This window comes from Sminthopsis crassicaudata, chromosome 2 (genome assembly GCF_048593235.1).
Source record: "Sminthopsis crassicaudata isolate SCR6 chromosome 2, ASM4859323v1, whole genome shotgun sequence".
In the NCBI taxonomy this organism is placed as follows: Eukaryota; Metazoa; Chordata; class Mammalia; order Dasyuromorphia; family Dasyuridae; genus Sminthopsis; species Sminthopsis crassicaudata.
In genome coordinates, this window is record NC_133618.1 from 198,461,837 (window position 1) to 198,606,015 (window position 144,179).

The following is a 144,179-nucleotide window of genomic DNA, read 5'->3' on the forward strand; positions in this document are numbered from 1 at the left end:
TGATCAAACCATTCTGGAGAGCAATCTATAGCTATGTCCAAAGGGCTATAAAACTCTGCATACCCTTTGACCTAGTAGTGAAATACTTAGGATACTGGATATGTACCCCAAGGAAATCTAAAAGCAGGAAAAGGACCCACATGTGCAAGAATGTTTATAGCAGCTCTTTTTTTGTGGAAGCAGAGAACTGGAAAAAAAGATTAGATACCCATCCATTCTGTAATGGTTGAAAAAGTTGTGACATGTGAAGATAATGGAACATTATTCTGTAAAAATGATGAACAAGCTAATTATAGAAAGATTTACATGACCTGATGCTAAATGAAACAAACAGAACAAGGAATGATTTGTACACAGTAATAATAAAAATGTGTGATGATTAGCCATGAAAGGCTTGGTTCATCTCAGTAATTCAGTGATCCAAAGAAATCCCAATAGACTTTGGGAAGAAAATGCCACCTGCATTCAGAAAAAGAAGTAAGGGGACTTGAATATAAATCAACACATAATATGTTCACTTCTTTTTTCTATTTTTATTTCTTCCATGTTTTTATACATTTACCTCTGATTTTTTCTCCTAACATGATTCATAAGGCAATTTGTACTAAAAATATACTTATTACAATAAAAAAAGAAAAATAATTGAGCTGATGTAGAGTTAACTAACTTTGAAATAGGTTAATCATATACACATTATTCTACAATGTTGTAAATAGAAATAAATTAAAGTGAAATGTATTATTCTATAGTTAAAATGATGAGGACAATATATGAGAAAATATCTCACTTCTTTTTGCTGGTACTTTATTACATGTAATTTTTTTTGTATCATGACTTGAAAAGGATGCATTTACTATTTCTGCCTTTCTGAATTTGATTTCAAGTTTTTTATGCCTTAATGCAAAGTCAATTTTTATATAGATGCAATGAACTACTGTGGGGGAAAAAAAGTATTCTTTTCTGTCCCATTTAGTTTTTTTGAAAGGTGAATCATACATACATTTCCAAAAATTCTCTTCATCTCCATAATTTTTTCTTATTTATTTTGTGGTTAAATTTATCTAGTTCTGATAAAAAGAGACTGAGATTCCCCACATGTATTGATTTGCTGTTCACTTGCAAGTCACTTCTTATCTAAGAATATGCTATACTACTTGATGCATATTTGTTTAATTTTGATACTACTTCATTATGGTACCCTTTAGAAAGATGCATTTTTCTTCTTTATTTCTTTTAATTTTAATTTAATTCTATTCTTGCTTTTGCTTGATCTGAGATCATAATTGCTATCCCTCCTTTTTTTTTTTTTTTACTTCAGCTGAAGCATAATAGATTCTGCTTAAACCTTTTACCTTTATTCTGTATGTGTCTCTCTGCTTTAAAGATGTTTCTTGTATACAAGATATGGTAGAATTCTAGCTTTGAATCCACTCTGCTATTCATTTCTATTTTATGCATAATTCACTCCTTTATTGAAAAATCATTGGGTATAGATATAGGTAAGTATCACATGTTTTTGGATACAGTACATGCTTTAGCTAATTTTCATATACTGCTAAAAGCAAAAGATTTTCCAGATAGGGGAAGGGGAGGTGCATACTTAAAAATTAATGTGTATAAAAGGAAACAACTGAATAAGAAAAATAAAAAGAAAATTCTGTACCTCATATAGAATTTCATCCATTTTCTTCATGGAAAATATATTTGTTTCTGTACATATAGGAAGCATAATAATGCTTTTGCTAGTAATTATCCACAACAAATGTAATAATATACAAACACCTCCCCTGACCCTTTTCTTCTTGCTATGATTCAATCTCTTATCTCAGCTATGCTCATGAATTCCTTTCAAGTCATTTCATATTCCCAGAGTTATTAACTGAGATTCTGTTCTGGGGTTGGGGATGGGGAGATTAATTGGCTAAAATCTTAATAGGACAGACTGAAGTTGTGAGAGACTTTTAAAATTAAATTTATTTTAATTGATTAATTTTTAAAAATTTCTTCAACATTAGCCTTGTAAATCATTGTGCTCCAAATCCCTCACTTCCCTCAACCCTTCCCATAAATAGCAAGTAGTCCAATATATGTTAAACATGATAGAAAATATATGTTAAATCCAATATATGCATACATATGTATAAAATTATCTTGTATTACAAGGAAAATCAAATCAAACCAGAAAAATTGATAAAGAAAATAAAATGCAAGCATGCAACAACAAAAAGAGTGAAATTGCTGTATTGCAAACCATACTCAGTTCCCACAGTTCTTTCTCTGGGTATTGAATTGGGGAGGTCTTGTTAATATTAAATTGTCTGTAGGGACATGATGGGCCATCCTAATAGTAATTCAGTGGGGAATGTATGTTCGATTATCCTATTTAACTTCATGATATCCACTTAAAAAAAATAATCCCTAACTTCATTCGGAGTTTGGCTTAATTATTCCCTTCTAAATGAAAAAAAAAATTCATGATCTTAGTATTAGTGCTCTCTCTTGAAATTATTCTGTATTTCTTCCCATATCATGGTGTGTATATGTATGTATATATGTATGTATGTATGTGTATGTGTGTAAAGTTTTCTTCATTTACTGGGACTTTTTTGTTAGTACAGCTATGCATACAATTGACAGTTAATATGTCTTTATAGAATTAAATGATTTTTTTTTAGAATTTAGTAATTTGCCTAATGTCTAAAACTTACTTGGAGAAATGTTTGCTGAATGATGGAATTAATGGCCTATTTTCCATTTTTAAATTCTAGCTCATATCTCATTCTTTTCTAGGAAGAATATTAATCCAAAGCTTCAATGATCTCTCAGTTCTGCCAATTCATAACATTCATAGCTTTTCACTTAGTTAACACTTCCCTTATGCTTCCTTTTAGCACTTCTTTTATGTGTAGCCAAGATGTGGATAAAAAATAGTTTCTACCTCTATTGTGACCTGCAAATGAATACATATAAATACTGCATATAGATAATAAAATGAACTCATAGTGGAAAAGCATGAAGAAAGCAGGCTGTATCACATTTGGAAAATGACATGGCAATTTAAATCATTAATATGTTACCTAAAACATAATTCCATCTTTTAAGCATGATTCTACATGGTTGTGAGTCTTTAAGAAACCACCATATCACTAAGAAAAAACTTACAGATACAAGTATCTCAAAGAACAATAGAAAAATATATGATCAGTATAACAAGCTGAAACATATTGCTAGGATAAATTGGATATGAGAAGTGGTTGTAATTTAGTCATTTTAATTGCATCTAATTCTTGGGATTTTCTTGGCAAATATATCACATTAGTTTAGTTTTCCTTTCCAGCTTTTTTTTTTTTTTATTGATGAGGAAATTGATACAAACAGAATTAAATAACTTGTCCATTGTTCCACATTGCCTGAGGCCTGATTTAAATGTAGAATTATGAGTCTTCCCAACTTTCTAATTATCCTATGAGGAACTGTATGTTAGATATAAAAGGAAGTTGGCCTAGTTATGTAGTAATAATTCAAGTAATAAATCAATAGTCCAAATGTTATTCTACTATCTATAAAAGAGTGAAGGATACTGATAAAAAGCCTTTAGGATATTGAATAGATTTTCCAAATAGAATTTATGAAAATTAAAAATCAGAAATCACGATGGTGATAAATTGTAAATTGTGATTTATATCAGTGAAGATCTTGGGATGTCTAAACCAATGAATTCTAACACAGATAGATTCTAAATAAATGAACTGGAAAGAATATTGGTGAACATCTATCTAGATTAATGTCTTTATTACATTGAAGAGCTTATATAGAATAGTGAAAATATTGACTTAAAACAACATAAGTGGAAAATTCAGAATTTTAATCCAGATATTCTGACTCCACATCCAATGCTCTTGATATTACACTATTTTCTCATATACTCTCATCCTGGTATTTCATTACCATGCATTCTTAAAAACCACTTGATAAAAAGGAATGATAGTTTGCATTTTCCCATAAGAACAACATTAGAATTGTTGACTGTATTTCTGACAAAGATTCACAATAAAACAAATGGATTTAATGGGAAATATGTCACAAAAGAAAAGAAACCTATTAATATATCTCTATAAATTAAAACAAAGTCACTGCTCCAGCTTTCATGAAATGAGTATAATGGGGGATAATTCTGGAAAGAAGGTGGAGTAGGTTGATAAATTTCAAGATCTCTAGATTTCCCCCACAAATAGAACAAATTTTCACCTCAGGGCAAACAGAATGCTGATAAATCTTTAAGACTTGGGCAGAACAGTGCTCCTCCTGATACAACCTGAAAATAGTTGAAGACAGTTCTCAGTATGGAGATTAACCTGTGTAAAATGCAAACTCCTCCAGAATAGTTCCATGGAAAGATCAGCTGGGGACTTTTTAGGCTAACTGGGTATGGCTGGAACCTCAGCAGAAACACTGAGACTTTTAGCTTTGGGACTGTGGCAAATCAGGGTTTGAGTCTGGGAAGACTGAATGAACCTTCCTGATTGGGAACATCAGGCCCAGATATGCTGTTGAAATGTGACCTTCTGTCAGAAGAAACCAACACTCAATGAATATAGAGATAGTGGGGCAGGGACATTGTTTGCTGGGGGTACTTGCAGGAGGGTGGAGCTTTTGGTTTGGGGTTCCTAGTCGGAGTGGAGAGCTGAAGGGAAGCTTTAGGCACCATCTTCCCACCCCAAGATTAAAGATGCTTATACTAATAACAGTTATAATTATTATTTTTTAAAATGAACCAACAAAGAAGAAAGAACAGTACCATTGGAACAGATTATGTAAACAGGGAAGATTGGGATTCATCTTCAGAGGAGCATACTTTAAAAAAACAAAAAGCTTCTACCCCAAAGAATGATGTGAAATAGCTCCTGCCCAGAAAGAATTTTTAGAAGAAATCAAAAAAGAATTTAAAAATCAAATAAGAGACACTTAGGAAAATCTAAAAAATAATCATCCAAGAAAAAATAAGATTATGAAAAAGTTAACCAATTAGAGGTACAGAGTCTCAAAGACGAATATAATTCTTTGAAAATTAGATTTGGGCAAGGGGAAGACAGTGAAGCTATGAGAGACCAAGGGATAACAAAACAGATTGCAAAGAATGAGAAAATAGAACAGAATCTAAAATAACTTATAAGAAAAAAGACAGATTGACAAACCAAATCAAGAAAAAATACAAAAATAATTGGACTGCCATAAAATTATGACCAAAAAGAGAAACTTGACATGCTAATGCAGGAAATAATCTTAAAAAATTGTCCTGCTGTGATGGAACATGAAGGGAAAATAGAAATAGAAAAAAAAATCTGATCAACACCTCAAAGAGAACCTATGTGGAGAACACACAACAATATTATTGCCAAATTTCAAAAGCCCCAGAACAAGGAGAATATTTTGCAAGAAACAAGAAAAACTTTTCAAATATGCTGGAGCTGCAATTAGAATTGTATAAGACATCAGTAGCTACAAAAAAAATAAATAAAATAAAATTTAAAAAAGTAAATTTTTATTATTAAAGATCCTGGAATCATATATATAGACAATCAAAAGAACTAGGTCTGTGTCCAAAAATATCATATTCAGAAAAATTATCTATAATTTTGAGTGACAAAAAATGGACATTCAACAAACTTGAAGGTTTTCAGAACTTTCTGTCAACCAAATTCAAACTTAACAGGTAACTTCACATATAAGAACCAAAATAAAATATCAGTTTTAAGGAATATAACATGGACAACTATTTAAACATAGAAAATTTATTTATATTTTAATATATGTATATATGTATACTAGATGTTTAAGATTCACATTAACAATAGTGTAGCTCAAAGGAAACACTGGCATAGTTAAGGTAAGCATAGAAATCCTATTGTACAAATGAAGTACAAAGGAAGAATAGACATAGTGGCATTAAATGGGGGAGGAAGGCTTGTAGTTCTGAAAATCTACACACATTGGGAATAGACAACATTGTGTGTGTGTGTGTGTGTGTGTGTGTGTGTGTGTGTGTGTGTGTGTGTATCATGAAGGATATAGTATACTCCAAAATCTATAAGGAGGAGAGATGGGCAGATGGGATAATGGGGTGAGCAAAGAAGACAAGGGAGAAATCCTTGGATGAGGGGGAGGTTAAGAAATAGTAAGGCTATATAGACTATAGTATAGACTATATAATCTAAGTATAGACTATAATTTAATTAAAGAGTTAACAGGGATAGAAAATACATTCATGTGTTTGTAGGGTGTATAGGATTGTGAATCTATGAGTGTACAACTTTTTAAACTATAGCTTGCTTGGAGATGGTGAGAGGTTGAAAAGGGGAAAAGAATAAAGTAAATAAGGTGTTCAGTAGAGAAAAAAATAACATATTTTTTCATCTTGAAAAATCTGTGACAGGTTATATAGTTCTACTGAATTCAAGGCTGCTTCTTAATACCAGAGTTAGTCTTCAGTGCCTGTTTTTGTGAACAATTGTTATGACAGTTTTCAATTTTTATTTTCACTTAAAAAAGAAACAAAGAAAAAAATTAGTAAATGTAGCGAGCTGTTGTCTCCAGAAGCTGCCGGATCGCTCTCTGGGAAGAGATCTGCTGTGTCTACTCAAATCTCTCAGACAGATTATTTTTCTTATAGCGAACTGTTGTCTCCAGGCAGTTGCTGTTAACTCTTGTCCAGAGAAGTGACTTCCCTTCCTGCAGAGAGCCCCGTCACGCCTGATGTAATGCAGAGACTTCTCCTCTTTAACTCTTGTCCTTCTCCAGTCCAATCTCCTCTCCAGGCCCAATGTTGCCTCTTTTATCCTCCCAGAGATGGGCATGGGATAATGCAAGGGCTTCTGGGAAGAACCACTTCAGCCAATGAGCTTGCTCCTTCTATCAAGTCAACCTGAGTTTTCACCTTGTAATTGTCCAGACAACCTGAATTCTCACCTAGTAATCCTAACAAGTAAAAACCAGAATTTCCTATTTCCCCTCCCTCTCTTTTTCCTCCTTTTTCCTATTTTACTGTGTTGGCTAAGTAGCAAATCAAATAAAGACTCCTGGGAAGCAATAAGTGACATCTATCACGGCACTTTACACTCCATTGGGATGCCATAAAAACAATTACCTTATCATTAGAGACTTTTAAAAAAAGAGGAGCTTCAAAATCTCTCTCAGATTTCTAAGCTTAGCCTTTGAGTAGAAGCTATTGAATAAAAGGATAAAGGCAGAAAGAGTTGAGGAATAAGTGTTAATTAGTCAGTGACCAACAAAAGGAGCAGAAATGTTTTATTGTTCTCTTGAATTCCTGTTTAACTTTGTATATGTCTGTACCTTATTTCCTTAACTAGATTGTAAATGCTGTCATACTAAAGAAGCTAGGAAAACTGTGCAGGTGTCAAACAGCAGCGTCATATAATAGCCCTAAGAGTTATTGCATGGCTGCTTGCATTGGCAGTAGATAAAATCAGAGAGAGGAGAAACTTCTATAGTCATGTTTGTTAGGCAAGACAGTTTTGCCATGGTCTCAGTGTTTATTTGTAGAGAAGAAATAGGTAATGAAGTAAAATGCCTTTGTACCAGCACTTATCTCAATCTCATGATACAAGCATATATATTTCATAGAGTTTCTTGGGCTTGAAACATCTTCTACCTAACCAAATGGAAATGAATATCATTTTACTTAACATACACAACATGTTCCCCATGCATGCTCTCTGCTGATTTTCTTATAATAGAAATAGACCCATGTTTAAAGTTCTAAGTTGAACAGTGTGATACAATCTTTGGAAGATTAAAAAAAGTGCTGATGTAAATGGAAGGAGATGATGGTGTGACAAACTACTTGTCTAGAAACTGGAAACTTGGCTGTGTGCTCTGCCTTATAAAATATTTGATACTAGATCATTGATAAAAATAACCAAGTTAAGGGGGGTGGAGCCAAGTTGGCGGAGAAGGCACAGACAACTTTCTAAGCTCCTCTCATACCTCACAAACAATAATTAAATTCAGCCTCAAAAATAGCGCTTGACTGGCAAAATTCACTAAGATTAGAAGTACAACTCACCAGCCAAAGATAATCTGGAACTTCATCAGAAAAGGTTTGTCCTGAGGGGCCAGAATAGGTTAGAACAAACAGGGAATTGGGAGAGGCCAGCAAACAGAGCAGACTGGGGGAGGGGATGGCTTCTGTGGTTAGAAAAAGTACAGAGAAGACTTTGGCATAGGCTGATTGTTCTGCCTTGGTTGTAAAGCAGCAGACCAGCAGAGAAATTAAAGCCAAAGGCACAGGGTACTCTAAAAAGCACCAGCTCCTAACAGGACCTGGCTATACCCACCCAAAACTGGAAGTGACTCAGCACAGACCACAATACAGCTTACAGGCCCTATTCTGCAGTATGGAGCTTTTCCTCAGGGCAGTTACAAATCTTCACAGCAAAGGTGGGGGCATGAGGGGCAGCCTCTAATCTGCACAGTGGAGAGCTTGGTCTGGAGCAATAGAACTTCTGCAGCTGGACTATGCTTCCAGAGCAGAGACACTTCCAGTTCATGCTGTGTTATTTGCTGGTCAGCTGCTAATACCCACAGCCCCACAGTTGGCTTTGGCTTGGGGTAGTGACACTTTCACTGCCCTGTCCCAAGTCCCCACAGAGAGGTTCTTTACTGAGCACTTCCACAGCTTGGCCCCTGATAATCAGGTCTAAATCATTTCCAGTGGGGAATTCTTTCCCAGATTACTCCCATACTGGGCCACTCTCCATTGCCTGCTGGTACCTATCCCTGCTTTGCAGAGGAAGCTGGAAACCTCCTTGCCCTGAAGGCAGACCCTAAAGGCTTTTAAAAATGAGTTAAAAAAATCAAAAGGAGACTTGATAGCTTCTATACAAAAAGAGAGCAGGTTCTCAAACCCAAGGAGACTAATAGTAAACAGCCTCCAGACAATACCCCAAATAAAACTCTCCTAGAAGAGACTGTTAAAAATCTCAAAAGAGAGTTAGAAGAAAAATGGGGAAAGGAAAGAGAAGTTATGCAAGAGAGTAACAACTTCCTGAAAGGTGAATTGGAAAAGGTAAAGAATTTCCTGGAAGTGCAGGGAAACAGAATTTGTGAATAGAAAAAGATAAAGAAATCACAGGAAAGTAGGATTTGTGAATTGGAAAAGATAAATAATTACCAAGAAAGCAGGATTTGTGAATTGGAGAAAAAAAATTAGTGAAATGGAAAAAAAATTCCATAGAGCAAAACAACTTGTTGTTTAAAAACTCAATTGGACATATACAAAAAGAAGTCAAAAAAGCTAATGAAGAAAATAACTCATTAAAAAAATCAGAAAGGAAAAATTAGAGAAAAATGTTAAATATCTTCTTGGAAAAATGACAGACCTGGAAAATAAATCTAGGAGAGATAATCTTGACTCACAAAGGGAAAAGGGGAGATAAAAAGAGGGAAAGTGCATTCCACAGAGAAAAAGAAAACCTAACATATCTGAGGGAATTTAAAGAGGAGGAAGAACATTGTATGAATCTTATTCTCATCAGAATTGGCTCAAAGAGAAAATAATTAATATATTTGTTTTACAGAGAATTTTTTCTCACCTCATTAAAAAAGGGGAGAGGAAAAGGGAAAAGGAAAAGATTAATAAAGGAAGAGTATAAGAAAGGGGAAGAGATTCAAAGGGCAGAATGAGGGATATTAAAGGGTGAGCATCATGACACAAGTGGGGCTCATAAGCTTAATATTGGGAAAGAGGGTTAAGGGGGGTAAGAAAAAGGGAAGCATAATCTGGGAATAATAAGATGGCAGGAAATACAGAATTAGTAATTTTAACCGTAAATGTGAATGGGATGAATTCTCCCATTAATCAGAAGCAGATAGCAGACTGTATAAAAGTCAGATCCCTACAATATGTTGTTTTTTGGAAACACCTTTAAAGCAGGGAGATATATACAGAGTAAAGGTAAAAGGCTGGAGCAGAATCTATTATGCTTCAAATGAAGTAAAAAAAGCAGGGGTAGCCATCCTTATTTCAGACCAAACTAAAGGAAAAATTGAAAAGATAGAAAAAACTAGCTCAACTTCCAGCCAAGATGGCGGTGTGGAGGCAGAAGCTACTTGAGTGCTGTGTTTTCTCTCAGGACTTATTTCATGACAAGCCTTTGAATTAAAGCTTGACTGGAAAAGAAACCCACAAATAATCACTAAAAGAAGACATCCTTGAAATTCGCCAGAGAAGGTCTGTGTTTGCTTGGGGGAGGGGACAAACAGCCTGGGGACAGACTGAGGGCAGGCAGAAAGAGGCAGGCAACTCACACACTCACACCAAAGGAGGGAGGGGTACAATCTCTTCCCTTTCTGGGAAAAGACTTTTACCCCAATGTGGATGTTCCATCTTGTCAACAAGCCAGGAGCTTCAGAGAGGGTATAAACAAGGGAGGTGAACAATAAAACCCCTGAAAGCTAGCTTCTCTTGTGGCCACCCCCCACAACCACCCGGAGTGACTCAGCACTTTTGTAGAGCCTCAGAGCACAGAGGCAGAGCAGCCATCACTGTCCTGTTAGTGCCTCACTTCTGTCTCCCTCAGTATGAAGCAAAAGCCTGGTAACACCAGCCAGCCCCATCCCCCCAAAAAAACAGACCAATTGTTTCTCTTGTCAATTTGTTTTCTTCAATTGCACTCTGACAAAATGATCAAAAAACTTAAAAGGACTCTAAACATTGACAGTTTCTGTATTGAGAGAGAGCAGACTTCAAACACAGAGGAAACTAAAAGCAGATTGTCTCCAGAGGAGTCCCCTAAGGGGGATATGATTTGCTCCTCAACACATAAGACTCTCATAGAGGAAATCAAAAAGGCTCTAACAAGAGAGCTAGAAGAGAAATGGGAAAAGGAAAGGGAGGCTTGGCAAGAGAATCTAGAGTAGTTATCCCACACATTTAAAGACAGAGTGGATAAAGAAAACAAATCATTGAGAAATAAAATTAGTGACTTGTAAAAAGAAAACAGCTCTCTAAAAAATAAAATAGATGAAATGGAAAAAATTCCATAGAATATAAAAACTCAATTGGACAATTACAAAAAGATATAAAAAGAGTGAGTGAAGAAAATATATCATTGAAAATTAGACTGAAACAAGTAGAAATGAATGACTCAAGGAGAAACCCAGAAGTAGTCAAGCAAAACCAGAAAAATGAAACAATTGAAAAGAATGTCAAGTACATTATTGGAAAGACAACATACCAGGAAAACAGATCCAGGAGAGACAATTTGAGAATAATTGGACTCCCTGAAAAATGTGAGGAAAAAAAGATCCTGGACACTATTTTCCAGGAAATGATCAAAGAGAACTGCCCAGACATTTTGGAAACAGAGAGTTAAATAGACATTGAAAAAATTCATCGATCACCTACTGAAAGGGACCATAACATCAAAACTCCAAGAAATGTAGTGGCCAAGTTCAAGAACTATCAGACAAAGGAATAAATATTGGAATATGCTAGAAAAAAGCAATTCAGATATTGAGGAACCACCATAAGGGTAACCCAGGATCTAGCAGCGTCCACATTAAAACAACAAAGGGCCTGGAATATGATATTCTGAAAAACTAAGGAACTTGTTATGCAGCCAAGAATAACTTACCCAGCAAAAATGGGCATCCTTTTTCCAGGAGAGAAGATGTACATTAAATGAAATAAATGAATTCCATCTATTCTTGATGAAAAAACCAAATCTACACAAAATGTTTGACCTTCAAATACAGAACTCAAGAGATTTCTAAAAAGGTAAAAAGAAATCTTGAGAACTATATTTCTGCCCTAAAGATATGTAAAAAACACATGAATAATTTGTCCTAGAAACTAGAAGTGGAAAGGAAATTATATTATAAAAAGGGGTAAAATTGTGATACTACATCTCATGAAGAGGCAAAGGTAAACTATTATATCTGAGAGAAAGAAAGGAAGGGGATGAACATAGTGTGCATCAATAGACATATTCAATTTATGGTGAAACTTCTTCCACTTCATTGAAAAGTGAGAGGGAAGGAGTAAGTTAGGGGGAAGGAAATACAGAATTTGTAAGAAAAAGGGGTAAAATAGAAAGAGGAACTTTAAGGTGGGGGAGGGATACTTAAAAGGGAGAGATGTGAAAAGCAAGTGGTGTACACAATTTTAATAATGGGTAGGGGGGTAAGAAGGAAGGAAAGAAGAAAAGCATAAGCAAGGGTTAACAGGATTGCAAGCAATATAGAATTAGCCCTTCTAACCATAAAGGTGAATGGGGCAAACTGCCTCATAAAGAGGAAGCAGTTAGCAGACTGGATTAAAAGCCAAAATCCTACTATATGTTCTTTAAAGGAAACACACCTGAAACAGGGTGATACATTCAAAATAAAACTAAAAGGGTGGAGCAGAGTCTACTATGCTTCAGGTGAAGCCAAAAAAGCAGGGGTAGCCATTCTCAACTCACATCAAGGAAAAACAAAAACTGATCTATTTAAAAGAGATAAGGAAGGGCATTATATCCTGCTAAAGGGTAGCATCAATAACCAAGCAGTATCAATATTAAACATATATGCACCAAGTGGTGGAGCATCTAAATTCTTAAAAGAGAAATTAAGAGAGCTGCAAGAAGAAATAGATAACACAACTATAATAGTGGGAGTTCTCAACTTTGCACTCTCAGAATTAGATAAATCAAACCACAAAATAAATAAGAAAGAAGTCAAAGAGGTAAATAGAATACTAGAAAAGTTTGATATGATAGATCTTTGCTGAAAGCTAAATGGAGACAGAAAGGAGTACACTTTTTTCTCAGCTGTTCATAGAACTTATACAAAAATTGATCATATACTAGGATATAAAAACCTCAAAATCAAATGCAGTAAGGCAGACATAGTAAATGTATCCTTTTTAGACCACAATGCAATGAAAATTACATTTAATAAAAAGCCAAGGGAAAATAGACAAAAAATAAATGGAGACTAAATAATCTTATACTAAAGAATGATTGGGTAAAACAGCAAATCATAGACATAATTACTAACTTCACCCAAGAAAATGACAATAGTGAGATATCATATGAAAATGTGTGGGATACAGCCAAAGCAATAATAAGGTGAAGTTTTATATCTCTAGAGGCCTACTTGCATAAAATAGTGAAAGAGAAGGTCAATGAATTTGGGTACAAATAAAAATGCTAGAAAAGGAACAATTTATAACCCCCAGACAAACATGTAACTTGAAAAATAAAAGGTGAGATTAATAAAATTGAAAAACTATTGAAATAATTAATAAAACTAAGAGTTAGTTTTATGAAAAAACCAACAAAATTGACAAACGCTTAGTAAATCTGATTAAAAAAAAGGAAAGAGGAAAAGCAAATTGTTAGTCTTAAAAATGAAAAGGGAGAACTCACCACTAACGAAGAGGAAATTAGAACAATAGTTAGGAGCTATTTTGTTCAACTTTATGCCAATAAATTTGATAACTTAAATGAAATGGAAGAATACCTTCAAAAATATAGCTTGCCCAGATTAACAGAAGAAGTACATAGTCTAAATAGTCCCATTTCAGAAAAAGAAATAGAATAACCAACTCCCTAAGAAAAAATCCCCAGGACCAAATGGATTTACATGTGAATTCCACTAAATATTTAAAGAGCAACTAACTCCAATGCTATATAAACTATTTGAAAAAAATAGGTAATGAAGTAATCCTACCAAATCCTTTTATGACACAGACATGGTACTGATACCTAAACCAGGTAGATTGAAAACAGAGAAAGAAAATTGTAGATCAATCTCCCTAATGAATATTGATGCTAAAATCTTAAAGAAGATGTTAGTATAAAGACTACAAAAAATCATCCCCAGGATAATACATCGTGACTAAGTAGAATTTATACCAGGAATGCAGGGCTGGTTCAATATTAGGAAAAATATATTAGTATAATTTACTATATTAATAGCCAAATTAACACAAAAGATATGATCATCTCAATAGATGCAGAAAAAGCACTTGATAAAATCCAACATCCATTCCTATTAAAAACATTTGTGAGTACAGGAATATATAAATAAATAAATGGACTTTTTCTGAAAATAATCAGTAATATCTATTTAAAATCATCAGTAAGCATCATATGTAATGGGGATAAACTGGAACCATTCTCATTAAGATCAGGAGTGAAACAAGGCTGCCCACTATCACCATTACTATTCAATATTGTATTAGAAATGCTATCTTTGTCAATAAGAGTGGAGAAAAAATTTGAGGAATTAGGGGAAACTAAATTATCACTCCTTGCTGATAATATGCTGCTATACATAGAGAAACCCAGAGATTCTACTAAAAAGCTATCAGAAATAATTCACACCTTTTGCAAAGTTGCAGGATACACATTACACCCACATAAGTAATCAGCATTCTTATATATCACCAATAAAATCCAACAGAGAGTTACAAAGTGAAATTCCATTTAACGTATCTACTGATAGTATAAAATATTTAGGAATCTATCTGCCAAGGGAAAATCAGAAACTATATGAGCAAAACTATAAAAAACTTTACACACAAATTAAGTCTGATCTAACAATTGAAAAAATATTAAATGCTCTTGGAGAGAGTGAGCAAATATAAAAATGACAATTCTATCTTAACTAATCTATTTATTCAGTGCTATACCAATCAGACTCCCCCCAAAAAATATTTTAATGACCTAGAAAAATAACAACAAACTTCATATGGAAAAACAAAAGGTCAAAATTTCAAGGGAATTAATGAAAAAAAATCAAATGAAGGTGGCCTGGCTATACCAGATCTAAAATTGTATTATAAAGCATCAGTTACCAAAATCTTTTGATATTGGTTAAGAAAAATCTAATTGATCAGGGGAATAGGTTAGGTTCAAAGGACAAAACAATCAAGAAATTTAATATTCTAGTGTTTGACTAACCCAAAGACACCAGCCTTTGGGATAAGAACTCAATGTTTGACAAAAATATCTGGGAAAATTTGAAATGAGTATGGTAGAAACTAGGCATTGACCCACACCTAATCCTGTACACCAAGATAAGCTCTAAATGAGTTCATCATCTAGGCAAAAAGAATGAGATTATAAATAAATTAGAGGAACATAGGATAGTTTATATCTCAGACCTGTGGAAGAGGAAGGAATTTATGACCAAAGAAGAACTAGAAATAATTTTTTATCACAAAATAGAAAATTTTGATTATATGAAATTTAAAAGTTTTTGTACAAACAAAACTAATGCAGATAAGATTAGAAGAGAAGCAATAACCAGGGAAAACATTTTTAGTCAAAGCTTCTAAGATAGTCCTCATTTCCAAAATATATAGAGAATTGACTCTAATTTATAAGAAATTAAGCCATTCTCCAATTGATAAATGGTCAAATGTTATGAACAGAGAATTCTCAGATGAAGAAATTGAAACTATTTCTAGCCATATGAAAAGATGCTCCAAGTCATTATTAATCAGAGAAATGCAAGTTAAGACAACTCTGAGATACCACTACACACCTGTCAGATTGGCTAGAATGACAGGGAAAGATAATCCAAATGTTGAAAGGGATGTGGGAAAACAGGGACACTGATACATTGTTGGTGGAATTGTGAGTACATCCAGCCATTCTGGAGATCAATTTGGAACTATGCTCAAAAAGTTATCAAACTCTGCATACCCTTTGACCCAGCATTGTTACTACTGAGCTTATATCCCAAAGAGATCTTAAAGAAGGGAAAGGGACTTGTATGTGCAAGAACATTTGTGGCAGCCCTCTTTGTATTGGCCAGAAGCAGGAAACTGCGTGGATGCCCATCAACTGGAGAATGGCTGAATAAATTGTGGTATATGAATATTATGGAATATTATTGTTTTGTAAGAAATGATCAACAGGATTATTTCAGAAAGGCCTGGAGAGACTTCCATGAACTGCTGCTGAGTGAATTGTGCAGGACCAGGAGATCATTATATACTTCAACAACAATATTATGTGATGATCAATTCTGACAGATGTGGCTATCTTCAACAATGAGACAAACCAAATCATTTCCAATAGAGCAGCAATAAACTGAACCAGTTAACCCCATTCTAAGAACTCTGGGTGATGACTATGAACTACTACATAAAATTCCCAATATCCCTATTTTTGTCAGCCTACATTTTTGATTTCCTTCACAGGCTAATTGTGCACTATTTCAAAGTCAGATTCTTTCTGTACAGTAAAATAACTGTTTGGACATGTATACATATATTGTATTTAATTTATACTTTAATACATGTAACATGTATTCATCAACCTGCCATCTGGGGGAGAGGGTAAAAGGAAGGAGGGGAAAAGTTGGAACAAAAGGCTTGGCAATTGTCAATGCTGTAAAATTACCCATGCATATGTCTTATAAATTAAAAAAAAAAAAAGCTATTAAAAAAAGAAATAACCAAGTTGACCATTCACATACAATATGGAAAGCTTAATTATTTTAGGAATTAGGTAGTAAGTATCATTTCATTCTGCTGATGACAACAATCATGAAAGTGGTGGTGGTAGGAGAAATTTTTATGATTTTACTTTGTTTTTCCTTGAGTTTTTTTTCCTTTTATACAATAATTCTATTCTACTACTAAATATATCATTAACTTATTCATCAACATTCATGAAATACCAATTAACTGAAGTTGATCACAAAGGACACCATTATTTTAAGTTTCTGGTTAAAGAAAAAAACATAAGTCCCTTATTTCAGCTCATATTTGGTTCTTATGCCACATAATTGTGTCATTCTTTTCTTAGTACTATGAATGATATGAAAATAAACTTGTTTTTGGAGTTATTTATAAACTATATATTCCAAGACAAATTAATAATTTTTTTACCTACAGGGGAAGAGGGAGAATGGGGATAGAACAGAGTAATTGATAAACTTCCATATGTAACTCTAATGGACTGTATTAATCTATGTTCAGACTTAACTAATCTATTCTGTCTGGTGCCTTCAATTTTTCTCAATACCAGGATATCATTCCTACACGTTTCTCCCATTTCATGGAACTTTGGACTTTGGAATAGCAGCTTTCAACACAGAAATATTTGTTTTTACTCCCAAGAATTAGGGCATTTCTTGTCCATCTCTATATTATGCTATCTACTCTATGCAACTATTCTACCTTCAATCTAAAAAAAAAAAAAAAAAAAAAAAAAAAAACCCAAAACAAAACAAAACAAAAACAAAACAAAACAAAATAAAAACAAACAAACAAACAAACAAAAAAACCAAACACTTGCATTCTGCCTCTGGGATGATGGACTTTGAGGAGGGAATTATATCTTATTTTTTCCTAGAATCAGGCCTCTGTAATTTCTTGGCCATCTTCATAACATACTACCATTCTCTCTTTTTCCATTTACCCTTTATGAGTTGTCTTTTGTCCATATGAATATGATTTCCTTTAGTAATTTCTGGCTTCAGTTTTTAGATGAACAAGGTAAAGTCATCTATCCTCGTGAAAAAAATACTCTAAATCACTATTTTGATCCTTTGATCTCTCACTATCATCCCTCAATATCACTGTTAGTCTTTAGCCCAAACAGATCATAAAAAAAGGGAAAAGGACTTAAACATACAAAATTATTTATTACAATGTTAGTCAGTAGTCCTTTATTTCAGGAAGCACAAGAATCTCATTCTAAATATCATCTGGCTGCTCAAGCTTTACATTTACAAGTTGGAATCACAAGAGAGGAAGCTAGGAGCATAGTAAAAAGCTGTACAGCTTGTCTTCCTTTCCATGCTCCTACACTCCCTCCAGGGAAGAATCCTCATGGTTTGAGACCCAATGAAATCTGGCAAATGGATGTGACCCACTTTAAATCTTTTGGTCATCTGTCTTTCATCCATGTGGTAGTAGATACCTTTGTAGGATTCACTTTTGCAGTGTGAACAGCAAAAGAGACAGCCCGAGTGGTCACTGAATTCCTTATCCAAGCATTTGTAATTATGGGTGTGCCACAAGAAATAAAAACAGATAATGGACCTGCATATAGTTCTAAACATTTTGCACACTTCTGTGCACAGTATAAGATATTACACATTACTGGAATACCTTTTAATCCACAAGGTCAGGCAATAGTAGAGAGAAGAAACAGAGACATTAAGACACTCCTCCAAAAACAAAAGAAAGGGGGAGCCACAGGTAGCCCTAGGGAACTTCTAAATTTAGTTCTCTATACCATTAATTTTCTAATTTTTGACAAAGATGCACTGGCTCCGGCAGACAGGTTTTATAACCCACCAGAAGGGCAGTGTCCAGTGCAAGCAGCTCCACTGTCCTTAGATAATCGCCAGGTGATGTGGAGAGACCCAGAAAGTGGTGAATGGAAGGGACCAGATAGGGTAACTGCCTGGGGGAGAGGGTTTGCTTGTATTTCTTCAGATGGAGAAGGAATCAGATGGGTGCCAATGAGTTGTATTCTCCTTGTCTATCAGAGAGAGACAGAAAAAGAGAAAGACCTCAAAACAAAGGAGAAAATCTAAGAAACATCTAACACTGAAAGAGCATGGCTAATAAGACTGTTATAGAACTTTAAAAACCAGCAGGAATCAATGGATTTCCTAACACAAGATGAGACTAATGGACAATGGACTTATGGACATTTATAAATTCTCAATTTGTGAATATTTGATTATGTTATTTGTTACATACTTCTAGCATGTGTTATGTTACTATGTTACTATGTGTTCATGTAATATATGTCATTATGTGCAATGCCTCCCATATTGATGAATTTATGTTTCAAGGTCATAACCACCCCATGTTCTAAATCAAAAGAAAGGGGGAGATGTTAGGTTCTTACTAAGTGCTAATGAGATAATGAGATATTAGATTTATACTAAGTGCTAAGTTGGTATTTAACAATTTTCTAGTTCCGGCCTTTCCTTGGAGTTTGACTTGTGAATTCCTGGGGAAGAGCTTGCATGCTTAGGAAGAGCAAGTTCATTGGTTGAAGTACTTCTTCCCAGAAGCCCTTGCATTATCCCACGCCCATTCTCTGGGAGGATAAAGGGGGCAGCTCTGGAGGAAAAAGTGAGTCTCTGCTCTAGACCAGACTTGAGGCAGCTCTCTGCAGGAAGGAAAATCCTAGAGATTTGAGTTGACGCAGCAGATCTCCCCCCAGAGAGCGATCAGCAGATTCTGCAGACAACAGCATGTTACACAACTCTTTTCATGTTGGGAAAGATTTGGAAATTCTTAAATGTATATCAGCTGGGGAATGGATAAACAAAGTGTTGCATACAAATGCAATGAAATATTATTGTGTGCTAATATATGATTTTTTTTATTGATGCTTCATAGTGTCATAAGATTATATTTACATAATTCTAATTTTTAAGGAATTATTTTTTTCAGTAATATTTAACATTTTATCCTCTTTATCCATTTTACAAATTTCTTTCAAGGAGTTATTTTTTTTCAGTGAGTTTCTGTGTTTCTTTCATCATTTGACTTTGTTTGCTTGTCCTTCTTACTCATTTTTTTTTTTTTTAATTTTAGGATCTGTCTTCAGGGCAAGGAGGTTACCAGCTTTCTCTTCAGATTAGCAATAGGTATATGCATAGTAGCTATCCTGCCAAAGGATTGTAAAGAGGGGCTGAGCTGCTAAAGTGTGGGAAAAGCTCCATACTGCAAGTGACTAAGGCCTGGGTAGCACAGGCTGAACTGGGGAAAGCAAAGAGCTCTGCTGTGGGGATTTGCCACTGCCCTGGGGCTAGAGGCTGAGCAGCTAAAGTGGCAATATTGCAGGCAAAAGCCAGCTGTGGGTATTAGCAATTACTCTATGAATAATCCCACAGGGCAACAGAAGTGTCTGTGCACTGGGGAGCATAGTCACACTGAGGAAATTCTATTGCCTCAGGATGAGCCCCACTCTGTGCAGATTAGAGGCTGCCCGGGCTGTGCCCCCCTGCTGTGCAGATTTGTGACTGCCCCAGCAGATTTGTGACTTCAGAATGCCTTTGCACAGCTTTGTTGTGGTCTGTGTTGAGTCACTTACTTCCAATTTTGGGTAGATAGCCAGATGCTGTTAGGTTATGGCATTTTTTAGAGTATCCTCTACCTTTGGCTTTAATTTCTCTGCTGGTCTACAGCTTTTCCACCGAAGCAGAGCAGCCAACCTGTGGTAGAGTCCTTCTTGTAAATTTTTCAACCACAGAGACTGCCCCTACCCCACTCTGGATGCTAGCCTCTAATTCTATCTCTGCTTGTGCTGGCCTGCTCTCACTGCTTCTCAGGACAAACCTTTTCTTGTGATCTTCCACATTATCTTCAGCTGGTAAATTGTTTTACTTTAGATCTTTGTGAATTTTACCAGTCAAGCACTATTTTTGAGGCTAAATTTAGTTGTTAGTAGTGAGGGTAGAAAATCGTGTGTGACTTCTCCACCATCTTGGCTCCACCCCTGGGATTTTTTTCCTTAATCTAAACCTGGCTTTTTCAAGAAATTTTAGAAAAATTTTAGAAATTTTAGGGTGGTAGAGTTTTTCTTAGTATTCCACTTTTTTTTTTTGGTCTGTTAATCTAAATAATTTATAATTTTGTAGGGACAAGTGAAACAAGTGGCTTTCTACAGCCTTCCTTCACTTAAATACAATTCACTTACATGTTATGGAATCACCTCCCTGATGTCATGGTCTTCTTCAAGAACACAGAAGAAACAACATTTTTATAATTAATATTCACTCATATGTTTTAGATTGTCAGTTTTTCTAATAAAAAATGTATAAAATAACTCATAAATACTTTAGTTTCTTCTTCAGTCATAGATCACTAAAATTTTTTATTTTTGATATTGTTGTTTGTTTGTTTGATTTGTTATTTGAATTGTTTTTTTTTCTTTTTTACTTATTTAACATTTTATTATTACCAATTACATTGTAAACAATTTTAATATGCATTTTCAAAATATTGAATTACAAATTGTCTCCCTTTTCTCACTCTTGAAATGACAAGCAAATTAATACAGGACATCCTTGTGAAGTCATGAAAACATTTATTTTCATATTAGTCATGTAGTAAAAAAAATGAAATTTTAAAAAGTAGGTTTCAATTTCTATTCAGATTCTGTCAGTTCTTTTTCTGGACATAAAGGGGCAGTTTTCCTCTATATGTTCTTTACATATAGTATCTAAGTTCTTTAAAAAATAAAAAAGCATTATTTACATTAGTCAAATAATTCTTAAAGTATCTCTCAAATTTTTTCAAACTTAGCTATTTTTTTCTTTTTCTGAGGCTGGGGTTAAGTGACTTGCTCGGGTTACCCAGCTAGGAAGTGTTAAGTGTCTGAGACCAGATTTGAACTCGGGTGCTCCTGAATTCAGGGCTGGTGCTTTATCCACTGTGTCACCTAGCTGCCCTGCAAGTTAATTATTTTTAATGAAATATTTAATTTTTTTCTTCAAAAAAGACTGCTTTATTTTTTTTAATTGATGCTCCAAGGTGTCATAAGATTATATTTACATAATTCTAATTTTAAGGAATTATATTTTTCAGTAATCTTTAACATTTTATCCTCTTTATCCATTTTTACCAATTTCTTTCATATTTTCTTCAGTCAGTTTCTGTGTCTCTTTCATCATTTGACCAGTTCTCTTTTTTTTTGTTTGTTTGTTTTGTTTTGTTTTGTTTTTTTAATGTCATTTTTGTGAGTATTTATGTTCCTCTATTATCAAACTTTTCATTTCTCTTCTCATAATTTTCTTATATGACTCTCATTCCCCCCCCATTTTTTCCTCTAACACATTTTTCTCTTTTTTTAATGATTCCAGAAATCCTGTTAAACATGAGTCCAATTAGCAATTTTTCCTTGATTCTTTTCTCATAACTATAAACTATAAAGTGTTATTTTCTTCTGAATCTGTGTTTTGGTCTTCCATATTCATGTAGTAGGTTTTTATTCTTTTTGTTTGTTTATACATTTTTGACCTATTTCTTGGCTAAGAATTTTATAATAAAGGTGGATTTTTGTCACCTAGAGTTATAAAGTGTCTTAATTTTTTTTGAATGGATTACTATTTTCAGCACTTTTTTGGAGATCTGAAAGTTTTCAGTCCTTTTGAGGTGGTGAGATCCCAGGACAAGTGTGGCTACTGCTCTTTTGGTTTGTATTCTGGTCAACACTGCTCCCCTGTATCCACAAACAGAAGCTGTCTTCTTGGCCTTGGAACTGTGATCTTGTCCCCTTATTCCCTTGTAATTGATCACATGCACTCCTCAATATCCTGGAATTCCATAAGGGAAATAGAATTATATATAATGACAGATCTTTTTTTTTTTTTTTTTTTTTTTTACATTTTTTTTATTATATATATATATATATATATATATATATATATATATATATATATTTTTTATAATATTATCCCTTGTATTCATTTTTCCAAATTACCCCCCTTCCCTCTATTCCCTCCCCCCGACGACAGGCAATACCATACATTTTACATGTGTTACAATATAGTCTAGGTACAATACATGTGTGCGAATATCATTTTCTTGTTGCACAATAAACATTAGAATCCGAAGGTACATGCAACCTGGGCAGACAGATATTAGTGCTAACAATTTTCATTCCCCTCCCAGTGTTTCTTCTCTGGGTGTAGCTACCTCTGTCCATCATTGATCAACTGGAAGTGAGTTGGCTCTTCTTTATGTTGAAGATTTCCACTTCCATCAGAATACATCCTCATACAGTATTGTTGTTGAAGTGTACAGTGATCTTCTGGTTCTGCTCATTTCACTCAGCATCAGTTGATTTAAGTCTCTCCAGGCCTCTCTATATTCCTCCTGCTGGTCATTTCTTACCGAGCAATAATATTCCATAACCTTCATATACCACAATTTACCCAACCATTCTCCAACTGATGGACATCCATTCATCTTCCAGTTTCTAGCTACAACAAAAAGAGCGGCCACAAACATTTTGGCACATATATGTCTCTTTCCGCTCTTTAGTATTTCTTTGGGATATAATCCCAGTAGTAGCGCTGCTGGGTCAAAGGGTATGCACAGTTTGATAACTTTTTGGGCATAATTCCAGATTGCTCTCCAGAATGGCTGGATTCTTTCACAACTCCACCAGCAATGTATTAGTGTCCCAATTTCCCCACATCCCCTCCAACATTTGTCATAATGACAGATCTTAATATGGTGCCTGTAAATTGTTCCTTTTAATGTCCTGACCAGATATATAACCCCTTTATTGTCTCTGTACTAAATACTCTAGACAGTCTTGACCTGGAATCAGGACCACTCCTGCTACTGCTCTATGTTCTTAGCTGATTACCAACCAAATTTCACAGACCTGCTGCATTGATTTCTTCTTGATTTTATTTGTCTAATGCAGACATTTTTTCTCCATTTCATGAGTTTAATCCCCACTTTCATCTACAGCCAATCAGTTACTGCAGTATTGGAATAAAAATTTGGGTGCATCCACTACCCAAAATAAGACATTTTATAGAAATATTGGAAAATCTGTTTTTTAGTCTTTCTTCCAAATTTATCTAAAGATGATATTAGATTTTTCTTACTGTCAAGTTTTATGCTGTTTTCTTGTGATGTAAATTCATTTCATTTCTCTTATTTTTTGAGACAAAAATTTTTTTCTATGTTATATTTTTTAGAAAAAAAACAGAATGACTTATTTTGAATGTACAATTTCATGTATAAAATACATTTTGTCTTTTTGTCTTTTATATTTTATGCATTTGGTAGAAATGTTAAAAATCGAGAATATCATTCAGATTGAAGATGAAAGGAGAAAATGTTGAACATAAGGTGGCATCAGCTGGTTAAGTACTTAGTGAATAATTTGGACTTACAAAATGAAAGAAATTAGTGAATAGAGAAATCAGCAAATTTTTTATTACATTGAATTCTAAATATGTTGGTTCTGGGGTAATAAAAACACACTACAAATTCTAGTTCTGCTACCTAGTTGAGCCAGGAACTTTGGGAACATTATTTAGTATTTTCTATCTTTATTTTCCTTTTTGAAAAGTTAATGAGATTAAAGATGATCTCTAAGAAACCTTCCAACTCTATCTCCATTGGAGCTTGGACCTATATGTTTTTTTTTTTTTTTTTTTTTTTCTACCAAAAAAATGTTTAGATATTGTATGCTAATGTAGTGTCCTGGAAAGAACAATGGATATCCTGGGTTTGAATTTAAACTCAGTCCAAGCAATATAAGTATGCGTGTATGTATGTATGTATGTATGTAAACACTGTACACTCAGTCTTTCTCTATGAAACCTTTAAAAATGAAGGAAAAATCAAATTTATAAATTTTACAAGTAAAGTTAAGAGAACTATAGAAATAGGATTTTAGAATTATCTGTTTTAACTGATCTATTTCAAGTAAACTTTGAACTTTTACTAACTAAATATTGAACTTTTAAAAGACCAATAAATGCTGAGGAAATTCTCATTTTCCCTTAATATTTCATTTAGAAATGGAGAATCAGAATGTCATGTTTGAAAGGGATTTTAGTCATTCTCTATTCCAACGCTCTTATTTTTCACATGAAGAAACCTTAACTTAGAGAGGGCAAAGTTTAGCATCTATGCTTCAAACTGAACATGGATTTCCAGATTCCCAACTCAGAGCTTGGTATATTAGAATATACATTCTAATACTAATTTTATCTAGAGATTTAAGCTGGAATAACTTTTCTAACATATTTTGAATATTTCCCACTGGAGCCAACAACATCACAGACAAATTAAATTGCTTCAACTTTGACCTTGACTTTTCAATTAAAAAAAAACATTTCTATGTCCTCTATTTTCTCAGTTTGTTTCTAAAATAATGCATCCACATTTATCATTTTTACTAAGTCTTGTGTTATTTCCATAGCAGAAAAGGAGGAATAAAAAGATAGGTGATATACCACTATATCTTCACACTAGAGTGACAGAGTGAATGATTTTTATGATTCATTGTAGTTTCCTCTAATCATAAGGAATAATTTTCTTCTATTTTTACTTATTTTGGGGATAATCACACTTAATTACTCAATCAATAAATATTGTTATGCTTCAAATATGTTTCAAGTAGAATAGGAAGTGTTGGGGATAGAAAAATAAAGGATGATGCAATCTTTACTCCCAAGAAATTTACATACTAATCAAGGGTGGGCAACAAGTACATAATTTTATACAATATAAACAAAATGTTTACATAAATAAACCATATAAATAATGTGGTTAAATACAAGATAACTTGGGAGAAGGAGCACTAATAGATGAAAGGATCAATGAAATCTTTATTCTATAGATTGTGCTAGAAGAAGTGCTTCACACTCAGATTTCAAATTTCACTTGCCATTATTATATTTAAAATGGTTTATTTTAGATTTTCCCATACTGAGTCACTGAAATGTTTGAACATTTGGCAATGTTGGTAAAATGCAGCTGGAAAAAATTACAATAGAACAATTCCCTATGAGATATATCTACTTTTGCAATCATCCTATTTTCCAAACTGTTGTCAAAGATACTCTTATAATGTATGGAGCTGAAGCTGTCATTCCTGTCCTTAAACACCAAAGGTACCTTGTCACTTCTGTTTAGCATTTTAATTCTTTACCACCTGCCCCAAATGATTTTCAATCTTTTAAAAATTTTAAATTCCCCATAACCTATCCCTTACCTATCTTTGTAGTCTTCTTAAACTTTATTGTACTCCATACAGTCTAGTTTCTAGTCACATCAACTTATATGGGGTTTCACATATGTGGTAGTTTTCTCCCATCAAATGACTTTGTAGTGGCTGTTGCCCACTTTTCTACTATTTTGCATTCATGCCTCAACTTTTTTAATTTCCCTGGCTTCTTTCAAGTTCAATTCTTTAATCCTACCCTTTTTGCTTGCAAAACTACTCTTCCTCCATATTACTTTTTTTTTCTCTTTCTTTTTTTTTAATTAAAGACTTTTATTTTCAAAACATATGCATGGATAATTTTTCAACATTAACTCTTGCAAACTCTGTGTTCTCTCATTAACTCTGTTCTCCTATTCCCCTCCTTCTCCCACATTTTCCTTTAGATGGCAAGTAATACAATATATGTTAAACATAGCAGGAATATATGTTAAATACAATATATGCATACAGATTTATACAAGTGTTTTGCTGCACAAGAGAAATCAAATCAAACAGGAAAAAATGAGAAAGAAAATAAAATGCAAGCAAACAAAAACAAAAAGTGAAAATTCTATGTTGTGGATCACACTCAGCTCCCATAGTCCTCTCTGAGTGTAGATGGCTCTCTTCATCACAAAACTATGAGAACTAGTCTGAATCATTGAGTCTCGTCCATCAGAATTGATCATCATATAATCTTCTTGTTGTCATGTACAATGATCTCCTGGTTCTGCTCATTTCACTTAGCATCTATTATTGTAAACCTCTCCAATCCTCTCTGAAATCATCTTCCTGATCATTTCTTATAAAACAGTAATATTTCATAACATTCATAAACCATAACTTATTCAGCCATTCTCCAACTGAGGCATCCATTGAGTTTCCAATTTCTTGCCTTACAAAAAAGGGCTGCAACAAACATTTTTGCACATGTAGATCCCTTCCCCTCATTTAATATCTCTTTGGGATAGAAGCCTTCTTGAAAGGTATGCACAGTTTGATAACTTTTATTTTTAAGCATATTTCTAAATTGTTCTCCAGAATGCTTGGATCCATTCACAACTACACCAATAATGTATTATTGCCTCAGTTTTCCACATCCCTTCCAACATTCATCATTATCTTTTCCTGTCACTTTAACCACTCTGAGAGGTGTGTAGTGATATCTCTGAGTTGTCTTAATTTGAATTTTTGATCAATAGTGATCACATGACTAGATGCTTTTTTTATATGACTAGAAATCATTTTAATTATTCATCTGAAATTCGTCTACTTCCTTTGACCATTTATCAATTGGAGAATGGTTTGAATTCTTATAAATTTAAGTCAATTCTATATATAGCTTAGAAATGAGGCCTTTATTCAAACCAATGAATGTAAAAATGTTTCCCTCTTCATTGCTACCTTTCTAATATTGTCTGCATTAGTTTTGTTTGTATGAAACCTTGTTTTAACTTAATATAATCAAAATTGTTTATTTTATGATCAATAATCATCTTCAGTTCTTCTTTGAACACAAATTCCTTATTCCTCCACGGATTTGAGAGGTAAATTATCTTATGTTCTTCTAATGTGCTTATATTATCATTCTTTATGTCTAGATCATTAACCCATTTTGACCTTATCTTGGTATATGGTATTAGGTGTGGATCAATGCCTAATTTCTGCCATATCATTTTTCAAATAGAGAGTTCTTATCCCAAAATCTGGGGTCTTTGGGTTTGTCAAACACTATATTCCTATAGTTATTGGCTATGTTGTCCTGTGAGTCTAATCTGTTCCACTGATCGATTACTCTATTTCTTAGACAATATCAAATGGTTTTGATGAATGCTGCTTTGTAATATAGTTTTAGATCTGGTACAGCTAAGCCACATTCATTTGCATTTTTCATTAATTCCATTGAAATTCTGGACCTTTTGTTCTTCCACATAAACTTTGTTATTTTTTTTTCTAGATATGCAAAACAATTTCTTGAGAACTTGACTATAGGACTAAATAAGCAGATTAATTTAAGTAGTATTATCATTTTTTTTAATCATATTTGCTCAATCTACCCAAGAGCACTTGATATTTTCCCAATTGTTTAGATCTGACTTTATTTGAGTGGAAAGTGTTTTTTTGCTTTGGCAGGTAGACTCCCAATTATTTTATATTATTGATTTTTTTTTCCTGAGGTAATTGGAATTAAGTGACTTGCCCAGGGTCATCCAGCTAGAAAGTGTTAAGACCAGATTTGAACTCATGTCCTCCTGATTTCAGGGCTGGTGCTCTATCCACTGGGCCACCTAGCTGCCCCAATATATATATATATTTTTAATGGAAGTTCTCTTTGTATCTCTTGCTGCTAGAGTTCATTGGTAATATATAAATGTGCTGATGATTTCTGTGGATTTATTTTGTTTCCTGCAGTCTTGCTAAAGTTGTGGATTATTTCTAGTAATTTTTTAAATTGATTCTGTAGTGTTCTTTAAGTATAACATCATATTATTTGCCAAGAGTTATTACTTGATTTTTTCACTCCTACTTTAATTCCTTTAATATTTTTTTTCTTCTCTTGTTCCCAAAGCTAACATTTCTAATATAATTAAGAATAGTAATGGCAATAGTTGGCAATTTTCACTCCAATCTTATTGCATACCCAATATTATTTTGCACATTCAATATATGTGTGTATATACCGATATATGACCATACTGTCTCTTTCAATAGAATATAAGCTTGATGACAGGGAATGTTTTATGTCTTTGTGCCTAGCATAGTATGGGTATCTAACAAATTCTTACTAACTGATTTATTTATATAACAAAAAATTCTCATTTCTATAATCAGAGTTTAACTAGAATTATTTCCATTTATTTTACTAGGCTATACAAAAAATAGGGAATGCCAAAAAAGGCATAGTCCTTGTTCTCAAAGAGCAGGTCAAATTGAGACAACATATAAATAACTTTTTTCAAACAAGATAATAATAATATTAATCTTTAATGATGATGATAATATTTACATAGTAATTTTTGTGTTTCAGGCCCTATGCTAAGCACTATTTGTTCTTTACTACAGCCAGAGTAGTAACTGGTATTCTTATCCCCATTATACAGATGAAGACACTGAGGAAAACAGAGCTGATGTGATTGTCCAGAGTTATAGAGCTATTAAGTTTCTGAGGCTCGAGTTCAACTCAGGTCTGTCCTAGCTCCAATCCAGCATTTTATCTGATGCAACACCTAGCTTCCTCCTCCCGCAATTAGCTACTTAGCCCTAGACAGGCATGTATATAGTTATGTACACATAAATAATAATATTTACCTTGCAACATTGTTGTGAAGATTGAATGAAGTAATTTAACTCATTACTTCATTCAATCTTCACAACAATGTTGCAAGGTAAATATAACTATAGTAATATAGTGTTTGACAAACCCAAGACCCCAAATTTTGGGATAAGAACTCTCTATTTGACAAATACTAAAGGGAAAGCTAATATAGCAGAAATTAGGCATTGAGCTACACCTAATACCCTATACCATATACCAAGATAAGGTAGCTCAATTGAAAATACATTGGGCTGAGTTGAGAATATTTATAAATTGAATAACACACTCATTGAAAGAAACCCCCTGAAGTTGCTATTTTGAAAGGATCTTCATTTGTAAATATTAACGTGGGAAGCAGGATCATGGTTGTCGTGATTATAAAATTCACCAAACAACAATTGTCCAAGTATTTCTGGTTTAAGTTTCCACTCCCTCCACATACAAACTTTTTTTCTGTAATCTTAAAACTGTATACCAAAAAGGCAAAGAGAAGGGAAGATAATGTCTTGCAGATGACAGCTTTTTGGATAGAATGTGAAGCCTGAAGCAAGAGAAAAATTTCATTAACATTCAGATTACATGTCATTTTGATTCACACTCCCTAAGCAAGCTAATTTGGTCCGTGGCCAACCTTCTTACAGTGCGATGACAACATACCAAGCTTTGCTGCCTCCCGTTCATTGCTAATGATTCTTTGAGTGACAGCCACAGTCTTAGAGTTCCATGTGACTACATACCCTGCAGGGCTTTGCAGCTTTGGAGCTGCCTCTATCCTTAGGGTCCTGCTGGGCTTTTTGCAGCAAAGAAAGACTTGGACTTTTGGAATACTACAACTAACATACACATATATGCACACATGCATGCAAATACAGTATGCAAATAGTGAAAGAATAAATCTGATCTTGCATTTAGAATGTATTGTGACTATATATACTATAATAGTGATATAAAATGATCAGATCATAATTGTTTATTCTCTTAGTACTTCTTCCCCCTTTCACCTGAGGGGGAAATAAAAATCAATCCACAGTCCCTTACCCAAGCCATAGATTTTTATTGTGCCGGGAAACTTTGTAGGGAGTAATTACTTAAAAAAATAAAACTTTTACAAGTGTTTTTTTTTTCCTTTTTCATTAAAGTTAGGAGTTAGTGGAGAAATCATATTAGGTAAAAAAATCTTGCAAACACTTAGCAGTGTTTCAGGATTCAACTAAGTCTAGCTTGTGTGAAACACAATTGCTCCCAAGTCACACCATCAGTTCCTTGCCTGGAGTTCTGACAGCTCTCTAGCTATAAAAGAAATACATATTGAACTCCATTTAATGAGACATGATTTGCATAGATGAGGCTTTGGTATTTGAGTATTGTCAAGGTAGTCTAGTTTATTTTATCAATTTATTGCTAGAATTGTTCTGGTACATCACAAAGATGAGATAAATACTTTGTGTAGTAAAATATCTTTATCTTTTTTTTTCTCTTCTAAATCAAGTAGTATCAGTGACCTAACATGTAAAACCCTAAAATAAGTACATTAATGATGGAAGGTGAAATTCACTAAGAAGAAAATTTAGCTTTAAGTCACATAAGAATAGTTATATAAAGATATGTATTTGCAAATGTTAAAAATCCATTTTCTTCCTAGTAAATGCAGACTAAAGGTTTTGTTTTATGATTTTTTTTCTTCCACTATCATGAAAATATGTTTTACTAAAAGTATTTTGTTTCCATTCCTTTGCCTATATCTGATCTACATATATGTACTGCTCTACATAGCTTTGCATCATTTCAGGAATATTTAAACAAGATTAGATAGCAAAAAATGTGTTGTAAAAGAATCTAAGGGTTGTTTCTCACTTCATGTTCCATTTTAAAATTCCTTGGATGAATTTATGAATTCTAAAGGGAATCTCTTCTTGGGTAGTTGTAATACTCATAGACCTTCTCCATGTTCTAGAAATCACATGAGAGAATGTTCTTGAAAGGAACTGGTACTTCAGCCCTCTGTTGCCATTGAATCTTTCAACAATACAGTGACTGAAATCGTTAATACCTTAATAAAAAGTTGTGTTTGGGAAGAATGTGACAATGATTCCAATTCTTTGTGGTTCCCAAGTGAAAAGAACATTGGTAATGCCTTGTAAAAAGAAGGAAATATTAACATTTATGTTAACTAAGGTCAAAGTCTAGTAAACTCAGTAAGGCTCTAATTGGTCTAGCATAGGTGTTATTAGCAGGTTTATTAGGTTAAAATCATAATCAGGGAAAAGACTATTTTGGAAATTTGATCCTATTGCTCTTTCTTCTCAATCATCTCTTTCTTTGTGTCCCTGTAACAATGTTAAAACATTACTGTACCAAAATCTTTTTAGAATCTCCCTTCTCCCTTGGTCTCCCCTGTCACCTAACCCTATTGAAAACTTCTCTTATTCTTGAAACAACTTGTCCAATACTGTTACATTTTAGTTCTCCTAGTAATTTGATTGGTCCTTTTTTCTTCTCTGTCCCTTTCTTTTACCTGGATCCCTTAAATGTGGACACCTTTCAAAATTCTGTATTGAATCTTTTTCATTTTTTGCTCTTTTATTTCTATGTGTTTTGTCACATAGGTGTCATTTCTTTATTCATCTTCATAGATCAATTGTGTCCTGTTGACCTCTATATCTCTTAGTGAAAGAGTAGTATAGTATATTTATTGTTTTTTTGGTCATTAAGTCATTTCCAACTCTTCAGGATTCTATGGACAATATTGTCTGTAGTATTTAATTGGCAAAGGATTTGGAATGGATTGTTTTGTCCTTCTCCAATGGATTAAATCAAACAGAGGTTAAATGGCTTATCCAATGACATGGAGCTTGTAAGTACTTGAGGCTGGAATTTAACTCAAATGTTCCTGATTTCAGACTGAGTGGTCTATCCAAGGTACTGAAGTTGGAGCTAGAAAGACCTCTGCTTAACATCTCTTCTTAGATATTAGTTATATAACTCTGAGGAAGTCATTCAATCTATTTAATCTATCTGTTCTAGAGTTCGTTTATCTGAAAAATGAGAAGGGTAGACTCAATAGACTCAAGACCTTTAAAGTTCTTTCCAGCTAGCATTAATAATCTATGAACCATATCTCAAGCTTTAATTGTGTATCCCTGTCTTTCAATTCTAAGGTAACATAGATATTTCTTTCTATACATCTTACTATGTTCAGTTATTCAAATCCTTGAAAACTGAATGAATGTTTTCCATTTTTAAACAATAACAATATGGTTTCCTAAATAACAATAACATATATGGTACTGTATGCCATAAAATACCTAGATTTGGAGTCAGAAGAGAATTCAGCTCAAATCCTAGTTCCAATTAGCTCTTTGACCATGGGCTAAGCAATTAATTTATCTTAGCCTTAATATATTCAGCTCAAAAATAGTGTGATGATGCCAATAGTTGCCATGTTAAATACTTGTGATTATAATCACGAGCTGATACAAATAACAAGTTTGGTCCAATTATCTAACATCATCTGAGTTTATGGCTCTATCTGTACATACCAGTTGAATTCACTGCCATAACATGGATGGCGATTCTCTAGCATCTAACTTGGCTTTTTTCTTAAAAACCTTTTGGAAAGAAAAGTAAGATGGACACTTACCTCACCTTAATTACTGAAGGCTTATAAAGACTCTACTTCTGTCTTTGCAGGGGGGTAAATGGGGGAAATAGGAAGAAAAAAAGATTTGAGGAAAAATTTTAAAAAGCAGCTAATTATGTAGGTAGTTCAAAGGGATTTGTGCTAGTAAAATAGATGGATATTAAGTATAGGGAGAATAACCTTGCCAAAATTGAGGATTTAATTGATAGTAATTAGAAAAAAATATCAAAACCAAGATACTTGTCTAGATTCTATTTCTGGGTATGTCAATATAAGGCTCTGTTCTAATGCCATCAAAAGACTTTGGATCATACACAATTGTTTCTGGTTCATTAGCTATATGGTAAAAAAAAAATAAATAAATAAAACAAACTTTTGTTTGCTTAATGAGCCAAAATAAGGTGTGCATTCAAGACAGGGATGTTATAAAGCTCAAATGATATGATGAAAACAAAGCATTTCCAATAACTTAAAGCACTATATAAATTCTAGTATCTTCTTAAAATATATATATATTTTTTTCACAATCATTATCATTATCATCAAACTTATAAACCTATAGGTACTCACATTTCTCCAGTCTGGTAGTGACTTCATTCTCTGAATATTCTACTGTGCTCCTGATAAAATCAATCAATGTTTATAGAGCAATGCAGAAGTATGCTGGTAGAGGTTTTTTTTTGTTTTTGTTTTTGTTTTTTTTAATAGGGCTCTTATACAAAAAATATATTTTAATTCATAGAATTTATAATTTTATATAATAAATTTAATTTATGTTATTAACAATAAAACAATTTTTGTATTTTTCATTTGCTGATTTCTAAACTATTAATATTCACACTGAAAATTTAACATTGAGTTCTTGCCAATTACCTGCAAGTGACTGGGTTATATCCTTGATTCAAGAGGCACTAACTGGCCAAGAAAAGTCTCTCTCATACTTTTCCTGATTGGATGCAAATTTTATGATTAGCTTATGTATAGGGAGAGAACTAGTAACAACAGTTCATTGTTTAATGTCAATTCTTCAGATTCATCAATAGATAGCAGGCTGTCCTCTCCAGCACTGGTTATATCTTCTCACATGTGCACTTTTAGTTGCATGAAATCTCATTGGAAAGTGTGGTTGGAAAAAAATAGGATAAGAAATGGTAAACTATCACTGTAAAATAGTCTAATTAAACTATACCAAACAAGTAAAAAAAAGATCCCAAGAGAACTGAAAGCTGAAGGGGAGCTATTGATTCCTCTATACTTCAAGGCAGGTTTCAGAGAGAAGACTAGGGAAAGGAAAGAACTGTCTACTGTGGTTATAAGAAACAATTTGGACAAAATAGATTGAAGCCCTGAAGATTGGAGAAATTGATATTCCTAAGACTTTTTTCATTTGAAGTTTTCCCATAACTAAGGTAGTATAAAATCTGATTACTTTAAATGAGGGAAGTTAGTAATAATGTAGAATCTAGAGCAGCCAGTTGCCCTGAAAATACCTCAATAAAGTTTAAAATGCACAAGTTATAAAAGAATGAGTAGAATCACTAGCATAATCCTTTAACTAATCCAGAGATTCACAGGATAATTGATATCCTGTAGAGACCCTGATATAGATCAATCAGGGGAAAGAGGAAGAAGGGGGGAACAATCAGTATGGCCTATAAGAACTACATAGCATGAGGAATGCTAAATGAAAGGGCTAATGAAAAAAAAAAAAAAAAAGGTATTTCCTAGATCTAACATTTGTCTGAATACAATAAAAGAAGATTAAAAAAATTATTTGCATATACATATAAATTACTTGTATATACATATAATTATCCTAATATAGGAATGCATTCAATTCAAAAGGAAATAAAACAAGGCAATTAAAATATATGGGAAAGAGTAAGATAAGAGAAATGGTAAGATATATTTTATATAATAGTAATAAGAAAAATAATTTTCAGTGTTGGTAAGAACAAAATTCTGGAGAGAGGAGGTAAAAAGAAGATAAAATAAGATGTAATATATGACAGTGAGGTGAAAACTCATCTTCCTGAATTCACATTTGACCTTGAATATAGTCACTAGCTTTATGAAACTGAACAAATCATATGATCGTCTTTGACTCAGTTTTGTCATGAACAGGATAAAGAAATGGCAAAGAAGAAAAGTATCTTCTCCAAGAAAATCCCACATCAAGTTAAACATGACTTAAAGCGACAATAAAGCTAGTTCAAAATAATAGCATTTATATAGTACTTTAATATTTAGAGAGTGTTTTGACTTCATCTCTTTTTTTATTTTTATAGCTTTTTTATTGACAGAATATATGCATAGGTAATTTTTTCAACATTGACCCTTGCAAACATTTCTGTTCCATATTTTTCCTTCCTTCCCTCCACTCCCTCCCCTAGATAACAGGCAGTCTCCTACATGTTAAACATGTGAATGTATATCTTAAATATAACATATGTGTACATATTTATACAGTTCTCTTATTGCATAAGAAAAATGGGATTTAGAAAGGTAAAAACAACCTGGGAAGAAAATAAAAATGCAAGCAAACAACAACAGAAAGAATATAAATTCTATGTTGTGGTCCACATTCAGTTCCCAGTCTTCTTTTGCTGAGTATAGCTGATTCTGTGGTTCTGTTCATCACTGATGAATTGGAATTGAATTGGATCCTCTCATTGCCAAAGATAGCCACTTCCATCAGAATTGATTGTTGTTGAGGTATATAATGATCTCCTGGTTCTACTAATTTGACTTAGCATCAGTTCATGTAACTTTTTGCAAACCTTTCTGTATTCATCCTGCTGGTAACTTCTTACCAAAAAATCATATTCCATAACATTCATATAGCACAATTTACTCAGCCATTCTCCAATTGATGGGCATCCATTCATTTTCCAGTTTCTAGCCACTACAAAAAGGGCTGCCACAAACATTTTTCCACATACAGGTCCCTTTCCCTTCCTTAAAATCTCTTTGGGATATAAGCCCTGGATCAAAGGGTATGCACAGTTTGATAACTTTGTGAGTAACGTTTTTGCTCTCGAGAATGGTTGGATCCATTTGCAACTCCACCAACAATGTATCAGTGTCCCAGTTTTCCCACACCCCCTCCAACATTCAGCATTATCTGTCTATGTAATTTTAGCCAATCTTTCTGGTGTGTAGTGGTTTCTCAGGGTTCTCTTAATTTGCATTTCTCTGATCAATAATAATTTGGAACAGCTTTTCATATGCACAGAAATTTTTCATTTTCATCATCTGAAAATTGTCTGTATCTTCTAACCATTTATCAGTTAGAGAATGGCTTAATTTCTTATAAATTTGAGGCATTTCTCTTTATAATTTGGAAATTAGGCCTTTATCAGAACCTTTACCTGTAAAAATGTTTTCCCAGTATATTGCTTCCCTTCTACTCTTGTCTGCATTAGTTTTGTTTGTGCAAAAAACTTTTTAACTTAATATAATCAAAATTTTCTATTTTGTGATCAATAATGATCTTTAATTCTTATTTAGTCACAAATTCCTTCCTCCTCCAAACGTCTGAGAGGTAAACTATCCTATATATTTTTTTAATTTATTTTAATTTATTTTTTAAATTTTTTTATTCATATATTTTTCATAGTATATATGCATGAATGATTTTTATAATATTATACCTTGCATTAATTTTCCCAAGTTATCCCCTACCTCCCTCTAATCTCTGCCCTTGATGACAGGTAATCCCATACATTTTACATATGTTACAATATAACCTAGATACAATATATATGTGTAAATACCATTTTCTTGTTGCACATTATCCTATGTTCTTCTAATTTATTTATAATCTCATTCTTTATGCCTAAATCATGAACCCATTTTGATCTTATCTTGATATATGGTGTTAAGTGTGGGTCAATGCCTAGTTTCTGTCATACTTATTTCCAATTTTCTCAGCAGTTTTTGTCAAATAATGAATTCTTATCCTAAAGGCTGGGTTTGTCAAACACATAGATTGCTACAGTTATTGACTATTTTGTCCTATAAACGTAATTTATTCCAGTGATCAACTAGTTTATTTCTTAGTCAATACCTAATGGTTTTGGTGACTGCTGATTTATAATATAGTTTTACATCAGTTACAGATATGACACCTTCATTTGATTTTTTTTTCATTAGTTCCCTTGAAATTCTTGACCTTTCGTTCTTCTAGATGAATTGTGTTGCTATTTTTTCTAGGTCATTAAAATAATTTCTTGGGAGTCTGATTGGTATAGCACTAATAAATAGATTAGTTTAAATAGTATTGTCATCTTTTTTTATATTCACTTGACATATCTAAGGGGACTTAATATTTTTTCCAATTGTTTAGATCTGACATTATTTGTGTGGAAAACATTTTGTAGTTTTGCTCATATAGATCCTGACTTTGTCTTGGCAGATAGATTCCCAAATATTTTATACTATCGGAATGTAAGTGGAAGTTCTCTTTGTATCTCTTGCTGTTGGATTTTTGTTAGGGATATATAAAAATGCTGATAATTCATGTGGATTTATTTTGTATCCTGCAACTTTGCTAAAGTTCTGGATTATTTTAATAGCTTTTTAGTAGAATCTCAGAGGTTTTCTAAGTATACCATCATATCATCTTCAAAGATTGATAATTTGGTTTCCTCATTACCTACTCTAATTCCTTTAATTTCTTTTTCATCTCTTATTGCTGAAGCTAGCATTTCTAATAAAATATTGAACAGTAATGGTGATAGTGGGCAACCTTGTTTCACTCTTGATTTTATTGAGAGTAGTTCCAGTTTATCACCATTACATATGTTGCTTAGTAATGTTTTTTAAATACATTGCATTGATTATCCCATTAAATTCTCACAACAACCTTGAAACTTACATGTTGTTATTATCCCCATTTTACAGATGATGAAGCTAATATTGGGATAGGTTAAATGAACTGCCTCATGTGACACAGAAAGTAAATTTCTGAGATAGGATTCCAAGGCAATATTTCTTGATTTTAGGTTCAGCAAATTGACTTTTTAAAAATGTGAGAGGTTCAATTTCATACAAATTGAATAAAAATGTATGGATTTCCAATTTGTTGCATAAGCCCATATGAGAAGAAAAATAACCATCAGATGCCATATCAATTAATGAAATTCTTCTATCAGCTTTTTTTTTTTTGACACAGTTTATGAATGGGTCAAAGCTGTGGTGATGGGTATTGCATACTTCATACCAAGGGACCACTTTTCTCCAGAAAACAAATCATTACATAAAATCCAAGAAGGAAAAACACACACACACACACACACACACACACACATACACACACAAACACACCAAAAAAAAAACATTTATGGCAGTAATGCTTAAACTATGAATTGTAAAATTTTATAAAAATAAAATTTGGTATAATTGTATAATTATAATATTTATTTTCTATTTAATTCTGTGCATTTTATTTTTTTTTACATTTAAAATATTATTACGAGAAGTGTGACACATAAACTTCACCATATTGCCTGAGAGGTCCATGATACTTTTGTTGCTGTTCAGTTTGTTATATTCGACATTTCTTGAGCCCATTTGGGATTTTGTTGGCAAAGATGTTGGAGTGATTTGCTATTACCTTCTCCAGATCATTTTACAGATAAGGAAACTGAGGTAAACAGGATTAAATGAACTTGTACAAAGTCACAGTTAGAAAATTTCTGAAGCCAAATTTAACCTCAGAGGAAAAACATCTTCTCACTTCAGTCCTGGTATGCTATTTACTGTAACCATGATTGCTCCTTATATGACACTAGAATAGTTAATAACTCTAAAGGAAACAAAGGAACCTTTCTATTAGGATTTGTGAATAAGTTCTGAGCATCTGGGATTTCTCTAAGAGATGAGCTGGATCTTGATTTTACCATCAGTTTCTATATGCAGCTTCCAAATATGTTCCTTCCTGGATTTCCAAAATTAAAAATACTCTAGTGATGCTTTTTTTTTTCAACACCACAGCTTCTGTCAACATTTGGTAGTTGTTTTGAGATCACTTGCTTTCATCCAATTAGGTTTTCTGATCACGCTTATAAAAACAGCCAGATACTCCGCTTTATTTACTTATCATCTGTAATATCTTTTGAGTTATATTTTCCAGAAATAAACTTCAGTCAGGGTAATCAATTTGTTTTCTTTTTTTAATGTCCACTGTTACTAACACCAAGACTTGAAGTTATCTGAGGTAACTTATGAAGAAGCCAGTTGTTAAGAAGTTGCTGGGGACAATCAGCAAGAAAATAGCTGATAAGTAACCTTCAGTATTTTATGGAGATATAATCTAAACATTCAACTGGAATAGAGTAGGGGCTCTACTAATTATAAAAAGAAGGGACAATTAATATGTAGGGAGAAAATTATAATTATTAGGGGAACCTTAGATCAGGAGGAAAGAAGCAATAGTGACAACAATTATGATTTAGATCTCCTTTCCTGAATCTTAAGAATCCCTTGCACCCTTCAAGGATGAATTGGGAACTACCTCCTAGGCAACATTTTCCCTAACCTTTCCATCCTCCAAATGTCAGTACTCTTAGTCTGCTAAAAGTATCTTATCATTTTTACATTCCCACTCACTAAACTGATCCTCAGTTCTTTAAGTCCTTTAAGTCTTTTAAGGTCAGGGAATATTTCATTTTATCTCTTCTCCACCCTACCCCTCAATCAAACATAGTGTGTTAACAATCAATGAGGGGATTGGGTATGTTAAAGATCAGGTGGGCAAAAATTTTCAGCTACTCCTGTTAGGTTTGACAGCATTCCTATAAGGGAAAATGTCTTCAGATCTCTCTTTGTCTAAGGTCTCCATAAATATGGGCCACATGTCTTTGTATTTTTGTTGTTGTTCTTTAATTTTAGGCAAAGCGAATTGGAAGAAACAGTGTTGTAAATTTGGAAATTTAAAAAAGATACTTGAAGTCCAAGAGTCTGGAAGCTGAGGGAGTCAGGAATAAGATGCTAAATATCTGAGACCCCAGTCCACATTTTATCATTTAGTCCATTGTTAGTGCTCCAAGGAGAGAGAAGTGATTTTTCAGAACTTTTCCCAGATGTACACAATTTGCTAATGAATTTCATAGACCTAATTATTGGTAAAAACAAACAAACATATAAATAAATAAGTAAACAAACAAACAAATAAATAAATAAATAATGAATGAATGAATAAATGAATAAATAAAATAAATAAACAAACAAACAATCAAATAAATGATTAAATAAATAAATAGATAGATAAGTAAATAAAAAATAAATATATAAATACATAAATAAATAGATAGATGAATGAATGAATGAATAACAAACAAACAAACAAACAAAGAAAATGCAGGCTAAGCCTATTATCCCAAAGACTGAGGTGGTATTTGGTAGAATATATTTCTGAAGGCTTGAATGAAGAGTGTTCATATCTGTTCTTCTTGGTGTAAGCTAGGTAACAAAGTGTATAAACTGCCAGGTCTGGAGTCAGAAAGATGTATCTTCATGAGTTCAGATCTAGTCTCTGGGCAAATTTTACTCAATTTCGTCACTAATAAAATTATCTAAAGAAGGAAATGACAAATCACTACAATATCATTGCTAAGAAAACTCCAAATGAAATCATAAAGAACCATACACAACTAAAATGATTGAACAACAGGTCCTTATTACATATTTCTTTGTGAAATTTACTTGATGCCAATTAGCTTTATAAAACTGGAAATAGAGTATGCTTTGGCTATTAATAATGATTAAAAAAAAAAAACCTCATTAGAATAAGGGTATGTTAAAGGCAGGTGTAAACCTAGAACTTTGTTCAGTTTTAATGTTAAGAAAAATGAGATCATCATGTCTTTGATCAGTTAACAAAAAGTTTACTTTACCCCAACATAGAAATGATATGAAACAATTGGTTTCCATATTGAAATATATGGTCCACAGAGAAGAATATGGTAACTCCTGTGGTCTTCAGAAATCCAGTAAGTCAGGTTTCTGACTTCACATGGTGGCACTTTTATGCCTTGTGTGACTAGAAAACTATGCCAAACAATGCAGAAATCCATCAATTCTCAGAGATAGCATTAGTCCCATTTTACGTAAAATAAGGACTTGATCCTATCACATAATTCAAATAATAATCATAGAGAAATGTACCTTCCATGTGTCAGCGATACCCAGATAATTCCAAGGGGAAGATGTAGTTGTTCATTCTTTAGAAAAATGAATCAAGTAACATTTATTTCTACTCCCAAGTCATATTCTAATGCTTCATCATGGTATGGGTATGATTTTGAGTTCAGAAAATATAAACATCAGTTAATATTTATTTTTTTAGTTCTTGAAGGATATACCATTCTTGAAAGGAATCAAACATGGATCTGGTGACTCATTGCATGTCTATTGTCCAAAGAATAGAAGAGAGCCACATCCATCAGAATTGATCAACATGTAGTATTGTTGAAGTGTATAATAATTTCCTGGTTCTGCTCATTTCACATTGCATTAGTTCATCTCTCTCTCTCTCCAAGTTTCTCTGCATTCATCCTGCTGGTCATTTCTTTTTTTTTTTTTAATTAATAATTATATATATATATATATATATATATATATATATATATATATATATATATATATATATATATATATATATATATATAGACATATTATAATATTATCCCTTGTATTCAATTTTTCCAAATTATCCCCCACTCCCTCTATTCCTTCCCCCCGATGACAGGCAATCCCATACATTTTAAATGTGTTACAATATAGTCTAGATACAATACATGTGTGTGAATATCATTTTCTTGTTGCACAATAAACATTAGATTCCAAAGGTACATGCAACCTGGGCAGACAGATATTATTGCTGTCAAGTTACATTCACTTCCCAGTGTTTCTTCTCTGGGTGTAGCTACCTCTGTCCATCATTGATCAACTGGAAGTGAGTTGGCTTTTCTTTATGTTGAAGATTTCCACTTCCATCAGAATACATCCTCATACAGTATTGTTGTTGAAATGTATAGTGATCTTCTGGTTCTGCTCATTTCACTCAGCATCAGTTGATTTAAGTCTCTCCAGGCCTCTCTGTATTCCTCCTGCTGGTCATTTCTTACAGAGCAATAATATTCCATAACCTTCATATACCATAATTTACCCAACCATTCTCCAACTGATGGACATCCATTCATCTTCCAGTTTCTAGCTACAACAAAAAGAGCTGCCCCAAACATTTTGGCACATACAGGTCCCTTTCCACTCTTTAGTATTTCTTTGGGATATAAGACCAGTAGTAGCGTTGCTTGGTCAAAGGGTATGCACAGTTTGATAACTTTTTGGGCATAATTCCAGATTGCTCTCCAGAATGGCTGGATTCTTTCACAACTCCACCAGCAATGTATTAGGGTCCCAGTTTCCCCACATCCCCTCCAACATTCATCATTATTTGTTCCTGTCATCTTAGCCAATCTGACAGGTGTGTAGTGGTATCTCAGAGTTGTCTTAATTTGCATTTCTCTGATCAGTAGTGATTTGGAACACTCTTTCATGTGAGTGGATATAGTTTAAATTTCTTCATCTGAGAATTGTCTGTTCATATCCTTTGACCATTTATCAATTGGAGAATGGTTCGGTTTCTTATAAATTAGGGTCAGTTCTCTATATATTTTGGAAATGAGACCTTTGTCAGAACCTTTGTTTTTAAAAATATTTTCCCAATTTGTTACTTCCCTTCTAATCTTGTTTGGATTAGTATTGTTTGTACAGAAACTTTTTAGTTTGATGTAATCAAAATCTTCTATTTTGTGATCAATAATGATCTCTAATTCTCCTCTGGTCATAAATTCCTTCCTCCTCCACAGGTCTGAGAGGTAGACTATTCCCTGTTCCTCTAATCTATTTATGATCTCATTCTTTATGCCTAAATCATGGACCCATTTTGATCTTATCTTGGTATGTGGTGTTAAGTGTGGATCCATATCATTTTTCTGCCATATTAATTTCCAGTTTTCCAAACAGTTTTTTTCCGAATAATGAATTTTTATCCCTAATGTTGGTATCTTTGGGTTTGTCAAAGATTAGATTGCTATAGATGTACCCTTTTTTGTCCTTTGTATCTAATATGTTCCACTGATCTACGGGTCTATTTCTTAGCCAATACCAAATGGTTTTGGTGACTGCTGCTATATAATATAGCTTTAGATCAGGTACACTTAGACCACCTTCCTCTGAGTTTTTTTTTTTTTTTTTTCATTAGTTCCCTTGCAATTCTCGACCTTTTATTCTTCCATATGAATTTTGTTGTTATTTTTTCTAGGTCATTGAAATAGTTTCTTGGGAGTCTGATTGGTATAGCACTAAATAAATAGATTAGTTTGGGGAGTATTGTCATCTTTATTATATTCGCTCAGTCTATCCAAGAGCACTGAATGTCTTTCCAATTATTTAAATCTGACTTTATTTTTGTGGCAAGTGTTTTGTAGTTTTTCTCATATAATTCCTGACTTTTCTTTGGTAGATGGATTCCCAAATACTTTATACTCTCAACATTTGTTTGGAATGGAATTTCTCTTTGTATCTCTTGCTGTTGCATTTTGTTAGTGATATATAAAAATGCCGAGGATTTATGTGGATTTATTTTGTATCCTGCCACTTTGCTGAAATTTTGAATTATTTCTAGTAGCTTTTTAGCAGAGTCTTTGGGGTTCTCTAAGTATACCATCATGTCATCTGCAAAAAGTGATAGTTTGATTTCCTCATTTCCTACTCTAATTCCTTGAATCTCTTTCTCGGCTCTTATTGCCGAGGCTAGCATTTCTAGTACTAAATTGAATAGTAATGGTTATAGTGGGCAACCTTGTTTCACTCCTGATCTTACTGGGAAAGGTTGCAGTTTATTTCTATTGAATATTATGCTTACTGAAGGTCTTAAATATATGCTCGTGATTATTCTAAGGAATAGTCCATTTATTCCTATACTCTCAAGAGTTTTTAGTAGGAATGGATGTTGGATTTTGTCAAATGCTTTTTCTGCATCTATTGAGATGATCATATGGTTCTTATTAATTTGATTATTAATATGGTCAATTATATTAATAGTTTTCCTAATATTAAACCAGCCCTGCATTCCTGGAATAAATCCTACTTGATCATAGTGTATTATCCTGGAGATGATTTTCTGAAGTCTTATTGCTAATATCTTATTTAAGATTTTAGCATCAATATTCATTAAGGAGATTGGTCTATAATTTTCTTTCTCAGTTTTCGTTCTACCTGGTTTAGGTATCAATACCATGTCTGTGTCATAAAAGGAGTTTGGTAGGACTCCTTCATCCCCTATTTTTTCAAATAGTTTATATAGCATTGGAGTTAGTTGTTCTTTAAATGTTTGGTAAAATTCACATGTGAATGCATCTGGCCCTGGGGATTTTTTCCTGGGGAGTTGATTAATAGCTTGTTCTATTTCTTTTTCTGAAATGGGACTATTTAAGTAATTTATCTCCTCCTCTGTTAATCTAGGGAGCCTATATTTTTGGAGGAAGTCATCCATTTCACTTAAGTTATCAAATTTATTGGCATAAATTTGGGCAAAGTAACTCCTTATTATTTCTCTAATTTCCTCTTCATTGGTTGAAAGATCCCCTTTTTCATTTTTAAGACTATCAATATGATTTTCCGCTTTCTTTTTTCTGATCAAATTTACCAAAAGTTTATCTATTTTATTGGCTTTTTCATAAAACCAACTCTTGGTTTTATTTATTAATTCAATAGTTCTTTCAATATTATTGATTTCTCCTTTTAATTTTTGTATTTCAAGTTTAATTTTTGGTTGGGGGTTTATAATTTGGTCTTTTTCTAGCCTTTTAAGTTGTAAGCCCAATTCGTTAATTTTCTCTTTCTCTATTTTCTTCAAATAAGCCTCTAAAGATATAAAATTTCCCCTTATTACTGCTTTAGCTGCATCCCAAAGATTTTGGTATGATGTCTCTTCATTGTCATTATCTTGGGTGAAATTATTAATTGTTTGTATAATTTGCTCTTTCACCCAGTCATTCTTTAAGATTAGATTATTCAGTTTCCAATTACTTTTTGTTCTATTTACCCCTAACTTTTTACTGAATGTAGCTTTTATTGCATTGTGATCTGAAAAGAAGGCATTTATTATTTCTGCCTTCCTACATTTAATTTTGAGATCTTTATGTCCTAATATATGGTCTATTTTTGCATAGGATCTATCAACTGCTGAGAAGAAAGTATATTCCTTTCTATTGCCATTCAGTCTTCTCCAAAGGTCTATCATACCTAGTTTTTCTAATGTTCTATTTACTTTTTTAATTTCTGTCTTGTTTGTTTTGTGGTTTGATTTGTCTAAATCTGAGAGTGCAAGGTTGAGATCTCCCACTATTATAGTTTTACTGTCTATTTCTTCTTGCAATTCTCTTAACTTTTCCTTTAGAAAGTTAGATGCTATACCACTTGGTGCATATATGTTTAGTATTGATATGGCTTCATTATTTATGCTACCTTTCAGCAGTCTATAGTTTCCTTCCTTATCTTTTTTAAGGAGATCTACTTCTGCTTTTGCTTGATCTGAGATAAGGATAGCTACCCCTGCTTTTTTGGCTTTACCTGAAGCATAATAGGCTCTGTCCCAACCTTTTACCTTTACTCTTTATGTATCTCCCTGCTTTAAGTGTGTTTCCTGTAGACAACATATTGTAGGGTTCTGCTTTTTGATCCAATCTGCTATCCGTCTCCGTTTGATGGGATCGTTCATCCCATTTACATTTACAGTTAAAATTACTAATTCTGTATTTCCTGCCATCATATTATCCCCAGATTATGTTTTTTCCCTTGACTCCCCTGATCCCCCTCCCCGATTGTTAATTTACAGACCCCCCTTGTGACGTGCAGCCCTCCCTTTTTTTTTTTTTAGTATCCCTCCCCCCTCCCTCCAAGTCCCTTCCCTTATTCTCCTTTTCCTTTTCCCTTTTCCTCTCCCCCCTTTTAATGAGGTGAGAGAAAAGTCTTTGAAAAACAAATATGTTAATTATTTACTCTTTGAGCCTCTCCTGATGAGAGTAAGATTCACACAATGCTTCTCCCCCTCACTAAATTCCCTCAGATATGGTGTATTTTCTATGCCTCTTCCTGGGATGTAGTTTCCCTCTTTTTATCATTCCTTCCCCTTTTTCTGAAACGACCTCCTTCCCTTTACTACACCCCCCTTTTTTTCTTTTATATCAATAAAATCAAATTATCCTGGAGTACTTTTTATATACCCACAACAGAGTTACAGTTCTCAAGGATTCTGTGTACCTTTTTCTGTTTCTCTTCAGTCTTGTGGATGTAGATCAAATTTTTTGTTTAAGTCTGTTTTTTTCTTAGAAACATATAGAATTCCTCTATTTCATTGAATGACCATCTTCTTCCATGGAAAAAGGTGCTAAACTTAGCTGGGTAGTTCATTCTTGGTTGCAGTCCTTGATCTTTTGCCTTATGGAATATCAGGTTCCAGGCCCTTCTATCTTTTAATGTGGAGGCAGCCAGATCTTGATTGACCCTTATTGTGGCACCTTGGTATTTAAATTGTTTTTTTCTAGCTGCTTGCAGGATTTTCTCCTTTGTGTGGTAATTCTGCAGCTTAGCCACAATATTCCTTGGTTTTTTTTTTTTAGGGTCTATTTCAGAAGGAGTTCGATGAATTCTTTCCACATCTACTTTCCCTTCTGTTTCTATTATCTCTGGACAGTTCTTTTTGATAATTTCCTGTAAAATAGAATCTAGGCTCTTTTTTTTGTCATAGTTTTCTGGAAGTCCAGTGATCCGCAGATTATCTCTCCTAGATCTATTTTTCAGGTCTATAGATTTTCCCAGTAAGTATTTGACGTTGTTCTCCAGCTTCTCATTTTTTTTTTTTTTGTTGTTTGACTGATTCTTGGGTTCTCTGTGAATCATTCATTTCTATTTGATCCCTCCTGACTTTTAAGGAGTTATTTTCTTCTTTCACAGTTTTTAGTTCTTTTTGTAAATGCCCAATTTCGTTTTTAAATGAATTATTTTGCTCTATTGAATTTTTTTCCATTTCCCTAATTTTTTTTTGAGAATTATTTTCTTTTTCCAATTCAGAAATTCTATTTTCTTGAGACTTTTTTATCTCTTCCAATTCAGAAATCCTACTTTCCTGTGATTTTTTAACCTTTTCTAATTCATAAATGTTGTTTCCCTGCATCTCCTGTGAATTCTTTATTTTTTCCAACTCTAATTTCAGGACGTTGTTATTCTCTATCATAGCTACCCTTTCCTTTCCCCATTTTTCTTCAAACTCCCTTAATTTTTTAAGAGTCTCTTCTAGGAGAGAGTTATGTGATGGGGGGCAGGAATCGTTCCCCTTTAGGTTGTTATCTGCTGACTCTCTGCTGTTAACTTCCTCGGGGTTGGATACCCGCTCTTTCTCTGTGTAGAAGTAATCTATGGTTTTTCTGGCTTTTTTGTTCATATTTTAAAAATGTTTTGGGGTCTGTCCCTGGGGTAGGAAATTATTTATTTACTTCTTTACCAGCTTCCTCCCAGACCGGATGGATGCAGTGGGGTTCTTGGGCCTGAGCTAAGATAGAGCTCTGGGAGAGAGTTCCCCACCCCCTCCCTGGAAGTGCCTCAGAGGTGATTAGCACTGCTGTGCCCCGAGGGCGCTGTGTTTTAGTGGCTTCCCTGAGGTTGAGACTGAACAGTAAAGGCAGCACAAAGCCCAGCCTATGTATCCCGGTGGGGCGTGGATGTCTGCAGCAGGTGACGTGAGAAGCCCCTGCTCTCAAACTGGAAGTGTCTTCCAGAAACTGCGGTCCCTAGTTTAAAGGTTCTGCTTCTCTGGGACTTTCGGAGCTGAGTTCCACTCCCTCAAGTTGAACTAGGCAGTGTGTGTCGCCTTGGGCTGTATCCACCCACTTGTCAATCTCTTAACTATTCTCAGGTGGGAGCTGAGGCCACACCCCCTGGTGCCGAGATCTGCTGAGTCACCCCCAGGATCCGGGGAAAATCTAATATATCTGAATTTTTAAGGTATTTTAGCTTTCTCTTCTGAACTGCTATATAATAAGCAGAGAAGAGCTAACAGCCTGTGCCAGATTCTTTTATCTCAGTGGCTTCTCTGATCCCAGAGCCCTTCCCAGCGCAATCGACGCATTATGCGGGCACCCAGCTGTCTGTGCTGGCCTCTCTTCTTCCTCCCCTGGGAACTGACCTTTTCTGTTGAAACTCCAGATTCTCTTCAGCTGGTAAGTCGTGCTTACAGTCCTTGTGGTATCTATTAGTCCAGGGCTTTTTTTCTGAGGCTGATTTATCTAATTGGTTGTGAGGGAGTGAGGACGTTCACAGAGTCGTGTGTTTCTTCTCTGCCATCTTGGCTCCGCCCCCTGGTCATTTCTTATAGAACAATAATATTCCATAACATTCATATGCCACAATTTATTCAGCCATTCTCCAATTGATGGGCATTCCTTCAATTTCCAATTTCTAGCCACTACAAAAAGGGCTGCCACAAACATTTTTGCACATACAGGTACCTTTTCCTTCTTTAATATCTCTTGGGGGGTTAAGCCCAGTAGTAACACTGCTGGATCAAAGGGTATGCATAGTTTGATAACTTTAGAAGTATAGCTCCAAATTGCTCTCCAAAATGGTTGGATCCAACAATGCATCAGTGTCCCAGTTTTACCACATCCCCTCCAATATTCTACTTTATCTTTCCCTGTCATTCTAGCCAATCTGACAAGTATGTAGTGGTATCTCAGAGTTGTCTTAATTTGCATTTCTCTAATCAACACTGATTTGGAACACTTTTTCATATGATTAAATACAGTTCAAATTTCTTCATCTGAAAATTGTCTGTTCATATCATTTTTCCATTTATCAATTGGAGAATTGTTTGATTTCGTGTAAATTAGGTTTAATTCCCATATTTTAGAAATGAAGCCTTTGTCAGAACCTTAGCTGTAAAAATGTTTTCCCAATTTATTGCTTTCCTTCTAATCCTGTCAACATTAGTTTTATTTGTGGAAAAGCTTTTTAATATAATATAATTGAAATTTTCTATTTTGTGATCAATAATGATCTCTAGTTCTTCTTTGGTTACAAATTCCTTCCTCCTCCACAGGTTTAGAGGTAAATGATCCTGTGTTCTTCTAATTTATTAATAATCTCATTTTTTATGCCTAGATCATGAACCCATTTTGATATTATCTTGGTGTATGGTGTTAAGTGTGGGTCAATACCTAGTTTCTGCCATACTAATTTCCAATTTTCCCAGCAATTTTTTGTCAAATAATGAATTCTTATCCCAAGGGCTGAGGTCTTTGGGTTTGTCAAACACTAGATTACTGTAGTTATTGACTATTTTGTGCTGTACATCTAACCTATTCCACTGATCAACTAGTATATTTCTTAGCCAATACCAAATGGTTTTGGTCACTGCTGCTTTATAATATAGTTTTACATCAGGTACAGGTATGCCACCTTCATTTGATTTTTTTTTTTTCATCAGTTCCCTTGACATTCTTAACCTTTTGTTCTTCCAGATAAATTTTGTTATTTTTTCTAGGTCATTAAAATAGTTTCTTGGGAGTCTGATTGGTATAGCACTAAATAGATTAGTTTAGGCAGTATTGTCATCTTTATTATATTTGCTTGACCTATCCAGGAACACTTAATATTTTTTTTCCAATTGTATAGATATGACTTTATTTGTTTGAAAAGTGTTTTGGAGTTTTGCTCATATAGATCCTGACTTTCCCTTGGCAGATAGATTCCCAAATATTTGATATTATCAACATTTATTTTAAATGGAATTTCTCTTTGTATCCTTGCTGTTGGATTTTGTTAGTGTTGCATGAAAAAGCTGATGATTTATATGGATTTATTTTGTATCTTGCAACTTTGCTAAAATTGTGGATTATTTCTAATAGCTTTTTAGTAGAATCTCTAGGGTTGTCTAAGTATACCATCTTATCTTCTGCAAAGAGTGATAATTTGGTTTCCTCATTACCTACTATAATTCCTTTAATTTCTTTTTCATCTATTACTGTTGAAGCTAGCACACAATTCTCTTTTTGGAGAGGCTTGTCACTAGGTCCTGCAGGGTGATCTATTTTAAGCAAAAATACCTATCCAAGATCAAATATTAACTATCCCGAAGGATGTCATCCACATCAATAGAGGGACTACCCAAACCATAAAGAAATTATAAATGAATACAATTAGTTCAACAAACATGTATTATTATATCTATACCATATACTATATATTTAATATCTAACAGGTCTTGAGAATATAGACAAAAAGAAAATGAACTATACTTTGTCATTAAGAAACTTTTATTTCAATAATTATATATGTCATATAATAAATAAGTAAATTATTTCTGAAGGAATAAAGTAATGTTGTAGAAGCTATTGATAGGGAAAAATAAAAATACATGATACTAAATAATGTCAAATGTTGCATTAAGGTAAAAAAGATGATAGGTTGGAAATCTAATTTATTTGATCATTTTTATGTGTATGTTTATTTGTATACATATATTCATACATGTATATGCATACATCTATACATATATACATACATGTATATACATAATAGATTTCAGGGCACACAAGAACAAGTATGGGGTAAAATTGTTTTCACTAATCTCTCATTGAAATTTATCATTTTTCAATTATTTAATAAAACATTATTAGACAAAAGGGGTCAATGCACTTCATCAAATTGTCAAAGGGGTCCATGAAATATACCAGCTAATAAGAACTAAGCTCTGATTCAAATATTTATTTAGACAATAGAAATTTCTAATAAACATCTTGTGTTTATTTATAAGTATGTATTTATATATATATATATATATATATATATATATGTGCATATATATTATCACTATAGACAGTGATTATAACTCTGTATTTAGTAATAGTGTGGGAAAAGAATACCCTTGCTTTAACTGTGATGTCATTGGAGAAATTCTAACAATTCTCCATTATAAATCATAGAACAGAAGGAACATTAGTTTCTATTGAGAAAGACCCAAGAGCTCATCTAATAAAATTGATTTATTTTTATACATGAGGATTTGAGAGGCATAAAAATGATATGTTTCTTTTTCACAGTTGTGTAAGTAATAAGTAGAAGAGGTAGAAGCAATATTTTCAGTTTTAGTTGTATATTCTATTATAAAGAAAAGTCTTTTGTTTTCTATAAATTTTAGTTATTTTAAAATGAATCGTACTTTAACTTTTTTGTCATTTTTATATTTGTTTTGATATAGTCATGGGATGTTTTGATTGTTATGGACTGTTTTCAATCATGGTTTTCTTAATGCTAACAACTATTTGTATTAGTTGTATAAATATGATCCAATATAATTATTTTGCAGTTATTTTTTTTAGTTTAATTGTTTTTCAGGAATGTTCAACTCTTCATGATTCCATTTGGGGTTTTCTTGGTCCATTTTCTTCTCCACATCATTTTACAGATGAGAAAACTGAGACAAACAAGGTGAAATGATTTGCTCAGGTTCCCACAGCTTGTAAGTATCCAAAGTCAGATTTGAATTCAGGAAGATGAGTTTTCCTGACTTCAAACTGAGAACTTTGTCTACTATGTCATCTGATCACATGGAATACTTAAATATTCAAGTAAATTGTAATATCATATATGCAGATATTCCCTATTATGGTAAAAATCAGTACCATTGTAGGTGACTATAGCCCATGATCACTCACAAATTTGCAACATTTATTGGATGCACCCATGTCAATCCTATTTACTCCATACACATACATCTGAACCCACAGAAAATGTTTCATATTAGTCATGTTGAAAAACAACACCAATCAAACAAGAAATATAAAGAGAATTTTTAAAAATTGCTTCAATTCCACTAAGAATTCCTTGTCTCTCTGGAAGTAGATAATATTTTTTCAACATGGGTCTTTTGGAATTGTCTTAGATCATTGTATTGATCAGAGTAGCTAATTTTTTTTTACAACTGATCATCATTACAATATTGTTATGATTATGTACAATGGCATCAGCTCATTTTGAATGTGTTCACTTTATGTCTTCTTTTTTTCTGAACTCATCCTTCTCTTAATTTCTTACAGCATTACTCCATCACAATTATATTAAAACAAAACAAAACATCACAAAACTTATATATTCCTCCAAGATGTTTAGATATATTTAGATAGATTCAGATATATTATATATAGATAGATATATAGATATATATAGGTATATTAGATATATTTTAGATATATTTAAGCATCTCCACAAAAAAAAAAAAAAACTTGTTTTATTCTAATTAACCTGATTTCCCCTAATAAACAACATATAGTATTTAAAAAAGGAAAAGTAATACTTTCTTATTTAATTGTATTATTTTCTATAGTTATTTTGATATTAACAATATCTTTTCTCCTCTTCCCCCTTTTTAAGGCAGAGGTTTAGTTAAATTAGAGTTTATTATATTCTTTTGTTAAGTAGCATGGAATCCCCAGACCAATTTTATCTAATAATATTCTTTTGGTAAAATATGCTCCATAGTTTCAACAAAAAATTACAAATGAAAAATAATCCACCACTGAGCCTGCATTTCCATTAATAAAAAAAATTTGCTACTTGTGTATAATATGTACTACCAAATAAACATGTTACATTTGGAAATGGAAATACTGTTTCCTACAAAACATTACATTTTGCAACAATAAATGGTCTGGCTCCAAAAAAAAAAAATCAACATTCATGTAGCATTTTGCATGCATTATCTCATTTATTTTTCACAAATATCTCTGAGCTTAAAATGTGTTATTATTTTATATTTTATAGATAAGGAAACTGAAACTAGAGGAGACAATATTGTGTAACCTTGCAGACAGAAAACTTAACTAAAAATTGTATCTTTGATATTTATATGTGTGACCAGGGAAGTCAGTTAACCTCCAACTTCTAAAGGTCATGGAGTTTACATCTGTAAAATGAGGAATGGAATTGTGAGGGTCTGTTATGTTTCTAGATACATGAACTTATGAACTTATACATACCTTTCATTCTACTAGATTTTTATATTCGTTCTTTATGTCTGACATGCCTTGCATCATTCTTATCTTCTATTTGTTTTTCTTCCATCCTTTGTTTTTATTTTTAGCATAGAAGGACATACTGAGAGAACATAAGCTGTTTGTAAGTATAGGAAGTGCTTCCTTCTTTCTATTTAAAACATTGGTGCCTAGCACAATGTTCAGCAAAGAATAAACACAATGTATTTTGCTGATTGAAAAACATGCTATTATTTGGTGAAGTCAGTATTTCTGGAAGGATGCATGCTTTAATACATCGGTCCATTCTTGTCCAATATATATACAAGCAAATAGGCTTGAGTCTTGTATTTGAAAACTAAATTTTCTTTTCAGTGATGATCTTTCCATTAGTAATGCTTGAAAGTGCTTTCAATGAATATCCATTTTTCCCTTGAAGGATTATTTCACCTAGTAGTTGAATGTTTTTTTGTAATTCAAATCCTTTTGCCTCTGGACCCCAATTCTCTAAACCTGTAATATAGAAGTAAACTAAATCCATCTAATCCTCACTATGATTCCATTATATATTTTTCCATGATATATTTTAAATTATTATTTCTAATTGTTTGCAATATTGTCTCCATATCCCAGGAGCTGTGGTATTCAGGGAATTTTCCTTTTGGGATCTTTTAAAACAAATTATTGATGGATTCTTTTAATTTCTATTTTAACCTCTAATTCTAGAATATTGAAGCAATATTCCTTGATAATTTCTTGAAATAAAATTCCTAGCCTCTGTTCTTTCTTTCTTTCCTTCTTCCTTTATTTTTCTTCCTTCTTTCCTTCCTTCCTTCCTTCCTTCCTTCCTTCCTTCCTTCCTTCCTTCCTTCCTTCCTTCCTTCCTTCCTTCCTTCCTTCCTTCCTTCCTTCCTTCCTTCCTTCCTTCCTTCCTTCCTTTCTTCCTTCCTTCCTTCCTTCCTTCCTTTCTTTCTTTCTTTCTTTCTTTCTTTCTTTCTTTCTTTCTTTCTTTCTTTCTTTCTTTCTTTCTTTCTTTCTTTCTTTCTTTCTTTCTTTCTTTCTTTCTTTCTTTCTTTCTTTCTTTCTTTCTTTCTTTCTTTCTTTCTTTCTTCCTTCCTTTCTTCCTTCCTTCCTTTCTTTCTTGTTTTGATTGTGGATTTCAGGTAGTCCAATAATTCTTAAATTATCAATCCTTAATTTATTTTTCAGGTCATTTGTTTTTCCAATAAGAATTTTCATTTTTATTTTTTTTTGTTCTTTTGATTTAATTTTATTATTTATTGATAACTAGATGTCTAATGATATCTAATATCTAAATGTTTTGATGTCTAATACTAGCTTCCATTTTCCAATTCTAATTTTTAAGCAATCATTTTCTTCAATGAACATTTGTACTTCTTTTCACATATAGTCAATTCTACTTTTAAGGAGTTTTTAGTACTTTTTGAGATCTCCCAAAAATTCTTTTGGGGCCTGAGAACAACTTACATTTTTCTTTAAGGCTCTGCATGTAGCTGCATTGACATTATTATCCTCTTCTAAGGTTGTGCTTTGATTTTTCCTGTCATCACAGTAGTTTTATATAATTAGGTCTTTTGTGTGTGAATGTGTGTGTGTGTGTGTGTGTATGTGTGTGTGTGTGTGTGTGTGTGTGTGAATGTGTGTGTATGTGTGTAGTTGTTTGCTCATTTTTGTGGGACATTTCTTGACTTTTAACGTTATGTTAAAGTTGAGCTTTTTTAAAGGGTGAAGGGGAATGACTCAAACTTGTTGCACAGAAATGCCACTGACCTGATCTGGGATTTAGAGGGTTTCATCATGACCTGCATAGGGGATTGGGGCTTTGCCGTTCACTTGTTGGAGCATATTCTCTAATTGTTTGAAAGTGAATTTTAGAGGGGCAGAGCCAAGATTGCATAGAGGACACATACTTCATTCTGAGCTCTCCTATTACCCTCAATTAATTATGAAATTCAGCCTCTGAAATAGTGCTGGATCACCAGAATCCATGAATATTGAGAGTGCAGCAACATACCAACAGAAGATAATTTCAAAGATCACTAGAAAAGCTAGTAGGGGAGGAGGAGGCCAGGTGCAGACAGGGAGGCAAAGCAGGGAGGCAAAGCACGGAGGCCACTACATGCTAGGTAGACTTAGGGCTGGGTGCCATCTCTGCAGGGTGATACAGACTCCATGCTATGGAAAATCGATAGGGGGGACTCTGTTGGATGCTCTGCCCTAATTGCAAACCAGTAGAATAGCAGAGAAGTTATAAAACATCCAAGACAAATGCAAAAGGGAAAGAGTAAACCCCCAAGCATTGGAATCTCATGGGACCTGGTCTTGCCCACCCAGCATTGGGAGTGAATCAGCACTATCCCAGTGCAACTGCTGCAGTGCTACTGTCACTTCACATTGCATGTAGAGGAAGCCTGGAAAGCCTTCCTGGCCTTAAAGCAGAACCCAATTAAAAAAAAAAAAAAAGTAAAAAGGCAAAGCAAGCTCTAACTATAGATAACTTCTTTAGGGAAAGAGAATAGATTTCAAACCCTGAGGAGACTAAAAGCAGATTGTCTCCAGACAAAGCCCCAAAGGGAAATATGAGCGGATTCCCACCACACAAGGATCTCCTAGAAGAAATTAAAAATAATTTTAAAAGAGAGATAGAAATAGAAGGGGGAAAGGCAAACTTTGCAAGAGGGTTTGGAAAAGGCCTAAAACTCATTAAAAGATAGAGTGAAAAAAGAAAATAGCTCCCTGAAAAACATACTTTGTGAACTAGAAAAGGTAAAGAACTCCCAAGAAAACAGAATTTGTGAACTGGAAAAAAAATAACTCCTTAAAAAAATTGTGAAATGGAAAAAAAATTCAGAGACAAAACAATTCATTTAAAAAGTCAATTGGACAAATAAAAAAGAAGCAAAAAAAAAAGTAAATGAAGAAAATAATTCATTGAAAAGCAGAATTGAACAAATGGAAACGAATGACTTGATGAGACATCAAGAATCAGTCAAGCAAAACCAAAAAATGGGAAAACAATGGACCTGGACAATAGATCTGGGAGCAATTATCTAAGGACTATTGGACTTACAGAAAATCGTGATTAAAAAAAAAAAAATCCTAGACACTATTTTTCATGAAATCATCAAAAAGAACTGCCCAGATGTCATAGAATCAGAAGATAAAATAACCATTGAAAGAAATCATCAAACACTTCCTGAAAGAGACCCCACATTTAAAAATTCAAGGAATATTGTGGCTAAATTCCAGAACTATCAGAGTAAGGAATATATATTACAAGGAGCCAGGGAAAAAAAATCCTAATACTGAGGAACCATAATAAGCATTACAAAGGATCTAGCTACTTCCACATCAAAGGATCAAAGGGCCTGGGATCTGATATTCTGAAAGACAATCGGATTTGGAATGTAAGCAAGAATAAACTACCTCACTAAACTAGGCATTTTCTTTCAGGGAAGAACTTAGACATTCAATGCACCAGATGAATTCAATTTATTTCTAATGAAAATAAACAAAACTAAACAAAAAATTTGAACTTCAAACGTGGGACTCAAGAGAAGCCTAAAAAAAGTAAAAAGAACTCTTGAGAACTGTATTTCTGTTATGGATATACATAGAAAGTGCATGTATAATTTGATTTTACTGTTATTAAAAAAAAAACAAAACAAAAAAAAAAACAAACAACTAGAGGTCGAAAGGGGATTATACCAGTAAAGGAAAAAGTGGAGCTAAAAAAAGAAAAAAATCTCACAAAGAGGCAAAGGAAACCTATTGTATTTGAGGGGAACAAGGGAGGGGGGTAAACATTGTGTGAATCTTACTCTCATCAGATATGGCTCAAAGAGAAAATATTAGACATATTTGGTTTACAGAGAAACTTCTCTCATCTTATAAAAAAGTGGAAGGGAAAAAGTGAAAGGGAAGGTGAAGACTAAATGGAAGGTTATTCCCTTAAATAGAGGGGAATACAGAAATAGTAAGGGAAACATAAGAAAGGGGAAAGGCTGCTTGAGGCAAGTGCTGCCAATAAGTTAAATACTGGGGAGAAGGAGGCAAGGGGAAAAGGAAAGAGAAAATAATAATCTAGGGATAATCAGATGGCAGAAAATACAGAATTAATAGTTTTTAACTATAAATATGAATGGAATGAACTATCCCATAATGCAGAGGCAGATAGTAGACTGGGTTAAATGACAGAATTCTCTAATGTTTACAGGAAACAAACTTGAAGCAGGGTGATACATACAGAATAAAAGTAAAAGGTTGGAGCAGAATCTACTATGCTTCAGGTGAAGTTAAAAAAAAAAATAGCAGGAGCAGCCATCCTGATCTCAGATCAAGCAAAAGCAAAAATTAACCTAATTAAAAGAGATAAGGAATAAAATTTATCATGGTAAAAGGTAGCATAGGTAATGAAGCAATATCAGTACTAAACATATATGCACCAAGTGGTATAGCACTTAAATTCCTAAAGAAGTTGAGAGCTACAAAAAGAAATAGACAATAATCTTGCACTCTCAGAACTAGATAAATCAAATACCAAAATAAATAAGAAAGAAGTTAAAGAGGTAACTAGAATACTAGAAAAGTTGAATGTTTTTGAAGAAAATTGAATGTTGATTGAAAACAGTATACTTTCTTCTTAGCAATTCATGGAATGTATACAAAAATTTACCATATATTAGGACATAAACATCTCAAAATCACATGCAGAAAGGCAGAAATAGTAAACGCATCCTGTTCAGATCATGATGCAATAAAAACTACATTCAATAAAAAGGCAATGGAAAATAGAAAACTAATCACATCCTGAAGAATGAATGGATGAAACAGCAAATTATAGACACAATTATTAATTTAGTCCGAGATAGTGACAATAATGAGACAACATACCATATTTTATGGGATGCAGCCAAAGCAGTAATAAGGGGAAAATGTATATCTCTAGAGGCAAATAAAATGAAAGATTAACAAAATTGAAAGTTAAAAAAAAAAAAAAAAACATTGAATTAACAAAACTAAGAGTTAGTTTTATGAAAAAAAAAACAATGAATAGATAAAGCTTTTGTAAGCTTTATTAGAAAAGGGAAAGAGGAAAATATTGTATTACAAATACTAGTTTTGGCAATAAGAGAAGAAAAATAGATTAAAGGAAGTAAAGTAGGTAAAAAAGGAAACCGTATTTTCACTTTTTGCAGATGATATAATGGTATACTTAGAGAATCACAGAGAATATACCAAAAATCTATTAGAATAAATCCACAATGGGGAAGCTAGGTGGTGCAGTGGATAGAGCACCAGCCCTGAATTCAGGAAGACCAGAGTTCAAATCCGGTATCAGACACTTAACACTTCCTAGCTGTGTGACCCTAGGCAAGTCACTTAACCCCAGCCTCAGGGAAAAAAAAAAAAAAAAAACAACGAAATTAATCCACAATTTAGGAAAGTTGCAGGATACAAAATAAGTCCACATAAATTATCAGCATTTTTATACATCACTAACAAAACCTAACAGTAAGAGACACAAAGAAAAATTCAATTTAAAATAACCATCAATAGTATAAATAATTGGGAATATATTTGCCATGGGAAAGGCAGGAATTATATGAGCAAAATTATAAAATACTTTCCACACAAATAATGTCAGATCTAAACGATTGGGAAAAAAAATTGTTTTCTTGCATAGATTGAGCAAATATAATAATGATAATGATATTATTTAAACTAATCTATTTAAGTGCTATACTAATCAAACTCCCAAGAAAGTATTTTATTGAACTAAAAAAAAAATAACAACAAAATTCATCTGGAAGAACAAAAGGTCAAGTATTTCAAGGGAACTAATGAAAAAAAATCAAATTAAAATGTCCTAGTTCACTAGGTAAGAAATAGTGAAGTTGATCAGTGGAATAGACTAGGTTCACAGGACAAAACAGTCAATGACTACAGTAATCTAGTGTTTGACAGACCCAAAGACCACAGCTTTTGTGATAGGCATTCATTATTTGACAAAACCTGCTGAGAAAACTGGATATTCTTATGGCAGAAACTAGGCATGGACCCACATTTAACATCTTACACCAAGATAAGATCAAAATAGGTTTATGACCTAAACATAAAAATGAGATTATAAATAAATTAGAAGAACATAGGATATTTTACTTCTCAGACCTGTGGAAGAGGAAGGAATTATTGATCACATAAGAGAACATTTTTTTCATATTAAGTTAAAAAGTTTTGTACAAGCAAAACTAATGCAGACAAGATTAGAAGGGAAGAAATAAATTAAGATTTTTTTTTTTACAGGGGAAGGATCTAATAAAGTCCTCATTTCTAAAATATATTGAGAATTGACTCAAATATATAAAAATTCAAGTCATTCTTTAATTGATAAAGTTTCAAAGGATATGAACAGACAATTTTCACAAGAAGATATTGAAACTCTTTCTAGTCACATAAAAAGGCATTCCAAATCATTATTGATTAGATAAATGCAAATTAAGACAACTCTGAAATACTACTACATACCTGTCAGATCTGCTAAGATGACAGGAAAAGATAATGACTATTGTTGGAGGGGATATGGGAAAACTGGGAAACTGATACATTATTAATAGGATGGTGAATGAATCCAACTATTCTGGAGAGCAATTTGGATATCTGCTCAAAAAGTTATCAAACTGTGCATACCCTTTGACCCAGCACTATTTCTACTGGGCTCATATCCCAAAGATATCTTAAAGAAGGGAAAGGGATCCACATGTGCAAAAATGACTATGGCAGCCCTCTTTATAGGATATAATAATATAATACAGAAACAACACTAACAATTTTAAAAAATGCCTTAATTTCAGGGACTCTTATCCTTCTATGTAATGTGCCCTTTGGCAGTCTTGGAAACTTTTCTCAGAATTTTTCTTAGAACAGTTATTTCAGCGGGGTGGTGCCAAGATGGTGAAGAAAGCACACACGACTTTCTGAGCTTCTCTCATACCCTCATTACTAACTATTAAAATCAGCCTCAAAAATAGTGCTTGACTGGTAAAATTAAAAAAGATTGGAAATACAACTTACCAGCTGAAGATAATCTGGAAGAAGGCCAGAAAAGGGAAAAGCCTGAGCAGCAGGAGCAGGCCAGCACAAGCAGAGATAGAATCAGAGGTTACCATCTGGAATGGGGTGGGGGCGGTCTCTGAGACCAGAAAATTTACAAGAAAGACTCTATCAGAGGTTGGCTGCTCTGTTTTGGTTGCAAAGCTGTAGACCAGCAGATAAATTAAAGCCAAAGGTAGAGGGTACTCTAAAAAACATCAGAATCTAACAGGATCTGGTCATACCCACCAAAAACTGGAGGTAAGTGACTCAGCACAGGCCACAACACAGCTGTGCAGGGGCATTTTGCAGTAGGGATTTTTGTGGGGGCAATCACAAATCCACAAAGTAGGGGGCACAGCCCAGGGCAGCCTCTAATCTGCACAGTGTGGGGCTCACCTAGGGCAATAGAATTTCCATAACCAGGGAGAGACACTTCTAGTGCTGTGAGGAGTAGGGCAACTGCTTATACCCAAAGCTGGCTTTTGTAGGGGTGGGGGGGACAGTAACACTTTTGCTGCTTAGCATCTAGGCCCAAGGCAGTTGCTAATGCTCACAGCAGGGCTCCTAGCAGGGCACTTCCACAGCTGGGCCTGTGAGACTCAGGCCTGAATCACTTCTGGTGTAGACCTTTTCCCAGAGCACCCCCACAGTTTGGTCGCTCTTTGCAGCCCATTGGCAGGATAGCTATTGTCCATGTACCTAGCCCTGCTCAGCAGAGGAAACTGGCAACCTCCTTGCCCTGAAGGGGCATTCATTTAAAAAATGAATTAAAAAATCAAAAGGATAATTGATAGCTTCTATATAGAAACAGAGCAGGTTTTCAACCCAAAGGAGACTAATAGCAGACAGTCTCCAGACAATACCCCAAAGCGGGATTTAACTTGGTCCCCATCACACAACACAAGGCTCTCCTAGAAGAAACTATAAAAAATATTAAAAGAGAGCTAGAGGAAAAATGGTGAAAAGAAAGAGAAACTATGCAAAAGAATAACAACTTCCTGAAATGTGAATTGGTTGTGAGGGAATAAGGATGCTCACAGAGTTACGTGTATCTTCTCTGCCATCTTGGCTCCGCCCCTTGTTTTCTTAATAGATCCTAGAATCACTGTGGTATACTGGATCTTGAGAAAGAGCACATGGGTTCAAGTTCAAAGGATCTCTCACTTTCTAGTTGTGTGACTTTGGCAGATCACTTAACTGCCTGAGCTTCAGCTTCCTCAGCTGTAACATCAAACTAATTATGCTTTTACTACATTTCTTGTGCTGTAATGCCAGAGAAACTGAGGCAAGATAGAGATTAGAAAGTTTTTAATATTTCATTTGGATTTCTGAGAAGGAGAGATTGTGCTGGGGGCATGCTTCCCCCATGACTTATGTCTAAATCATCCATCAGCAAATGGGAGTTCTCAATAACATATATATACAGGTAGCTTCAAGCTTGGTTAGCTAAACAAAAGTGGGGAGGGGGTGGAGTCCAAACTCTGATGATCGGGAATCTCCAGGCAAGGACCATCAATCCGGTTCTGACAGATTGGAGGGTAGGGCCATAAATTCTTGATGACTTTTGAGGGGTTAGGAGCCAGGAAGTCTGAACTCTCCCATATCTTAAGTTTACATATTTACAATTTATAAACTTAGAGTAACTAGACCTAAATTATACCAGTGCTAATGAACCAAAGGGGGAGTGTTTTACAACTAAGGATATTGAGGCAGAACAATTAAGGGAAACTGAGGCAGGATAATTAGGGAAAGTGAGGCAGGATAATTAGGGAAACTGAGGCAGGATAATTAGGGAAACTGAGGTAGGACAATAAAAGGGAACTGTGGCACAATAGTCCAAGATTATTCTTTATATGTTGTCCTTTGTAAATGTGCTACTTAAGTACAAATTAATTGCTATTGCTTATTGTTGTTGCTGTCAAAGTTACAGATTTTACATTTTAGGATCACAAATTTAGAGCTGTAAGAAATTTTAAAGACTATTACATTTAACCTTCTCCACCCACATTTGTAAGATATAGAAACTAACATACAGAGACATTCTCTGTATACTCGAATTGAACCCATGTTCTCTGACTCCATATTGAATTTCCTTTCCATTGTAACATTGTGATGCTTATTAATTTTGACTGCAGTATAAGTTTTTTTTCCTTTGTTCTTTGTAAATGAGCTAGGATCACAGTATAGAATGAGTGATTTTAACTGGTTAACTTTTGTCTCATTTGTCAAATTTTGAAAACTCAAGCTGAACTTTGATCTTTCCTTAAACAACAACAAACCCCTATAATCTTGTTGCCAAACTGTGCGTTTGTTGTCTACATGCCAGAATTGTGCTTGATTATTAAGTAATAAGATTAAAAAAGCAAAAACAAAAAACCAAAAGTATTTGTCAAGACAAACATATGGTCTCCTCACTCATCAAAATTATATGTATGTATATAATATATGTAGAATAAAATGTATGAATGTTATTAACCATTGGTTAATTATTGATATAAATTATTATATTAATGTATGGTATAATAATATACAATATAACTCCATATGTGTGTGTGTGTAGGTATAAAATTTATACCTCCAGTGACCTTGAAAATAAACAGCAAGCTAACACTAATTTTGAAATGTAGGTGATTTGGATTGGTTAGCTACTTCTTGGTTATTTTTTACTCACATATTTATAATTAGGTAATTACAAAACAAAACTAATATAAGCATTGCTTCATAGCTTATTTATGGAATGAGAAACTGAATTATTTTTTCTTTTACCTTAATAAGTTCCAAAGATATATCTTTCAAGTTTACTTCTTTAGTGCAGAATTATGCTAAAGATATATATCAACACTCTCTGAGTTTTCATAATTAGAGATCTTTGCTAATATATTACTAAGTCTTTTTAAAAATGGGGGGGAGGGAACTTTAGTTCTATTATCAATTATAGGAATGAAACTGCTCAACTTTATTCAGGGCTATATAATTATGCCTTTACTTTTCTTATAGAAAGTAGAAAATATTTTTAATCAGTTGCCAAAAAGTTAACAAACAGGAGAAGTAAAATTCATGGACATAAAGAAATCCAAAAGAACAAATAATTCAACCTCTTTGCAATATGCTATTTGTAATATATAGTGGTCAGGAACCCTGACTTGGTAATTAATATAAAACCTCCTTCTTGTTCCAAAATACCCAATCAGTCTGCCTATGTTGACTTCAAGCTAAAGGGGTATGTGTGTGTGTGTGTGTGTGTGTGTGTGTGTGTGTTTTCTTCTTTAACCTATAGGAAAACCCTATACTTTGGTGACAAATAGAGGTATCAATTACCTTAAATATCTCCTGAAACTCCCTGGGTGGCTCTCCTGACCTTAAGTCTAAATGCTAAATTCAATATTCAGTTTGTAAAAAAGAATGCAAATAGCTATAACAATTGTTTTATTGACAATATACTATAGACATTAGAATGCTGTCTTTTCTTGTTTTACTTAACCAGTGACAATATGGTATGAAGGGAGATCTCACCCTAATAACATATGATAATGAAAAATATTTTGTTTTGAGTCATCTAAAATGTTTCATTTCTATGTGCAAAATATTTAATTCCTATCTTTGTTCTTCTAACATTATACATAAATTACAAAGTTAAACAAAAGATACATTTTATAGTGGAGGATAGATAGAATATATTCCATTCATGATTGTAATTAAGAAAAATTGCTAGTTTATGCATCCTTCCATTTAAACAAATATTTTAATGAGTATATAAATTCATGGTAGATTTTGTCTCGCAATTTATAGGGTAAGGATTCAGAGGAAGGACATGTGTAGGAACTCATTCCCATGTGTAATAATGGTATTTTCACATTATCTTTAACTTTTTTATTCTAATTTTAAACATTTCCCCTCCGATCAATGGATTAAAAACATCTAACTCATGAACAGATGTCAATCAATCCATCCTTTGATTTCTCAAGAATATGAAGTCAGGAATGAGACTAATATAGTATTTTCTTCAGAGAATAACTTGGAAAGATGCCTGTGTACTCTAAAAATAGCTAAAACCAATACTACCTTAAGAGGAATGTTTAAGTATAGTGTGACAATAGGGATGTTTTTAATTTGGGTAATGTTAAGCTAAAGTGATCTGAAAGAATCTTGCTTTCAAATGTCAATCCTCCAATTTACTATCACTGGGAAATTTACATCCAAATCAGGATCAGCAGGTGAAATGCTATTAGGGATGTACAATGTTTGTAGGAAAGGGGTCCTAATATGCCTTATAGAAGGAGCCAGATGAAAAACAGGCACACTACAAAATGCAGGAACAAAAGAAAAACAAGGAGCTTGAAGAAGTAAACAAGTTATTATTTTATACATTGTTGACCTATTTAAAATTTACTTGTGGGGGGAAAAAAAACAACAATTGACTGCAATAGGTAGATTTGACATCCACACAATAAGTTCCTATAAAATATTTTATGATGCCCTCTTCTCTTTCCTCTCTTCTACTTTCTATTTGCCCTCTACCATTACTTCCCCTCTCATTCCCTTGCTTTAAGATCCATGATATGTAATTGATTCAGGTTTTAGTTTCTTATGAGGAGGTCAAATTTTGAAAACTCAAGCTGAACTTTGATCTTTCCTTAAACAACAACAAACCCCTATAATCTTGTTGCCAAACTGTGCGTTTGTTGTCTACATGCCAGAATTGTGCTTGATTATTAAGTAATAAGATTAAAAAAGCAAAAACAAAAAACCAAAAGTATTTGTCAAGACAAACATATGGTCTCCTCACTCATCAAAATTATATGTATGTATATAATATATGTAGAATAAAATGTATGAATGTTATTAACCATTGGTTAATTATTGATATAAATTATTATATTAATGTATGGTATAATAATATACAATATAACTCCATATGTGTGTGTGTGTAGGTATAAAATTTATACCTCCAGTGACCTTGAAAATAAACAGCAAGCTAACACTAATTTTGAAATGTAGGTGATTTGGATTGGTTAGCTACTTCTTGGTTATTTTTTACTCACATATTTATAATTAGGTAATTACAAAACAAAACTAATATAAGCATTGCTTCATAGCTTATTTATGGAATGAGAAACTGAATTATTTTTTCTTTTACCTTAATAAGTTCCAAAGATATATCTTTCAAGTTTACTTCTTTAGTGCAGAATTATGCTAAAGATATATATCAACACTCTCTGAGTTTTCATAATTAGAGATCTTTGCTAATATATTACTAAGTCTTTTTAAAAATGGGGGGGAGGGAACTTTAGTTCTATTATCAATTATAGGAATGAAACTGCTCAACTTTATTCAGGGCTCATGTAAAAAGAAGGGGATTTAGTACTGCAGTTCTTACAGGACCATCTTCCTCCCCCAGTTGTCTATCTGTAAATCTCCATTAATTGCTGCTACATTGCCCAACTTTTTCAGGCTCCAAACCTGGATGGATGGGGATAGAATGTTTGAAAGGAAGTCTGGTGCCCAGTAAAAAAATAAATGCTAATTTGCCATCACAGTAAGATTTAGGTTAAAGAATCTCCCAGAAGTTACTTTCTTTCTTTTAAAAATACATTTGAAAAGAAACTATGTCAGAATGGTTTGGGTTTCCTTTCATTTGAATTCCTTGGTTTTTAAAATTGTTTTTCTCACATTTGAATCAATCCCATCCTTAAGTTTCTCTCTCCCTTTTTAGGTCATCACTTCTCTCCCACCAGTAATTAACTATCTGGAAAATATTCCCCGTATCTCTTTATTAAAATAGCCTTGGGTTTCTAGCTATATAGTGACAGCATGCCAAAGAGACAGGTAATCTCAGTGGGTGAAGTTCAGTCCTAATTAGAACAATGTCAATGGAATGGGGGAGCAGTTATTGTCACATACAGGAACTGTAGGAGACAAGTGGTTTCAGAGACAAGCTATAAAGAATATGTTACACATAATAAAGTCACCAGAGACTAGCCACTGAACTGATGCTGATGCTCTTTCTAAAGCTGCCCTTTCCTTGGAAAGTAGGCCTTATCTTATCCATGTGATAAATGTGAGCCTAAACTGTACAACTCTGACCTTTGAGCATTTGGACGAACTTGATGAGAAAGTCGGCCTGCCTCTGAATACCAGGAGAGGGAAGTATAGCAAGGGGAGATGGAGGAGAAGAGATACTAAAGAATTGCTTTTTTGTGACAAGCTCATCCAAGGCTCAGCTAACACAGCATGGTTTAAATGGGTTTTGTTATGAAATAATTTGTTAATTTTGGCCTGCCTTAAAGGATTTCTATCATTGAAATTTCATTCCAGTCTCATTAAACAAGCCAAATCCAGCACATTTGAAGAATGCTTGTATTCAAATGTGGCTTTGATAAATTAAATCTAGATGTTTTCTCTGTACATTATATTAGGATTATAGAAATCTGATATGGCTGAGTGGTCTTTGAACTCAGGAAGTTCTGGGTTGAAGCGTTGTCTCTGATATATATTAATTACATGACTCTGTGGCACAATAGATCTAAAACTGGGCTTAAACTTGGAAGACTTTCTTCATGAGATGAAATCCATCTTCAGACACTTACTAGATGTTTGCATGTGGACAAGCAATGTAACACTCTTTGCTTCAGTTTACTCACATATAAAATGAACTGGAAAAAGAAATGGCAAATCACTCCAACATTTTCACCAAAAAAATTTCAAACAGGAGGGACGGAGCCAAGATGGCGGAGAAGATACACGCAATTTTGTATGCTCCCTTCTTCCCTCAATATCAATTAGTTAAATCAGCCTCAAAAATAACGCTGGACTGATAGAAACCACAAGAACTGGAAGCACGACTTACCAGCTGAAGAGAATCTGGAGTTTCAACAGAAAAGGTCAGTTCCCAAGGGAGAAAGAAAAAAGGCCAGCACAGACAGGGTTAGGTGCTAGCACACTGCACCTATCGGGCTGGGGAGAACTCTGGGATCAGAGAAGCCACTGAGATAGAAGAATCTGGCTCTTCTCTGCTTATAAAACAGCAGTTCAGAAGAGAAATCAAGCCACTTTAAAATATAAAGCCAGATATTAGAACCACCCCAATCCGGAAGTGACCTACCAGATCTCAGCATGGCTGTGAAGCCTCTTTCTGCTGCCCGGGGCTTCACCTTGGGGTAGTTAAGAGCTTGAACAGCAGGAACACAGACCAAGGCAATATCTAATCCACATAGAGCCAGGCTTGGCTGGAGGCTGTGAAACTCAATCACAGAAGTCCCAGAGAAGTGGAACCTTTGAAACAGGGACCACAGTTTCTGGGCAGACACTTCCAGTTTGAGCACAGGGGCTTTTCACATCAGCTGCTGATATCCATGCCCCATGGGACACATTGGCTGGGCTTTGTGTCACCTTTACTATTCAGTCTTAAACCTCAGGGAAGTCTCTAGGACACACAGTGGGGTCCTTCACTGGCCAACCCTCACAGCGCAGCCGCAGCTGTACTAATCACCTCTGAGGCACTTCCAAGGAGGGGGAGGGAACTCTCTCTAAGAGCTATCTCTTAGATCAGGCACAGGGGCCGCTGAATCCATCCAGTCTGGGAGGAAGCTGGTAAAGAAATAAAAAAATAAATTTCTTACTCCAAGAACTGACCCCAAAAGATTTTTTAAATATGAGTAAAAAGCTAAAAAGAACTATTGATTCCTTCTACACAGAGAAAGGGCAGGTATCCAACCACCAAGGAAGTTAATAGCAGAGAGTCAGCAGATAACAGCCTAAAAGGGAACGATACCTGCCCTGCATCACATAACTCTCTCCTAGAAGAGACAATTAAAAAGTTAAGAGAGTTTGAAGAAAAATGGGGAAAGGAAAGAGAAGCTATGATAGAAAATAACAACATTCTGAAATTGGAGTTGGAAAACATAAAGAATTCACAGGAGATGCAGGGAAACAAAATTTCTGAATTAGAAAAGGTTTAAAAATTCTCAAAAAAGTAGGATTTCTGAATTGGAAAAGATAAAAAAGTCTCAAGAAAGTAGGATTTCTGAATTGGAAAAAGAAAATAATTATCTAAAAAATAGAGAAATGGAAAAAATTCAATAGAGCAAAATAATTCATTTGAAAACTCAATTGGTCATATACAAAAAGAACTAAAAAATGTGCATGAAGAAAATATCTCATTAAAAACAAAGACAGAACAAATAGAAATGAATGATTCATTGAGAACACAAGAATCAACCAAACAAAACAAAACAAAAAATAAAAACTGGAGAATAACATCAAATACTTATTGTGAAAATCTATAGGCCTGGAAAATAGATCTAGGAGAGATAATCTGAGGATCATTGAACTTCCCGAAAACTATGACCACAAAAAGAGCCTAGATACTATTTTACAGGAAATCATCAAAGAGAACAGTGCAGAGATAATAGAAACAGAAGGGGAAATAGGCATTGAAAGAATTCATTGAACACCTTCTGAAAAAGACCCTAAAAAAAGAACTCCACGGACTATTCTGGCTAAGCTGCAGAATTACTACACAAAGGAAAAATATTGCAAGCAGCTAGAAAAAAAAAAAAACAATTAAAATATCAAGGGGCCACAATAAGGGTCTGCTGCCTCCACATTAAAAGATCAAAGGGCCTGGAACCTGATATTCTGAAAGGCAAAAGATCAAGGGTTGCAACCAAGAAAAAAACACCCATCTAAGTTTAGCGTTTTCTTCCATGGAAGAAGATGGTCATTCAATGAAACAGAGGAATTGTATTTGTTTCTAAGAAAAAAGAAACAGACTTAAACAAAAAAAAATTGATCTACATCCATAATACTGGAGAGAAACAGAAAAAGGTAAAAAGATCTCTTGAGAACTGTATCTCTATTGTGGATACATAGAAAGTACACATGGATAATTTGATTTTACTGATATAAAAAGGGGGGGTAGTAAGGGAAGGGGGTAGTATCAGAGAAAGGGGAAGGAGTGATAAAAAGAGGGAAACTACATCCCAGGAAGAGGCATAGAAAATATACTATATCTGAGGGAATTTAGAGAGGGGGGAGAAATATTGTGTGAATCTTACTCTCATTATAAGAGGCTCAAAGAGTAAATAACTGACATATTTATTTTTTAGAGAATTCTATTTCATCTCATTTAAAGTGGGGAGAGGAAAAGGGAAAAGGAAAAGGGGAATAAGGGAAGGGACTTGGAAGGAGGGGGTGGGATACTAAAAAAGGGAGGGCTGCGTGTCACAGTGAGGTCTATAAATTAAATATTGGGGAAGGGGTTCATGGGGGTCAAGGGAAAAAAGCATAATCTGGGAATAATATGATGGTAGGAAATATTGAATTAGTAATTTTAACTGTAAATGTGAATGGGATGAACTGTCCCATCAAATGGAGATGGATAGCAGACTAGATCAAAAGTCAGAACCCTACAATATGTTGTTTATAGGAAATACACTTAAAGCAGGAAGATACATACAGAGTAAAGGTAAAAGGTTGGAGCAGAATCTATTATGCTTCAGGTAAAACAAAACAAAACAAAACAAAAAAAAAAAAAAAAACAAAAAACAAAAACAGGGTTAGCCATCCTTATCTCAGATCAAGCAAAAGCAGAAATCGATCTAATTACAAAAGATAAGGAAGGAAACAGAAACAATATCCTGCTAAAAGGTAGCTTAAACAATGAAGCCATATCAATACTAAACATATATGCACCAAGTGGTATAGCATATAACTTTCTAAAGGAAAAGTTAAGAGAGTTGGAAGAAGAAATAGACAGTAAAACTATAATAGTGGGAGATCTCAACCTTGTACTCTCAGATTCAGACAAATCAAACACAAAACAAATAAGAAATAAATTAAAAAAGTAAATAGAACATTAGAATAATTAGGTAAGATAGACCTTTGGAGAAAACTGAATGGTAATAGAAAGGAATATACTTTCTTCTCAGCAGTTCATGGATCCTGTACAAAAATTGACCCTATATTAGGACATAAAGATCTCAAAATTAAATGTAGGAAGGCAGAAATAATAAATGCCTTCTTCTCATATCACAATGCAATAAAAGCTACATTCAGTAAGAAGTTAGGGGTAAATAGACCAAAAAGTAATTGGAAAATGAACAATCTCATCTTAAAGAATGACTGGGTGAAACAGCAAATTATAGAAACAATTAATAATTTCACCCAAGATAATAACAATGATGAGACATCATACCAAAATCTGTGGGATGCAGCTAAAGCAGTAATAAGGGGAGATTTTATATCTTTACAGGCTTATTTGAAGGAAACAGAGAAAGAGAAGATTAATGAATTGGGCTTGCAACTTAAAAAGCTAGAAAAAGACCAAATTAAAAACCCCCAACCAAAAATTAAACTTGAAATACAAAAATTAAAAGGAGAAATCAATAATATTGAAAGTAAAAAAAACTATTGAATTAATAAATAAAACCAAGAGTTGGTTTTATGAAAAAGCCAATAAAATAGATAAACGTTTGGTAAATCAGATCAGAAAAAGGAAAGAGCAAAATCAAATGGTTAGTCTTACAAATGAAAAGGGGGATCTTTCCACCAATGAAGAGGAAATTAGAGAAATAATAAGGAGTTACTGTGCCCAACTTTATGCCAATAAATTTGATAATGTGAAATTGATGACTTCTTCCAAAAATATAGGCTTCCTAGATTAACAGAGGAGGAGATAAATTGCTTAAATATTCCCATTTCAGAAAAAGAAATAGAACAAGCTATTAATCAACGCCCTCAGAAAAAATCCCCAGGACCAGATGGATTTACATGTGAATTCTACCAAATATTTAAAGAACAATTAGCCCCAATGTTATATAAACTATTTGAAAAAAATAGGGAATGAAGGAGTCCTACCAAACTCCTTTTATGACAGAGACATGGTACTGATACCTAAACCAGGTTGATTGAAAACTGAGAAAGAAAATTATAGAACAATTTCCTTAATGAATATTGATGGTAAAATTTTAAATAAGATATTAGCAAAAAGATTTCAGAAAATCTTCCCCAGCATAATACACTATGATCAAGTAGGATTTATTCCAGGAATGCAGGGCTGGTTTAATATTAGGAAAACTATTAGTATAATTGACCATATTAATAATCGAATTAATATAAACCATATGATCATCTCAAGAGATGCAGAAAAAGCATTTGATAAAATCCAACATCCATTCCTACTAAAAACGCTTGAGAGTATAGGAATAAATGGATTATTTCTTTAATCAGGAGCATATATTTACGACCGTCAGTACGCATATATGAAAAAGAGATAAACTGGAACCTTTCCCAGTAAAATTAGGAGTGAAACAAGGTCACCCACTATCACCATTACTATTCAACATTGTACTAGAAATGCTAGCTTGGCAATAAGAGCCAAGAAACAGATTCAAGGAATTAGAGTAGGAAATGAGGAAATCAAACTATCACTCTTTGCAGATGACATAATGGTATACTTAGAGAACCCCAAAGACTCTGCTAAAAAGCTATTAGAAATAATTCAGAATTTTAGCAAAGTTGCAGGATACAAAATAAATCCACATAAAACCTCAGAATTTCTATATATCACCAACAAAATGCAACAGCAAAAGATACAAAGAGAAATTCCATTCCAAACATATGTTGAGAGTATAAAATATTTGGGAATCCATCTATCAAAGAATAGTCAGGAATTATATGAGTAAAATTACAAAACACTTGCCACAAAAATAAGGTTAGATTTAAATAATTGGAAAGATATTCAGTGCTCTTGGATAGGCCGAGTGAATATAATAAAGATGACAATACTCCATATACTGATCTATTTATTTAGTGTTATACAAACAGCCTCCCAAGAAACTATGTTATTACTCCCTAGCTTTTTTTTTACAGTAAGGCATTTATCATATATCATAATATATTATAGTTACTCAAGTATAACTATTTTCCCCTTATTAGACTAAAACTTCTAGTCAGTCTAATCAAAATTTAAATTTTATTTATTTACTGCAATACATATTGCTTTATTAATCATATTGGTAGAGAAAAATCAGAACAAAGGGGGAAAAAACATGGGAGAGGGAAAAAAACCGAAAAAATAAGTTAACATAGGATGTGTTGATTAACATACAATTTCCATACTTCTTTTTCTGTATACTGATGTCATTTTCTGTCCAAAAGCTTTTGGGATTGCTTATTTAGCCATTCCCCAATTGATGGGCATCTAGTAATTTTCAAATTCTTTGTTATCACAAAAAGAACTTCAGACATTTTTGTACATGTGTGTCCTTTTCCTTCCTTTATGATTTCCTTGGGACACAGACTCTTCCTTTGAACTGGTGATGGTCCTTTCATTGCATATAGTAGGGACAAATTGAAATTGATCAAAATTTTTTTTCTATACTTTTGTTGAATGTTCTGTGGTTACTATGGTTACAGACTCAGGAATGTCACTGCTGTCAAAGGTTATGGACAGTTTGATAGCCCTTTGAACATGGTTCCAGATTGCTCTCCAGAATGGTTGAATCAATTTATATCTCTACCAACAATGCATTAGTGTCCCAGTTTTCCACACCTTCTGAAACCCTTAAGATTATGTTTTCATGTCATCTTAGCCAATCTGACATGTATGAGGTGGTACTTCAGAGTTGTTTGAATTTGAAATCCTCTAATCAATAGTGATTTAGAGCATTTTTTTCATATGGCTATAAACTTTTATTTCATCATGGAAAAATTGCCTCTTCCTATAATTTGATCATTTATCAATTGGGAATGACTGATATTCTGATAAATTAGAAATGAGACATTTATCAGAAGCACTGGCTATAAATAGCTTTCCCTGATGTTTTACTTCCCTTTTAATTTAGTTTTTGTTGGTTTTGCTTATGTCAAACCTTTTTAATTTATTGTTCTCAAAGGTGTCCATTTTGCCATTCATAATGTTCTCTAGTTCTTTGGTTATAAATTCCTCTATTCTCCAAGAATCTGACGAGCAGATCATCCCTTTCTTTCCTAATTTGCTTATGGTAACATCCTTTATGCCCAAATTACGTACCCATTTTGACCTTTTTTTTTTTTTTTTTTGGTATGTGATGGAAGAGGTAGGTCTATGCTGAGTTTCTATCATATTATTTTCCACTTTTCCCAGCAATTTTTTGTCAAATAGTGAGTTCCTATTCCAGAAGTTGGAGTTTTGTGGGTTTATCGAGACTTTTGCATCATGTGTATATGATCTATGCCACTGATCCACCACTCAATTTCTTACCAAGTGCCATATAGTTTTGATGACTGCTGTTTTATATTATAATTTTAAGTTTAGTACTGCTAAGCCACCATCCTTTGTCTTGTTTTCGTTAATTTCTATGATATTATTGACATTTTATTCCTCAATATGAGGAAATTGTTTCTATCTTTTCTAGTTTTACATAATTATTTTTTGCAGTTTGATTGGTATGGCATGGAACAAGTAGCCCGATTTATGCAAAATAGTAATTTTTTAATAGTAGCTTGGTCTACCAATGAGCAATTGATATTTTTTCAAATTGTTTAAATCTAAATTTATTTGCATGAAGAGTGTTTTGTAATTGTGTTCATATAGTTCCTGGGCTTGTCTTGGCAGATAAATCTTCAAATATGTTATTTTGTCTCCAATTATCTTAAATGGACTTTCTCTATCTCTTGCTGATAGGCTTTGTCAGTAATGTATAGAAATATTAATGATTTATATAGGTTTATTTTACATCCTGCAAACTTTGCTAAAGCTGTGAATTGTTTCCCAGTGGGTTTTTGAATGATTTTCTAGGATTCTCTAATTATATCATCATATTATCTGCAAAGAGTGATAGCAATATTTCTTCCTTATCTCTTAGAATTCCTTTAATTTCTTTTTTCTTATTTCATCTTTAAAGCCAAATTTTCTAGCACAATATGAAATAATAGTTATGATAATGGAAATCTATTAGGTTCTTACTAATGAGATAATGAGATATTAGGTCCTTACTGTGCTAAGTCGGTACTTGACAATTCTCTAGTTCTGGCCATGACTGGGAGTTTTACTTGTGAATTTCTGTGGAACAGCTTGCATGCTTAGGAGGAGCAAGTTCATTGGTTGAAGTAATTTTTCCTAGAAGCCCTTGCATTATCTCACGCCCATTCTCTGGGAGGATAAAAGAGGGAAGTCACTACTCTGGACCAGAGTTAATGGCAACTGTATGGAGACAACGGTTCTCTACAGGAAGAAGAATCTGTCTGAGAGATTTGAGTTGACACAGCACATCTCCTCCCAGAGAGCGATTGGCAGCTCGTTACAAATTGGCATCCACAACGTGGGGCAAGGACTTTTGCTTATCCTGACAAGGACTTATTCTGAGCCCTTCAGAGGAGCTAGCCCAGACCTATGCATTTAAGGACTTATTCTGAGCCCTTCAGAGAAGCTAGACTGGACCATCGCAATTTGGTGCTTGAACAGGGACAGACACGATCCTGATTCCAGTGGAAAAGCCTCCAATTCCAGATCTCAGTCTCTCTGACCCAGAACCGTGAGTAACAAGGAAACTTTTTAAAAAGATTAAGTGAGCGTTCTAATAGACAAATAAGGAACTTAACTTGTTAAGGGCTAAACCAGCAATCTCTTATAGTGAAATGGGGCAAATGCCTTCTGTTCAAGGAAAATGTTTAGAGAGCATCAAGATTATGAAAAGCCAAGGATTTATTATAATTTTGGAGGAGATTACTGAACTTCTAAAAACTGTGAAGAAATTGACAAGTAAAACTCCCAGTCATGGCCGGAACTAAAGAATTGTCAAGTATGGACTTAGCACTTAGTAAGAACCTAATATCTCATTATCTCATTAGTACTTAGTAAGAACTTAACAGAAATCCTTGCTTCCCCCCATCTTCTTGGGAATGGGAACAGTTTCTCTCCATTACAAATAATGCTTACAGATGGTTTTAGATGGATGATGCTTATTATTTTAAGGAAAGGTCCTTGTATCTCTATATTTTCTAAGTTGTTTTTTTTTTTTTTTTAATAGGAAAGGCTGCTGCATTTTGTCAAAACCTTTTTATCCATATAGTGAGATTATTATATGATTACTATTGGTTTTGTTATTGATATGGTCAATGTTGGCAATAGTTTTCCTGATATTGAATCAGCCCTGCATTCCTACTTTAAATCCTACTTGGTCTTAGAACATTATCCTGCTAATTTAAGTTGCTGTAAATTCTTTGCTAATATTTAAAATTTTTGCTTTAATATTCATTGAGGAGATTTGTCTATAATTTTCTTTTTCTGTTTTGGCTCTGCATAGTTTAGGAGTACCTATTTGTATTATAGAACAAATTTGGTATGACTCCTTTGTTATCTATTTTTCCAAATAGTTTACAAGGTACTGGAATTAATTGTTTTTAAATAGTGTGTAGAGGGGGCAGTTGGGTGGTGCAGTGGATAGAGACCTATCTTCAAGTTAGGATGAGCTGAGTTCAAATATGACCTCAGACATTTAACACTTCCTAGCTGTGTGACCCTAAGCAAATCATTTAACCCAATTGCCTCAGCCAAAAAAAAGACAAACAAATAAATAAATATTGGATAGAATTGACTTGTGAATCTATATGGTGCCAGGATTTTTTTCCTTAAGGCTCTCATTAATGGCTTGTTCAATTTATTTTTCTAAAATGAGATTAATTAAATAATTTATTTCCTCTTCTGTTAATCTGGGCAATTTCTATTTTTGCAAATTTTCATTCATTTCTGTTATGTTGTCAGACTTGCTTGGACAAAATAGCTCCTAATTGGTGCTTTAATTTCTTTTTCATTGGTAGTGAGTTGTATTCCTTTCTGTACCTATTCAATTTTCTCTAGCGTTCTATCATATATAAGTTTTATAGGATTCTGTTAACCTTTAAGTTTTATTTTTGTTTATTTTATAGTTAGATTTGTCTGATTCTAATATGGGAAGTTCGAGATCACCCCGTGGTGTATGTTTTCTGTCAGTAACTAGTTTAAAATCTTCTCTAGTAATTTGGCTATTCTTACATTTGGTGGGTATGCATTTCCTATCATCACTACTTCATTGATTACAGTACCCTTTTCCAAAAAATACTTTGCTTCCGTATCTCTTTTAATAAGATCTATTTTTACTTTTGCTTTATCTGAATTTCTATCCCTGTTTTTGGTTTTTTTTTAACTTTAGGTGAAGCATGATAAATTATGTTCCAGTTTTTTCTTTCGCTCTATATGCATCTTTCTGTGTGAAATCTGTTTTTTTGTAAATAATATATTGTAGGATTCTATTTTTTAATCCACTCTGCTATTTGCTTCTCTTTTAGAGGGCAGTTCATTCCATTCACATTCATAGCTCTGTATTTCTCTCCATCCTATTTTCTCCCCTCCATATACTTTTGTTTTCTCTTTCCACTCTGTAATTAGTAATGTTTTGTTTGATTGTTTTTGACCCATCCCATCCCTTATATTATCTCCTATCACACCTCTCCTTTAAATTAGTTATGCTTTTTTAATCCACCCTGCTCACTACCTTATCTTCTATCACCCTCTGCTGCTCCTTTTATCTTTTTTTTTTCCCTAGTGTTTCTGCCCTTCCTTCTATCTAGTCCTCCCCTTTCCTTCCTCTTTCTCATATTTCTTTATAGAATTAGATAAATTTCCATACCCAACTGAATGATTAAATTATTCCCTCTTTGGTCCAAACCTGAGGAGATCAAATTGCAGATAGTTCTCATCCCTGTCCTGTCTTCCCCTCTATTGTAATAGGTCTGTTGTGCCTCTTCATGTGAACTATGTTGTCCCATTATACCTTCATCTTACCTCTTCTTCCAATACAAGCCTATTTTCCACCTTTTAATGTCTTTTTCTTTGGTATCACCTCATCAGAGTCCATTTACAAACACACTTTCCATCTATGTCATTCCCCCTTGTCAGCCCCAGTTACAAATATAGTTTTCAAGGATTAACAGTCATGGTTTTCCTATCTGGTTATGTAAACAGTTTAACTTTTAAATAATATATTTTCCTCTGTTTACCTGAATGTACTTCTATTGAGTCCTGTATTATTAAATTAAATTTGCTTTTTAGTTCTGATTTTTTAATAGCAATTATTTAAAGTCTCTTATTTCATTGAATATCCATTGCCTCCTCTGAAAGGTAATACTCAGTCTCACTTGCTAATTAATTCTTTTTTGGAATCGTAGGTACTTTGCTTTCCAGAATATAGTATTCCAGATCCTTAGATCTTTTTACTAGCTTCTTGATATTTGAATTGTATTTTTGTCTGGCAGATTGCAGTATTTGTTCCTTGAGGTTATAGTTCTAGAGTTTTGCATCAATCTTCCTTGGATTTCTCAATTTGGTATCTCTTTCTGCAAGTGATCAATGGATTCTTTCAATGTTAATTTCCCCTCTGTTTCTAGAATATTGGTTAAGTTTTTCTCTTTGACTTCTGTAAAAAAAAGCTATCCAGCCTCTTCTTTTGGTGTTGGTTTTCAGGTAGCCCAATAGTTTTAAAATTGTTTCTTCTGATTCTATTTTCCAGGTTAGTTGGGTTTTTTTTTTCCTAATGAGGTATTTAACATTTTCTTCCATTTTTTTCATTCTTTTTAGTTTGTCTGACTGATTCTTGATGTCTCTTAGAGTCATTAGCTTTCATTTACCCCATTGTAGTTCTTGATCTGATTTTCTTCAGTTACCTTTAATATCTCTTTTTCCATTTGGTTAATTCTACATTTACTTTTGAAGATGGTGTTTTCTTGAGTGTTTTTTTTTTGGGGGGGGGCATTTGGTCAAAATACTTTAAGGAATTACCTTCCTTTTTCATTGCTCTTGCATCCCTCTAATTTCTTTTCTCATTTTTTCATCTACTTCTCTTATTTGGCTTTTAGTGTCATTTATGAAAACTTCCAAGAAACATTTTTGGGCTTGAGACAAATTAATATCACTCAGATATTTTGTTCTCATCTAAGTTGATCTTTTGTTCTGCCCCATCACAATAGTAGCTTTGTATGTTCAAAAATTCTTTTCTGTTTCTTGCTCATTTTTTTCCTTTTCTTTTGGTATTTCTTCTTTTTTGACCTTTATGGTTGAGCTCTTGTCCTGGGGTCAACAGTGCAGTGTCCCAAGCTTCTTGTGTAGCTTTTAGCTTTGCTTTGAAGACAGGGCCCCTTTTGTTTGTAGGGGATAGCTTTACTTGCTTTTTTCAAGACATCACCTGGTTTTCTCAATTTTGCATTCTGAGTTGGGGTGGAGGCTACCTCACTGATTTGCTATGCCATTGATTTAGGACCAAAGGTCTCAGTTGATGATTTGCTGTGATTAAGATCCTCTCACTGGCTTTTCCAGACTCTGTCTGAGATGAGCTTAACATTCTTTTGGCCCCAGTGAGATTGCCCTTGATTGAAGTTTTTCTACTCTGTCTTGAAATGGGGATTGGTTTTATTCTGTTAGACTTGAATTCAGAAGTTTGGTTTATGTGGTTTTCGAGAGAAACTGAGAAAGTTCAAGCAGCTTTCTGGCTTCACTCCACTGTCTTCACTCACTCCTGGAACTCACCAATCAAGTATTACATATTTACTATGCATATGGTATGGCTCTAAGTGTTGGTGACACAAAAAAAGGCAAAATAAACAAAGGAACAAACAAATAAATTTTTAAAAATAGCAGTTTTTGTTCTCAGCAAATCATATTCTGATGGGAAAGAGAATATGTAAATAATTTACATATAAGATATATGTTATTATTTATATAAGATACAAAAAAGTATAAATCTAAAGTAATTTCAGGTAGAAGGCCATAAGAGTATGGATGAGTGAAAAATATTTCCTGTAGAATGTGGATTTGAGGTGAACCTTGAACAAGTTCAGGGAAGCCAAGAAGTAAGTGTGAGAATATAGGATTTCAGCCAGTGCATTGGTACCTAGTGTCCTATGTTAAGGACAAAAATGAGGCCAAAATCTCTAGATCATAGAATAGGTGATGAAATAAAATTGTAAGAATACTGGAAAGGTAGCAAGGGCCAGATTATTAAAGTTGTTAATGACTTTCAACATTAAATAGGTATGATTTTTTTGGGAAATAAGTTAGCACTAGGGTTTACAGAAACAGTGTTATGCTCTGAAGTATATTTAAGATAAATCATTTTGATAGTTCAGTAATAGAGGAAAGATTAGATTTGGGAGAGATTTAGGGAGTGGTATATAATATATATATATATATATATATATATATATATATATATATATATATATATATATATATATATACACACACATTCACACATATGTAAATTATTTATGTATGTATGTGTATGCTCACATATATCCTATTATTTAGGACAGTTTTCTGATAAAAGTAGCAGAAGCAACAGTACTAATACTATATTACATTGATAGTAATATATCACACCTATTATGTACCAGGCACTGGTGGTCAGAACTTTACAAATATTATCTTATTTTATACTTACTACAGCACTGTGAGGTAAATGCTATTATTATCTTCACAGAGGAGGAAATGGAAATAAATAGAAATTAAGTGATTTTCCCAGGATTATACAGCTAGTAAATACCTGAGGCTAGATTTAAAGTTGGGCATTCCTGTGCTCTATTATCTGAATTACCAACTTGCATTAGGGAGGTTAGATCTATATCTATATCTATATAATTAATATATGTTTTGCATAACTTACTGAATGAATGACTGAATTCACTGTGTAAGAGAGAAGAGAGAGTAGAAGCTAAAAACTGTTGTGATATGGGAGCCACCTGCCAATGGCTGCTGTAGGTCTAATTCAGACCTGTAGAATGGATCTCTTCATGTGAGAGGATGATGATGATAAAACTCCTTTTATCTGATTTCTCTTCTCTTCCCTCTGCTTCCAATTTATTTCATCCCCAGTCTACAAGCAACATCTGTGTCAGTAAAGGCTGTTTTGCAGCTCCTTCAGATGTTAGTGCTTCACAGCTGTGGAGTCTCTCAGAGAATTGACCTGTCCCTTCACCTAGGCTTGGTCCTTAACAAAAGATTACTATACCAAATGGAATAATAGAAAGGGCAATTTTTTTTTTTTTTTTATGCTTTAAGTTATACCATCAGAAGTGATGAGTGAATAAAAGATGTCTTACCTAGCAAAGTGACTGTGATGTTGGTTACACATACACTTACATTCATAAATATTAAGTTTTTTAAATATAAAAATTCTTCTAAAGCAGGAAAGTTCAGACTTGTTTCCAGGAAATAACATATATTGATTTTTTTAAGAAGTAATGTTCAGTAAATAAAAATTAGCTATGACTAGTAGGATTTTTCTTTCCAAAGTTTTCAGGAATTATTATTTTCCCTTTAAATGTTATGCCTTGTTTCTTTCCTGCACTCCTCCTCTTCCTCCTCCTCCTCCTCTTTCTTCTCCTCCTCCTGCTTTTTCTCCTCCATCTCTTCCTCTTCTTCTTCCTTCTTTCCTCTTCTTCTTTTCTCCTCCTCTTTCCTTCTACTTCTGAATTAGAATCCATCAAATGACCTTTGATCTCATTACAAGTCAATATTATTTTGCTAGATAAAAACAACAAATCATCTTTTTCAATCTATAGGTCATCAAATATTTGAGGAATGTTTGCATTTATCCTATTCCCATGTTAATTACTTTATCACTCCCCCCAAAAAATATATATATTTTCTCCAGATTAAACATCACAACTATTCCATGACATGGTTTCAATTGTACCCGACTTACCAAAGATTTATTTAATTTCTACACAGTCCTGGGCATTAAAGATAAACGGATGAAAATGCTATTACTCTTTCCATAAATAATTTTTAAATTTAAGAATGGAGAGGGTGTTTTGATAATTCTCACCTAACCTTTATGTCACGCATTCCCCTAATGCTTGTCCCTTATTTCATAGTTTACCTTTCTTGATCCTTTCTCACATATTTGCCAAAATAATCTTCTTGGGGAAAACAAAAAATAAAACAACCTAAAAAAACACATATCTATCTTTGTCACTCCAGTTTAACAAAACAAAACGAAACCGAGTGATTCTCTTTTGCTTGCAGATTAAAATATAAACTCCTTAGGTTGTCATTTAAAGACCCTTCACAATGTAGAAACAATTTATGCTTCAAGACTTACATGATTTTTGCTTGTCCAAATGAGATCACAACTCGTAGCCACAACTCCGTATCTGATTTCATGCTGTAATACATTTGTAAAAACATTTTTCTCTGCCTTAGAGTTACTCATTTCTCTATCTTGCTTCTCATAACTTTTATTTTCTTTTAAAATTTTACGCAATACTTTTACCTGAAAATTTCCTCTGTTTGAGATATAGATACACACACATATAGATAATACTCAGTTTCTTACTAAAGTATTCTATATTTACTTATCTTTGGTTATAATTGTTTCCCTGACATTGTTAGAATGAAAACTCCTTGAGGACAGAAGCTTATATTGTTGTCTTTAATTCATAGTCATTAAGAACTGTGCCTTTTAAAAACAGTGCATTTAAAAAAAAATCACTGTTTAATATCCAAAGAAGAGTAATAGGAAGAGAAGTTGTCAGATCAATAAGCATTTAATCAGTACCTAAGGCTTCTAATGTAGACCAACTTAAGTTAGTAATCTCTAGAAAGCCACAGAAGTTTTGACAAGAGAAATTCTGACAAGATCATAATTGTATTAGGAAAGGTCTCAGGCAGAAGTGTGACAGTTTTTAAAAAGAATAGTCTTGAGGGAAAGAAGATTGGTTAGAAAACAATTATAAAATAATAGTCAAGGCAAGAAAAAATGAGGACTTAATGTAATTGTGCCTACATACATGGTAAAGAGGATAGGGTCAGTTGTAAGGATCACCATGGAGGCAAAAAGAATAATATATCATCTCCAGTCAATTCTCTCACCATCCTGGTCACCATTTTCTAGTGATGTGTCAGTTAACCAGTGTTGTAGAATCACAAGTTTAAAAGTGAAAGGAACGTTTTATGTCTATTAAGAACAAATTCATTTTTTTGCAGAAATAGAAACTGAGGATGCAAAAAGTAAAATGCTTGCCAAAGTAACAAAGGTGTTAAATAATACCAATGGCATTCAAACATTGGTCTTCTGAATCTAAATCCTGTGTTGTTTTCACATTCTCCTATACTACTTCTCTTTTTTCAAACTCTTCTTTAGAGGTGACTTTAGAATAATTTTTTAGCCACCAAACAAAACCAGTTTTTGACATAATTTCTCATCTTGATCTGAAAGATCTTAGGCATTATTTGACTAAGTAATCTACTTTATTAATTAAATCTGGCTCAGAAGTGCTTTCAACTATTTTCAAAAAATCATATCTGATCTCAAAAGATGAATATTTTTCACTTATTACAAAAGATACCTTAAAAGGATGCCTTAAGAAGCATCCAAAATATTTTGGGTATTGGCAGCATTAATGACCTAGATATGTCCTTAGTTTTTAAAGTGGCTGCTTTTATATGTGCTGCCATATAGATCTACATATCCATAAAATTGTATAAATATGGATTACAGAGACAACTTGATGAATATTTCTGAAATATTCTTTACCCCTTAACAATAGAGACTTTGATTCATTTGTAGAAGGGAAGAGAAGAGATAAAGAGACCTATGTTTTGCATTGAGAAAGACAAAATAGTGTTATAATTATATGCATCTCTGCTCCCAATTTATTTTTGGTCAAGAATTATATTTTTTGAGGTTCAAAGGTAGCCAAAATTCTCATATCCCTGGTAATAATCCTTTTAAGAAGAAGCTACTCTAAGCTTATAGCCACATACTTGATTCTTATCAAATTTTACTTACACAAAATATTATTATAAATAATGAATAATGACTAAACCTACTTATAAAAATACATAGCAAACACAATATAGAGAATTTCTAAAGATTAGAATGGGCTAGAGTAAAGGAACTCTGACCTAGAATCAAGAAATTTTCACTTGACTAAGAGATAGATCTTAATATATCCTAATCTCATCAAAGGAGACATTTTCTTAAGTTGCTGGTATGGTAAACTAGAAATTCTGGGTATGTTGAAAAGCCACCTCCATTATATGTTTTACACTTCACAAAGTATTTTTTTACCCCTCTCCACCAGGCTCTTTCTGAAGAGTCTGGAACTATGTAAAATTTTATAAGAGAGATTCAAGCTTTTATATGCAATCTTCTTTTTATATTCTTTATATATGTATTTGCTTATTTTTGTTGGCATTTTGTCAAATTCAGAATATCAAAAAAAATTAAAGTCAATAATTGTTTTGTCCTGCTTACTAGAGCCTCCAAGTTGAGGTGACAAAATGGACTGTGCTTTCTAGAGCCCTCACAGTGGGGTGATTAAAATATACTGTCCTAGTGGAGAAGTAATGGGGTGAGATTCCCAAGGATGGAGGGAAAATGGAGTCTGTTTATTGAAAGCATTTTCCCCTTTTTATACCCTCATACCCGTAAGTAACAAAAACACTTCAATCACAACACAGATTTTCACCACCCCCTGACTTCTCAGGAAGACCAAGAGCTCTTAGGGGAGAGTGGGAGCCTAGCCAGACATTGTTAATAGGTGCCCTCTGGGCTGAAGGGTCTTATACTTCACCCAGAATTTCCTCACTGTCTGTGATCCTCTACAAATATTTTTTTTCAAAAGTTTTGCCAATTTTCCTAAACCCATAATTTCTTTAAAATAGGCAAATAACAAGAATGCATAAATAGACAAAGAGATGATGAGATAAGTGCTGGAATGAGTGAACGTTTAAATACAAAGTTAGAATTATTTAACATTCATCTTCACAAGTCATCTTTATAGTTGTCTCATTGTATTCTTCAATGTCCCCATATCCAACTACCAGACCAAAATTACCAGACCTATGTATCATAGATTAATTATTTTTTCTTCAATATCAATGCCAATTTCTTGCAAATCTGATCACATTTATATTACTAAATTACCAGAAACATTTTACAGGGTTGAAAAACATATTTAGTTTGGCAGGATGGACTTAAAGTATAATTTTCCTTGACACACACACATACACATATATATATTTGTGTACGTATGTATGTATAAATATGACTATGTATAAGTACATACACAAATATTACATGCACAAACATATATGTATGATTTATCACAAATGTATTTGTGGAGTAAAAGAGATGTATAAGAAAAGTTTGGATAAAATAGATAAAAGAGTTTGAGTCTGAGGTTGCATGGAATCATTTTTACTTGTGGGAGTTATAGATGATACATACACATGAGATCTCTCTCTCTCTCTGATATATATATCATGCAAGACTTTATGGCAAAGGTGACATCTGAGTAGGGAGTTAAAGGGTTAAAGGTAGAAAGAGATGTTAACAGAAAGAGATGAGTGACAGATATTATAGGGAGGGGAATGGTGGTGCATATTCTAGGAAGTACACAGTGGGAACAAGTGTGAAGAAAGTGGAAGAAGCAGGATAAGAAGAGATAATAGAGAATAAACTATTTTTATTTGGTGTGAAGCAGCTTCATTTTGAGATCTGGATGACCAGAATATAGAACTGAGTAGATCTTTTCAATAGTCTTCCAATAGACTCACTTTTTTGTTTCTCAGCTTTAATAATAGATCATTTGAGGCAGTTTATGACATAAATAAACCATGATTTAAAATGCCAACAATGGGGATATTACTCATTAAGAATTTATGCTATTTAACTGCATAGTTTAGCTAAAGTATAACTCAATTTTTAACCAAGAAGGAAGATACTCAGAATTTGTAAAAGTACATTAGACTCTATAAAATAAATTTGTCATTTGCTTTAAAATAAATTCAGATATTACCTGTCCTGGCCCAAAAAATGTCAGTGAAATGGTTCATGTATTTAAAGTCAATAAAACAAATTTCAGAGAAAGACAATCTAAGGATTTTGCAGATTAGATTTGAACAATGACAACCATTTAAGTCTCCAGTTGACTGACCTCACCTCTCTATAGAAATGATGTGCTTCTATATTCACATTTGTAACTAAGTTCTTGAAACCATGAAAGGGAAATAGCCCTAGAAGATTAATTTATGTTCCTTAATGGCAAGTGGTTTTATTTAAAAATAAATCAGTGTGATGTGGTAGTCAAGATTCTATACTTAGGAAATGTTGGCTGAATAAAACTCATAGTGTCCACAATGAAAGAAATGATAATTTCTCTCTAGTAGGACCTATTCAAAGCACATATGAAGAGCTGAATTCAACTCAATTCTAAATATAACATGTTACAATAGAAGACATTGAAAATTTAGAACATACTGGTTAAATGGCTGAAGCATTAGAATTGGTTCATTGATTATAGTCAATGAGTAATCAATAGATCATTATCAAAGTTCAGGGTCATTTTTTTTCATTTAATTTTTATTTATTTTTCCTAAATACATGTAAATAAAGATTTTAACTTCATTTTTCCCTTGTTATTTTTTATTATATATTTTTATATACAAAACATATGTATGGGTAATTTTTCAACATTGACCCTTGCAAAACCTTCTGTTCCAAATTTTTCTCCTCTTTCCCTCTCCCCTCTCCCCTAGATTGAAGGTAGTCCCATACATGTTAAATATTTAACTTCATTTTTAATTTTCAATTTCAGCTCCTTTCCCTCTTCAACATTCTGTCTCCCTGAGAAGGCAAATAATTTGATAAAAATTGTACATTTATAGTCAAAAAATAAACAACCATATTAGTTATGTTGCAAAAGAAGAGAGACCAAACAACATCAGGAAGAAGAATAAAGAAAAAAAATAGTAAACGTATATCTTCCTTCCCTACAGGTAGATTTTTTAAAAATAAATCCTTTAAAAGTATTTAAGATTATTGCATTATTGAGAATAGCTAAGTCATCATCACATAACATTACTTTTAGTATGTACAATATTCTCCAGGCTCTACTCATTTCACTTTTCATCATTTCATTTAAGTATTATCAAGTTTTTTTTCTGAAACCATACTGCTCATCATTTCATAGAACACTATAGTATATTGATCACAATCATATACTACAACTTGTTCAGGCAACTCCCAGGTAATGGGAATCCTTTCAATTTCAAGTCTTTGCCACCACAGAAAAAGAGTTGCAAAAAAATGTGTATATACATATATATATGTATGTATGTATGTATATTTCCCCTTTGGCTTTCATTTCTTTTGAAAATAGATACAGTAGAGGCAATTCTTGATCAAAGATATGCATGGTTTTATAGATTTAGGGTATAGTACCAATTTTCTCTTCAGAATAGTTGGGTCAGTTCACAGCTCTACCAATAGTGCATCAGTGTCCCTATTTTTTTACAACCCCTCCAACATTTTTAATTTTCCTTTTATGATATATTAGTCAATTTCCTATGTATGAGATAGTTTTAATTTTAATTTTTCTAATCATTAGTGATTTAGAACAAGTTTATATAACTATAATTTTAATTACTCTTCCTAAAAACTTCCTGTTCATATAACTATCAATTAGAGAATTACTTGTATTTTAATAAATTTGATTCAGATCTATATGTATTTGAGAAATAAGACCTTTGTAGAGAAACTTCTTTAAAATCCTTCTGCACTTAATTTTCTATTTCCCTTCTAATTTTTGCTACATGGGTTTTGTTTGTATAAAAACGTTTTAATTTGATGTAACCAAAATTGTCAATTTTATATCCCATAAAGCTTTTTTTCTCTTATTTGATCATGAATTCTTCTATAAATCTTACAGCAAAAATTCCATGCTTTTTAAATTTGCTTATGGTATCACCCTTTTTGTCTAAATCATATAACCTATTTTGACCTTATATTTGAATATGGTCTAAGATTTTAGTCTGTATGCAGTTTTCTACCAAACCACTTCTTTCCACTTTTTCCAACAGTTTTTTTTTTTTTGTTTTTGTTTTTAACATTCATTTCTCATCTGAAAATTTTGTATCTTTGGGCTTGTCAAAACATTATGGTCATTCAGTACTGTGTATTGTGTAGCTAATTTATTCTATTGATCCACTACTCGTTTTCTTAAATAGGATCAGATTATTTTAATGATTGTTTTTCAGTTATTCAGTCATGTACAGCTTCTCTTGACCCCATGAATCTTACTGTCCATGGAATATTGTTGGCAAAAAATATTGGGATTGTGTCATATTTCCTTCTCCAGTGGATTAAAACATACAAAGGTTTTACTAAGACTCACACAGCTAGTGTCTAAGAACAGATTTGAATACATTTCTTCCAGACTCTGCCTCTGTAATCTATTCACTGAGCCACCTGACTGATATGGTGATGATTATATCTTTGTAGTACAATTTGAGATCTGACCCTTCTAAGCCACCTTCCTTTGCTTTTTCTTTTTTTCATTGATTCCCTTATTATTCTTGATCTTCTGTTCTTCCACATGAATTTTGTTATAATGTTTCATCTATATTTAATGTATCTGTGGCATGTGTATTTGTATACTTCTATCTACATTTATGTCTGTAATAATTTGACTAGGACAGTACTGAATAAAATCAATTCAGACAGAATTATCATTTTTTTTCAATATAATGGCCTAGTCTACTTATGAGTAATTGTTTTTAACTGACTTTATTTTATAAAAATGTTTTGAGCTAGCATTCATATCATTTCTGAGTTTGTCTTGTTAGAGAGATCCCTACCTAAGGTAGATTCCTTTTTAAAAATTTTATGTCATCTTCAATTATTTTAAATGGAATTACACTTTCTATCTATTCCTGAAGGATATTGTTGGTAATAGATATTTTTATGATTTATATGAGTTTATTTTATATCTTTTTACTTTCTCAAAGTTAATTTATGCAAATAATTTTAGTTGCTTCTCTAGGGTTCTCTAAGTATATGTCATCATATTGTTTGCAAAGAGGGATAAATTTGCATCTTTTTTTGCTTATTTTAATTCCTTCAATTTATTTTTCTTGTCTATTGTTATTCCTAGAGTTTTTAGAACAATACTGAATAAAAGTTGTGATAATAGGCTTCCTTGCTTCACCCCTGGTCTTATTGGAAGATTTCTATTCTACTGCAGTTATACATAATACTTGCTGATGATTTTAGATTGAAACTCCTTATCATTTTAAGGAAAGTTCTATTGATTCCTATATTTCTAGTGTTATTAGTAGACATGCATTGTATTTTGATGAAAGCTTTTTCCATATCTATTAGAATAGTTGTATGATTTTCTTTTCCTTTTTTGGGGGATAATTGAGGTTAAGTGATTGTGGTTGTACATGTTTCTCTCTGTGTGTATATATATTCTTTGTTCATTTCACTTAGATTTTCAGATTCATTATCACATAACCAGGCATAATAATTTTAACATTATTTTTAATTGGTACAAAGTTCACCCTTTTTATTATTGATACTGGTAGTTTGGTTTTCCAGTTCTTTAAAATTAACCAGTTTTTTCTCTATTGTGTTACTTTTCATAAAACCAGTTTCTACTTTTATTTATTAATTCAATGATTTCTTATCTTCAATTTTATTAATCTCTCTTTCCAATTTGGTGTTTATTTTGAAATTTTTAACTAGTTCCTTTTCTTTTTTTTCTTTTCTTTTCTTTTTGTAGTTGTTTACATGTCTAATTCATTTATCTACTTTTTTCTATGTTTTATTGATATAAGCATTTAGAGATATAAAATTTCTGTTACATACTTCTTTGGCTGCATCCCACAAATTTGGATATGTTATCTCATTGTTAGCATTTTCTGTAATGAAATTATTTATTTCTAAAATTGACTGTTTAAAGGATGAAATGAATTTTAATTAATTTTTAATGTAATATCCATAGTCATTCATCAAATAGATTTCTATTGCGTTATAATCCGGAAAAGATGCATTTAATACTTAAGCTGTTCTCCATTTGGTTTGAAGGTTTTTGTGCCCTAATACATGGTCAATTTTTTTCCCTGAGGCAATTAGGATTAAGTTACTTGCCCAGGATCACACAACTAGGAAATATTAAGTGTTTGAAACTAGATTTGAATTCAGATCCTCCTGACTTCAGGGCTGGTGCTCTATCTACTGCGTCTTCTTGCTGCCCCACATGAAAGGTAGCATGTACAGCAAGAAAAAAACAAAAACTAAAAACAAACAAACAAACAAAAACATTCCTTTCCATTCCTATGTATTTATGTGAATACAAGTATTCATGGTAAATATTTTCAAAAGAGATCATTAAGAAAATCATTGCAGTCTTATAACATAATTCTGTATCAAAAAGATAGTGAACTTAATAAATAAAGAATAAATCAAGATAATAAGATAGAACTTGATAATACCCTCCAAATTAAACCTATTTTAATACATTGAGACTTTAATGCAAATATGAATATGGAGAAGCTGACAAAAATCTGGGAAATATGATTCAGCAATAAGAAACTAGAGAGGCCAAAGACATATAGACTATACTATTTAGACACACACATTGTAATGTCTGGGCTAGCTTTCAGGAGGTCGTCCAGAGGGTCCTTACTTGCAACAGGATAGAAACCACCAGAATGGTCAAGAATAGAGTCTAAAAGTCCTTATTGTAGCCCAGTTTTGATCTTAGTGGAGGAAGCAGGAAAGCCACGACTAGGAAGGTCAAAGATAAAATGCCTGGGGTGACTTTGTGTTCAGCTTAAATACCCTATTATAATTATATCAACTGTAGAACTATTACATCACCACCCTAAGTACTAAGTATATCTAGTAAACTAGATAACCTTTGTCTCATCAATTTCTCTGAGTTAAGGACACCTTGTTTCAAGTATACTTCTCCAAAGTTCTGACCTTTACACACACAAAAACATGCATGCATGCTTATACCCACAAAATATCACCAAAAATTTAACACATGATATTTTATCAAAGAAATAGTGATTGGATGACAGACAAATTCCTATAATTTAATGTGGCATTTCTACAGTACTGCATAGTTAAACCCCATACTTTGTGGGAACCTTACATCTCTTAGTAGTGAAATACTCCTAATTTTCGTTGGATTTAGTTTAACTCATTCCCATCTATTGTAAAACAAACAATCCAAATTCCAGAGATAGCTCATTAAAAATAAATATATTTAATTTCTCTCATAATCCTAAGGATACAATTATTGGGGTGAAATATACTTTTCTTCTTAATTTTGAGCCCTCAACCAATGTGTTTTATATATTTAAAACTAGTGCTCAATACTGCACAAAATATGTTTTTTTTAATTTAATTTTTATTTTATTTTATAATTATAACTTTTTTTTGACAGTACATATGCATGGGTAATTTTTTACAACATTATCCCTTGCACTTACTTCTATTCAGATTTTTTCCCTTCCTCCCCCAACCCCCTCCCCCAGATGGCAGGCAGTCTTATACATGTTAAATATATTACAGTATATTCTAGATACAATATATGTGTGTACAACCGAATTTCTTGTTGCACAGGAAGAATTGGATTCAGAAGGTAAAAATATCAGTTTACACTCATTTCCCAGTGTTCCTTTTCTGGATGTAGCTGATTCTGTCCATTATTAATCAATTGGAATTGGATTAGCTCTTCTCTATGCTGAAGATATCCACTTCCATCAGCATACATCCTCATACAGTATCATTGTTGAAGTGTATAATGATCTTCTGGTTCTGCTCGTTTCACTTAGCATCAGTTGATGTAAGTCTCTCCAAGCCTCTCTGTATTTCTCCTGTTGGTCATTTCTTATAGAACAATAATATTCCATAACATTCATATACCATAATTTACCCAACCATTCTCCAATTGATGGACATCCATTCATCTTCCAGCTGCTAGCTACTATGAAAAGGGCTGCCACAAACATTCTGGCACATACAGGTCCCTTTCCCTTCTTGAGTATTTCCTTGGGATATAAGCCCAGTAGTAGTATGGCTGGGTCAAAGGGTATGCACATTTTGATAACTTTTTGGGCATAATTCCAGATTACTCTCCAGAATGGTTGGATTCTTTCACAACTCCACCAACAATGCATCAGTGTCCCAGTTTTCCCACAGCCCCTCCAACGTTCATCGTTATTTGTTCCTGTCATCTTAGCCAATCTGACAGGTGTGTAATGATACCTCAGAGTTGTCTTAATTTGCATTTCTCTGATCAATATTGATTTGGAACACTCTTTCATATGAGTGGAAATAGTTTTAATTTCATCATCTGAAAATTGTCTGTTCTATATCCTTTGACCATTTATCAATTGGAGAATGGATTGATTTCTTATAAATTAAAGTCAATTCTCTGTATATTTTGGAGATGAGGCCTTTATCAGAACCTTTACCTGTAAAAATGTTTTCCCAATTTGTTACTTCCCTTCTAATCTTGTTTGCATTAGTTTTGTTTGTGCAGAAACTTTTTAATTTGATGTAATCAAAATTTTCTATTTTGTGATCAATAATGGTCTCTAATACTCCCTTGGACACAAACTCCTTCCTCCTCCACAAGTCTGAGAGGTAAACCATCCCATTTTCCTCCAATTTATTTATGATTTCGTTCTTTATGCCTAAATCTTGGACCCATTTTGATCTAATCTTAGTATGTGGTGTTAAATGTGGGTCCATGCCTAGTTTCTGCCATACAAATTACCACTTTTCCCAGCAGTTTTTGTCAAATAATGAATTCTTATCCTAAAATTTGGGATCTTTGGGTTTGTCAAAGATTAGATTGTTATTTTTATTCACTATCTTGCCCTGTGAACCTAACCTATGCCATTGAACAACTAGTCTATTTCTTAGCCAATACCAAATGGTTTTGGTGACTGTTGCTTTATAATATAGCTTTAAATCAGGTACACTTAGACCACCTTCCTCTGACTTTTTTTTTCATTAGTTCCCTTGCAATTCTCGACCTTTTATTCTTCCACATGAATTTTGTTGTTATTTTTTCTAGGTTATTTAAATAGTTTCTTGGGAGTCTGATTGGTATAGCACTAAATAAATAGATTAGTTTGGGGAGTATTGTCATCTTTATTATATTTGCTCGGCCTATCCAAGAACACTGAATGTCTTTCCAATTATTTAAATCTGACTTTATTTTTGTGGCAAGTGTTTTGTAATTTTGCTCATAAAATTCCTGACTCTCCTTTGGTAGATATATTCCCAAATATTTTATACTATCGACTGTTATTTTGAATGGAATTTCTCTTTGCATCTCTTGCTGTTGGATTGTGTTGGTAATGTATAAAAATGCTGAGGATTTATGTGGATTTATTTTGTATCCTGCGACTTTGCTAAAATTCTGAATTATTTCTAATAGCTTTTTAGCAGAATCTTTGGGGTTCTCTAAGTATACCATCATGTCATCTGTGAAAAGTGATAATTTGATTTCCTCATTTCCTACTCTAATTCCTTGAATCTCTTTCTTGGCTCTTATTGCCAAGGCTAGAGTTTGTAGTACTATTTTGAATAGTAATGGTGATAGTGGGCAACCTTGTTTCACTCCTGATCTTACAGGGAAAGGTTCTAGTTTATCACCATTACATATGATGTTTACTGAAGGTTTTAAATATATGTTTCTTATTATTTTAAGGAATAGTCCATTTATTCCTATACTCTCAAGCGTTTTTAGTAGGAATGGATGTTGGATTTTATCAAATGCTTTCTCTGCATCTATTGAGATGATCATATGGTTTTTATTAATTTGATTATTAATATGGTCAATTATACTAATAGTTTTTCTAATATTAAACCAGCCCTGCATTCCTGGTATAAATCCCACTTGGTCATAGTGTATTATCCTGGGGATGATTTTCTGAAGTCTATTTGCTAATATCTTATTAAGATTTTAGCATCAATATTCATTAAGGAAATCGGTCTATAGTTTTCTTTCTCAGTTTTCGATCTACCTGGTTTAGGTATCAGTACCATGTCTGTGTCATAGAAGGAATTTGGTAGGACTCCTTCAATCCCTATTTTTTCAAATAGTTTACATAGCATTGGAGTTAGTTGTTCTTTAAATGTTTGGTAGAATTCACCTGTAAATCCATCTGGGGACTATTTAGACTAATTACTTCTTCCCCTGTTAATCTGGGCAAGCTATATTTTTGAAGGTATTCTTACATTTCATTTAAGTTATCGAATTTATCGGCATAAAGTTGAGCAAAGTAGCTCCTAACTATTGCTTTAATTTCCTCTTCATTGGTGGTGAGTTTACCCTTTTCATTTTTCAAGACTAAAAATTTGCTTTTTCTATTTTCTTTTTTAAATCAGGTTTACTAAGGGTTTGTCTATTTTGTTGGTTTTTTCATAAAACTAACTCTTAGTTTTATTAATTAATTCAACAGTTTTTTTTTTACTTTCAATTTTATTAATCTCACCTTTTATTTTTAGAATTTCAAGTTTTGTGTTTGTCTGGGGGTTTTTAATTTGTTCCTTTTCTAGCAATTTTAGTTGTAAGCCCAATTAATTGACCCTCTCTTCCTCTATTTTATGCAAGTAGGCCCCTAGTGATATAAAACTTCCCCTTATTACTGCTTTGGCTGTATCCCACACATTTTGGTATGATGTCTCATTATTGTCATTTTCTTGGGTGAAGTTATTAATTATGTCTATGATTTGCTGTTTTACCCAATCATTCTTTAGTCTAAGATTATTTAGTTTCCAATTCTTTTTTGGTCTATTTTCCCCTGGCTTTTTAATAAATGTAATTTTGATTGCATTGTGGTCTGAAAAGGATGCATTTACTATTTCTGCCTTACTGCATTTGATTTTGAGGTTTTTATGCCCTAGTATATGATCAGTTTTTGTATAGGTTCCATGAGCTGCTGAGAAGAAAGTATATTCCTTTCTGTCTCCATTTAGCTTTTGCCAAAGATCTATCATATCAAACTTTTCTAGTATTCTATTTACCTCTTTGACTTCTTTCTTATTTATTTTGTGGTTTGATTTATCTAATTCTGAGAGTGCAAGGTTGAGATTTCCCACTATTATAGTTTTGCAGTCTCTTTCTTCTTGCAGCTCTCTCAATTTCTCTTTTAAGAATTTAGATGCTGCACCACTTGGTGCATACATGTTTAATATTGATACTGCTTCATTATTGATGCTTCCCTTTAGCAGGATGTAATGCCCTTCCTTATCTCTTTTAATTAGATCAATTTTTGTTTTTCTTGATCTGTGATGAGGATGGCTACTCCTGCTTTTTTGGTTTTACCTGAAGCATAATAGATTCTGCTCCACCCTTTTACTTTTAGTTTGAATGTCTCACCCTGTTTCAGGTGTGTTTCCTGTAAACAACATATAGTAGGATTCTGACTTTTAATCCAGTCTGCTAACTGCTTCCTCTTTATGAGGCAGTTTGCCCCATTCACATTTATGGTTAGAAGGACTAATTCTATATTGCTTGCCATCCTATTAACCCCTGCTTATGCTTTTCCCCTTTCCTTCCCTTTTACCCCCCTACCCAATATTAAACTGGTGACACCACTTGCTTTACACAGCCCTCCCTTTTTAGGATCCCTCCCCCACCTTACAGATCCTCCCCTTATTTTACCCCTTTTCCTCGAAATTACTGTATTCCCTTCCCCTTAGCTTATTCCTTCCCTTTCACTTTTCAATGAAGTGGAAGAAGTTTCACCATCAATTGAATATGTCTATTGATACACACTATGTTCATCTCCCTCCTTTCTTTCTCTCAGATATAATAGGTTACCTTTGCCTCTTCATGAGATGTAGTACCACCACTTTACACTTTTTTAATGGCATAATCTCCTTTCCACCTCTAGTTTCTAAGACAAATTGTACATATGTTTTTTACATATTTTTTTGGCAGAAGTATAGTTCTCAAGATTTCTTTTTACCTTTTTAGAAATCTCTTGATTTCTGTATTTGAAGATCAAACCTTTTATGTAGGTCTGGTTTTTTCATCAAAAATAGATCGAATTCATTTATTTCGTTAAATGTCCATGTTCTTCCCTGGAAAACGATGCTCATTCTTGCTGGGTACATTATTCTTGGCTGCATACCAAGTTCCTTAGCCTTCCGGAATATCATGTTCCAGGCCCTTCGTTCTTTTAATGTGGACGCTGCTAGATCCTAGGTTATCCTTATTGTGGACCCTCCATATCTGAATTGTTTTTTTCTAGCAGCTTCCAATATCTTTTCCTTTTTCTGATGGTTCTTGAACTTGGCCACTATATTTCTTGGCGTTTTGATTTTAGGGTCCCTTTCAGTAGGTGATCGATGAATTTTTTCAATATTTATTTTACCCTCTCTTTCCAGAATGTCTTGGCAGTTCTCTTTGATAATTTCCTCGAAAATGGTGTCCAAGCTCTTTTTTCCCTCCCATTTTTCAGGGAGTTTGATTATTCTCAAATTGTCTCTCCTGGATCTGTTTTCCAGGTCTGTTGTCTTTCTGGTAAGGTACTTGACATTCTTTTCAATTGTTTCATTTCTCTGGTTTTGCTTGACTACCTCTTGGTTTCTCCTTGAGTCATTCATTTTACTTGTTCCAGTATAATTTTCAATGATGTATTTTCTTCACTCACTTTTTTTATATCTCTTTGTAATTGTCCAATTGAGTTTTTATCTTCTATGGAATTTTTTTCCATTTTATCCATTTTATTTTTTAGAGAGCTGATTTCTTTTTCTAGCTCACGGTGTGGAGGCAGACAGCTGCTTGAGCTCCTCGTTTTCTCTCAGAACTTACTTCATGACAAGTCTCTGACTTAATGCTTGACCCAGAAAGAAATCCACAAATAATCACCAAGAGAAGACATCCTTGAAAGTCACCAGAAAAGGTCTGTGTTTGCTCGGGGGAGGGTCAATCAGACTGGGCACAGACTGAGGGCAGGCAGCCAGAGCAAGACAGGCAGCTCACACAGCTCAGACCTGAGGGGGAGGGATGTGATCTCTGCCGTTTCTGTGAAAGGGCTTTTGCCCCAGTGTGGGTGCTCCGTCTTGGCAGGAAGCCAGGAGCGGTGGAGAGGGTGTAAACACCAGAGGTGAAGATTAAAACCCCAGAAAGCCAGCATATCTCAGAGCCCGGCCACCCCCAACCCCCACCTGGACTGACTCAGTGCATTCTCAGAGCCTCAGAGTGCAGACTCAGTACAGTCATTGCTGTTCTGTTAGTGGCTCTCTGCTGCCCTACCCCCAGTCTGTAGAGGAAGCCCATTAATACCATCCAGCCCCATCCCCCACAAAACAGACCAATTGTTTCTCTTGTCAGTTTGTTTTCTTTGATTCCTACTCTGACAAAATGAACAAAAAATTCAAAAGGGCTCTAACCATTGACAGCTTCTGTGTGGAGAGGGAGCAGACTTCAAATGCTAAGGAGACTAGGAACAGACTGTCCCCAGATGTATCCCCTGGGAGGGATATAAGCTGCTCCTCAATACAAAAGAACCTCATAGAGGAAATCAAAAAGGTTCTCACAAGAGAGCTGGAAGAGAAATGGGAAAAGGAAAGGGAAGCTTGGCAAGAGAGCCTGGAGAAGTCATCCCATGCATTCAAAGACAGAGTGGATAAAGAAATCAAATCATTGAGAAACAAGATTAGTGAGCTGGAAAAGGTAAACAACTCCAAGGAAAACAGGATTAGTGAGCTGGAAAAAGAAATCAGCTCTCTAAAAAATAAAATGGATAAAATGGAAAAAAATTCCATAGAAGATAAAAACTCAATTGGACAATTACAAAGAGATATAAAAAAAGTGAGTGAAGAAAATACATCATTGAAAATTATACTGGAACAAGTAGAAATGAATGACTCAAGGAGAAACCAAGAGGTAGTCAAGCAAAACCAGAGAAATGAAACAATTGAAAAGAATGTCAAGTACCTTACCAGAAAGACAACAGACCTGGAAAACAGATCCAGGAGAGACAATTTGAGAATAATCGAACTCCCTGAAAAATGGGAGGAAAAAAAGAGCTTGGACACCATTTTCGAGGAAATTATCAAAGAGAACTTCTCAGACATTCTGGAAACAGAGGGTAAAATAGACATTGAAAAAATTAATCAATCACCTACTGAAAGGGACCCTAAAATCAAAACGCCAAGAAATATAGTGGCCACGTTCAAGAACCATCAGACAAAGGAAAAGATATTGGAAGCTGCTAGAAAAAAACAATTCAGATATGGAGGATCCACAATAAGGATAACCCAGGATCTAGCAGCGTCCACATTAAAAGAACGAAGGGCCTGGAACATGATATTCTGAAAGGCTAAGGAACTTGGTATGCAGCCAAGAATAAGTTACCCAGCAAGAATGAGCATCGTTTTCCGAGGAAGAAGATGGACATTTAATGAAATAAATGAATTCCATCTATTTTTAATGAAAAAACCAGACCTACAAAAAAGGTTTGATCTTCAAATACAGAACTCAAGAGATTTCTAAAAAGGTAAAAAGAAATCTTGAGAACTATACTTCTGTCAAAAAAATATATAAAGAACATATGTACAATTTGTCTTAGAAACTAGAGGTGGAAAGGAGATTATATCATAAAAAAGTGTAAAGTGGTGGTACTACATCTCATGAAGGGGCAAAGGTAACCTATTATATCTGAGAGAAAGAAAGGAGGGAGATGAACATAGACTCTATCAATAGACATATTCGATTGATGGTGAAACTTCTTCTACTTCATTGAAAAGTGAAAGGGAAGGAGTAAGCTAAGGGGAAGGGAATACAGTAATTTCGAGGAAAAGGGGTAAAATAAGGGGAGGATCTGTAAGGTGGGGGAGGGATCCTAAAAAGGGAGGGTTGTGAAAAGCAAGTGGTGTTCAGCAGTTTAATACTGGATAGGAGGGTAAAAGGGAAGGAAAGGGGAAAAGCATAAGCAGGGGTTAATAGGATGGCAAGCAATATAGAATTAGTCCTTCTAACCATAAATGTGAATGGGGCAAACTGCCTCATAAAGAGGAAGCAGTTAGCAGACTGGATTAAAAGTCAGAATCCTACTATATGTTGTTTACAGGAAACACACCTGAAACAGGGTGAGACATTCAAACTAAAGGTAAAAGGGTGGAGCAGAATCTATTATGCTTCAGGTAAAACCAAAAAAGCAGGAGTAGCCATCCTCATCAAGGATCAAGCAAAAACAAAAATTGATCTAATTAAAAGAGATAAGGAAGGGCATTACATCCTGCTAAAGGGAAGCATCAATAGTGAAGCAGTATCAATATTAAACATGTATGCACCAAGTGGTGCAGCATCTAAATTCTTAAAAGAGAAATTAAGAGAGCTGCAAGAGGAAATAGATAGCAAAACTATAATAGCAGGAGATCTCAACCTTGCACTCTCAGAATTAGATAAATCAAACCACAAAATAAATAAGAAAGAAGTCAAAGAGGTAAATAGAATACTAGAAAAGTTTGATATGATAGATCTTTGGCAAAAGCTAAATGGAGACAGAAAGGAATATACTTTCTTCTTAGCAGTTCATGGAACCTATACAAAAATTGATCATATACTAGGGCATAAAAATCTCAAAATCAAATGCAGTAAGGAAGAAATAGTAAATGCATCCTTTTCAGACCATAATGCAATCAAAATAACATTTAAAAAAAAGCCAGGGGAAAATAGACCAAAAAATAATTGGAAACTAAATAATCTTAGACTAAAGAATGATTGGATAAAACAGCAAATCATAGACATAATTAATAACTTCACCCAAGAAAATGACAATAATGAGACATCATACCAAAATGTGTGGGATACAGCCAAATCAGTAATAAGGGGAAGTTTTATATCTCTACAGGCCTACTTGCATAAAATAGAGAAAGAGAGGGCCAACGAAATGGGCTTACAACTAAAATTGCTAGAAAAGGAACAAATTAAAAACCCCCAGACAAACACAAAACTTGAAATTCTAAAAATAAAAGGTGAGATTAATAAAATTGAAAGTAAAAAAAAAAACTATTGAATTAATTAATAAAACTAAGAGTTGGTTTTATGAAAAAACCAACAAAATAGACAAACCCTTAGTAAACCTGATTAAAAAAAGGAAAGAGAAAAAGCAAATTGATAGTCTTGAAAATGAAAAGGGTGAACTCACCACTAATGAAGAGGAAATTAGAACAATAGTTAGGAGCTACTTTGCTCAACTTTATGCCGATAAATTCGATAACTTAAATGAAATGGAAGAATACCTTCGAAAATATAGCTTGCCCAGATTAACAGAGGAAGAAGTAAGTAGTCTAAATAGTCCCATCTTAGAAAAAGAAATAGACCAAGCTATTAACCAACTTCCTAAGAAAAAGTCCCCAGGACCAGATGGATTTACAGGTGAATTCTACCAAACATTTAATGAACAACTAATTCCAATGCTATGTAAACTATTTGAAAAAATAGGGATTGAAGGAGTCCTACCAAATTCCTTCTATGACACAGACATGGTACTGATACCTAAACCAGGTAGATCGAAAACTGAGAAAGAAAACTATAGACCAATTTCCTTAATGAATATTGATGCTAAAATCTTAAATAAGATATTAGCAAATAGACTTCAGAAAACCATCCCCAGGATAATACATTATGACCAAATGGGATTTATACCAGGAATGCAGGGCTGGTTTAATATTAGGAAAACTATTAGTATAATTGACCATATTAATAATCAAATTAATAAGAACCATATGATCATCTCAATAGATGCAGAAAAAGCATTTGACAAAATCCAACATCCATTCCTACTAAAAACTCTTGAGAGTATAGGAATAAATGAACTATTCCTTAGAATAATCAGGAGCATATATTTAAGACCTTCAGTAAGCATAATATGCAATAGAAATAAACTGCAACCTTTCCCTGTAAGATCAGGAGTGAAACAAGGTTGCCCACTATCACCATTACTATTCAATATAGTACTAGAAACGCTAGCCTCGGCAATAAGAGCCGAGAAAGAGATTCAAGGAATTAGAGTAGGAAATGAGGAAATTAAACTTTCACTTTTTGCAGATGACATGATGGTATACTTAGAGAACCCCAAAGACTCTGCTAAAAAGCTACTAGAAATAATTCAAAATTTCAGCAAAGTGGCAGGATACAAAATAAATCCACATAAATCCTCGGCATTTTTATATATCACTAACAAAATGCAACAGCAAGAGATACAAAGAGAAATTCCATTCCAAACAAATGTTGAGAGTATAAAATATTTGGGAATCCATCTACCAAAGAAAAGTCAGGAATTATATGAGACAAATTACAAAACACTTGCCACAAAAATAAAATCAGATTTAAATAATTGGAAAGACATTCAATGCTCTTGGATAGGCCGAGCGAATATAATAAAGATGACAATACTCCCCAAACTAATCTATTTATTTAGTGCTATACCAATCAGACTCCCAAGAAACTATTTCAATGACCTAGAAAAAATAACAACAAAATTCATATGGAAGAATAAAAGGTCGAGAATTGCAAGGGAACTAATGAAAAAAAATTCAGAGGAAGGTGGTCTAAGTGTACCTGATCTAAAGCTATATTATATAGCAGCAGTCACCAAAACCATTTGGTATAGGCTAACAAATAGACCGGTAGATCAGTGGAACAGATTATATACAAAGGACAAAAAAGGGTACATCTATGGCAATCTAATCTTTGACAAACCCAAAGATTCCAACATTAGGGATAAAAATTCATTATTCGGAAAAAAACTGTTGGGAAAACTGGAAATTAGTATGGCAGAAATTAGATATGGATCCACATTTAACACCATATACCAAGATAAGATCAAAATGGATCCATGATTTAGGCATAAAGAGGGAGATAATAAATAGATTAGAGGAACAGAGGATAATCTACCTCTCAGACTTGTGGAGGAGGAAGGAATTTATGACCAGAGGAGAACTAGAGATCATTATTGATCACAAAATAGAAGATTTTGATTACATCAAACTAAAAAGTTTCTGTACAAATAATACTAATGCAAACAAGATTAGAAGGGAAGTAACAAATTGGGAAAATATTTTTAAAAACAAAGGTTCTGACAAAGGTCTCATTTCCAAAATATATAGAGAACTGACCCTAATTTATAAGAAACCGAACCATTCTCCAATTGATAAATGGTCAAAGGATATGAACAGACAATTCTCAGAGGAAGAAATTGAAACTATATCCACTCACATGAAAGAGTGTTCCAAATCACTACTGATCAGAGAAATGCAAATTAAGACCACTCTGAGATACCACTACACACCTGTCAGATTGGCTAAGATGACAGGAACAAATAATGATAAATGTTGGAGGGGATGTGGGGAAATTGGGACACTAATACATTGCTGGTGGAGTTGCGAAAGAATCCAGCCATTCTGGAGAGCAATCTGGAATTATGCCCAAAAAGTTATCAAACTGTGCATACCCTTTGACCCAGCAGCGCTACTACTGGGATTATATCCCAAAGAAATACTAAAGAGCAGAAAGAGACATATATGTGCCAAAATGTTTGTGGCAGCTCTTTTTGTTGTAGCTAGAAACTGGAAGATGAATGGATGTCCATCAGTTGGAGAATGGTTGGGTAAATTGTGGTATATGAAGGTTATGGAATATTATTGCTCTGTAAGAAATGACAAGCAGGAGGAATACAGAGAGGCCTGGAGAGACTTAAATCAACTGATGCTGAGTGAAATGAGCAGAACCAGAAGTTCACTGTACATTTCAACAACAATACTGTATGAGGATGTATTCTGATGGAAGTGGAAATCTTCAACATAAAGAAGATCCAACTCACTTCCAGTTGATCAATGATGGACAGAGGTAGCTACACCCAGAGAAGAAACACTGGGAAGTGAATGTAAATTGTTAGCACTAATATCTGTCTGCCCAGGTTGAATGTACCTTCGGATTCTAATGTTTATTGTGCATCAAGAAAATGATATTCACACACATGTATTGTACCTAGACTATATTGTAACACACGTAAAATGTATGGGTTTGCCTGTCATCGGGGGGAGGGAATAGAGGGAGGGGGGGTAATTTGGAAAAATGAATACAAGGGATAATATTATAAATATATATATATATATATATATATATATATATATATATATAAATATAAAAACATTAAAAAATAATCAAATTAATAAAAACCATATGATCATCTCAATAGATGCAGAAAAGGCATTTGGTAAAATCCAACATCCATTCCTACTAAAAACGCTTGAGAGTATAGGAATAAATGGACTATTCCTTAAAATAATAAGGAGCATATATTTAAAACTTTCAGTAAATATCATATGTAATGGTGATAAACTACAACCTTTCCCTGTAAGATCAGGAGTGAAACAAGGTTGCCCACTATCACCATTACTATTCAAAATAGTACTACAAACTCTAGCCTTGGCAATAAGAGCCAAGAAAGAGATCTAAGGAATTAGACTAGGAAATGAAGAAATCAAATTGTCACTTTTCGCAGATGACATGACGGTATACTTAGAGAACCCCAAAGACTCTGCTAAAAAGCTATTAGAAATAATTCAGAATTTTAGCAAAGCGGCAAGATACAAAAAAAATCCACATAAATCCTCAGGATTTTTATACATTACCAACACAATCCAACGGCAAGAGATACAAAGAGAAATTCCATTCAAAATAACAGTCGATAGTATAAAATATTTGGGAATATATCTACCAAAGGAGATTCAGGAATTTTATGAGCAAAATTACAAAACACTTGCCACAAAAATGAAGTCAGATTTAAATAATTGGAAAGACATTCAGTGTTCTTGGATAGGTCGAGCGAATATAATAAAGATGACAATACTCCCCAAACTAATCTATTTATTTAGTGCTATACCAATCAGACTCCCAAGAAACTATTTTAATGACCTAGAAAAAATAACAACAAAATTCATATGGAAGAATAAAAGGTCGAGAATTGCAAGGGAACTAATAAAAAAAAAAGTCAGAGGAAGGTGGTCTAAGTGTACCTGATTTAAAGCTATATTATAAAGCAACAGTCACCAAAACCATTTGGTATTGGCTAAGAAATAGACTAGTTGATCAGTGGCATAGGTTAGGTTCACAGGGCAAGATAGTGAATAAAAATAGCAATCTAATCTTTGACAAACCCAAAGATCCCAAATTTTGGGATAAGAATTTATTATTTGACAAAAACTGCTGGGAAAACTGGAAATTAGTATAGCAGAAACTAGGCATGGACCCACATTTAACACCACATACTAAGATTAGATCAAAATGGGTCCAAGATTTAGGCATAAAGAACGAAATCATAAATAAATTGGAGGAATATGGGATGGTTTACCTCTCAGACTTTTGGAGGAGGAAGGAGTTTGTGTCTCAGGGAGAACTAGAGAACATTATTGATCACAAAGTAGAACATTTTGATTACACCAAATTAAAAAGTTTCTGCACAAACAAAACTAATGCAAACAAGATTAAAAGGGAAGTAACAAATTGGGAAAACATTTTTACAGTTAAAGGTTCTGATAAAGGCTTCATCTCCAAAATATACAGAGAATTGACTTTAATTTATAAGAAATCAAGCCATTCTCCAATTGATAAATGGTCAAAGGATATGAACAGACAATTTTCAGATGATGAAATTAAAACTATTTCCACTCATATGAAGGAGTGTTCCAAATCACTATTGATCAGAGAAATGCAAATTAAGACAACTCTGAGGTATCATTACACACCTGTCAGATTGGCTAAGATGACAGGAACAAATAACGATGAATGAACGTTGGAGGGGCTGTGGGAAAACTGGGACACTGATGCATTGTTGGTGGAGTTGTGAAAGAATCCAACCATTCTGGAGAGCAATCTGGAATTATGCCCAAAAAGTTATCAAAATGTGCATACCCTTTGACCCAGCCATACTACTACTGGGCTTATACCCCAAGGAATTACTAAAGAAGGGAAAGGGACCTGTATGTGCCAAAATGTTTGTGTCAGCCCTTTTCATAGTGGCTAGAAGCTGGAAGATGAATGGATGTCCATCAATTGGAGAATGGTTGGGTAAATTATGGTATATGAATGTTATGGAATATTATTGTTCTATAAGAAATGACCAACAGGAGAAATACAGAGAGGCTTGGAGAGACTTACATCAACTGATGCTGAGTGAAACGAGCAGAACCAGAAGATCATTATACACTTCAACAATGATACTGTATGAGGATGTATGCTGATAGAAGTGGATTTCTTCAACATAGAGAAGAGCTAATCCAATTCCAATTGATTAATGATGGACAGAACCAGCTACATGCAGAAAAGGAACACTGGGAAATGAATGTAAACTGTTATTTTTACCTTCTGAATCCAATTCTTCCTGTGCAACAAAAAATTTGGTTCTACACACATATATTGTATCTAGAATATACTGTAATATATTTAACATATATAAGACTGCTTGCCATCTGGGGGAGGGGGTTGAGGGAGGAAGGGAAAAAATCTGAATAGAAGTAAGTGCAAGGGATAATGTTGTAAAAAATTACCCATGCATATGTACTGTCAAAAAATGTTATAATTATAAAATAAAATTAAAATTAAAAAAAAAAGGAAAAAAAATATTTTGGAGATGAGGCATTTATCAGAACCTTTAACTGTATAAATGTTTTCCCAATTTGTTACTTCCCTTCTGATCTTGTTTGCATTAGTTTTGTTTGTGCAGAAACTTTTTAATTTGATGTAATCAAAATTTTCTATTTTGTGATCAATAATGGTCTCTAGTTCTCCCTTGGACACAAACTCCTTCCTCCTCCACAAGTCTGAGAGGTAAACCATTCCATGTTCCTCCAATTTATTTATGATTTCGTTCTTTATGCCTAAATCTTGGACCCATTTTGATCTAATCTTAGTATGTGGTGTTAAATGTGGGTCCATGCTTAGTTTCTGCCATACTAATTTCCAGTTTTCCCAGCAGTTTTTGTCAAATAATGAATTCTTATCCCAAAATTTGGGATCTTTGGGTTTGTCAAAGATTAGATTGCTATTTTTATTCACTATCTTGCCCTGTGAACCTAACTTATGCCATTGATCAACTAGTCTATTTCTTAGCCAATACCAAATGGTTTTGGTGACTTTTGCATTATAATGTAATTCTAGATCAGGTACAGCTAGACCACCTTCACTTAATTTTTTTTTTTTCATTACTTCCCTTGAAATTCTCGACCTTTTGTTGTTCCATATGAATTCTGTTGTTATTTTTTCTAGGTTACTAAAATAGTTTCTTGGAAGTCTGATTGGTATAGCACTAAATAAATAGATTAGTTTAGGGAATATTGTCATATTAATTATATTCGCTCCACCTATCCAAGTGCACTGAATGTGGAAAGGCATTATTATTAAATGAGAGATATAGTGCTAGCCTGAGAGTTAAGAAGAATTGAATTAAACTTTCTACTTTGACCTTCCTATGAGTCAACTATGAAACTGTGATCAGGAGTTATCACTCTAGGTTTCAATTTGCTTATCTGTAAAATAAACTTGTAAAATTATTTGTAAATTTAAATCTTTGTTCCCATCATTCAATTATGTAAGCAATATATCTACACTATTATAATAACTTCCTTAAAGTTCTTCCCCCATCTATATTCTCCTTGTTGATACAGTCTTAATATTCCTTCTGAAATCATAGTTATTTTATATAAAACTACTCATTCTTCTCCTTTGGTTAGATATTTTCAGTGAGTTACTATAGCTTTTTATATAAAGTTCAAATTTGCATACCTTTCTGACATATTGTCTTGTTTCCAATAAACTGATCAATTCTAAGTTCTACAAAGGTATTTTAGGCCTTTGAACCATTCTCTTTCTTTGTTCAAGCATTTTGTTTTTGTTTTGGGCCACAAATGAAATTCCTATGAGCTATCTACTCCCAATCAAAGAACACCATTTTAAAATTCATTGTAAAGAGCACTTTCCCGCCCCCCAACAAGACTTCCCCAATATTTCTGGTCTAGTAATTATCATCCTCCTCAATCTTTATATGCTATTTCCTTTGAAATATTTCTAGTGGCTTCTCATGTCATATTTTATATCTTAGTTATTGGTGCTGGTTTTATCTCTCTAATAAACTATTAAGCTCCATGAAGGCAGGGATTGTATTTTAGATACATTTTATAACTCTCCCTGCTGACTGCCATAGCTTTTAATGTACAGTAGATACCTAATAAATGTTTGTTTTATGAAGGGATAAAGAACTTTGAAGATAAAGAGATTTTTCCAAAGGGAAGAAAATCATGTGAGAAAACATGGAAGTATACAGCAGTGTAAACCACTGCTAAGTAATAAGATATCTGTAGGCCACATATTGATATGGAAAACGAAAAGTATTGCATTATATTTTAATTTACTTGTTAGACATTTCCCAATTGCATTTTAAGCAAGTTCAGGACACATTCCAGAATTTTGCAGGCCTTATATAGCCTGGGTTGTGAATTTGCTGCTTCTGTAGTAAGAGAGTAGATCATTCTGTGGCAGAAAGATTATAGGAGAAACCATGGTAAGTCTGGCAAGGTAGAATGGAGATTGACTATTTTCCCCCTTTATTCTATATATAGCAGTGAATCATTGACAGTTTTTGAGCATTGGAGAGGCATTATGAGAATGAATTCAATGCTAAGTATGGGGCTAGAGCATTCAGATGATACAAGGAATGAATTTTATCCTTACCATGAAATAGCTATGTATATTGGATACCCATTTAGAGAAAATAGTGTACATTTATCTGAGTTACATGAATTCCAATGCTAACCTAAGAATAGCCCCTTGACAGGGAACACGGGAGAATAGAAAAGAATATGTCTAGAGTAACAAAGGTTCATGCATGTCATTTAAACTTGAACTTCAATTTCCTCATCTAAAACACAAGATCCTGTAATATTTTCCCACTTCTGAATTTCTGATTCAGTATATTTAAGGAGTCATAATAAATTATTAGCCTAATTTTTTTAGATCGAAAGTTTTGAAGGGGAAGTGATGAGAATTTGCAAAGAAAAAAAAAACAGGCTTAATAATACGAGGGAAAGAAACAAAATAAAACTATGTTCTAACAATAAATTCTGCTCCAAAATGAAAAGGACTGTGTTGGGAGATATCTGGATGATTTCTATTGTAAATCTTCAAGCCAAAGCTAAGTGGTAATGGGAATATTTCAGAGAGGATATTTGGGTGTTTTAGTTTGAACTAAAATTCCTCAGATTTCTTGTAACTAAAATGTGATGATTTTATGACTTGCAGATGAGGATGAATTATATTTCTAGGATCTAGGTGAAATGAGGAATGGGCATGAAATAAAGATTCTCAAGTGTCCTTTCCAATTATAAATCCTAAGGCCCTAATAAAATCCTATTTCTGAATTTTGGTTGCAGGTACATAAGCAAGTAAAATGGTAGAACTTCCAAATGGAAATAATTTTAAAATATGGATATAAATGAGTAATACTAACTGTTTGCAGAACAGTAGTAGACTGGATAACCTACAAAGTTTTCTTTTGCAGTTAATTTGTATTTTTAGATTACTTTCTGATTGATTATTACTCCAACTATATCCTATCAGAAGAATTATTTTTTACTTCCAAAATTATATGTATTTTTCAATATTTTTCTCCTTAAAAGTCTATAATTCTAATTATGTTTCCCTCTTGCCTATTTAAAGCAAAAACTGTCGTATGTACCTCTTTGTCTTTGGATCAGAAATATGCCTATCTCATTCAAACCTCATGTTTATAAAAAAATGTTACATCCTTAACTCCCTGGCAGCATGGTTATAATTCAAAGGAGTTTAATTTCAGCTGGCACACAAGGCTGTTTTCCAAGGGCATTGTACAGACTTGCCCGGTAGAAATTATAACTCTCATAAATTGTTTAATGATCAAATTTTGTTTTCTCAGTTCAGTTTCATCAGATCATGGCTGGAGTGGAACTATTAGATTTCTTTTTTAATGCTGCTGAGCAGCCAGAAAACCTTGTTCTAACAGAATCACATTAATTGTAAATATGTACTCTTTAATTAGATAACCATTTATTTTGATTATTTTTTACTTCATGCCAAACCTAAAGTTTAGAGTTATAAAAGGAGCTAGATGAAGAAATTTGAATATTGAGATAGAATGACAAAACAGGTATAAGTAATATATGACAACAGGCAAATTCCTTTTACCAATACAGATGATAAACTTTTTATCAGTTAGTAGAGAAGTCTTATGGAATTATCAGAACAGAGATTTCAAAAAACATGCCCAGGGTTACACAGCTAGTAAATGTTGGAGGTAGGACTTAAATCCATGTTCTGTTTCCCCAGGCTCCAGAGAGACATACCATTGTTTAATAGTATTAAAGCAATCTCCTTTAGCACTTTGCAGTATAAAGTAATTTGTCAGCATTATAAATGTCTACACATTTTAAAAAATATAGGGTGTCATCATTCTAGTTAGTTTTTGTGGGGGGGTTGCTAAGTGTTTCATCTACATTAACTTATTTAATACTCTCAACAAATCCATGAAAAAGGTTTTAGCAATACAATGATCACAATATTTCAAATGAGGGGGAAAAAAAGGAGCTTAGAGATGGTAAGTGAATGAATGTATTCATGGTAAGACAGCTTACTCATGGATCACAAGCTTCATTTGAACTCAAAATGTCATGCTTCTAGAGCCTGAATTACTATTATACCAGATAATCTTCATGAATTGCTGATGGAAACTCTGTGCTCCTCAGTGTCTTTTTTTTTTTGTTTGTTTGTTTGTTTGTTTTGTTTTGTTTGTTGTGTTTTGTTTTGTTTTGTTTTGTTTTGTTTTGTTTTGTTTTTCTCTAAGGTTTTTTGAAGTTACTTGGATTGATTTCTAGAAGTCAAAAATATCCAGTCAGTTGCTGGGTCCATACCTGTAGCTTTTTCAGCTTGTCAGAATGTTCCAGAAGTTTTGCTTTCCTGACTTAGATTGTGAGAGCTTAGCATTATCTCCATTCCATGAACTTTCTAAGTTTTATTCTTGGCTGGGCAAAGATACTGAAAATAATTCACATTTACATATTACTCTAAAATTTAGGAAATACTTTGCCTTATAACAACTCATAAGTAAGGCACAAGTATGTGTCGTTATAAGGCACAGTAGATAGAATGCCAGGTATGGAGCCAGGAAGACTCAGCTCTGGTCTCAGATACTTACTAGTTATGTGACCCATAGGTTACTTAACTTAAAAATAACTTAAAATTACTTAATCCTATTTACCTCAGTTTCTTTATCCATAAAATGAGATGGAGAAAGAACTGGCAAACCACTCTAGCTTTCTCAAGAAAAAGCCAAATGGGGTCCCGAAGAGTTGGAACACACCTGAAATGATTAAACAGCAATTATATTCATATATACCTAATAAATGTCATTGGTTGTATCCAACCATTGGTCTCCTGCCTCCAGTTCCAAAGTTATCTCTGCTACATTTCACAGTGAAAAGGACTAGAAATGAATTACCTTAATTCATGTAATTACTGGTGAGATTAGAAGGAAGAAACATTCCAAATCCTGAAAGCGTATTATCTTCCAGAGAAAATAGTGATAAACTAATCAAACTTTTCAATTCACCAAGAGATACTGAATATGTAAAGTCTAGTATAAATCACAAAACAATATTTTTGCTTGACAGGGGGAAAATAAACTCTGGTCCATATGTTGAGTGAACTTAATTGACATCAATCACTTTTGATAAGGGTGGTAATTTCTTAGTCAGTTTTGTTTTTCAACTAAATATATATTTCAAATGTCTAACAGTGAATTGATTAGCACATGTAAATAATTAAGATTAGAAAGTCAAGAATAGGGTATGTCAGGGTAAGACAATGCATGAAGCTGTCCAAAGATATAATTCTAAAATGTATTTTATTTGAGTATAAGGCAAGCAGGAGACAAACATAAGGGAAGGGGTTTGCATTGAAACTAATGCATCCAGTACAGCATATGCAATCTTCCCAGCCTAATCCATTAGGTATTTCAGAAGATTTATTTATTCACATTTAAAATTGAATGCATTCAAGGTAGAAGCCAGAAACATCTTGACCTAACAGATTGACATTAAAAACATAATTTTAAAATTAGGCCTGAGTTTTTCCTTTTTTTTTTTAAAGGAGCTTAGTAATATCACATAGTGCTTTAAGCCCACAATCCCTTCAGTGAGAGCTTTGTTTAAAAAAATAATAATAATGGTTGTGTAGTCAGGATGTAGTGTGCCATACAAAGAGATGGCATGAAACTTGAAGTAAAAAACAAGTCAGAAAGTATGAGTTTGTATTGACTTTACCTCTTCCTGATTTTTTTTTCTGATTTTGGATGAATCTACTTTCAAGAGATGGGGATTAGACCAAACGCTTTTCAAGGTACATTCTCTTGACAGGAGGAAGAAAATACATTTATTAAAAACTGGACACTATGCTAAATGCTATGCAAATTTGTTTTTATTTGTTCCTCATAACTACTCTGTGCAGTTATTGCTATTAATATCCTCATTTTAGATCTAAAGAAGCTGAGTCAGCTGGGTCAACTCAAAGAAGTTGAGTGACTTGCCCACAGTCACAAAGCTGCTAAATATCTAAAGTCAGATTCAAACTTAGCCCCTAAATTCTAATATACAGAGATATTTCTTCTAATCCTTAATAGACATAGCTCTAGAGATCTATCAAAATTTCTTTTGGAAAATTGCAACACTGGACATTGATTCTGAGTTGGAAAAAAAGCACCAAAATCATGTAGTCTCAAGTCATTCTTGATGAATTACTCCAATCCTCTATGATCATTGATTTATTTTAGATAGTCTTCATTATTATCATTATTTATTTGTTTATTTTCCTCAGTTACATGTAAAAACATATATATATTTTGTTATACATGCAATGCACTTTTTCATTTTTCCATATATATAATTTTGGTAGAGAAAAATCAGAACAAAAGGGAAAAAAAGAAAACAGAAAAGCTGAAAATAATATGAACTGATCTACATTCAATCTCATAGGTTCACTCTGGATGAGGATAGCATTTTCCATCCAAAGTTTATTGAGATTGCCTTGAGCACACAATCCTGCTGTTCCTGTGTATAACATTGATTTATTTTTGTTATTCATAATAATAATTTTTATTTTCAAAATACATGCAATGATAGTTCTCAACATTCACCTTTGCAAAACATTGTGTTCTAAAACTTTCTCCATTCCTTGTTCCATCCTCCTACCTTAGACAGCAGTGATGTAATATATGCTAAACATACAACATTGGTTTTTGTAATATTTTGAGTGCCAAATTTTTCTCAGTCTCTCACTTATTTTCCCCTCCCCAAGAAATCAAGAAATGTGATATGTTATATACATATAATTATTTAAACACATTTCCATATTAGTCATATTGGGAAAGAAAAATCAAAAGAGGAAATCTACAAGAAAGAAAAATCAAACAAATAAATAAGGTAAAAATAGTATCCTTCCATTTGTATTCAGTCACTGTAGTATTCTTTCTGGCTGCAGATAGCATGATTTTCCATCCCAAGAATATAGTAATTGTCTAAGATCACTGAATTTCTGAGAAGAGCTAAATCTATCATAGTTGATCACCACATAATCTTGCTGTTACTCTGTACAATGTTCTCCTAGTTCTGCTCATTTCATTCAGCATCAGTTCATGTAAGTCTTTACAAATTTTTCTAATGTCAGACTGTTCATTATTTCTCATAAAGTCCTGTTGTCTCCAGAAGCTGCCTATCACTCTCTGGGAGGAGATCTGCTGTCTCAACCGCTGCCACCTCTGACCTCATGTAGAGACTCTTTCTCTATCTCTCAAGTGCCGCCCTCTTTTATCCTCCCAGAGAATGGGCATGAGATGACACAAGGGCTTCTGGGAAAAATACTTCAACCAATGAACTTGCTCCTCCTAAACATGTAAACTCCTCCCCAGGAGTTCACAGGGGTAAAACTCCCCTAAAGGCCAGAACTTAGCACTTAGTAAGAACCTAATATCTCATTATCTCATTAGCACTTAGTAAAAACCTTAACAATTTCTTATAAAAGATAATATTCCATTGCATTCATATAGGAAGGCATTTTTTCAAACCACTTAAATTAATTTTACAAAGATAAATGTAAGCTTGAGAAACTTATTCAGTAGGTGTAATGTTCTGGTTGGTTTTCTGGAGGTCTCTGGAACAGCCTTTGTTTCAACAGAGTAATAACCTCGAAAATAGCCACGGATAAAGTCCAAATTCTTTATTATCTCCTTCACAATTTAGTTTCCTTGCCTGGGGCCCAGGATAGTTTTCTTTAAGTCCTCCAGAATGTGTCTTGGTTTCTGTGGAGGAAGCAGGAGGACTAGCACCAAGGTCTCTGTCTTGAAGTCTGTCTCAGTCCAAGAGCTTGTGCTCCAGCCTCCAGCCCTCTGACTTCTCTGAGTCTTTCTCTGAGCCCTCTCGAGGCTGTTCCTGGCCTTTCTGAGTCTGAGTTTGTCCCAGTTTATATGCAGTATATTGAGTATAAACCAATCATATAACCAGGGAACCATTATTTGATTAATTCAATCATACTGACCTAGAGAACTATTAATCACCATGCTAAACTAGATATCCATTGTCTTATCAATTCTTAACACCTTGTAAGAATCTTTGTTTCAAGTACAGAGTTCTGGCCCATAAAAAATAGGTATCAGATCAAATAGACATTATACAATATTCTCCCAAGTTTATTTGTTTTTAACTTTGAACCTGAAATGGATAACATGAGAATTAGATATAAAGACAAAGGCCTGGCAGCCCCACTGAAGAGGCTACAAGTCCATCGGGTCTAGTCTAAGCAGGGAACTCATTGACAAACCTGAGGGGAAGTTTGATGACTCAAGTTTCCGAGGGAACATGTTATATGTAAGGTAATGATAGGGAGAAAAAGAAAACAACCCAAAGCGACTCTTCTTTTAAAGAAGTTAGAAGTAAATGAGAGAAGAACAGTAGCATAAATCATTTATGCACAAGAAAGACTGAGATAAGTACAAAATATAAATATAAACTAAGTACTATGAAAAATATAAGTAGAGACATATTTTCAGAAAAGGGCAAGGATTAAAACATTCATGGTGTAATGGAAGAATTGGAACTGAGTAGGGCATTAAATAAATGAAAAATTTCAATAGCAGAAGTCTATGGATGCACCACTGCAAGTGTGAAAGATGGTGTAAGGAAAACCACTGTAACAAGAAAGACTAGGTTAAAAATGGAGAATAAGGAATAGATCAGTCAAGTTTACCTGGACTTATTTGTACATGATAAAAAAATATGAAATACATGTAGAGAAAGAATTTAGACTGTAGCAGACTCTGAATTTCATGATGGAAATTTACTTTATTTATTGAACACTCAAAATCCCAATAGGTTTTTGTATAAGAGTAATATTTTAAAATTGGTGCATTAGTATGATTACTAGAGAATACTAGATTAGAGTGAAGATACTAACCTATTTATTGTTATGCTCAATCTCCCATATTCTTTCCGTTGCATTGACTGGTCCTCTTACTTAAAATTTTCTCCTTTTGAGTCTTGGAATGTCTGACTTCCTTCAAGACTATTATCTTCTTCACAAGGGCATTTTTTCCTGTTTTTCAATAAATGGCACAATGAATTATATAATGCACTGGGTATAGAGCCAGGAAGACCTGAGATTTATTAGCTGTGTGACTTGGGCAAGTTACTTAACAATTATCTTCCTCAGCTAAAGAAAAGGGATATATTAGCACCTATTTATATGACTGTTTTAAGGATAAATTGAGGTAATATTTACATAGGACTTATCATAGTACTTGGTATATAGTAAATGCTTAACAAATGGTTGTCCTTTGTTCTCAAAGAAGACCAGAATTACATCACTATGTTAGAGTCAAGTTAGTGCATCAAAAAGTGGCTTGACTGACATAGTGATGCTATTTTGGTCTTTTTTGAGAACAAAGGACAACAATCAACCATGATCAGTTATAATTTCATTTCAAGTCAGTTTAACTCAATGATCATTTATCACTGTATAAGCCATTAAACTAGGTGCTTAGGATACAAAGACCAGGAACTTCATGGTCTACTAGACATGTGCAATGAGTACACATCCACAGATAAGTATATAAATGAAACACCATGTTTAATCAATAAGAGATAAAAATTCTGAATCAACCAGTCAAAAAGCATTTATCAAGTCCTTCTTGTTGTGGAGAATATTTTTCATGACAACATGGAGGCTTGAGAATGAATGTTAACTATGAAGAAAAGTTTTTTTTGTTTTTGTTTTTGTTGTTGTTGTTGTTGTTGTTTGTTTTTGTTTTTTTAGCTGAAGTCTAGCTTCTCTAAATGAAGATATGTATGAAATAAAACTAGAGAAGTGCATTCAAGTAGGGTGGCAGGGAAGATCTTAAATGTAAGGAAGAGTTTGCATCTAATCATAAAAGCTTCCAGAGGCTTTTGAGAATTTATTTCTGATCTAAACAAGACATCTAAATGAGATATCTAAATTCTGATCTAAAAAAACCATCTTCACTTTGGAATTTTCCTAAGTATTATTCTTTCTGCACTTTTAATGAATAAATTTAAGTTTATTTATATTTTTGGAGATCAATTTTTATGTACCTTCAAAGTCCTGTTCTTTTATTTTGGAAATTGACATTGAATATAAGATAGCTGAATATGTTAAAACTATTTTTAAAAGTTAAAAGGGGAAATGACTAAGCCTTATCAGGATATTTTAAAATGCCCAACATAACATATGCATAGACTTACCTAAAGGACACATGTGTGCTTAATACATGCATACACATGCACACAGATACACATGTATACCACATTCACTTCTGAAAATTCACAGTGCTTTGTATCATTGACTCAGTACATTGTATAAGAGGGAAGATCTTTAATCATAATATTGCATCATTGGAACTAAGTTTCTCTGTCATATTACAGCCTTGAATCATGGAATATTCAACATGAGGTTATATATAGCTCAACTAAATCTTTTTTTTTTTAATCTCAAGGGCAAGGCTGAATTTATTAATAAATAGTTGCTTCATCTATAGGTTTTAGTTGGATGAATGGATCTTTTTTTTTTTTATTCATTTTATCAAATTATCCCCTCCCTCCCTCCACTCCCTCCCCCCGATGACAGGTAATCCCATACATTTTACATGTGTTACAATATAACCTAGATGCAATATATGTGTGTAAATACCATTTTCTTGTTGCACATTAATTATTAGCTTCTGAAGGTATAACCTGGTAGATAGACAGTAGTGCTAACAATTTACATTCACTTCCTTCTCTGGGTGTAGTTATTTCGGTCCATCATTGATCAACTGGAAGTGAGTTGGATCTTCTTTATGTTGAAGATTTCCACTTCGATCAGAATACATCCTCATACAGTATTGTTGTTGAAGTGTATAGTGATCTTCTGGTTCTGCTCATTTCACTCAGCATCAGTTGATGTAAGTCTCTCCAAGCCTCTCTGTATTCCTCCTGCTGGTCATTTCTTACAGAGCAATAATATTCCATAACCTTCATATACCACAATTTACCCAACCATTCTCCAATTGATGGACATCCATTCAATTTCCAGTTGCTAGCTACAACAAAAAGAGCTGCCAAAAACATTTTGGCATATACAGGTCCCTTTCCTTTTTTTAGTATTTCTTTGGGATATAAGCCCAATAGCAGCAATGCTGGGTCAAAGGGTATGCGCAGTTTGATAACTTTTTGGGCATACTTCCAACTTGCTCTCCAGAATGGCTAGATTCTTTCACAACTCCACCAACAATGCATCAGTGTCCCAGTTTTCCCACATCCCCTCCAACATTCATCATTATTTGTTTCTGTCATCTTAGCCAATCTGATAGGTGTGTAGTGGTATCTCAGAGTTGTCTTAATTTGCATTTCTCTGATCAGTAGTGATTTGGAACACTCTTTCATATGAGTGGAAATAGTTTCAATTTCATCATTTGAGAATTGTCTGTTCATATCCCTTGACCATTTATCAATTGGAGAATGGTTCGGTTTCTTATAAATTAGGGTCAGTTCTCTATATATTTTGGAAATGAGACCTTTGTCAGAACCTTTGCTTTTAAAAATATTTTCCCAATTTGTTACTTCCCTTCTAATCTTGTTTGCATTAGTATTGTTTGTACAGAAACTTTTTAGTTTGATGTAATCAAAATCTTCTATTTTGTGATCAATAATGATCTCTAGTTCTCCTCTGGTCATAAATTCCTTCCTCCTCCACAGGTCTGAGAGGTTTACTATTCTATGTTCCTCTAAACTATTTATGATCTTATTTTTTATGCCTAAATCATGGACCCATTTTGATCTTATCTTGGTATATGGTGTTAAGTGTGGGTCCATATCTAATTTCGGCCATACTAATTTCCAGTTTTCCCAACAGTTTTTTCCAAATAATGAATTTTTGTACCTAATGTTGGTATCTTTGGGTTTGTCAAAGATTAGATTGCTATAGATGTACCCTTTTTTGTCCTTTGTATCTAATCTGTTCCACTGATCTACCGTTCTATTTCTTAGCCAGTACCAAACGGTTTTGGTGACTGCTGCTATATAATATAGCTTTAGATCAGGTACACTTAGACCACCTATCTCTGACTTTTTTTTCATTAGATGCCTTGCAATTCTCGACCTTTTATTCTTCCATATGAATTTTGTTGTTATTTTTTTCTAGGTCATTAAAATAGTTTCTTGGGAGTCTGATTGGTATAGCACTAAATAAATAGATTAGTTTGGGGAGTATTGTCATCTTTATTATATTTGCTCGGCCTATCCAAGAGCACTGAATGTCTTTCCAATTATTTAAATCTGACTTTATTTTTGTGGCAAGTGTTTTGTAATTTTTCTCATATAATTCCTGACTATTCTTTGATAGATGGATTCCCAAATACTTTATACTCTCAACATTTGTTTGGAATGGAATATCTCTTTGTATCTCTTGCTGTTGCATTTTGTTGGTGATATATAAGAATGCTGAGGGTTTATGTGGATTTTTTTTGTATCCTGCCACTTTGCTAAAATTCTGTATTATTTCTAATAGCTTTTTAGCAGAGTCTTTGGGGTTCTCTAAGTATACCATCATGTCATCTGCAAAGAGTGATAATTTGATTTCCTCATTTCCTACTCTAATTCCTTGAATCTCTTTCTCGGCTCTTATTGCCGAGGCTAGCGTTTCTAGTACTATATTGAATAGTTTCACTCCTGATCTTACTGGGAAAGGTTGCAGTTTATTTCTATTGCATATTATGCTTACTGACGGTCTTAAATATATGCTCCTGATTATTCTAAGGAATAATCCATTTATTCCTATACTCTCAAGAGTTTTTAGTAGGAATGGATGTTGGATTTTGTCAAATGCTTTTTCTGCATCTCTTGAGATGATCATATGGTTTATATTAATTCGATTATTAATATGGTCAATTATATTAATAGTTTTCCTAATATTAAACCAGCCCTGCATTCCTGGTATGAATCCTACTTGATCATAGTGTATTATCCTGGGGATGATTTTCTGAAGTCTTTTTGCTAATATCTTATTTAAGATTTTAGCATCAATATTCATTAAGGAAATTGGTCTATAATTTTCTTTCTCAGTTTTCGCTCTACCTGGTTTAGGTATCAGTACCATGTCTGTGTCATAAAAGGAGTTTGGTAGGACTCCTTCATTCCCTATTTTTTCAAATAGTTTATATAGCATTGGGGCTAATTGTTCTTTAAATGTTTGGTAGAATTCACATGTAAATCCATCTGGTCCTGGGGATTTTTTCCTGGGGAGTTGATTAATAGCTTGTTCTATTTCTTTTTCTGAAATGGGACTATTTAAGCAATTTAGTTCCTCCTCTGTTAATCTAGGAAGCCTATATTTTTGGAGGAAATCATCCATTTCACTTAAATTATCAAATTTATTGGCATAAAGTTGGGCAAAGTAACTCCTTATTATTTCTCTACTTTCCTCTTCATTGGTGGAAAGATCCCCCTTTTCATTTGTAAGACTAACAATTTGATTTTCCTCTTTCTTTTTTTCTGATCAGATTTACCAAAGGTTTATCTATTTTATTGGCTTTTTCATAAAACCAACTCTTGGTTTTTTTTTATTGATTCAATAGTTTTTTTTTTACTTTCAATATTATTGATTTCTCCTTTTAATTTTTGTATTTCAAGTTTAATTTTTGGTTGGGGGTTTTTTATTTGGTCTTTTTCTAGCCTTTTAAGTTGCAAGCCCAATTAGTTAATCTTCTTCTCTATTTTCTTCAAATAAGCCTGTAAAGATATAAAATTTCCCCTTTTTACTGCTTTAGCTGCATCCCACAGATTTTGGTATGATGTCTCATCATTGTCATTATCTTGGGTGAAATTATTAATTGTTTCTATAATTTGCTCTTTCACCCAGTCATTCTTGACATGAGATAATTCAGTTTCCAATTACTTTTTGGTCTATTTATCCCTAACTTTTTGCTGAATGTAGCTTTTATTGCATTGTGGTCTGAGAAGAAGGCATTTATTATTTCTGCCTTCCTACATTTAATTTTGAGATGTTTATGTCCTAATATATGGTCAATTTTTGTATAGGATCCATGAACTGCTGAGAAGAAAGTATATTCCTTTCTATTGCCATTCAGTTTTCTCCAAAGGTATATCATACCTAGTTTTTCTAATGTTCTATTTACTTTTTAAATTTCTTTATTGTTTGTTTTGTGGTTTGATTTGTCTAAATCTGAGAGTACAAGGTTGAGATCTTCCACTATTATAGTTTTACTGTCTATTTCTTCTTGCAACTCTCTTAACTTTTCCTTTAGAAAGTTAGATGCTGTACCACTTGGTGCATATATGTTTAGTATAGATATGGCTTCATTATTTATGCTACCTTTCAGCAGGATATAGTTTCCTTCCTTATCTCTTTTAATTAGATCAACTTCTGCTTTTGCTTGATCTGAGATGAAAATAGCTACCCCTGCTTTTTTGGCTTTACCTGAAGCATAATAGATTCTGCTCCAACCTTTTACCTTTACTCTTTATGTATCTCCCTGCTTTAAGTGTGTTTCCTGTAAACAACATATTGTAGGATTCTGATTTTTGATCCAGTCTGCTATCCATCTCCATTTGATGGGACAGTTCATCCCATTCACATTTACAGTTAAAATTACTAATTCAATATTTCCTACCATCATATTATTCCCAGATTATGCTTTTTTCCCTTGACCCCCATGAACCCCTTCCCAAATATTTAATTTATAGACCCCCCTTGTGACACGCAGCCCTCCCCTTTTTTTTTTAGTATCCCTTCCTCCACGTCCCTTCCCTTATTCTCTTCTTCCTTTTCCCTTTTCCTCTCCCCCCTTTTAATGAGGTGAGAGAGAATTCTCTGAAAAACAAATATGACAATTATTTACTCTTTGAGCCTCTTCTGATGAGAGTAAGATTTACACTATGATTCTCCCCCTCTCTAAATTCTCTCAGATATGGTGTATTTTCTATGCCTCTTCCTGGGATGTAATTTCCCTCTTTATATCACTCCCTCCCCTTTTTCTGAAATGACTTCCTTCCCTTTACTGCACCCCCCTTTTTTTTCTTTTATATCAGTAAAATCAAATTATCCATGTGTACTTTTTATATACCCACAACAGAGATATAATTCTCAAGGGTTCTGTGTACCTTTTTCTGTTTCTCTTCAGTCTTGTGGATGTAGATCAAATTTTTTGTTTAAGTCTGGTTTTTTCTTAGAAACATATAGAATTCCTCTGTTTCATTGAATGAACATCTTCTTCCATGGAAAAAGATGCTAAACTTAGCTGGGTAGTTCATTCTTGGTTGCAGTCCTTGATCTTTTGCCTTACGGAATATCAGGTGCCAGGCCTTTCTATCTTTTAATGTGGAGGCAGCCAGATCCTGAGTGACCCTTATTGTGGCACCTTGGTATTTAAATTGTTTTTTTCTAGCTGCTTGCAAGATTTTCTCCTTTGTGTGGTAATTCTGCAGCTTAGCCACTATATTCCGTGGTGTTCTTTTTTTAGGGTCTATTTCAGAAGGAGTTCGATGAATTCTTTCAACATCTACTTTCCCCTCTGTTTCTATTATCTCTGGACAGTTCTCTTTGATAATTTCCTGTAAAATAGAATCTAGGCTCTTTTTTTGGTCATAGTTTTCTGGAAGTCCAATGATCCACAGATTATCTCTCCTAGATCTATTTTCCAGGTCTATAGATTTTCCCAGTAAGTATTTGACATTATTCTCCAGCTTTTCATTTTATTTTTTTTTTTGACTGATTCTTGGGTTCTCAATGAATCATTCATTTCTATTTGTTCCATCCTGACTTTTAAGGAGTTATTTTCTTCATTCACAATTTTTAGTTCTTTTTGTAAATGTCCAATTTCATTTTTAAATGAGTTATTTAGCTCTATTGAATTTTTTCCATTTCCCTAATTTTTTTTGAGAATTATTTTCTTTTTCCAATTCAGAAATCCTATTTTCTTGAGACTTTTTTTATCTTCTCCAATTCAGAAATCCTACTTTCCTGTGATTTTTTTTAACCTTTTCTAATTCACTAATTTTGTTTCCCTGCATCTCCTGTGAATTCTTTATTTTTTCCAACTCCAATTTCAGGACGTTGTTATTCTCTATCATAGCTTCCCTTTCCTTTTCCCATTTTTTCTTCAAACTCTCTTAGCTTTTTAATAGTCTCTTCATGGAGAGAGTTATGTGATGGGGGCCAGGAATTTTTCCCCTTTAGGTTGTTATCTGCTGACTCTCTGCTGTTAACTTCCTCAAGGTTGGATACCCGCTCTTTCTCTGTGTAGAAGGAAAGTATAGTTTTTTTGGGCTTTTTGCTCATACTTAAAAAATGTTTTGGGGGTCTGTCCCTGGGGTAGGAATTTATTTATTTACTTCTTTACCAGCTTCCTCCCAGACTGGATGGATGCAGCGGCCCCTGCTCCTGAGCTAAGAGAGAGCTCTGGGAGAGAGTTCCCCACCCCCTCCCTGGAAGTGGCTCAGAGGTGATCAGCACTGCTGTGCTTTGAGGGCGCTGTGTTTTAGCGGCTTCCCTTAGGTTTGAGACTGAACAGTAAAGGCAACTCAAAGCCTAGCCTATGCGTCCCAGTGGGGCGTGGATGTCAGCAGCAGGTGACGTGAAAAGCCCCTGTGCTCAAACTGGAAGTGTCTGCCAGAAACCACGGTCCCTAGTTCAAAGGTTCAGCTTCTCTGGGACTTATGTTCCACAGCCTCCAGCTGAGCCAGGCACTATGAGTTACCGCCCCGCCCACTTTTCAATCTCTTAACCACCCCCAGGTGAAAGCCTGGATTGCCTGTGTTGGCCACACCCACAGTGCCGAGATCTGCTGAGTCACCCCTGGGATCCGTGAAGATCCAATCTGGTTTTAAATTTTAAAGTTGCTTAGATTTCTCTTCTGACCTGCTGTATTATAAGCAGAGAAGATCTAATACCCTGTGCCTGATTCTTTTATCTCAGTGCCTTCCCTGATCCCAGAGCCCTCCCCAGTGCGACCGCGCAGTGTGCCACTACCCCACAGTCTGCGCTGGCCTCTCTTCTTCCTCCCCTGGGAGCTGACCTTTCCTGTTGAAACTCCAGATTCTCTTCAGCTGATAAGTCGTGCTTCCAGTCCTTGTGGATTCTATCAGTCCAGCGCTATTTCTGAGGCTGATTATATCTAGTTGGTTGTGAGGGAAGAAAGGAGCTTACACAGTCGCGTGTATCTTCTCTGCCATCTTGGCTCCGCCCTGGATGAATCTCAACTAAATCTTAAGCATAAGATGGCAGCCTTAGTATATTAAAGTATTATTAGAGACAGCATCTGACTATTCTATAATTAGGCTATTGTATTAAATATAATTTTTGTTTTTTCCATTCCACAAATTCCCAAATGACAGCTGTGAAAAAGTTCAGATGCATTGTGCTGAACAAACTTTGACTTATTTGATATTGGTTTTTAATTTTTTTTCTTTATTTAAATCTTAAAGAAAATCTAAATTTGAACCTTCATGAAGACTATCTAGCTCTATAATAAAGTAGGCAGAACCAAGTGTGCTGCATATATAATTGTCTAAAAGAAAATAGCAAAGAACACATCAGAATTTAGATCAATACAATAAATATACTTCAATATATTTTTATTGTTAATAAAGAGGTGTCTGAGAGAACAGTTAAACAAGAAATTTTATTCAATTACCTATAATGTTTATTGTGTTAGTTTATTTTGCTTAACTATACTTTGTTATGAGAGAGATTTGCAGTGGTGAGAATGGTGGTGAAAAACAGCAATCAAAATTTCTTTTTTAAAGGAAAAAAAAGACTATTCCTAGAGTAATATTGCAAAGCATTGCTGGAAGTTTAGAGTTAGCTTGATAGGTCTTATTTACCCTCAAATTCTAGGTATGTAATCTGGTACAGTGGAAAGAGTACTAGATTTGGCATTTTTATGGTCATTGAGCTCATAGTCACATTATTAAAATGTCTATTTGTAATAAGCACAATAAAGGTCCTCTTTGGTTTCATATTCTTTTTTAAACCCTTTGTGAGAAAATGACATTATAGGACACTAGTGGGGAAATTTTAGGAAAAAGGGATAAATCAGCATCGGTTCATAGGAATAGAGCTAAAAATATGATATTAGATAGGCTGAATTTCTGGATTTAATAATTCTTTCTTTCCATATCAAACTTTTGACCTAGACCAGTGTATGCCAGATTCATGTTGCCTTGGAACACTTTGAAACATGTGATATATTGACTTTCTAAGATGAACATCCTGGTAGAAGAGATGGAAGAATGCACTACTTGGAGTCAGGGAAATTTGGGTTCAATTTATTAGTGCAAAACTAGCTACTGGTAAATCACAACTTTGGAATATAAGGATACTAAACTTTTTGTTGCTGGTATCAATTTATATGAGAGAGCAAGAGGAAAAGTGGTTAAAAAATAAACTCAGCTTTCTTCTAACAGCTTTCTTGCTTTCTCCAAGATGGATATATATGTGTGACTATAAGTAATATTGAGGTGGGTTAACACTCCTTTCTGATTCCCAAGCCCCATGAATTCCAGTGGGAGATATCCAGACTCTCCCAGCCCCCATTGGATCTGAGCCAATTTGGGCTGTTCCAGCCCCCATTCTAATGATCTGCTCAGGTTTCCCAACCCCTTCCAAGCACAAACAGCTTCTTCCTGATCTGAAAACCCATTGAATTATATTCAAATTCTAACCACGGCAGAAGCCCAAGCCAGAGGCCAACCTGGGACTCTACCTTAGAGCCCCTTCAGATTACCAAAAGCCCCCCTGTTATAAAAGGAGAAAACTGGAGTCCACTCTTTGCAGAAGTCCCCAAACATGGCATCCTTACACAGGCTATTTCAAGGGTTTCTGCCCACCACTGCTAGCCCTGGCCCTGGTGTCTTTCTACCTTTCAATACTTCCAAACCCCAAAATAAACCTCTTTTATCAATCTAGGTTTTTGGGTCTGTAAATTCCTTTACAGGGGACTCTTGCATGGCTACTAGACCTTATTTAACTCTGTATCCCTGGGCTGAATCCAAAGGGCTTGCAGGGGAGCTCCATGTGACTCCCTGTACCCCAAACCTGCCACTAGACCTCAATTAAACCTAATTTCATTTAGATACTCTTCATCTAATTCTCATCAATATTTGAAAGAGCTTTGTTCTCTTTTTTGGAGAAAAGGCTTTCTAGAAACTGGTCTCTACCAGAAGGTAAGAGAAAATGTAACTGTAAAGGTATCCAGGAGAATCCAGCTGAGACTAATGTAATAGGGAGAGCTGAGTAGTAGAGAACCCAATCTAGCAGAGAAAACAAATTACCAGATGACATCACCAGAGGATATCAGTTACTCTATAGTATCAGAGATTTAAGTCATTTTGTCCTCAGAAAGCACATGTGAATTGGATGAATGAGTGTCCTATATTTGTGCCCCACTATCCATACTCCTTAGTCATATCTGTTCTCAGTCAGTGCCTATCCACCGGTTATAACTTGTGGGAGGTACTCTCCTATTACTAGACTGCTAGTTCACAGTCTAAAATCTGAGGTAGAATTCAGTGATGTTAGTAACATGGAAGCATGAAGCCAAGTGATGTAAAAATGTTAAAAGCTGAAAAGAACCTTCAAAGTAATCTGGTCTAACCACTTCCTTTGAATTGCAAATAGTCCAAATCCTTTGTTTAAGGTTGATTAAAAGTGAAGAGTGAAGTAGAAAAGTTTTCTTTGTTTTTTTTTTTTTGTTTGTTTGTTTGTTTTTGTTTTTGTTTTTTTTGTTTTTGTTTTTAACTCCAAATCCAGATTTATTTATCCTTATCACATCTGCCTCTATCTTTCATTTTAATCTATCCTCTGAGGATCATGGAATTTAACGTTATCTCCTAATTTAGATATCAACTCCTGAACCTCTCATTTTATAAATATGGAAAATGAGGACCTGAATGATGAAGTGACTTTTTGTGAACACATAAAGTAGTAAAGAAAAAAAAAAAAAAAAAATATATATATATATATATATATATATATATATATATATATAATTTATATCCAGATCTCCTATTTTCAAATTCTGGTGTTACTTTCATTACTCCATGCTTCCTAATGACATTGTTAGGTTTAACCTCTCAAGCATATCAGAAATCTGAGGTGATATTTGGGAAAAAAAGGAACAAAAAGAATGTGGAGAGGAAGGTATAGAGAAGTCCCACTCTCTTCATAGATGTTGCAATTTAGCATAAAAAATGTAAGTAGAAACAGATGAATATGATTCCAGCCTGTAAATATCTTCACAGTACACTCTCGATTGGATATGAAATTATAAAATTCCTAAATCTTATAAGATTATAGAAAAGAAAATACCTTATTACATAATAGCTAATAATAATATCCATATAAGACATACTAATTGCTTGGTAAAATACTAAACCTCTTTAAATTATTAGTTAATTTGTATAAAGTGGTGGTTGGAGCTTCATAAGTCCAAAAAGCCAACACAACTAAAATTCACAGTCTCCTTTATATCTCCTTTGTATGTTCATCATTCATTCATTCATCAAAGTACTTTTTTATGTGCTAGACACTGTGCTAGAGAATAGTAATATAAACATAAAACTAAGTCTCTTCTTAAAACAGTTCGTGTTCAAGTGGGTGGGGAGTGATAAATATATGCCCCAAAATATAAAATGTAGTTAAAATATGAATAAAATTAATTTCTCAATGGAGGAAGAAATTGAAAGAAATGGCTTCAGGTGTAGAGCATGAGATCAGGATAGGCATTAAGGAAAGTTAGGGATTCTAAGAGTCAAAGGTAAGAAAAGAATATATTTCAACTATGGGGAGAGGGGGCAATTGGTGCAAAGGCAGAGGGACAACAGATGGAATGTTTTCAATTGAGAATTATTAATCAGTTTGGTTGGAAGATAGAGTAGAATAAAATAATATGTAGTAAGTCTAGAAATGTAGTCTGAAATCACATTGTGAAGGGTATTAAAAAGCTAATGAAAGTTCTATTTTTTTTTATGCTAAAAGAAGGAGTCACTGAAGTTTTTGGAGCAGAGAGTGGGGATTACCGTGATCAAATCTTAGGTCTTAGAATATCAGTTTAGCAACTGTGTGGAAAACAGATTACAAAATGAAATTTTAGAGGGAGAAAGACAAAATTAGGAAATGATTGTGATATTTTCAATGAGAGGAAGAATTTGAATTTCAGTTTCAAAATATTTTGGGGATTAAATACAAGAGACCTTTCAACTGATTAGATATAACAAAACAAAGGAGAGTGAAACTTCAAGGATGACTCATTCCTTGTGAATCTGGGTGATTTGGAGGAGATAGAGATTCTTAAGAGAAATAGGCAGACTAGGTAGAGAAGAAATTTTTTTTGCATTAAAAATGCAAAAATGAGTTCTGCTTTTGATATGATGAATTTGGGATTTTTTTTTTGTTGTTGTTGTTAAAATCCAATTTGAGATATTTAAAAGGTAGTGTAGAACTGAAACTCATGTGGTTAAACAAGACTAAATATATATAGTTGGGATTCATATTAAATGTTAATTGAACTTATTGGAAACTGATGACATCACCAACAGAAATAATGTAGAAAGAGAAATGGGCCTAGGAGAGAAATCAGTGCTACAATCATACACATGAAGAACATAGATGACAAGCAAAAAGACAAAAAAAGGAATACTCAAGCAAATGAGCATAGTTAATACAATGTAAGGCAAATAGTCAGTGCTTGGTGATTGATTAAAGTGGATCAAATGCCTAAGAGAGAAAAACAAACAAAACAAATAAATAAATACATTGATGAGAATTAAGGAAAAGTTGTAAGACTGAATAATTAGAAAACCTGAATTGGATTTAATAAGATTTCTGTTTCCTTGCACTGTGACTTTGCAGAGTTATCAGTTTCACTCTCTTCCAGATTCACCGAAGTCTAATGGCAGGACAAAAGTCAGAACAGCCAGCAATAACCCTAGATGCAGTGGATGACCTCATTACCTTCAGTTCCTTCATGTCCATTAAAACAATTTTTCTTATCTTTCCATTCAGCCAGAGGAAGTCTTTATATGTCCTTAACTTATCAACAGATTAGAGACTTTTAACCTGGTTTAACTTTTCTCCTGAGACAGTTTTACTAGCGTGTAGCCACTACACATGCTACACATTTTTGGAGCCACAAGTGAAAGTTGGGTGAGAGGTAGACACCAAAATGAATGAGCAATTTTTCATGCTGCAGGTGCTAGTCCTTTACAAACTAGAACTATCCTATGAGAACTATTCTGTACACCTAGAACTGGAAGATAATACAGAAGGCATCTAGTCCAACCTGTGTATTTTATATATGAGCAAACTGAAGATCAGGGAGGACAAATAGCTTTTAAAATTTATTTATTTTTAAAATATTTCTCCAGTTACATTTAAAGCAATTTGTTACATTTTTTTAACTTTTGAGTTCCTGATTCTTTCTTCCCTACCTCCATCTTCCATTAAGAAAGTATATGTGAAGTTATGCAAAACAACAAATTACTTTGTTAAAGAGCAAGAGAAAGTAACAGAAGTGAAATTTGAACTTAAATCTCACCGTTATAAATGTTCTTTCACTATTGCACTCTGATTCTGACTATAAAGTGCATTCACTATATAAAAAAACAAAAACAAAACAAGATTTTTTGTTCCTTTCTCTTTCTTTTTTGTCCTGGAAACTCTGTTCTCTAAGGAAAATTCATGAAAAGATAGTGGTCAGAATTACACAGGATAAAATAACTTGGTTAGGTACCAATGTGATTCATGAAGGAGTATTCAAACCAAAAACATTATGAACCCATCAGCATATAAATGCAAATAAAATCATTGTATTATCATTCTATTTTGAATAAGATCCTTAGTAGGACAAGGTAGGAACCATATGACCATTCCATTTTGGGCAACATAGTACAAAATAGCTATGCAATACAAATATTTAGGCCAAAAAACAATAAGGGAACTGACCACAGATTTATGGAGATATATCTATGCATGAATTCCTACCCAAGATATTATTTCAAATGAAGAAATGAAATACTTCTCCTGAACACTATTATTGCAGATGCATTTCAATTATTGAGAAAATTAAAGCCACTTGGAGGGTTAACCTACTCAGCTTCTACTGGACATCTGAGAGAGATGCAAATCTGTAGCTCTAGGGCAGCCAGGATTCTAACTTGATTAAAGGAACAAAGAAAGAATAACTATGCATATACACTGGATAAGATTTTGGATAGGAAAAGGCAACTAGGTTCTATAATATATAAAGATAGGTAGTACAATGGATAGTAAGCAGATTTTTAGAGTCAGAAAGATCTGAGCTCAAATGCAGCCTCAGACACTAGCTTTGTAACTCTGCAAATATCATCTGTCTGTCTCAGTTTCCTTTTTTGTAAATTTGAAGAAATAATAGAACCATTTGAAAGGGTTGCGTGAAGATAAAAGGAGATAATATGTATAAAGTTTTTTGTAAACCTTAAAGTTATATGTGTGTGTGTGTGTATATATATATATATATATATATATATATATATATATATATATATATATAGGTTAGCTATTATTAACTATTATTGTAAGGCAAAAAAAAAAACACATCCGGAAAATGTGCATATTATAAAGCAAAAAAAAAAAATCTGAGATAATTGCATAATATAAAATTGTAAGAACTAACTAATAGAGAGTCCATATGCTTTTCTTGTGTGCTAGCATGGTCCAGGGAAAAGGAAAAATGGCTCCCAGAATCTTGAATAATCTCAGCTATTCTACTAGGAATATAAAAGAGGGCATGGACAAAAGCCCATGATTTAAAGGCATGAATAAATTATGAACTTCATGGTTGGAGAGATATTTTCATCAAAGAGGTCACAGATTCATGACTATATGTATTATAATATGAGAAGTGATTTTGAATTTATCTAGTATAATTCCATTATTTTACAACTAAGGAAACTGATGCTCTAAGAAATAAAATGACTTACCTAGGCTTATAGCAAGAAAGAGCAGAGCTAGAACAGGGATACAAGTTTTTTCATCCTATGAATGGTGGTTATTGTCCTCTATTCCAGTGATTCCTAATTTGACTGGGAATCAGTCAATATAAAATAATATAAATATAAAATGTATTGTCTTATTCCTGAACTGTCTTTTATTTAAAATTAATTCATTCACAAACAAAAAGTGATTCTCTAAGTTTCTGAAAAAACTCCCCAGAAGATGCATATCCAAAGAGAAGGTACTCAAATGGAAATATTTTATTCGCATCTTTTATCCAGAACAAAAAATACAGGCAGCTCAATTATCTTTCAAAATTAATGCATCTTTGAAAGCAGAAATATTTTTTTACAAAAAGAAGGGTAGAACCCTATACTTTTCACCTGTATTTCTCCATATGATATATTTGTGATTGTTTCTGATAATAGTTGTGATTCTCATACAGGTAGAAATTCATCTGTGTAAATAAGCTGCCTGGCTTTACTTTAAAGTTAAAGCTTTCAGTAATCAAGGAGTACCCTCCTGAAGTTTAATTATGGGTCTTGAGTGGATACAAATAACACTCTATTCTGTGGTAGTGCTATGGCTTAGATGAAGACAGTCAAACACAAAAACAAAAGAACATGCAAGTTTTCATTCTGCAAATTAACCAAGAATGATTATAGAAAAGCAAGTGGGGAGCCAAGTTTACATTTTTTATTAAAGCTTTTTATTTTCAAAACATATGCATGGATAATTTTTCAACATTTACTCTTGAAAAATCTTGTGTTCCAAATGTTCACCTCCTTCCTCCCACCTCCTCCCCTAGATGGCAAGTAATCCAGTATATGCTATACATGTTAAAATATATGTTAAACCTCTTGCTAATTTATGAAAAGCATTCATCTGTTGACTTTAAATCTTCTGGTGGTTGTCTTGATTTAGGGACACAGCGTTTATTGAATGTAAATGTTTCTATTGCAGAAAATAGGTCTATGATTGGTCCAGCACTTTGCACTGAACATCATCATTATCACTCTCAAATCCTTTGTTTCTTGTCTTTAAATGACATAAAATAAAATGCTATTGTTAGTTGTGAGGGAGGCATTCATGAAGTTTTATTGCATTTTTTGTAAGAGAAAGACATTGGTGGTCATGAGGAGGTCATGAAATGCACAAGTTTTCAATAGTGAGTGAACTTTGCTTAGTTGGATTTCATTCATCCCAAGGATTTACTGCCATGCCTGATAGTCTGTATCTACTCTTATATTAAAGTTACCCAGAATTATAAGCTTGTCTTCTTTTGACTCATTGATTTCTAGGTATTTCCAGGGTTTCCAGTATTCTTTTTTTTTCCTTATATCATATCAGGATTCATTCACCATGGTGGGAGAATACACAATAATAATCATGGCATGATGCTGTACTTCAGATAGAATTTGTGTTGCCAAGAACATGTTGTTCACTTCTTTTGGAAGCCATTCAAGCTTGTTGGCAAGATCAAGGCTTCTTAAAATGTTTTCATTTGTGCTTTGTTTTCAAAAGCTTTTTATGACCTAAGTTGAATTTAAGCCCCTGCATTTGTATTTATTTAGTGCAAAGTGCACAGTGTTGAGGATTCAGAACGAAGGCCACAATGAAGTCTCATGATACACCTTGGGCAAGAATTGCTAGACACACCTAAGATTTGTCTGATTTTGAATTAATATTTGGTTATTATATTCAGAAACTTTTACTGTTGCCAACATTTTCATGATTCCCATGTCCAGTTGTGTGACTCCATTAAGGGGCCCTGACCCACAGTTTGACAATCTCTGGACTAGATAAGTTTTGATTGCAAAACCTATGTCAGATTCTTGGTGCTCCTCTCTAGAAACACATGCAAGCTGGACTTAGATTGTTAACTTGTTTTGTGTTACTTAGGGAGGCATTTAGATGTGACATGGGCTGAATTCTCTAGCAACAAGAGCTGTTTGTCTTTCAGAGCTATTGGATTTCATGTTTTCCATAAGAGTGCACATATTACATATATCAATGGTGAGTGGACTCATCTTGGCAAGAATGTTTGTATATAAGTGTGTTTATATGTGTGTTCAACTGCAGGCAAAAGTTGGGAGAAACAGCCAATTTTTAGGGCATCTTCCTCACTCCAGGAAGTGAGCAGTGTGGTCCCTCAAAAATACTGCTCAGATACCCAGGGACTGCCAAAATCAATTGCTGCTTTAGTGGACAACCCTTTGGCTTGGGCTGACTCCATGCAGGAATGTAACTATAATGACCAGTTATCTACACCTGCTGCTTTATCATTTGTCTGTTGTCATAGTGCTTTGAGGCAGGTGAAAATGGTAAAATGATATAGATGATTTCTTTTGATTTGGGGATAACTTGGGTTTAAATGAGATAGAGTTGCATGAAGTTATTGATTTCACTCTTTTTCAGTGACAAAACAAACATCAAGATAATTAGTGGTTCCTTAAGATGCTAGAGATGACTTTGGCATCTTCTCAACAAACTCTAAGCACTTCATAGTGCCTGTTTCAGAACCTCTCATGACCATTGCAACAAACTGTTATCATATGTCCATTCCACTAGGGGAAGTCTTCACATGCTTGGGGGTAGACACACCCATTCCAATCAACTCACCAAATGGTTTGAAAACCCTTTGTTATTCCTAATCTAGTTGAGCCTTTCTGCCAAAAGGGTTTTTACCAGGTATGGTCATAAAATATGTATACAAATAAAACATTTACTGATAATAGATCATAATTTGACAGCCCCCAAATTCATTCACGTGACTTCATATAGCTTGTGATTCACAGTTTAAGAAACTTTGATTTAGATGACATTAGGCCTTTATAAATGCAAGTAATTACTATTTGTAATATTGTAGGTCCTGCATCTATTGTTTCTGTGATAACTACTAGTTATTAGCTTAGTGAGTTGAGTTTCCAGGAAAAAATACATTAGAGACATGTTTTCTTTTTATTATTGGATGATCAAACAGTGCCTTAGAGAACATAATTTACAGTCTGTCATATTTTGAGTTCTTTCATCTTTCTCAACACAGGTAAGAAATCATTCTTTGAAGTCAACAGATATTTCTTTATATTACATTAAAAATTAGAAATGATAGTCTGAGCTTAGCAAAGAACCAGGAATCTTTCAAAAGCATGCAATGATTATAAGAATCAAAAAACTCTACACAGATGTGATAGAGAGAGGAGAGATGGAGATACAGGGAAATATGGCTTTTCAGTTATTTAAATTTTTTTTGGATTTCCTTGACAAAGATAATTGGAGTAGTTTTCCATTTCCTTCTCTAGCTCATTTTATAAATGAAGAAATTAAGGTTAAAAGAATTAAGTGACTTTCTCATGATCTCACAGCTAATGTTTGAAGCTGGATTTGAACTCATGAGGATATTGTCTTAATTCCTGGCTCAGTACTCAATTTACTATACCACCTAGTTCTTCAACAGATGGAAAGATAGAAGAATTTATTAAACACTTTCCATGTGACAAATGCCCTATTAACCTCAGAAGTATTTTTATCACAGTCATTCACATATTACAAAAAAAGGGTAAAAGTCATAACTAGTAATATTTTAGTTGTCTACTAAATCATCTATGAAATTGAAAGACAATAAGAAAATTTAAGCTCTGGTTTTGATATGTCAGAGGGTTGTGACCACAGGACAATTATCTAATTTCTCAAGCCACTAGATAATTAAACCTGTATGTTACAAAGAAATTATAGATCTGTAGTACTAAATGGAATTTTTCCTACAAGAGTATTCAACACTTATGGAATTTAGGTAAAATTAAAAGTTCAATTATTCCAATATAACTGATTTTTTTTTGCAATTCTAAACATTTTCACATATACCATGCTGCACAAAAAAGTGAGAAAGAAAAAAAAATCATCAAATAATATTAAAAAAGGTGAAAATGCTGTTATGATCCACATTCAATCGTTCTGGTCCTTTTTCTGGATTCAGATGGTTCTTTCCATCACAAATCTATTAGAACTGATCTGAATCAACTCATTGTTGAAAAGAGGCAAGACCATCACAGTTTATCATCACATAATCTTCTTGTTGCTGTGCACAAGATTTTCTTGGTTCTATTCAATTTAGCATCCATTCACATTCCTAATATCAGCCAGTTGATTTTTTCTTATAGAATAATAATAATATTAAATTACACTCATATACCATAACTTATTCAGGCATTTCCCAATTGATTGGCATTCACTCAGTTTCCAGTTTGTTGCCACTACAGAAATGGCTGCTGTAAACCTTTTTCCACATGTGGATCATTTCCCCCTTTCTATGATATCTTTGGGATACAGACCCAGTAGAGAAACTGCTACTGCTAGATTAAAAAGTATACATAGTTTGAGGGCATTTGGGCGTAATTCCAAACTGCAGTTCAGAATGATTGGATCAGTTCACAACTCCACCAACAGTATATTAGTATCCCTCTTAATTTTCCCACATCCCCTTCAACATTTGTCATTACATTTTCCTGTTATTTTGGCCAATAGGAATGTGTAAAGCAGTACCACAAACTTGTTTTAATTTTCTATTCTCTAAGCAAGAGTTATTTAGAGAATACAATTGTTTTTTTTATAAACCATTTCCTTTGTATTTACCAGCTGTAAAATTTCCTACTATTATCACAATAAACAAATCAATTTTTTTTGTTTTTTATATTTTTATATTTTTATTGATTTTATAAGTATAATCTTTTTTATACAACATTATCCCTTGTACTCCCTTCTGTTCAGAATTTTCCCCTACTTCCCTCCACTCCCTCCCCTAGATGGCAGGCATTACCATACATATTAAATATTTTATAGTATATCCTAGGTACAATATATATGTGCAGAACTGAATTTTGTTGTTGTTGTTGTTGTCGTTGCAAAGAAAGAATTGGATTTGGAAGGTAAAAAATAATCTGGGGAGAAAAACAAAAAACAAAAATGCTAACAGTTTACACTCATTTCCCAGTGTTCCTTTTCTGGGTATAGTTGATTCTGTCCATCATTGATGAATTGGAATTGGATTAGCTCTTCTCTATGTTGAAGATATCCACTTCCATCAGAATAAATCCTCATGCAGTATCATTGTTGAAATTTATAATGATCTCCTAGTTCTGCTTATTTCACTCAGCATCAGTTGATGTAAGTCTCTCCAAGCCTATTCATCCTGTTAGTCATTTCTTACAAAACAATAATATTCCACACATTCATATACCATAATTTATCCAATTATTCTCCAATTGATGGGCCTCCATTCATCTTCCAGTTTCTAGCCACTACAAAAAAGGCTGCCACAAACATTTTGGCACATCCAGGTCCCTTTCTCTTCTTTAGTATTTCTTTGGGATATAAGCATAGAAGTACACTACTGGATCAAAGGGTATGCACAGTTTGATAAATTTTGGGGCATAATTCCAGATAGCTTTCCAGAATGAGGGGGTTCTTTCACAACTCCACCAACAATCCATCAGTGTCCCAGTTTTTCCACATCCCCTCCAACGTTGATCATTATTTGTTCCTGTCATCTTAGTCAATCTGACAAGTGTGTAGTAGTATCTCAGAGTTGTCTTAATTTGCATTTCTCTGATCAATAATGATTTGGAACACTCTTTCATATGGGTAGAAATAGTTTCAATTTCACCATCTGAAAATTGGCTGTTTATATCCTTTGACTATTTATCATTTGGAGAATGGCTTGATTTCTTATAAATTAAAGACATATTAAAGTAGATTTTGGAGATGAGGCCTTTATCAGAACCTTTAAATGTAAAAATGTTTTCCCAATTTGTTACTTGCCTTCTAATCTTGTTTGCATTAGTTTTGTTTGTGCAAAAGCTTTTTAATTTGATGTAATCAAAATTTTCTATTTTGTGATCGATCTCTAGTTCTCTTTGCACACAAATTCCTTCCTTCTCCACAAGTCCGAGAGGTAAACTATCCTATGTTCCTCTAATTTATTTATTTATGGCAAGTGTTTTGTAATTTTGTATATAATTTCTGACTTTCCTTTGGTAGATATATTTCCAAATATTTTATACTATTGACCGTTATTTTTTATTAATTTTATAATTATACATTTTTGACAGTTTATGTGCATGAGTAATTTTTTTATAACATTATCCCTTGTATTCATTTTTCCAGATTTTCCCCTCCCTCCTTCTACTCCCTCCCCTAGATGACAGGCAATCTCATACATTTTACATGTGTTACAGTATAACCTAGATATAATATATGTGTGTAAATCCCATTTTCTTGTTGCATGTTAAGTATTGGATTCCAAAGGTATAAGTAACCTGGGTAGATAGACAGTAGTGCTAATATTTTACATTCAATTCCCAGTGTTCCTCCTCTGGGTGTAGTTGTTTCTGCCCACCATTGATCAGCTGCAAGTGAGTAGGATCTTTTTTATGTTGAAGATATCCACTTCCATCAGAATACATCTTCATACAGTATTTTTGTTGAAGTATATAGTGATCTTCTGGTTCTGCTCATTTCACTCAGCATCAGTTCATGCAAGTCTCTCCAAGCCTTTCTGAATTCATCGTGCTGGTCATTTCTTACAGAGCAATAATATTCCATAGCTTTCATATACCATAATTTACCCAATAATTCTCCAATTGATAGACATCCATTCATCTTCCAGTTTCTAGCCACTACAAAAAGAGCTGCTAAAAACATTTTCGCACGCACATGTCCCTTTCTGCTCTTTTAAAATTTCTTTGCATATAAGTCCAGTAGTAGCACTGCTGTATCAAAGGGTATGCACCGTTTGATAACTTTTTGGGCATAGTTCCAGATCGCTTTCCAAAATGGCCAGATTCTTTCACAACTCCACCAACAATGTATCAGTTTCCCATTTTTCCCACATCCCGTCCAACATTCATCATTAATTGTTCCTGTCATCTTAGCCAATCTGACAGGTGTGTAGTGATATCTCAGAGTTGTCTTAATTTGCATTGATCTGATCAGTAGTGATTTGGAACACTCTTTCATATGAGTGGATATAGTTTCAATTTCATTTTCTGAGAATTGTGTGTTCATATCCTTTGAGCAATTATCAATTGGACAATGGTTTGATTTCTTATAAATTAGGATCAATTCTTTATATATTTTGGAAATGAGACCTTTATCAGAACCTTTAACTATAAAAATATTTTCCCAATTTGTTACTTCCCTTCTATTCTTGTTTGAATTAAGATTGTTTGTACAGAAACTTTTTAGTTTAATGTAATCAAAATCTTCTACTTTGTGATCAATAATAATTTCTAATTCTTCTCTAGTCATAAATTCCTTCCTCCTCCACAGGTCTGAGAAGTAGACTATCCTCTGTTCCTCTAATTTATTTATGATTTCATTCTTTATGTATAAATCATGGACCCATTTTGATCTTATCTTGGTATTAAGTATTAAGTGTGGGTCCACTTCTAATTTCTGTTGACTGATATTTTGAATGGAATTTCTCTTTGTGTCTGTTGCTATTGGATTGTGTTGGTATTGTATAAAAATGCTGATGATTTATGTGGATTTTTTTTTGTATCCTGCAACTTTGCTAAAGTTCTGAATTATTTCTAATAGCTTTTTAGCAGAATCTTGGGGGTTCTCTAAGTATACCCTCATAGCATCTACAAAGAGTGACAGTTTGATTTCCTCATTACCTACTGTTATTCCTTTAATCTCATTCTCGACTCTTACTGCTGAGGCTAGCATTTCTAATACAATATTTTTTTTTAAAATTTTTTTTATTATATATATATATATATTTTATAATATTATCCCTTGTATTCATTTTTCCAAATTACCCCCCCTCCCTTATTCCCTCCCCCCGACGACAGGCAATACCATACATTTTACATGTGTTACAATATAGTCTAAGTACAATACATGTGTGTGAATATCATTTTCTTGTTGCACAATAAACATTAGAATCCGAAGGTACATGCAACCTGGGCAGACAGATATTAGTGCTAACAATTTACATTCCCCTCCCAGTGTTTCTTCTCTGGGTGTATCTACCTCTGTCCATCATTGATCAACTGGAAGTGAGTTGGATCTTCTTTATGTTGAAGATTTCCACTTCCATCAGAATACATCCTCATACAGTATCGTTGTTGAAGTATACAGTGATCTTCTGGTTCTGCTCATTTCACTCAGCATCAGTTGATTTAAGTCTCTCCAACCCTCTCTGTATTCCTCCTGCTGGTCATTTCTTACTGAGCAATAATATTCCATAACTTTCATATACCACAATTTACCCAACCATTCTCCAACTGATGGACATCCATTCATCTTCCAGTTTCTAGCTACAACAAAAAGAGCTGCCACAAACATTTTGGCACATATATGTCTCTTTCCGCTCTTTAGTATTTCTTTGGGATATAATCCCAGTAGTAGCGCTGCTGGGTCAAAGGGTATGCACAGTTTGATAACTTTTTGGGCATAATTCCAGATTGCTCTCCAGAATGGCTGGATTCTTTCACAACTCCACCAGCAATGTATTAGTGTCCCAATTTCCCCACATCCCCTCCAACATTTGTCATTATTTGTTCCTGTCATCTTAGCCAATCTGACAGGTGTGTAGTGGTATCTCAGAGTGGTCTTAATTTGCATTTCTCTGATCAGTAGTGATTTGGAACACTCTTTCATGTGAGTGGATATAGTTTCAATTTCTTCCTCTGAGAATTGTCTGTTCATATCCTTTGACCATTTATCAATTGGAGAATGGTTTGGTTTCTTATAAATTATGGTCAGTTCTCTATATATTTTGGAAATGAGACCTTTGTCAGAACCTTTGTTTTTAAAAATATTTTCCCAATTTGTTACTTCCCTTCTAATCTTGTTTGCATTAGTATTATTTGTACAGAAACTTTTTAGTTTGATGTAATCAAAATCTTCTATTTTGTGATCAATAATGATCTCTAGTTCTCCTCTGGTCATAAATTCCTTCCTCCTCCACAAGTCTGAGAGGTAGATTATCCTCTGTTCCTCTAATCTATTTATTATCTCCCTCTTTATGCCTAAATCATGGACCCATTTTGATCTTATCTTGGTATATGGTGTTAAGTGTGGATCCATATCTAATTTCTGCCATACTAATTTCCAGTTTTCCCAACAGTTTTTTCCGAATAATGAATTTTTATCCCTAATGTTGGAATCTTTGGGTTTGTCAAAGATTAGATTGCTATAGATGTACCCTTTTTTGTCCTTTGTATCTAATCTGTTCCACTGATCTACCGGTCTATTTCTTAGCCAATACCAAATGGTTTTGGTGACTGCTGCTATATAATATAGCTTTAGATCAGGTACACTTAGACCACCTTCCTCTGAGTTTTTTTTCATTAGTTCCCTTGCAATTCTTGACCTTTTATTCTTCCATATGAATTTTGTTGTTATTTTTTCTAGGTCATTAAAATAGTTTCTTGGGAGTCTGATTGGTATAGCACTAAATAAATAGATTAGTTTGGGGAGTATTGTCATCTTTATTATATTTGCTCGGCCTATCCAAGAGCACTGAATGTCTTTCCAATTATTTAAATCTGATTTTATTTTTGTGGCAAGTGTTTTGTAATTTTTCTCATATAATTCCTGACTTTTCTTTGGTAGATGGATTCCCAAATATTTTATACTATCAACATTTGTTTGGAATGGAATTTCTCTTTGTATCTCTTGCTGTTGCATTTTGTTAGTGATATATAAAAATGCCAAAATGCGAGGATTTATGTGGATTTATTTTGTATCCTGCCACTTTGCTGAAATTTTGAATTATTTCTAGTAGCTTTTTAGCAGAGTCTTTGGGGTTCTCTAAGTATACCATCATGTCATCTGCAAAAAGTGATAGTTTAATTTCCTCATTTCCTACTCTAATTCCTTGAATCTATTTCTAATACAATATTGAATAGTAATGGTGATAGTGGGCAACGTCGTTTCACTCCTGATCTTACTGGGAAAGGTTCCAGTTTATCTCCATTACATATCATGATTACTGACGTTCTTAAATATATGCTTCTGATTATTTTAAGGAAGAGTCCATTTATCCTTATACTCTTAAGTGATTTTAGTAGGAATGGATGTTGGGTTTTATAAATTTTTTTTTCTGTGTCTATTGAGATGATCATATGTTTTTTGTTAATTTGGTTATTGATATAGTTGATTATGCTAATAGTTTTCCTGATATTGAACCAGCCCCGCATTTGTGGTATAAGTCTCACTTGGTCATAGTGTATTATCCTGGGGATGATTTTCTGTAGTCTTTTTGCTAATATTTTATTTAAGATTTTAGGATCAATCTTCATTTGGGAGATTAGTCTATAATATTCTTTCTCAGTTTTCAGCCTACCTGGTTTAGGTATCAGTACCATGTCTGTGTCATAAAAGGAATTTGGTAGGACTCCTTCAATCCCTATGTTTTCAAATAGTTTATATAGCATTGGAGTTAGTTGTTCTTTCAATTTTGGGTAGAATTCATATGTAAATCCATCTGGTCCTGGAGATTTTTTCTTAGGGAGCTGGTTAATAGCTTGTTCTATTTCTTTTTTTGAAATGGGACTATTTAGACTATTTACTTCTTCCTCTAATAATCTGGGCAAGCTATATTTTTGAAGGTATTCTTCCATTTCATTTAAGTTATAGAATTTAATGGCATAAAGTTGTGCAAAATGTCTCCTAACTATTGTTCTAATTTCCTTTTCATTAGTGGCAATTTCTCCCTTTTCTTTTTCAAGATTAACAATTTGCTTTTCCTCTTTCTTTTTTTTAAAATCAGATTTACTAAGTGTTTGTCTATTTTGTCGGTTTTTTTCATTGAACCAACTCTTAGTTTTATTAATTAATTCAACAGTTTTTTACTTTCAATTTTATTAATCTCATATTTTATTTTTAGAATTTCAAGTTTTGTGTTTGTCTAGGGGTTTTTAATTTGTTCCTTTTCTAGCAATTTTAGTTGTAAGCCCAATTTGTTGAACCTCTCTTTCTCTATTTTATGCAAGTAAGTCTCTAAGGATATAAAACTTCCCCTTATTACTGCTTTGGCTGTATCCCACATAATTTGGTATGATGTCTCATTATTGTCATTTTTTTGGGTGAAGTTAATTATTATGTCTATGAGTTGCTGTTTTACCCAATCATTCTTTAGTATAAGTTTATTTAATTTCCAATTATTTTTTGGTCTATTTTCCCCTGCCTTTTTGTTGAATGTAATTTTAATTGCATTGTTGTCTGAAAAGGATGCATTTACTATTTTTGCCTTACTGCATTTGATTTTGAGGTTTTTATGTCCTAGTATGTGATCAATTTTTTTATAGGTTCCATGAACTGCTGAGAAGAAAGTATACTACTTTCTGTCTCCATTTAGCTTTCACCAAAGATCTATCATATCAAACTTTTCTAGTATTCTATTTACCAATTTAAACTTCTTTCTTATTTATTTTGTGGTTTGATTTATCTAATTTTGAGAGTGAAAGTTGAGATCTCCTACTATTATAGTTTTGCTATCTATTTCTTCTTGCAGATCTCTTAATTTCTCTTTTAAGAATTTAGATGCTGTACCACTTGGTGCGTATATGTTTAATATTGATATTGCTTCATTATATATGCTATCCTTTAACAGGATATAATGCCCTTCCTTATCTCTTTGAATTAGATCAATTTTTGTTTGTGCTTGATATGAGATGAGGATGGCTACACCTGAAGCATAGTAGATTCCGTTCCACCCTTTTACTTTTATTTTGAATGTATCACCCTGTTTCAGGTGTGTTTCCTGTAAACAACATATTGTAGAATTCTGGTTTTTAATCCAGTCTTCTAACTGGTTCCTATTTATGAAGGAGTTTACCCAATTCACATTTATGGTTAGAATGACTAACTCTATATTGCTTGCCATCCTGTTAACCCTTGCTTATGCTTTTCTCCTTTCCTTCCCTCTTACCTCCCTACCCAGTATTAAACTTGTAAACACCACTTGCTTTTCACAGCCCTCCCTTTTTAGTATCTCTCCCCCACCTTAAAGTTCCTCTTTCTATTTTACCCCTTTTTCTCACAATTTCTGTATTCCCCTTAACTTTCTCCTTCCCTCTCACTTTTCAATGAAGTAGAAGAAGTTTCACCAAAAATCGAATTTGTCTATTGATACACACTATGTTCATTCCCCTCCTTTCTTTCTCTCAGATATAATAGGTTACCTTTGCCTCTTCATGAGATAGACTACCATCACTTTACCCTTTTTTATGATATAATTTCCTTTTCACCTCTAGTTTCTAGGACAAATTATACATGTGTTCTTTACATATCTTATGGCAGAACTTTAGTTCTCAAGATTTCTTTTTATATTTTGAGTTCTTTATTTGAAGATCAAACATTTTGTGTAGATCTGTTTTTTTTTTTTTTTTCATCAAGAATAGATGGAGTTCATTTATTTCGTTAAATGTCCATCTTCTTCCCTAGGAAAAAAAAAAAAAAAGATTCTCATTTTTGCTGAGTAAGTTATTCTTGGCTGCATACCAAGTTACTTAGACTTTTGGAATATCATATTCCAGGCCCTTCATTCTTTTAATGTGGATGCTGCTAGATCCTGGGTTATCCTTATTGTGGCTCCTCCATATCTGAATTGCTTTTTTCTAGCAGCTTCCAGTATTTTTTCCTTCATCTGATGGTTCTTGAACTTGGCCAGTATATTTCTTTGCGTTTTGATTTTAGGGTCCCTTTCGGTAGGTTGATTGATGAATTTTTTCAATGTCTATTTTACCCTCTGTTTCCAAAACATCTGGGCAGTTCTGTTGATAATTTCCTGGAAAATAGTGTCCAGGCTCTTTTTTCCTCACATTTTTCAGCGTGTCTGATTATTCTCAAATTGTTTCTCTTGGATCTGTTTTCCAGGTCTGTTGTCTTTCCAATAAGGTACTTGACATTCTTTTCAATTGTTTTGTTTTTCTGATTTTGCTTGAGTACTTCTTTCTCCTTGAGTTATTCATTTCTACTTGTTCCATTCTAATTTTAAATGATATATTTTCTTCACTCACTTTTTTATATCTTTTTGTAATTGTCCAATTGAGTTTTTATTTTCTATGGAATTTTTTTCCATTTCATCCATTTTATTTTTTAGAGAGCTGTTTTCTTTTTCCAGCTCACTAATTCTGTTTTCCTAGGAGTTGTTTACCTTTTCTAATTCAATAATTTTATTTCTCAAATATTTGATCTCTTTATCCACTCTGGATCACTTCTCCAGGCTCTCTTGCCAAGCTTCCTTTTCCTTTTCCAATTTCTATTGTGATTGATTTTTTTCTATGAGAGTCTTATGTATTGAGGAGCATATCATATCCCCCTTAGGGGATTCCTCTGGAGACAACTTGCTTTTGGTCTCCTCAATATTTGAAGTCTGGTCTCTCTCCATACAGAAGCTGTCAATGGTTAGTGCCCTTTTAAATTTTTTGTTCATTTTGTGAGAGCGGGAATTGAAGAAAACAAATTGACAAGAGAAACAATTGGTCTGTTTCTGGGGGGAGGGAATGGGGCTGGATGGTGTTACTGAGCTCATTCTAAAGACTGGGGGAGACAGCAGTGAGGCACTAACAGGACAGAGATGGCTGTGCTATGTCTGAGCTCTGAGGCTCTAAGAATGCACTTAGTCATTCTGGGTGGGAGTTGGGGTGGCCAGGTCCCAAGATACACTAGCTTTCCGGGTTTTATTCTTCACCTCCAGTGTTTACACCCTATCTTCTGCTCCTGGCTTGCTGCCAAGACAGAACATCCACACTGGGGTAAAAGTCTTTTTGCAGAAATGGAAGAGATCGCACCCCTCCCCACTCTGGTCTGAGCTGTGTGAGCTGTCTGCTTTGCCTGCCCTCAGCCTGCGCTCAGTCTGTTCATCCCCTCCCCTGAGCAAACACAGACCTTCTCAGGCGAATTTTAATGATGTCTTCTTTTGGTGATTATTTGTGGGTTTCTTTTCTGGTCAAGCATTAATTCTGAGGCTTGTTATGAAGTAAGTCCTGAGAGAAAATGCAAAGCTCAAGCAGTTGTCTGCTCCAGCCATCTTGGCTGGAAGTCCTCCAAATCAAAATGTTTTAGCTATAATATAATGTCCCACTACTTCAATGAATCAATAGTCTATAATTTCTCATTTTCATGGATATTCCTTCCACCACAGTAGAATCTAATTTTCTATCCCGTTTCATCTCATATGATAATTGTTCTTAATCTCCTATAGGTTTCCTATAAAGATCTTCCTGATATTTGAAGATCTTGTATGTTTTATTATTGTTGTTGTTGGCTTTTCATTCATCTTTTTTTTTTTTTTGGTTGTTGTTGTTGTTGTTGTTGTTGTTTAGTATCAAAGCTTACAATGGTGGACTCTATCTGTTATCCTTGGCTCTCTCTATAGTAGAAACCCAGTGTATCACTTTTTTCAATCATACATTTCTTTGATGATGCCCACTGCATTGAAACTTTTTGTTTTGTTTTGTTTTTGTTTGAGTAGTTTGAGATCATTGTAATCACTATATGATTTCCATGTTAAATCTAACTCTTTATCTTCTTCCTATTTCAATTCTGATCCCAAACCACTGACCATTTACAACACTTCACCAAGGTAAACATACAGATTTACAACTTAATGGAAATGCTCCATATACAAGTTCAACTTTTAAAAATAAGTATTTTTGATAATTTTAATTCTTTCAGTCAGAATCATTAGTTTGATCTCCTTTATCATGACTTATTAATGAAGCTATGTAATCTTCCAAGTCTTGAAGAAATTGAAATCAAAATAATACCCTTTAGAAACAGGAATATCTAAATTATCTGTTTATAGAAAACCACTTTTCCATTGGTAATCTATACTATTTAGGTCTCATAACAGTATGTTTGCATGTTTTATATCAAATTGGTGTTAGTAATCTGATAGTATATGAAGAAAACCTTCTCTATGTTCATATTTGTGAAGTTTATAGGCTTGTATTTGGCTCATACAAATGTGATATATTTAATCAACGAATGTCCCCAAATAGAATTTTATATTGTCTACATTTTTTTTCAATCATTTGTATGACTGTGAATAGTTAATTTGTAGAAAATTTGGTCAAAAGCCTTCCTCTCACTTCTCATATTTTCATGAAGCATTTTGTAGTTATAGAACTTCAAGAGACTTTAGGGATCATCAAGCCTAAAACATTCCTTATTTTTGTCATTTTAACAAGCATTTATTAAGTACTTATTATGTACTAGGCATAATGGTAGGCACTGCTGACTCAAAGAAGGAGAAAACAGACAAAAACCCCAAAGAAACAAACAAACAAAAAAAAACTTCCACTCCTAAATGGCTTGGAGAGTAGTAGAGAAAACAATGTGCAAACAAAGATGTATGTAAATAATTTGTATACATACAGGGGATTTTGGAAATAAATCAACAGAAGGAATTATGACAGAATTAAGGGGCTTGGAAAAAGTCTTGTAAAAGGTGAGTTTTTTCCTTGGACTGAAAGAAATCAGAAGGCAGAGATGAGGGACATAAGCAAGTTATGGTGGATAGCAGTTAAAACTCCTAAAGTCAAGAACTGGAGTATCTAATATGAGGAAGAGCAAGAAAGATAGCATCACTGGACTTTACAATGTAAGCAAAGAAGTAAAAAGTAAAATAACTCAAATGATAGACAGAGGTTATGAGAAATATTATGAAGGACTTTGTATCCTAAGGAAAAAAATTGTTTTTTTATTATGGAAGTGGTAGGGAAACATTGGAATTCACTGAATTATGAGGGTGATATAAATAGATTTGCCCTTAGGAAAATTACAAGGAATTAGTGATT